Here is a 131,554-nt window from a genome sequence, read left to right as displayed (position 1 = left end):
AAATGTAAGCTTAACAAGCCTGTGTCTCTGAGGCCAAATAAAGCAACATGAATCACCTGTTTTACGTGTACCTTTCTGTATGTGAGGTTATTACTCAGAGAACTGTATTCGTTAACGACAACCGGAGAAAATTACAGTTTCAATTTCTTTCCGTTCTCATTGATTTATTGATTTTCCGAATCGTTTATAGAATTATGATTAAAGTAAGACATGTTTACAAGAAATATACTGCATCATAAAGCAGTACCCTACTTGTAGGACTCATTATCGATGCTAATGGTCGAAAAAAAAAATTGAAACCTAGTAGACGACTATGGCAAATCCAAAGTGATCAAAAGAAATGTTGAGATCTAGATGGGAAGGTGCGCTAGCTCCATAATTAAATATATTTAACACTTTTCGTAACGAATCTTAAAACTCGATCATAACAAGCAACTTCAGGCATTAATTATGTTATACTTTTTTATCAAAAAATAAATATATATAAATATGTATATATACTTACAAAATAAGACAAATGTTACCTGAAACCAATATTCATTCAATAGGGCGGTATTCGAATAGGGAAATGATATTCGAATATTCGGTTTTTCACAACTGTAATATATCAATGTTTCGAACATAGTTAAAAATTAATCTGTTCATTGTCGAGGATTTTTTGTCATTAAATTATCAGGTATTATTAGTACACCTTTACAATTCATCGTACTATTTAGCCGATCGCGGAAGGGCCTGAAATCATCCCTATTCAGGTAAGTTTCGCTTCTCGTGCGATTGAAAGAACAAAGATCAAAACCGAGTGAAAGAACAAAGATCAAAGCGGTCACTGTAATATGGTCGTGAACATCAGTCTTAGCTTACTGTCATTTTAATCAGCATTTGATAAGGTTATTTCTTAATGACGTATATGGAATGTAATATCCGATGTTATCTTCCTGTAGACAGTTTAATTGGTACATTATTGTAGGTCTATAATGAGAACATGATGATAAACATGGTGACATGTTACGAGACAGATGTTTTGCCAATTTCGATAGGAAGAGGTGTTGTATGACCAATCATTTCAATATTAGGATTCGTTCACGTTTAGTTCGAATTTACATTGTTCTGTGCCTTAAACATTTAGCAAATCAGATCAGTTTTATTTTCGTAAATACATCAATGTTGAAAAACTCTATGCTATGAAGTACTGTTACAACTACTGTATTGCAAAAATTACGTAACAACATTTCTTTTCCCTAGTTTTGGAATAAGAGAAGATACATTTCTCTCTTCACTCGTCTTACCATTTCTCGTGACATATTTTCATGCTTTTTTCACACTTTTTGCCGAGTTTATAGGTCTAGAAATGTATCTAATTTCTCACAGCTAACATTTGCAGTATATACATATTGAAAACATCGAGACACTGCAGGTACCATTCAGTTCTGTATTGGTAAAATGTTTCCTTTACAACACAATAGCTATATACTCCTAGTGTGTAATAACTGTCCTCTTAAAGTGAAAGTTGGGTACCATGTGAATTGACATGAAAACGAATATCAAATATCCGAAAACCAAATTTTCGAATAGCGATTTCTATCCTATTGACTTCCCCGCTTACCAACAATCGTCTCATTCATATACACAAACTGTACTTGTATTTAAAATTTCTTTTACAAACAACCATGCTAGTAAGTATGTAATTGGGTATAAATATATGAATGAAACACATACCTGCAATAGCAACGATAAAGTGATGTCAACCATCACTAAACATGCCTTTTTCCAGATTGTCTTGTAACGGTTTCAAAAGAAAATGTGATATAAATGTGTGTATCATATCGGGCAACATGCGATGTTGTGCGGATGGTGTGATAGCATTTAATGCAATTTACAAGCCTAATTATTTCTTTTTATATCGACGACATCATTATCAAGACCTTCAAAAATCTTTTTAAAAAATATTTCTTTTTCATCCAAAATTCATTTAGGCTAAAATTACATGTACATATTATAAGATTTGCCGGTTTTTGTTTTGTTTATCTGTTTATTTGAACTCACTCGTCATTGATTAGTGACGAACGTGCACATTAATACTTAACCATTTAGAATGAAATAAAAATTCTGTATAACGCCAATAAAACTCATAATAACAGCACCATTTTCTAGTTATTAGCTACCAAAGACACTGAACGTGAAAATCTGTGGAGCGTTAACATTGTATCTTTATCGTAATTGCTATGTTGCGTGTGTATTAAACAGAATTACGAAATCAAATTTTTCAAGAGAATCAGCGAAAAATATTAAAAAGAGCAATTAGGAAAAAATCATGATATATATATTTTATCTAGTGTACAATATTGACAAAAGAGTATGTTTATTTGCATGCGCTGTGACAATCTTTTTTTTTTTTTTTTTTGCTGTTGTTGTTGTTTTCAATAAATCGAACATATTGTAAGTTAGATTACTCCACTTACGATTTTGTTAGCAGTGTTTACCACTGAAAAGTCACGTAAATCACAGGGGAGTCGGCTTCCAATTTTTCCGTAATCCGACTAGAATATGACGTCAACGACAGTAGATTATCTAGCCGAAAATGACAACAATATACAGTTACACTTAGAGAGAGAAACAGATAAATCTTTTATTACAAACATCACTGCTAAATTCGCATTTTCCACAGGTTAGTTTATGCCTTTAAATGAAAGAACCTAATCCCTCTTCAAAAAAAAACAAAAAAACAAAAACAAAAAAACAAAAAAAACAAAAAACAAAAAACAAAAAAAAAAAAAAAAAAAAAACAAATACAAAATTATGAAAAGAATCATAATTCAAACGCAAATTCAATTAAAAATGGTGATTCTTTTAAAAGTACAATAAGGTGTTCCAGAGGTGCAAGTGTCTTCTGCTTCATCGATGGCACCCAGTAAAAATCTAAGTAAGTAATATTACGTTTTCAACGACATCAACAGGCTAACTAACGGTTATTTAAAACGTTCAGCCTATCGTTCAATGGTTTCAAATTTTCCTCGAAAATAACAATCTTCTCAGTATTGGAATGAGATACGTCGACTGACTGAGAAGTTGTGAGTCTAATATATATAAGAGTTTGACTTTGGATAGACATATTGCACTAATTTATCGCCTTCAGTATCTATGCTTTTGATTAAGCGATGTTTAAGGACTCAATGCCACTTTTCTTGACCGTTTCGAAAGTCCTCCACTGCATGTATGCCGTCATCATCTGACTGGCCTTCGTCAATTTTGGAAATAGATGAAAGTCTGATGGAGCGAGATCAGGCGAATAGGATGGATGTTCAGTCAATTCAAAGCCACAATCGTTAATGGCAGCCATGGCAACGACAGATATGTGAACAGGGGCATTGTCCTAGTGGAACAAAACATCTTGACTGAGTTTTCCGCGTTGCTTGAGTTTAACATTTTCTCTTACTTACCTAAGAAGTGATGCATGATATGTGTCATTGATTGCTTGTCCCTTTTTCAGATAACCTACTATCAGAATACCATAACCACCAGGAAGCCGAGGTCATAACCTCTCCAGCTGATGGTACAATCTTTGCCTTATTTGGAGGGGTGAACCAGGGTGCTTCCATTGTTAAGACTGTTTGGCCACTGTGATGAAATAATGGACCAGAGTTTCATTCAGAGTCATAAACCGCTATTGAAAGATAACATGATCTTCCTCTAAAAAGCCCGCTTGGCTTTTGATCAACTATCTAAGTAATCTTGGTACCAAAAGGGCTGTGAGCTTTGTCACTGGGAGATCTGCCGTAAGTACTAAGTACAGAATGAACGTTTTCCTGTGAAATCCCAACTGTACTGGCTATATACCTTTCTGTAATTCGCCTGTCAGCCATACCAATATCATGGACTTTATTATTACTAGGTTGCAATAGTGACATGCCTTCTGGGACGGGTGTCATCCCCAAGGCTCTGTCTTTTACGCTTAAATTCCACCACCCACCTATTCACTGTAGCATATGAAAGGGCATCATCCCCTAGTATTGCTACCATATCAGTATGGTTATCATTAGGTGCAAGAATTTTCTTATGCGAATATTAAATCACTGTTTGTCTTTAAGCGATTTTGTCCATTTTGCAAGAGTCACTAGCCTTGTTTACTTTAGAGTGCTACCTCTTTGACATAAACTGACCAAATGACACCAGTCTTCAAATACACAGCCTTAAATAGTCAGGGAAAAGTAGAGCTGAAAAAGAACATCCTTGTTTTACTACAATTGTTTTAATACCCGGCTCAAAACATATTAATCAGCCTTTATATTTTCGTTTTTTAGATTACGTTATTGTCGGTCATGAAAATCGGTTACGCCTCATTTACATTTAAGAATCAGCAATAAATAAATAAATAAATCGTGGGTTCTGCAATATTTTCCCCGTCCCCGTTCATATCCTCTGCTTGCAATGTGCTTTGATCTTCTCCAAGATCGTAAAAGCAGACATTCGATTACAGAATGCCTATAAAGGTCAAACAAAAACGCTGTGTATCGATGTACCATCAATATCTTAACAATCCTCCGGGGATAAAAAACTATGTCTGATCAGAACAAGCGGTGAGCAGAGCGTCCATCCCGGTAATCAGTACGAATTTGATTTTCTATTTTAATACCTTAAAGGGGCCAAACGTAATTTTGATTGCAATATGATGGAATGGCCATTCCATTCCTGATCCCCCATGCTTACTTAATAAAGAGAAGTCAACATACCTCCGACATGATATGATAATAAATTATGTACTAATGTTTCCTTGAGGCATATTGTAACTAAGGTAACGAAATGCTTATATATACACGTCTCACTGTGTTATAAAACAGGGACTTGAATATGTATCCGGATGATGCCCCCTCCAGTACTTAGAGCAACAAGAATGTATCTGGTCCCGTCTCTCTGTAGTAACTAAAGTAACAAGAATAGATACCCCGTTACGTCTCTCTATGGTAAATTAATCAACGTAAAGTCATAGTGCGAGAGCTCTACAACGATGACTCTATCGATAAAACAAACAATATAGGTGTGTCTACATGATGTATATCATCATCCTACCTATATTGTGTCTACATGATGTATCTCATCATCCTACTTTTACTGTGTCTACATGATGTATCTCGTCATCCTACCTATATTGTGTCTACATGATGTATATCATCATCCTACCTATATTGTGTCTACATGATGTATATCATCATCCTACCTATATTGTGTCTACATGATGTATATCATCATCCTACCTATATTGTGTCTACATGATGTATATATTGTCATCCTATATATATTGTATCTGTGTCTACATGATGTATATCATCATCCTACCTATATTGTGTCTACATGATGTATATCATTATCCTACCTATTCTACATGATGTATATCATCATCCTACCTATATTGTGTCTATATGATGTATATCATCATCATCCTCTACCTATATTGTGTCTACATGATGTATATCATCATCCTACCTATATTGTGTCTACATGATGTGTATCATCATCCTACCTATATTGTGTCTACATCATGTATATCATCATCCTACCTATATTGTGTCTACATGATGTATATCATCATCCTACCTATATTGTGTCTACATGATGTATATCATCATCCTACCTATATTGTGTCTACATGATGTATATCATCATCCTACCTATATTGTGTCTACATGATGTATATCATCATCCTACCTATATTGTGTCTACATGATGTATATCATCGTCCTACCTATATTGTGTCTACATGATGTATATCATCGTCCTACCTATATTGTGTCTACATGATGTATATCATCGTCATCATCCTACCTATATTGTGTCTACATGATGTATATCATCATCCTACCTATATTGTGTCTACATGATGTATATCATCATCCTACCTATATTGTGTCTACATGATGTATATCATCATCCTACCTATATTGTGTCTACATGATGTATATCATCATCCTATCTATATCGTGTCTACATGATGTATATCATCATCCTACCTATATTGTGTCTACATGATGTATGTATATCATCATCCTACCTTTACTGTGTCTACATGATGTATATCATCATCCTACCTATATTGTGTCTACATGATGTATATCATCATCCTACCTTTACTGTGTCTACATGATTCATATCATCGCCCTACCTATATTGTGTCTACATGATGTATATCATCATCCTACCTATATTGTGTCTACATCATGTATATCATCATCCTACCTATATTGTGTCTACATGATGTATATCATCATCCTACCTATATTGTGTCTACATGATGTATATCATCATCCTACCTATATTGTGTCTACATGATGTATATCATCATCCTACCTATATTGTGTCTACATGATGTATATCATCATCCTACCTATATTGTGTCTACATCATGTATATCATCATCCTACCTATATTGTGTCTACATGATGTATATCATTATCCTACCTATTCTACATGACGCATATCATCATCCTACCTATATTGTGTCTACATGATGTATATCATCATCCTACCTATATTGTGTCTACATGATGTATATCATCATCCTACCTATATTGTGTCTACATGATGTATATCATCATCCTACCTATATTGTGTCTACATGATGTATATCATCATCCTACCTATATTGTGTCTACATGATGTATATCATCATCCTACCTATATTGTGTCTACATGATGTATATCATCATCCTACCTATATTGTGTCTACATGATGTATATCATCATCCTACCTATATTGTGTCTACATGATGTATATCATCATCCTACCTATATTGTGTCTACATGATGAATATTATCATCCTACCTGATGTATATCTATATTGTGTCTACATGATGTATATCATCATCCTACCTATATTGTGTCTACATGATGTATATCATCATCCTACCTATATTGTGTCTACATGATGTATATCATCATCCTACCTATATTGTGTCTACATGATGTATATCATCATCCTACCTATATTGTGTCTACATGATGTATATCATCATCCTACCTATATTGTGTCTACATGATGTATATCATCATCCTACCTATATTGTGTCTACATGAGGTATATCATCATCCTACCTATATTGTGTCTACATGATGTATATCATCATCCTACCTACCTATATTGTGTCTACATGATGTATATCATCATCCTACCTATATTGTGTCTACATGATGTATATCATCATCCTACCTATATTGTGTCTACATGATGTATATCATCATCCTACCTATATTGTGTCTACATGATGTATATCATATCATCATCCTACCTATATTGTGTCTACATGATGTATATCATCATCCTACCTATATTGTGTCTACATGATGTATATCATCATCCTACCTATATTGTGTCTACATGATGTATATCATCATCCTACCTATATTGTGTCTACATGATGTATATCATCATCCTACCTATATTGTGTCTACATGATGTATATCATCATCCTACCTATATTGTGTCTACATGATGTATATCATCATCCTACCTATATTGTGTCTACATGATGTATATCATCATCCTACCTATATTGTGTCTACATGATGTATATCATCATCCTACCTATATTGTGTCTACATGATGTATATCATCATCCTACCTATATTGTGTCTACATGATGTATATCATCATCCTACCTATATTGTGTCTACATGATGTATATCATCATCCTACCTATATTGTGTCTACATGATGTATATCATCATCCTACCTATATTGTGTCTACATGATGTATATCATCATCCTACCTATATTGTGTCTACATGATGTATATCATCATCCTACCTATATTGTGTCTACATGATGTATATCATCATCCTACCTATATTGTGTCTACATGATGTATATCATCATCCTACCTATATTGTGTCTACATGATGTATATCATCATCCTACCTATATTGTGTCTACATGATGTATATCATCATCCTACCTATATTGTGTCTACATGATGTATATCATCATCCTACCTATATTGTGTCTACATGATGTATATCATTATCCTACCTATTCTACATGATGTATATCATCATCCTACTTATATTGTGTCTACATGATGTATATCCTACCTATATTGTGTCTACCTATATTGTGTCTACATGATGTATATCATCATCCTACCTATATTGTGTCATCATCCTACATTGATGTATATCATGTCATGATCATCATCCTACCTATATTGTGTCATACATCATCTTGATGTATATCTGTCCATCATCCTACCTATATTGTGTCTACATGATGTATATCATCATCCTACCTATATTGTGTCTACATGATGTATATTATCATCCTACCTATATTGAGTCTACATCATGTATATCATCATCCTACCTATATTGTGTCTACATGATGTATATCATCATCCTGTATCATTGTGTATACAAAATATTGTAATGACTTTATTGATCAACCTACCTATATTGTGTCTACAAAATGCATGTAAATGACCCTACAGATCACATAATGTTACCGTTACGTGTAACCACTGCCACACTATCCGAAGTTGTAACATCGTTTGCTAAGTATTAAATGGCCTAGTAGAATGTCGGTTAATATCATCATCGGTATACGCGCTGGTTAACCTACATCCGTACACCGAATACTGGGTCTATAATTGAGGTAATCTTGTAGGAATATGGATTTAATGAGACATCGACTAGCCCATTAATTGTTTGATTTACGTCAAAGTGCTCCACTTTTGTCAACCACAGTCACTGATTTTCTTTGTATTTAGCTAAACGGACATGTGACTACTGCACAAAAAAAAAAAACTTCTAAAATGATAACTATATAATTAAGAATCCATCAATGAAAAGAAATATCAGACAGCACTCTATCATCTTCATCAAGTAATGCCAAAGCTACTTTGTTACAAAAAATCATGTCCTGAATGTTGATCATTAGACAAGCATATTAATAGCGCATTTTAACTCGCATTTAGATACAGTCGAGCCAAATAGTGAATCAAATTGCATCATACAGATGTTTCGTCCTTCTAGGACTCGTGATAATAACATGAAAGTTGCATGGTTCGTTTAAAAGAAAAACACATAAATTGAAGAAAACGGTTTTTTTTTCACTCTTTTGACTAAGGTGATACACCACAACAACAATACACCTTAAAGCATTTAATTAACCTATTTTACGTCGACTTTGTGGAAAATGTGTCTATAGGTAGCAGTACACAGTTTCTCGGTGTGTCCATGGGTGACATTTTTGTTTATTAGATTACACCATTATAAAGGTTTTGATTAAAATTAAAAATAATAAATCCTTGTATAAATTGCTTTTGTTGTGTTGAAGTTGACAATGTGGTATTTATTTTTTTCCCTTTTTAATAATATTTTAGCTTTGTCTATTTGGGCAGTCTCGAATCTATGTCTACGCACCAAAACCTAGCTTTACAGGAAGTGAAATTTCATGGAGTTTACATGAGGTCAGTTGTGAAGGATTTCCGAGTTGGGATTTGCTGAAATGTAAGTAGTTAGTTACTATGACAGTGTTGTTGATTTTAAGACCCAGAAATAAATTTCTTCTATAAAGTTGTAGTGTTAGGTTGGTATTAGCAGTATTTTAGCATTTTTAGCATTTTTTCAGATTGTAACCATGGAAATCACATGTCAAAAGTCTGAGGAAATTTGATTTACACAAATTTTATCTCTCTACTGTTAATGTAATTGTTATGTGGTTTATAAATATATATATAGATGTACAGATGTAATTTTCATAACCAAACTGATATACCTGTATATCTCAAACATGACCAATAATTTCAGGAAAAATGCAAATTAACTGTTTCCTGCTACCATACTGACTTTAAAGATGTTGGTAGGTGTAGCTGTGAAATATCGTCATTTCATTGGTAAACATTTCATTCCCATGTGCGATACAAATTTAGATATGTTTAATGGTCGTTAGTATGTCTCGGGTTGCGTTGTTATTAACCGTATTCTCAATTACAATCGTGACACCGTTCATTTGGATAGACTTAGATTTATATGACGGGTGTAGTCGATGAAGCAGTTGACGCTTACCCTTCAGGAACATTCAATTATCTCCCAAGTAAAACTTTCTCATGCAAATAGCTTACGTGTGCTCTATCGATTTTGAGATTATAAAGAGCTATTTAATACCGAAGAACATTTGTAGTATCTTTTTTATTTTCATTGGAACAAACATCGCCTAATTAGTGGAATAAAAAAATATGTAGACTTGTGTTTATTGGACGCACTATAATGATCTGATTTCTTCACTTTCAAGTTCGGGTTATCTCTTTTATGACTGTACAAAAGATACCTAAATAATTGGAATCTTTCCACACAAATATAGAATTAGATAGAGAAGAGCAAAAGCATAAATTAAAGAGCATCATCTTTCTAGGTCTCGACAGTGATGCAACATCATACAGCTGTTTCGTCCTTCTAGGTCTCGACAGTGACGCTACATCATACAGATAGTTCGTCCTTTCCCTTTCTAGGTCTCGACAGTGATGCTACATCATACCGCTGTTTCGTCCTTCTAGGTCTCGACAGTGACGCTACATCATACAGATAGTTCGTCCTTTCCCTTTCTAGGTCTCGACAGTGATGCTACATCATACCGCTGTTTCGTCCTTCTAGGTCTCGACAGTGATGCTACATCATACAGCTGTTTCGTCCCTCTAGGTCTCGACAGTGACGCTACATCATACAGATAGTTCGTCCTTTCCCTTTCTAGGTCTCGACAGTGATGCTACATCATACCGCTGTTCCGTCCTTCTAGGTCTCGACAGTGATGCTACATCATACAGCTGTTTCGTCCTTCTAGGTCTCGACAGTGACGCTACATCATACAGATAGTTCGTCCTTTCCCTTTCTAGGTCTCGACAGTGATGCTACATCATACCGCTGTTCCGTCCTTCTAGGTCTCGACAGTGATGCTACATCATACAGCGGTTTCCTTCTAGGTCTCGACAGTGACGCTACATCATACAGATAGTTCGTCCTTTCCCTTTCTAGGTCTCGACAGTGACGCTACATCATACCGCTGTTTCGTCCTTCTAGGGCTCGTAAGTGATGCTACATCATACAGCTGTTTCGTCTTTCTAGGTCTCGACAGTGATGTTAAATCATACAGCTGTTTTGTTTTTCTAGGTACCTCGACAGTGCTGTTAAATCATACAGCTGATTCGTCCTTCTAGGTCTCGACAGTGACGCTACATCATACCGCTGTTCCGTCCTTCTAGGGCTCGTAAGTGATGCTACATCATACAGTTGTTTCGTCCTTCTAGGTCTCAACAGTGATGCTACATCATACAGTTGTTTCGTCCTTCTAGGTATCGCTAGTGATGCTAAGGTGCTTAAAATTTTGATACCAACTGAGGAATATCTAAAGTGATGTAAAGTAATGTCACTAGTCTCATAATTAGATTAATTTCGTTATTTTCCTATATCTGGTAACTTTTAGAAGAACCTCAAATACATGTATATTCTGAGCCGAACCACGATTCGAATGAAAATAAAGGTGACATGCAGGTAACGGCAAACCTCATGGACTTAAAGTCCACCGGCAGTGTTTACTACCTGTATTCTCAAGGACAGCAATCCGTGAGCGTCCTTTAGGAGATATTGTGGTATTACTTGTGTCCTTTTTACAATAAATAAATATTAACTGCTGTTATTGTCTAAGCTTATAATAATCACTCTTATTGGCTCAGATGGAAGCGCGCGAGGATCTTAGTTTGGGAGGACACCGAAGTGAGAGGGCAGGTGACCCCATACCTTTTCACTTCCATTCCAGGAATCGAACCCCGAGCGGCTAGGTGAAGGCGAGTGCGTTACCACTGCGCCATCCGATCCTCAAGTAATACTCACAAAGTCGTAATACCATAACAGTACCCATCATGATTTGGATCATCTACTCATTAAATGTAACCCATGTTTACTTTGACCAAAAGGAAGCTACCATTTGAAAGAATGGTCTCTTAGTATTGCTATGAAAAGGCACGACATCTTGAAAACGTATCTTTCTGTGATGCAGTCCTCAACCGTCTTTTTAACATAACTTCTTTGGTCATGTTTCGAGAAAACACAAGCACCTTATGAAAACAGATATTATGACAGCTTTCACCGTACTATATGGGTCAACCTGTTGATGTATCAGGAGAATTGTCAGGTACATGTACAAGAAACAAATGAATAGAACATTGTTGTTGCTTTATATAAATGGTAATTAATTTGATTAAGTTCCATCCAGCAGCTTTAAGAAAAATTTCGGTAATCAATCCTGCCCGAAATTCATAAACGTCTTTTAACCTTGGTTGCGTAACTTAAGTTATTTTTTTAGAAAACAATATTGGTGTGGAGGAAATGATGCTAGTTAGGGACGTACTCCTTAAATTCTGTCATTTATATTGACGATTTCGAATTATGGAACCTTCATGAAGAACACTTTAAAAAGAGAAAGACACGAAACAAATGCTTGTACCTCCAGCAAAACAACTTTTACGAAATGTATTGAATTATGGGGCTAGTGCACCTTCCCATCTATATTCTGACAGTTCTTTAGATCACGTTCCTCTGTCGACACTTAGATTTTAAATTTAGGCACTACGCATCACTAGTGAGCCCTGGATGGACGAAACAGTTGTATGATGCAGTTTTGTTCTTTGTTTGGCTCTAACCTATCCTATCTTAATTTGTATTAAAAGGTGTTAATCCCTTGTATGTTTTTTTCACAAACATCCTTGTTCCTCCTCATACTATATCTGATGGAAAGATCTTCTAGTATACATCCCAATTATAATTGATTAAAAACTAGATATTGTTACGGTAATAAATATATGTTTTATAGACAAATATCAATAAATGGATCCACTGTTGGAGCGTCAACAAACAATTCACGATGAGCAACTGACCCGGAGTGCCTTTGCCCACTCAGGAGGGGAGGAAGCAAATCCATTGGTCTCGGCTTCCTCCTGAACATCAAAAGGCCTTTCCAATACTCGTAACACCTTGACAACCTCGCTAAAGTCACCGTCTTCCGCTTTAGTAATGGCTTTTTGTGCTATCCAGTTCCTGAGTACATATCGCGGATTGGTCGACTTCATGATCTTTCGTCTGTTTGATTCGGACACGTTCTGGCTCGCTAGCGCTGCCTTGTACATTTTAACCCACGCAATAAACCAATCGTGAGAGGCTAGCTTTTTCAACGCCCATGCTCTGGTGTCTGGTAACAACATAACTCTCTCCAAATCATTGATATTTAGCTCTGATAACTGTCGAAATGACATTGTAAAATCTGCTTTAGTTTCTTCCATCATTTTCAGCAATACTGCAATGATCTGTTCATCATCCTCCATATACTTCGATAACCCTATTTTTCTTCTGAAAATATTCATGAACTTCGCTTTGTAAATATCTATGTACCCTTTGAGTATTACCGTCATCTGTTTGGCCTGACCTGTGGTCAGTAATGGCTGAAGAGCAAGTCGAAGTTTATCTAGGTTATAAAAACCAACATCTGGTTGTCTTTCATAACTATATCGGCCCTCGTCGTCTGAAGTGTTAGGAACAAATGCTGGGTTGTACTCTTCTAGAAACCCAAACGGTCCGAAATCAATAGTCTGGGAAAGGATGCTGAAATTGTCCGTGTTGCAGACCCCGTGCGTGAACCCAACAGCTTGCCACGTGACAATCATGGCGGCGGTTTGTTCCACTATTGTACTATATAACTCCAAATATCTGTCAGGCGAGTGTTGGTCGATGTCTAAAAAATACATTTTGATGATAAAATCAGTGAGCTGTCTCAGTAAATCAATTTCTCTGCTTCGTGCCAGGATTTCTAGAGATCCGAATCTGAACCACGATTGTGAAACACGTAGTACTATAGCTGCTCGCTCCGTCTGAGGGTGGCCGTCGTAAAACTGGTCACGAGTGACAGGGTCCTGACTGACCACTAAGGAGGCAGCTCGACTCGTGGGCACACCTTACGAAATGGTAATAAAAAATCGACATGAGAACACGCAAAAAAAAAACCCCCAAAAAAACAATCAAGACAGTTTTAAAGTCTCCCTCAGAATATTGCCTCTTTTCACCACTTTAACAAACATTGTGTATTTCAATTATAGATTTACTTTAACACCATAATATTATAAGGTGGTGAAAAGTCTTTTGTGTGTGGATCAAGATCTGCCATTACTAATACCCACATGACTTATTCGTTGATTTAGTGTGTATTGTTAATAAAAAAGGCGTAATCTACAAATCAGTCAGCTGTTCAAAAAGATGGTATGGAGTTTTAGTATAATTTCATGAATACTATTGATACGTACATTTACATGTAAAGCTACATTTGTCAAATGGAGATGGTTTTATAATTTACTTGATTTCACTGACTTGAGTCAAAACTTTCACTTTTGGCAATAACGTTTACAAATAATTACATGCATGGAATGTATTAGAGATCCGTGCACTTCTATCAATACATTTGAGGAGTAAACTCATTCAAAGGCATAAGCATGTATAGATAAAGACTGTATAAAGTTATACACATTGAAAAAAAAATATAAGAAAATGTCGTATGTAATTAAAATATGCATATACAATAGTCGCAAGTACATGTAAATTGTGTATGTGTATTTCTTACCAAGGTGATAAAGAGCTTCGCTGCATAGAAACTCCCGAACAGACGAGCGTATCACGGCCCGACCGTCACCACGGCGAGAGTATGGGGTCAGTCCCGACCCCTTCAACTGAAGTTCCCATCTTTCTCCATTACTATTTATATATTCTCCCAACATGACAGCGCGTCCGTCCCCAAGCTGACCCGCCCAGCTTCCAAACTGGTGACCACCATATCTGTGGGTCAATGGTACAGCTCCATGCAAATTAACAGTGCCACTCACAAAGTCAGTGAATTCTCTACTGCGAATGACAACCGGGTCAAGATCCAAAATATTCACCAACACATCGTCTGATGTAGCAACTAATGTCGCCTCCGTGCGTAAGGGGACAGGTGGCGTTATAGAAAACACAACGTTTCTTACTTGACGAACATAATTATCTTGTACTGGATCAATAGGAAATTCGTCAAGAAGCACGTTTTCATCGTTGAATTTCCAGTCCTCTAAGGTCGACACAAGTGAGCTTTCAACATCACAAGTGTCTACAACAGAAATAAAGCAGCGGAAATCGGAGTACAGACATCGTTTGTTGAAAGGCCCAACACATGAATTAGAATTCCGGTACGTTTCTGCAAAATGTACTAATAAAACTGCCCAAATTAAGATAAATCGAAAGTGGAAACGTGGAAACATCACTCAACATGTTTACGGATATGACGTGTTTGGTTTTACTTTTCTTTAATCGGTTGAAGCGATTTATAAGTATAAAATATTTAACATTATTATCGCTGCGTTTCTCGTTGTCGTTAATCATTATACAGTCTTAAACCAATACGTCTATAGCAAGTGCTCTGTTGATTTATCTAATTTGTACGATCTTTAACATCATCACTAATAGTGCGTTCAATATCATTTCTGTCTAAATGGCTAGTCGAATCAGTCTGACCGAATAAATTGAAAGCAGATACACGACTTCCGTTTCTTGATTCTACTGGTGAAAAACTAACGTGATTGCCATAAAAGACCTAGCGGTAATCCACAGCTGATATTTCAGCGCCAAAAATGCATATTGCTATTTTTTAAGTGACATCTTTTTGTGTGTTTTATTACAGAATTACACTGTGTATTAAACCTTGACTCGCATATAATGACAAACGTCACCAGTTTTGACGAAGAGTTTCATAATTGGATCACTGTACAATGAAAAAGAACTATCTTCTCTGAATTTAGACACATTGGTATACATATAAGTCATAATACGTCGTTTTGAAAAAAAAAAAACAACCCAAAACGTACATTGTATAATTGTAACACGCATACGGTTTGTTCACGCGAATTTTTGCCACCACAGTGTGATAGATCGGTATCGGAATCCTGGTTGCAATAACATTTTTTAAAATTCAATAAATCAAGTTAACTTGAACAGTGAAATCATGCTTTGGTAAACTGATCTAGTTTTAGCATGAATTAACTTACAAAATTTACCTAGGGTTTCATTACCTTACGAGAGACTTAAATAACACATACATCTTCAGGATCTGTAACTAATTAGCAATGATAGAACGGTGGTTTGGTTTATCAATTTATATAAAAAAATTACAATGTTATTAACCAATGTAGCTTATCGTAAATGATATACATATCTCAGTCAGAGTGAGAAGCATTTTTTTAGGAATATGATTTGTGAAAGTCAAGACTATGTATGTACACCAATTAATATACACCAATTAGTCTGAATTATTCTGACATTCTATCAACTGTTTTGTATCAGTTTGGAGTTAACTCCAGCCAGAGACGTATATATACATCTCTGCTCCAGCCCAATATAAAAAAGGTTGATAGAATGTCAGAATGATTAAGACTAGTACACCAATATGTTCAGAGTTCAGAGGTCAGCAGAGAAAAATACTCGGTAATAATAAGATACGCTGATGCTCCATTGCAATCTTTTAAATCTATCCTGATGTTCACAACCTGTTTATGTCATTACTATGATAATCTAAAATTGGTACTAAGGGAGAATAGGGATGGACTTGGGTATAGAAAAACCCATAACAAAATAAGTGAAAACAACAACAACAACAAAAAAAGGTCCATTAAGACATTTCATCTCATGACTTGGTACATTGTTCACAACTTAAATGTTAATTAGTATGAAAATTTGATTTTTAGTGGCCAAAGGGAAGTAACTGGAGATGAGTGGGATAACTGGTAAACAGCTGGAGGACAAGCTGAAAACAGAAATAGAAGCAGAACATGTGGTGAGTTAATTATTTTCACAGATTTTTTTATGTTATCATGTAAACTATATCATATAGTTACATTGTATGATTACTGCTACCATGATTTTTTAAATGTTTGTTAAAAAAGTAAAACAAAAGATATGTGATATATAGAAAAATGATAATAAATAAAGCATTAGATAAACTTCCTTCTTGTCTTAATGTTTTTTTCATACCAATTGATAAAGCTTATTGCTTCTCCTTTTAGCACACAAAACTTGGTGATGTAAGTTTTTTATATTAGAATGTAAAAGTAAGGAACAAAAAACAAAATCACACTTTGAAAATTTAAAGTCAGATCTGCTTTTCATATAGATGTATTTAACAGCACAGATGGAAGTAATGTGAAAAAAATTATGGACAGATAGTCAGAACCATTTGGACTAACATGAGAGCAGCACAATCAATTGTTTTACCTCACATTTCATCCAAAACAACACAAAAGTCAAAAATGTCTCTTAAGTGAAGGGATGTGATTTTTGAGGGAACTTTTGAGAAAACCTACGAGGTTGGGCAAATGTTATGTCGGATGATTGTGGCAAAAAAGGAACATGTCAAGTGTGGCTAATCATATTATTATATATCAATAAGCACTGAATTCAAATGATTTGTTTTCTTTTATCAGTCTATAACTGACATGTCTGATGGATGTGGAGCTAAGTTTGATGCTGTTATTGTGTCACCTCAGTTTGAAGGGAAACAGTTGTTAGCCAGGCATAGGTAAGAATTTTGTAAATTTTGTATAAGATAATGGTCGTGTTAAAAACTGGAACTTCTAGATTAAGCAGGTTTTTGGTCAGATTACCAAGGAGACATGGCATATGGATTGGCAAAATGGAATCCATTTTCTTCAACATTTTGATGTACATATTTTGTGTTGTTTAGAACTAAAATAGGCCCCTCATATAACAGCCTGCATGTTTTGTTACTTTATCAGCATACAAAAGCATACGATAAAAGGTCACTGTGACCTAGTTTTCATGGCTTATGGACCTACATGATTCTAGATCACTATAGATGGTGCAAGCTGTAAGTTCAAATAGCAAGCATATTGTAACCAATGGTGCATGTTATAGTTTCATGACGTCAACAACTGTATCATCAAAGTAGGTCACTTTTACATAGATTTCATTGTAAAATGACTGACGATATTATGATTTTAGGTTATGATGGTTAAAGTAGCAGACATACTCTACTAGGATAGTAGTTCTTATAACACAACCAGTAGATTAGAGTGTGACATTTCAATGACTATACAGTCACCTTCATCAGACAAATGACCAGTGTGGAGCGTATTAGCACTGAGGTATGTAGTGTATGAGATGGTAAGGAATCAAACAGCTTTTTCCTCTTTAATTTTAATCCTATTTCGACCTTAGTGTACATAAGATTATAGTATAGGCAAAAAAATTGACGATGCCTTACCATCTCTTACACTATGTACATCAGGGTTAGACCACTCCACATTGGTCATTTTCCTGATGAAGGTGACCATATGGAAAAATCACACTCTAGTCTTTTCCTGGTTGTGTTTTAAGAACTTATGTTCAATTGACATTGCCATCCTGAAGAAAACGTGGCAAAATATATACTATTACTACTGTTAGTATGTTGTATTTTTTATCTGACATTATGAAAGGTCACTGTGGCCTAATTTACATCGTTCAACAATGACTGATGATTCTCTTTTTAAATTAACTTTGTGTTGATAAAAGTTGAAATAGCAGTCATATATTGTAAATAATTTTGGCATGTTGTATCTTTGGGAGTTCCACAATTCTTGAAAAAGATATGAAAGTAAGCCACCATGACCTAGTTTTCATGGTTCCCTAACAGACAGTAATCTGGATTACTTATTTTCTTGTAGTTGAAGTAGCAGGCATACTGTAACTGAAATGTTTCCATGTTGTGTTTTCATAGGTTATCATTACATCATGTTAGGAAGTAGTTCACAATAAAAGTAGTTCATCACAGCAACGTTTTGTGTTTGGTGACTACAACTTTTGAGGTTGAAGTAGAAATAGGTCAATAGTACATAAACACTTTTATTCAATGTATTGCATTGTGAATAAGGATGAAAATTCTGTGGTTACTGTTGACTGTCTGATTTGCATGAATCAAATTTTGAAAACAAACTAAAATTGAACATTTGTTGTCATAATGCATGTATATGGAAAATATAAAGTTAGATGCAATCTCATATGATATTGGTTGTTGTGTTGATTGATTATCTCACCGTTGGCTTTATAATCAACAAATTACACAAAGAAAACTCAATTTAAAAAATATAGATTAAGGGTTTGAAATAATTGTTTTCATTTATGTTCGAACAGTTGTTTATCATTTTTGTTTTGTTATATGTGTAGTATTTCTGCAAGTTTTTGACTTTGTAATGAGATTATTTATGGGATAATTTCACAATAGATCTAATTATTGAAGACATTGTTTGATGCAGTATGTATGATTGTTGACATTTTAATTCCAGGTTAGTAAACAATACTCTGCAGGAAGAGATGAAGATAATCCATGCGTTCTCTATGAAGACGTACACACCAGAGCAGTGGATCAAAATAAAAGAAAATCAATGATTTCTTTTTCTAAATTCTAATTAGAATTCCAATTAAAATGAAAGGATTTTGTAACAATCATAAATCCTCTGAAGATGATCCAAACTGCGGAGACAGAAGAAAATCCGGACTTGGATAAAGATGAATGACATCAAGTTATAATGATATGACAGTTTAAGACTATAATAGTCAAAATGATAGTGACTAACATGTTGTCAAAGTCTTAGTCCACAGTGGTGTCATCTCAAATAGTTGTTTGTGAAATTATGAAATGTTGTACTCGAAAATGAAATTATTGAGGAAAATTTGGTGGATTGTACTTGGAAACTATTTATACGACACCAGTCAAATATTTCTAGGTGTCTCATTGTTAAATTGATTATCAACTTCTGTTAAATCCGTGTAACAGAATTTATTTCATGATTTTGTATACATGTTCTGTCATCAATAACAATTTTTCAAATAAAAAAAGCTTTTTCTAGAATTTCTGCACTTTGTGATTTATGTATTACGAAAGCATAACAATTCAAAAAACTTGAAATAGAATTTTCCATTTTATTGAGAGCACTCAACTTGGACGGATGGGTATCATATCAAATGTGTATGAAGAAAAATGTCACAATTCCTATAGATCTCAAAGTGAATATTCTGTTCCACTGTGAAAAATTTATTTACTAGTATATAGTTATAGATAAAATCTGTAAACAAAGTTAATAATTCATCTTCTCTTACAAGGCAACAAATCAAAATATTTATCTTTCACAAGTAAAGTTAAATTATATACATTGCATACATTAAGCTATATCATAATTACATTTATATATATGCTTTCAAGACATAATAAAGTCAACATATATCTCTAATTAATATTTACAAAATCAATAACAATATTATTATCACAGTCAACACAAAGTAATGAAAACAATCATATATGTAATATATTAATATCCCTACTTTCTTCTGAATAGACACAATCTAGTACAGTATTGGGTGTCATTAGAAGCATTCACATTATAGTAGATCTGACACAACCAATCTGATATTTTTTGTTTTAGAAGATCATGTGATCTCAAAAGTACATAGATCGCATGTTTTCAGCATCATCAAAAACAAACACAAAATCTACATTACCTAGCTTAATGTAAACAAAAATTACAAATATTGATTTTTCACAAGAAACAAAAAAATGTATCACCTTTTAGAACTGATGTAGTCTGATGTCTGGAGAAACGTTAAGAGATGACAAGGGAATTTTCAAATATTTACACAAATACCTGGTACATACAAGCAAAATATGAATCTGTTCAATGATTCAGAGAAATCAAAATGTGACACACTGTTGATCCTTTTTTTTTTTGCACATCACTACATTTCTAATTAAATGATACCATAATAATTGGACAAGCTGTTAGTGTGTACATGAAGTGGTCCTGAAGGTGTAAGATTTATACATAGGGAAAAGTTCCATGACATAAAGAGTGACGGGCATTTGAAATATTTTTTTACTCCATAGAATGGACAAAATAGCCTTTATTTATATTAAACAAATTGAAGAAGTCCAACATTTCTTTTTCCAGATTTCGCTTTTGACATCAAATTTTCTCATGAAATCTTGATTTCACAGCTGTTTATTTCTTCTTCTTTCCACCACCACCCTTCTTCTTGCGACCTTTGAGTGCCTTCCTGACCTTGAATGATCTCCAGAAGGCCTGTATGGTAGTGGCAGCCTTCACCATGTTGGACATGTCACGCTCTGCGGCTTCACGTTTCTCGCGGGCGATACGTCGTTCCTCCATGATCTGTTGGTACTCATCCTCCAGAGTCTTGAAACGCTCCTCCAGTTCATGGAGTTGTTTCTTTTCTTTTGTGTACTCTGTGTCAATCTCTTCATATTCATTCTGAAAAATAAATCACATCTGTGTTGATGTTGTGAGAATATAAATTCTATCTTACATTCATGATTTTTGTTTTGTAATAGTTTCAGGGTAAATGTGGATTATTCAAGGCAATAATTCCAATCTGGGTAAGAAAAGACAATAAATAATGCTGATACACTTTTAATTTCAATTAATTTAAAGAAAAATACAAATGTACATGTAATATAAGCTACAAGTTATACATATAAAAAAACTTTTATGAAACTGAGGGATCTGTTGGATGCAGGTCTTCTGATCAACATATATATAAGCTAAATTCTTTTACCTGTCTCTCGGTCATATCGGCATCAAACTTTTGTATCAAGTTTTCCACCTGGGACTCCACCCTGAACTTTTTCTGGAAATGTCACTCATACAGTTAGAACACAAATCACCTCAAAACCAGCAATTATGCAAACTACTTACTATATGTAGAACATGTTCATTTCTGTTAAATGATAAAATAACTGAAGCTATCTTATGCTGATCAAGGATATTTTACTTACAACTTCCTTTCACCTTTTTGAATTTTAAATTTTTTTTTTCTTGCATTTTATGTAATTATGGCAAATAAGATCATTTTGATTTAAATTACATTCCTTGAAAAATACAAATATTGCCAATTATATAAAGATGAATAGATAATGTATATTAATAGAATACTATAAGATATTGAACTACTACTACTGAATGTTGTAACAGAGTCTAGCATGCAAGAGAAGAACCAGATTCTAAATTTGGACGACAGAACCAAAGGGACAAGAAGTGAGTAGGATTGTGCAGAACAGGGGTACTAGTGCAGGGCTAGGTACAGCGATGGGGTGGGGGTGTGGCACTGGGGTAGGGCTCTGATCTCACACTGATCTTTTACAAGGACACTGCAATATGCTAATGCTTTCATTAAAACCAACAAATTGTGTATGTTTATCTATCTATCTATCTATATATATATATATATATATAAATGTTATTCAATTTTTGTTATATAATTATTTATTCTTATGCCTAATAATTTTTGGTGTGCTACCATTATCAACTTTCTAGTCCCAGTCCTGTAGCATTCTCTATCAGCATATAAAAACTATTGTGTTTCACAATTTGTACAAAATCTTTCACCTTTTTCTTTTTAGCATCATAACAATATACCTCCCCCCATCTCCCTGACACAATCATATTGTAAGAACAAGGAGGATATAATTTAGATTAGCACAACAATCTATAATACTTTACATACAGTTTATTACAATAAATATACCTAAACACCATTGTTTGAATTATTTCTTTCCAACACACAATACCAGGTATTTTTTGAACTTGTTTAAAATACTTCAGAGTTTATTGAAAAGAGAAAAACATTCAGTATCATTTACTCTACTTCATCAAAAATAAATTCCAGGAGTCCAGAAACACTGTAAAGAACAATCTGTATGCATGCTTTATCTAATATCCAGGTTTTATATAAAAAAAAAAAAAAAATGGGTACATTTCACATAAAACTAGTAGAGTACACCCACAGGGACACAAATTCCCAACTAACTGTCCATACATGTAGTTAATATACCTTGAAACAATACAAAATAAAATGTTTCCTGAGTTTTTTTTCTAATTTCTAAAAAAAATTTTCAAAGAAAGAAAAGCAGGATTCAAGTACTTGACTAATTCTGACACTCTTTTAACTGACTAATTTTTATGTATATCACTAATTCGGCATTTGACAAAATAACAGACTATAAAATGCCATTGTCTGATTCATAAGCAGTTCTAATTGCAGCTGATTTTAGCAAAGCAAAATTTATTGCATTTTTCTGATTTAGTGAAATGCTGAAATTGCAATGAAGATGAAAATTGTTAATCTTTAATCTAAATGCATTACCCAGTGCCTTCTTAACATATGAATAATATATTTGATATTCTGAGTAAGCTCTTTAAGATCTTAGTTTTTGAGAAGACACGCTTTCACTTATAAAGGCAGCTTTTATTTTCAAACTATAAATAGATATGCATGCATAATGAGCTGATATTAGCAGGTTGAATATACACTAGCTCATTTAACTGAAATACAATGTAGTTTCTCTAATTTTGCAATTAAAATGTTGTTCTCATAATTTCTTCCTTTTTTTCCTTAGACTTTCCAAATTAGATGTGAGCATGATTGTTTGTTCAATTTTATCCCGTATAACATCAGGTGAAATAAGTCAGTATCTTTAAAATTCAACTGGATTTAACATAATGTTTTCATTTGATGTGAAATTACTGTTACTGCAATGATGGTAATCTCATTCTTAGTTCTTTTTTTCGTTATGTAGTTGAGAAAAAAAATCAAAATAGCTGATGACAAAATACCCTATTATTTTGGCAATAGACAAAATAATACAGAAAATGTTTATGAAAATTCAAAAGAAACTGAACTTGAATTTTTTATGCATAATTTTGGATATATCTGATATATTTTTTTGATTGTTTGCATATTATATGATAAACGTGATTAAAAAAACTGATGAAAAGCAATATCAAAAATGTGTATGAGTTATGTTTCATTTCATGTTCTGATTGTTTGTTTGTTGTGGTTATAGTCCTGTGAACAGCCAGGGTATTTTCTGCATTTATATAGCCCCGTGAATAGCCAGGGTATTTTCAGATACTCTGTTGCCATGTTGTATCTTGTAATAAGAAGTTTAAGGTTATCTAGCATTTCCATAATTCCAAAAAGATGAAAATATTGCTGACTAAGCATTTTTTAAAAGTTAGATGCTACTGACAGAATTAAGAGATTTGTATCATGATACATTATCTGAAACAAAAAGGAGAAACAAATAGGTACATCTATAATATCAGCATCAGAAATACCAAGTTTCATATGTCCATATTTGTTAAAACCATATCTCAATGATGCAATGAAATGTTCACCAGTTTGTAATTATACTTTTTCTTGAAATGTATAAAATTATTATATTAATAACTATATAGATAATAAATAGATCATTTACAAGTATCTAAATGACTTCAATTCATCAAATTAATCCAGCAAATCTTATGATAATTTCTCTATTCATCAAGCTTTAGGTCAAATGTTATGACCTTTCAGCAGACAAGTATAATATTTTTAAGCAATATTTGATTTTTATACCAAATGCAGATGTGAACTTTAAATAGTTTCTACTGACAGCTGATATCTTTTATTTTCACAATAGATGCAGGTTATTTATGATGCTGATAAGAAATAGAGAGTGAAAGGATAAGAAAGTTGTGAGAGTGAGAGGGTTGACTACCAGTGTAGGGGAAGACAGAACCAGTCCAGTGCCACTACAGTATAGGTATCTAAAGTGCAACTATCAGGGATATGCCATCTACTATATCTAGCCATGCCCAGCACACAATGTACTAATACACACTCTTCTCAAATCCTGTTCGCTTTCTCTGTGCTCCGTAATCAAATTCTGATTCTGGGTCTTCAGTTGCTGTAGTTCCTGAAGTAACCGCTGTTTCTTTCCATCGCTTGTCTTAATGTCGGCTGCCTCCTGTTTCTCTGCTTCAGTTTGGACTCGTTTCATATTTTCCTCAGAGAATTTCTCAATCTGGCGGAGATCAGCTTGAATTCTCCTGATTACATCATTTTTCTTTTTGATCTGTAAAAATTTTATGAAAGTTTCATGTTTAAAAATAATGGCATATTTTCAGAACCATGAAGTGATCCGTTATATTTGAAGAAAAAAGAACTGCAAAACATCAATTACAAACTACAACCAGCAATTTTACATGACATCATATTGAATTTTTGCAACACATGAAAATCTTATGTCTTATGCTTATTCAAATTTTATTGTAATCACGTCACCCTAAAATACAAAGGGAGCTAACCTAGACCCATCAAACGAGCTGCAACTATACACATACCTCTTCGTCTTTATCAGCCATGGCAGCTCTCAATTCTTCCTCCAATTTCTCAATGATAGCAGCATTATTTCTCTCTCTCAGAGAAATTTCTTGGATGTAATCCATCCTTTCACTCTCTTCTTCAGGAGTTGTTAGCAGTTTATTCAGGAGAATCTCCTTCAGTTCATTTAGGTACTGAATCAGCAACTTGTTACTGTTAGGAATGGTAGAGCTTGCCTGGTTCATTATGGTCTTCATTGCCGCAGTATTGAGATAAAAACATCGGATGATATTTTTGCAGGAAGTACTCAGCTGTTGAGCAACTAAATTCAAATTCCTCATGGTTCGATCAATTGTGCTGTTGAAGCTGGCTGCGCTAATATTTGACACATCGCTTTGTCGAGAGCTTGACTGTCGCTCACTCTGTGCATCTTCTTCAGCTTCATCAAATACATCCATGCCCTTGTCATCCTTCATCTCACTTTCCTCTGTTGGCATTGTTGGAGCAGTAGTATCATCTCCACTGTATTGACTGTAGGCTCTTCCTTCACTGGTGAAAGAACCCCCTGTACTTGGACGTGCAGTAACTTTCTGATGCTGTTTACGGTTTTGTCTTATTTGTATATCAAGCTGCTGTTTAATCTCCTGATAGCTTTCCTGGATTACTTGGTGATTTTCCAAATGCCCTGCTAGTTCAGCTCCCAGACTAACACGAAACCTGTCAACGTTATTCAATAAATATGGCAGTATACTGACCATTTCTATCCTGTGGATGGTGTCTTCAAATACTGACATAACTCGTTGTGCTTCTATTGTAGCAATTTTTTTCCTGGCCGGTTCTAAAGCCCTTGATGGATCTAGTCTAAGTCTATTCCTCATTTTGCTGGGGCCTCCTGCTCCCGGGACACCTTTCGGTGGACGTGGCATTTGCAACTTTATTTGCATGGTTGGCTCCACTGGAAGTGTTTCCACCATACTTTGGATACCCGCAGTCGCCATTTTTGAAGATTTAACTGTTTTTATGTAAAGAATCAGAGGTGATAAGTTATAAACTTAACCTTTTTAACGAAAAACTTAATTTTGGATTACCTCTATACCGTAATCATTTCCACAGTTGAAAGGTACAACCGATTAAAATGACCTGTTCAATACTTATTTCGGCGCCCTGTGTTTTCATTCACGCCATTCTTGACCAAATCACTCATTCATTGTTTAGTTCTACTACACTGACAACAAGTAGTTCAATATTTTTCGACTTCATTTGAACATAATTTCATAATTCATCTTTTATTGACAAGGTGAAATAGAGAAAGAGTATTAATATAAAGATAATATATATATAATTGAATTGAATTAGTCAATAATCGCAGAAAGTTGAGGCGTATTAATATGTCTGTAGTTATGGACCAAATCTCCTGTAATGACCTAACCCAGAATCTGAGGTCAAACTGTCCTATCGAGACTCATCTAACTTGATCACATTTTACATGAAAATATCAAAGGATATCCGAATCGATGGGTGGAAAGCAATATGGCGGGTACTTCGCAGGATCAACTCTTGAATCTAGGAACAGATGACAACATTCACAGAGACGAAGGTAGACGTCCATTAGAGTTATATTAAATCCACGTCATCTTATATACGACTGACATGATATTTTATTCTGACATTGTTTAAATCTGAAAAAATATGTAGATGTACCCAGTATGCTAGTCACGATCGGGTGTTTACATTTGGAACAGGTGATAACTTCGGCCGAGCAGTCCACACGTTTCCTGCGAAATGATTAGTACACTATGATTTAACTGTAATAGTATACACTATCATGCAAATTCTTCTTTAAAATGAATAAGTATATGTAGCACACGGCATTAAATAATTTTGGTGTTTATTTGGAAGGACACCTCAATTATATGTTATATCTAAATTGATGAAATTGAAATTAGATAAATTTCATCATTGAATACATCTTTCTGACTGTATTCTAGCTAACAACGCTGTTTCAACAGCATTTATTAAGAGAATGTATAACCACGTCAGAATGAAATTATTTTTACATTATTGGAAGTAATTGTCAATCGATTAAGGATTTACATGATATGTACATTGTATCACATATTTCATCTTAATCACCTGAAAGGTATGTTCCAAGGAATTATTTGTACTTTTCCTGTAACAAGTCTTTAGGAAATGATTGCCAATGTGTCTGATGACTGTGAAGTATTGATCATTAAACATTCATTGTATACCATGTTTCTGATATGATGAAAATGAAAAGATGCAATCAACCACGAAGTTACCATGGATATACACCATTAAGTTGTGCCAGAAGATTCATTATGGCCTATGTAGTTTACAAGGATGTCAACAGCCCTGAACCATGTTTTATATTCATACATTATATTGATGTGAGTGTATCAAGATATAATGAAATTGATGAAGTGACATTCAAATAATGTTGATAATACTAGAGACAGATCAGGGCTCTCACACCCCATTTTGGGACTGGGGCCCGGGGCCCTTCAAATTGGGAAAAATAGCAGCGTTTTCCTTAGAATTGGGAAAACTTGGGGTCTGAATTGGGAAAAAAAGATACCATTTTGCATTGGGAATGGGGCTGAATATCGGCCCCAAATCTGGCAGATCGAGAGCCCAGCAGATTTAATATCTTATTACAAATTAATGCTATGCAGGTTCATGGCTAGATATGCCGACATGTTACAGTAATTTACAGAATTGGCAATGACAGTTTAGTTTCAAGCTTCTTCTATTAATTCTAGATCTGGGGAAGTGTATTAATTAGACATAATGAATCACAGAATGTATTCAAAGAAAAACTAAAGTTATTAAGATGTTGAAGCCCTACATAAGTATATCTGATGTTTTGTATATAGTGATTATAGAACAAATTCTGTAGACATGACTTGTGTATGTGCAGTTTAACTTTTCACATTCATGTAATGTTGTGAGACTTTTTACTTAAAGATGGCATATAGTGAAAAATGTCTTTCGTAATTAATATGCATTTATGAAATCTGCATTTTATTTTGTTTCATTTTTGTTTTCATTTGTTTTTGTATATTTATATATATATCTTAAAAGTTTTCACAGATTGCAAAAGATAAAAGTCAAAACAAAGACTAAGTTAATGGTCAGTGTAAAAGCTATAAATAATATTTCTTTTCACAGATGATGATGGAGAGGAAGTTAACGACATATATAATGAACCTGGTAACATGGGTTATGACCTCCCCTCCACATCCATTAACGGGGAGGTGTGGAACAACACAAAAAAGATATGGGAACTGAACTACCATGAAGCAGCAATATTTTTACAGGAAGGAGAAAACAATGATAAATACACTACCCATCCAAGAAGCCATGATGCCCTACCTGCTTATGAGATTGCACATAACCACTGGTTTTATGCCTTGGATTTGTTCGCATCGTTGTTGGTGCTGTTTATGGCAGCGTGTGAGCGCCCAGCTGTGCCATTTCTCACCTTGCCTGTGGGAGTATGTATTTTTTTTTATTTCACATTTACATTTTTACATTATGTGTTCTTGGTCACTGAGGATTCAGAGTCCTTTTTCAAAACAACAGTTTGTCATAATTTTGGATACATGGTAATTATACAGCTGTCAAAACTGGTAAAAATCCTGGTACTTCATATATATATTTAATTTTGGTATCATCCTAATGTAGATAGTATTCATTGGCTTGAAAGAAATAACAATTGATTTTTGATAATTGTAAATTGATTGCTTTCATAACTTTGTTTGTTCCATTGGTCTTTTGTTTGTTATGAATAAAGAGATGTTTTCATTTATTGAAACTTGTACACTGAAAGGCACAAAGGCTGTAATAATTGATGTAAAACCTGATATATAAATAAACAGATTGATTTAGGATATCAGTTTTTTATTTCCTTCTCTTTTTTATTTGTATTGTAAACAATTTTATTCAATACCTGATCATGATAAGGTCATGTGGTTATCTCATTATGATGACATCATTAATCATAGTATAGGGCAGAGGAAGCATCTCTTTTTCATTTCTGTATCCCACTCTCTCCCATCACTTTATACTATATACTGATCCTCTCTACTCATTTTCCTATGTTCTCATCCACTGAAAGTCCTAAAGGCTGAAGTAGTGGATGTAGAACCTATTAGATAAATAAAATAAGTAAATTATCAGTCTTGTTCACAGTGTGTGAACCATACCATTTGCTAATTGTGAATTATATATGTTGAGGTTATAAGAATTTGTTAAAATATCCAACACTTATGTGAGTGGTATATAGTTGTAGGGAAATTGTGCTAGTATGTCAGTACATCAGGATAAAGAGTACTTGAAGATCAATAACTAATTCACATTTTTATACACACTGTATCTATGTACTTGAGAGGTCTCAATGCACTTTATAAACATGTATTCACCAATGCACCTTTTTTTTCTCATATCTCTCTTATCAAGGTACATTAAGTATTGACTGATAATGTTTGTGTCAACACGATATTTGATGAGTGTATGTAGTATATGATAACACTGTAATGTGACATCAGAATAATAATTGGTTATCCAGTATTTACACATTACGATTGTATAGGTTAAGGATGATAGCATAATAGATATACATACATTATATTTATCGTTCATCAGTTGGCCTGGTAAAAAGCCAACCCATATTTACTGCTGTTCAAACTACCAAAAATATTATTGCATTGCCTGTAATAAGTTCATTCCGGACTTCAAGTCAGATTTAATATATATATTCTAGGGCATATTTCAAAACAAACATGTTATTAAAAGTTATTTGGATACTGTAAAATCTTACCTTTTTGTAGGGGATTTATTTTCATTGATAACATGTACCCTAAATCCACAAACTTGTACAAGTAGATTGACTATATATTTATCCACAATATCAAGTGTCCAACAATATTTTTTTTATTATTTAAATTTACCAAAATTGAACACCATAATTTTACAGTATAAGTTTAATGTAATCTATAAATTTGAAAGAGGACACAACTTAGTGAATAACTATACATAATTGATACTTAAGACATTTCTAAAATTTTATTTAAGTCTTATCAACTTGGAAAAACATTGTGACTTATTGGCATGTTATTTTATTTTTTGTTGTTAAATAATTAAATTAAAGGCACTTTTTAGGAGCCTGGGAGAAATGACCTTATACACAGCTGTAAAACATGGTAAAAATCACTATAAACTACAACTTCAATCATAGAGAGGAATGTCATTTCAATATTAACTTTGCCTGGAATGTTAATGCATTATTTGTTTTGGTATTTTGCGTACGATATCAAGCCACTTTAATTCATAATTGATTAATTTTAAAGAGCTCTTGTAAAAAGTATGAATACTCTAACAGGGAAAAACTGATAAAAATGATAATTTAGAATGAAAGTGTTCCTGATTGTGGTGTTCTGTGTAGCAGTCTGACACCATTTACGTTGAATCTTTTTGACAAAAATATGAAGCTTTCATGTCATGAGTTATTAAACACTGAACCAGTGCTGGCATATGTACACTATCCTTTTGAAGAATTACCTAATATAGTGATCTACTTCAGACCCAATTTTTTTGTACAATTCTGTAATTGTTTCTTATGTATTCTTAAACTACTTTTTGTACTTGTTCTTTTTTCAAATGTTGAAATTGATACATGTACAAAACATTTGTAATTTGGTTATTTGTTTAAACATGGATATGTTTTGTTCCATGTCATCATACATGTAATATTGTGTTTCTTACATGCTTATATTCCAGTTTATAAATATCATCTTGGTAGCAAAAGACCTCTGAAAATTATTGATGTGTAGTATGTGATGTTTGTTAGTTCCTGGTGTGTTATGCCTGGTTGTTCTTAACTGTAGGTACATGGTGCCCTTGAATTGTTTGGTCTCCTCATCATTGCCTTGGAACTTGGTATCCGCATGAAGTGGCTGGGCTGGAAAGTCTTCTTCAGACATATTCGCACTGTGATCAAGGTAATATACTGCTGTTCATTTGTTATCTTTATTGTCTTTCTACCAAGTCATTCATATTCTGTTAATGCACCTTCATTGTATCTTTTTTGTATTTTTTTTTTTGATATTTCCATCATATCTTAATCTCCCATGCTCCCATCATTCACAACTCATTTTTGTGGGGATCGGGAGTGTCCTCCATTTTAACTCTGACAGGTTATTTCTGAAGTCTGCTTAAATTTGTTTTCGGGTGGTCGGGTGGCATAGTGGTAACAACTCGCCTTTCACCAGGCCATCCAGGGTTCAATTCCCGGAATGGATGTGAAAAGGTATGGGTCACCTGCCCAACCATGTTGGTTTTCCTCAGGTACTCCTGTTTCCTCCCACACTAAGACCCCTCGCGCGCTTCCATCAGAGCCAACAAGAGTGATTTATTTAAGTTGGAAAAATTTGCTTTGCAATTGTTGTAAAATAAATAGGTATATTATTTGTTTTGCATTGGAAAGAAATCAATAAATGTTGAGAACGTGTGAACTGATCAATATAGCAAAACTGCTTTCAGTGTTTCTGGTGACAAATTGTTATTAGGTATGTAAGTTTTGCTGAAAATATTGTAATTTGAATGTAAATCATTGCCCTGTTTTAGTTTCAGTGTTTCATGAACTATATATATATATATATATGCACTCATGTAACTAAGGGAAGTTAATCACTGTAGGGAATATTCATGTTCAAAGTATGTTCAACATCTCTATAATTATGTATTAATCTGTAAATGGTGAAATCAACACTCGACAGACATCTCTATAAGAAGCTAGATTGATGTCATAAACATGCATATATTATCAAATGGTGACTTTTAGGGATTTTGATGAGCAGGGGTACTTAAGCAAAGTAAATCAGGATAAATAATTGTAATTCTGAGTTGTTGTTTCACTAAATTATACTGAAACTTTATAAATAGATGATACTGTATAGTTACTTAATTTCGCAGACTATTGTAAAAGTTGTCACATTTTAGGCAACTTCACGGAGATGAAATTTCAAATATGTCTATTCGCAGGTATCTATGTTTATGAATAACAATAGTATATAATAGCATATACTTCCTAAACTTTTGTTTCACTATAAAATAGTTTGTTGGCATTTCATTTTACACCATCTATAATGACCTTGAACATAGCAAATCAAATGCCCGGCAAATAAAACCAGATATACAGTATGCAAACGACAAGATGAGGACTTATGATCTGTGATCTTATTTCCCATATACAGTTCATATAATAAAATCCCAAATGTTATAAATTTTATGAATCATGATAAGCAGATTATGTATCATTTTTCAGATACATTCTGTATAGATGATTGTAGTTTTCAAAACAAATTAGTTGTGATTACCAGTACTTTAATGTTATGCTGGTATTTGTTACAATGAAATCATGTCACATATTCCAAGTTTTGTGATTATTTTCTGTATTAAATTAATCTTGTAGTATATGTTTCAGACATTGCACTGTCAAAATTTTCTGTATTATAATCCTGTAAATGTTTGTTTCAGACTGTGACACTGTCCAAATTTTCTGTATTATAATCCTGTAAATGTTTGTTTCAGACTGTGACACTGTCCAAATTTTCTGTATTATAATCCTGTAAATGTTTGTTTCAGACTGTGACACTGTCCTGTAAATGTTTGTTTCAGACAAAAATTTTCTGTATTATAATCCTGTAAATGTTTGTTTCAGACTGTGACACTGTCCAAATTTTCTGTATTATAATCCTGTAAATGTTTGTTTCAGACTGTGACACTGTCCAAATTTTCTGTATTATAATCCTGTAAATGTTTGTTTCAGACTGTGACACTGTCCAAATTTTCTGTATTATAATCCTGTAAATGTTTGTTTCAGACTGTGACACTGTCCAAATTTTCTGTATTATAATCCTGTAAATGTTTGTTTCAGACTGTGACACTGTCCAAATTTTCTGTATTATAATCCTGTAAATGTTTGTTTCAGACTGTGACACTGTCCAAATTTTCTGTATTATAATTTTCTGTAAAATCCTGTAAATGTTTGTTTCAGACTGTGACACTGTCCAAATTTTCTGTATTATAATCCTGTAAATGTTTGTTTCAGACTGTGACACTGTCCAAATTTTCTGTATTATAATCCTGTAAATGTTTGTTTCAGACTGTGACACTGTCCAAATTTTCTGTATTATAATCCTGTAAATGTTTGTTTCAGTCATTGACACTGTCCAAATTTTCTGTATTATAATCCTGTAAATGTTTGTTTCAGACTGTGACACTGTCCAAATTTTCTGTATTATAATCCTGTAAATGTTTGTTTCAGACTGTGACACTGTCCAAATTTTCTGTATTATAATCCTGTAAATGTTTGTTTCAGACTGTGACACTGTCCAAATTTTCTGTATTATAATCCTGTAAATGTTTGTTTCAGACTGTGACACTGTCCATAATGTTTATTGAGACCATAGTCGTGATGGTTAGACAGACAAACCACTTCAGGGTAACTCGTGCTCTCCGTCCACTCTTTATTATAGACACGTATTACTGTCGCAATGTGCGCAGGTAATGATCCAATCATTAGGGTAACAATCTGATTCAATATTTGATGGGTATAAGATGTTGTCGATTCTTTTTATCAAAATAAAATTTATAAACTTTTTCAGAATTTTTGTTGGCGAATAAGTAGATGGAATAAAAGCAAGAATTCGTAAATTAACATACTGCTACCTACCATTACCTGTAAAATCTAAATATGGATATACACGTTTTTCATAAATAATGATGAAGCATCTGTTACGTTGTTGAATATGATAAATTGTCTATCATGTTGTATATTAAAGATATTTTAATGTAAAATGGGAAATATGATATAAGCTGATGTAATTTCTTTTAACAGATAGTGTAATACTGAAAACTTTTCTTTTAATTTTCAGAATATGTCGTCAGATTCTGCAGTCCCTTCCTCCAATCGTTGATATGATCATTTTACTTCTATTCTTTATGCTTATATTTTCTATATTAGGTGAGTATTGTATATGCAGCAAATATATTGATGTGTTGTTTATTGTGAAAGTGAGAGAATCATTTTTTAAACAGTTGTCATAGTAAACATAAAAGACAGACTAGCTATAAGGGATTCCTTCCTTATCCCTGTGAAGAATTTTCTGCAGTGGATGATAAATTGGGCTCCATCCAAAGGGTTTTTCTAGGCTACAACTATAGAACTGATCGACTGATTTCTACAAAACTTTACATCCATATCAGACAAGTGCCATCATTGTACCCTTTGTTGATTACATGATTTTATTTTAGGTGTTTTCTCATTTGTCATAGAAACAGAGCTTTTAAATCTACCATTTGCACCCTTTCTCTGAACTACAACTTACGTATCAAAATTGAAAGACGCTGCATTAAAATATATGTCTGTTTGGAAGGTCATTCCAACAGCATAAGGGGATATTGCCATACTTTGCAGCTCCTTGTTTTTCATAATATTTGCATTAAGTCTATATTTTAAAAATGTTTAATTATGTTGATCTTTTATAGGATTTTACCTGTTCTCTCAGATACCTCAAGATACAGTAAGTACATGGTTCAGTGTGCATTTAATTATAATTAGAGGTCTCTTAAGCTCTGTTCCAAATAACAAATGTCCATTTTTTCTTAATTTTTGCAGGTTAATGGAAACAATCATAATAATATTATGCCTTGTTAAAATAGGGATGAAAAAAAAAATGAAATTTTCAAATGTGGATATTTAGAATACTAATGGAATGCAAGATTTGCTTGAAAATTTTAAATGTCTTGCAAAGATTTTTAAAGATTTTAATATGGAATCAGCACTAAAACTAGATGGTGCATGTTTGTTTATTTGTTTTTTTAGTATTTCACAACGATACAGGACAGCTTCATCAGTTTGTTTGTGCTCCTGACAACAGCAAAGTAAGCCAGCAAGAAACATTGACTTCATTTTATTAATTCAATTTGATCAGAAACATTTGTCAGTTGATTTCATGTAATGTTGCATGATATATGTTATCTGTCTTACAATTGCAGATAAATTTTCAGAACAATTCAGACATTTTTTATTTACATAATTTTTGATGCACATAACAAATCTCTGTATTTCTTTACTGCTGCATTAGATATGACAAATACTGTGTTTATTAGATATTTGACAAGTTTTATTCTTTTGAGAACAATTAATCAGGAATTTTTTAATGACTTAGTAGATTTACAATTATTTTTACATTCAGAAATTTGAAATTAACAATGGTTTTTTCACACAGTTATCCTGATGTGATGATGCCAGCCTATGCCCATAACCATGGCTACGCCATTTTTTTCATCATCTACCTTGCTCTGGAACTTTATTTCCTCATGAATCTTGTAAGCATTGTGATCTAGCAAAATTAATTATCATACATCGACTGATGTTAAGTCCACCATCATCATGGACTGTTCAAATTTCCATGAATCTGTGGTTCATTCATTCTATTTTTAGTTCACTATTTGTATACAAATCCTTGTCGTAGCCATTTTGTTGAGAAGCACTGGAAGGATATTTCTTCATATTTAAGTTTTTCTCTGTCCTTCATTAAGCCCATTCTTTTTTTAATCTGAGCATGCAGTGCAACTAAGTGGCTGAGAGGCAGCCATCTTGGTTATTGATAGTTGATAATTTTATCACCATTTCTTGAGAAGTACTCCAGGAATATTTCTCAATTTAGATGTGTTTGTTCCTCCTGGTCCATTGTTGTCCCTATTGTAATGAATTTTGAATCTGATCATTTAAACAAAATGGTTGACAGGCAGCCATCTTAGATTTTCACAGTTGAAGATTATTGTCTCTATTTCATTAGAAGTACTGGATATTCACTATCTATTAAGACTTGCCAGAGGGATATTTCTTAAATGTAATACATATACTCATCTTTGTCGCTGCTTGTGGCAATTTAATTTTAAGACTGTAAATTTAAATGAAATAGCCATTAGGTGGCCATCTTAGATTGTGACAGTTAAAGTTTGTTTTCACTATTTCTTGATTCTTGATTATTTGTATTACTCTTAAACCTTAATTGCTCCATGACTGAACATTATATATATTTTACATGGTAAATGCCTTATAAAATTTTTCACAAAATGAGCTTCCTTAGCAGCTGAATGTACAGGAATTTATTTCTGAAATAATTCAGGAGGTATTGAGATGTATGAACTGTTTATTTCCTTCTTTTTCAGCTCCTAGCTGTTGTTTATGATACATTTTCTAATCTGGAGAAATCTAAACTTAAAAAGTTATTTTTCCATAAACGTGTTGGATGTCGACATGCATTTAGACTACTTGTCACAAAGCGGGTAAGTGGTATTGATTGATCAGTTACAGCAGATTTATTTGTCAAGTGTACGGACATGCTGCATTTCTTTGGTAATACTGACTGTCAGTAATTCAAACTGTTCAGTCATTTGTGTTAGGAGACATTATTTTGTTTTTAATTTTTTAATTTTAAATTCTTGATCAAACCATTCAAATTAAGAGAAAAACAAATGTAATAATTAATAAAACCTAAAATTAAATTTGTGTAAATGATGACATTCAGTTCTTTCTTCCTGTACTTAAGCTTTTATCGTTTTGTTTCAAATTAAATATTTATTTATTAACAGCATAGCAACCATATACAACTTAAACACTTTGCTGGGATGATGAAGTATTTTAGACCAAAGAAAAGTGAGTTGATTCCTTACCTGTTTCTGTATAGAAAATAATATCTATAATAATCGTATATGATATTAAGCTGACTTTACTGAATGAATTGCTTGTAATTTTGGGACAAAAAGTGACCTTAAGTGATTTAACAGTCATATATAAAAAGGAGAATGAAGAAGTACCGATAGACTAACTCACTGAACCATGACGTTTGACCTGTGTGTGTGACTTCTGTGGATGGCTTATTGCAAAGCTTGTGAAAAGAAACAATAATTAAAAGGTCAAGATTCTGGAGTTAAAAATTAACAGCTTCTCTTACATACTGTGTCAAATATTGTGGAACTAGAATGACCACAAAAAAGAGAGAAAGAAGATTATGATACCAAATTAAAGTCACTGGCACAGACTGATCAAAAGGTGAAGGTCATAGTTTAGATATGTCCTGGCCTTTGGGGTCTTAATTTGTAGTTGAAATCTGATTGATGTTCAACAAATGTTATCACATGTATAAGACACTAAGATGAAGTTCCAAAGTTCAGATGGTGGGGTTAAAGGTCAAGGTTTTTTAAGGTTTAATATCATTGATATAAAAATGTAATATTTTTTCTTGTTTTGAAAAATAAAGATCATGATATTGTAAAAACATATCAATCACATTTTTTGGTGTCTTTTTGATTACAGCACGACGAGAGATTTACTTAACCTTTAAAATCATCAACACATCCATGACAGGTACCCTCAGCCTCGATGAGTTTTACAATATTTACGATACTGTCAGTCTCCAGTGGTCGGTAGGTATTACTTGCTAGTCACATGATTTAAGAATTTCAAAGTTTATAAACTTTCTTAAAACTGATGTATTGTTGATAAGCTAGTCATATATCCATGTGTAATACAAAATATCCCAACATACCTTGATTGATATATTTGTAATGGTTTCTTTGATAGGAGAGTATGATGTTACTTGACTATATGTAATGTATATTGAATGGAAAATGAAAGTGGGTCAGTAACCTTGTGAAAACATTTATCATATGTGCAAGAGAACAAGTCTGTAAAGAGGTTTAAGTTTGTAGGTGTATATCACATCTGTCTCTCGTGTTTTTAATGTCAAATCTTTACCTTATCATAATTGATTATCTTTTATTCACTGAAAATCATAATAATGATGATTCAGAAAATCAGAAAATTATCATCAAATTGATCCGCACCATCCTGTATTTTTCAGCCAACAGGTGAACAAACCCAGATATGGTCCTCTAAATTCCGTCCTCCGTGGAACAAACTGTTCTCAAGTAAGTATAGCCCCATGTACTACTGGCGAATCAGACACTGAATGTTTCTGTATATATATATATAAAAGCAGTTTCATTGATCATTTATGGCTTTTGAAGTTACAAGAATTTAATTTTAATTGAGATTTTCACAGAAACAGTAGGACCAATACTAGAAAGCCTTGGCTAACACCAAGGGGAATTAAAGAAAATTAATCTGTCGTTAAACTTAATTCATTCATTCACCTTTAAACATCCAATAACACACACTAAAAAATTCAACTTTCTACTTAATGTTGCTTGCCAGGTGTGATACGTTTTTTCCTTCAACACATTCAGATTTAATTATTTTTCTTTAAGAAATCCATGTTTATCTTCTCAGAATTGCACTGGTTCATCAATTGGAAATGGTTTGAAGGCTTTGTATGTAAGTACAGCTTGGCTTATAAGTATTAAATATTCTGGAGTATTTCATTTTTAAAATATTCTATGTTACATAATTACATAATTTTGTAAAAGTGCCCAAAATAGATATATATCCTATTCATTGTTTGTAACTATTCCAAAATGTTTATAAGCACAGTTATTTAGCGCATAGTTATAATACTTGTGTTTTTTACTATCGCCTATCCTGCTATGAAATAATACTCTAAGCTGTGTCATGATGACAACATACATTTCTGTTACTAGATTTGGTGATTGCTGCCAACTTTATATGGATTCTTATAGAAACTATACAATGGTCGGGTATGTATAGTTCACGGTATCTCTTTACTGACATGTTAAATCTGTGATAAAGATGAAAGTAACTTTCTTGCATTCTGAATTCTCTTGCAAAGTTTACTCAAAGTACCGTTAATATTCTATACATGTTCAGGTTTTTTTTAATGCTTGAATTATAAGATATAATCTTTACATAAAGTTTATCTTTGTAGTAAATCAGTAAATCAAATGAGGTGTTAATTTTCCTTTTTTTTCGTCATCAAAAATGGCATCCATATTATCTAATTAATCTGACCCCTTATAAATTTACCTTTTTTGTGTTTTTTTTTTTGTTTTTGCTTGTGGGGAGGTGGGGGGTCAAAAACAGATATCTGTAATTATGAAGTGTTGCTGTCATCATTCTTCATTTTTTTTTCAGATTTATTTCTGTTAATTTTGTTTTTCGGGCCAATACAATTGATCTGTTTCCTTCATGTTGTTGATTGCGTGTTTCAATCTTTGTTTCAGTCAACAGAGTAGACATTCGTAATTATGAGTTCCAGGCGTCTTGGGCTTCATTCATATTTGTATGCTGTAAGTATTAACTTATTTTCATCAAACATTGGTCATAGTTTCGACAATAAGGATAATCCTCTGTTGCATGGATTGTCTCAGTGACTGCGACTGTAAATGAGCTTTAAGGTTTGAGTATGAAATGTTGGTGAATGTTGTCCCTCTCTTCATCCCCCTTCCATGTTCCATCGTATCACATCCTATTCAGAATTTATGTCCTATACAGAAAAGCTCTTGACAGATTTGGTTCATTCTAACCCCATTTAAACACATTAAGTTCAACATCTTATCACATTAAAGAAGTCATTGTTCAAAGTTAAAGGATCATAGCTGACATTTGACGTCATCTATAACTCAATCAAACAGTAATGCAAACAAATGATACAAGGCAAACACTATTGTTTGAATTATTTTCAGTGTACACTGTGGAAGCAATGTTGAAGATCTTGGGTAAAGGTCCCAAGGAGTACTTCACCACCGGCTGGGATGCGTACGTACATTTTATACACACAGGTGGCTCGTAGTGTCAACAAAAGCCTTGGTTAAAACTTAACTTCTACATGATCCATATAATTTTCTTTTTTTTTTAGAGATTATTGGAAGAATGAACTAAAAGGCAAACAAAATATTTATACTCCAACTGTTAAGTCTGATAAGGTCTCTAACTTAATTACTTGTGAAATTACTTGTGTAACTACAATGTGAAATCTTACTCATTGTAAATTCTATATGTTTTTGTTTCATCATTGAGGAACTTTGAACTTGTGGTTTTATGTTTCCTTCTAGTTATCTCCCTTGCTGTTACAGGTTTGACTTTATTGTAACCTTTACCTGTGTGATTGGTGTAATGGATGAATTCTTTGCCGGAACTTTTTACTTTTTTACCGTCTTACGTCCATTCCGTCTGTTGCGGTAGGTTTCTCAATAGTACTATCTCGAGTTATCTAGAATACTGGTTATTCAGAATTACATGTATGATCCTGAAAACTGTTTAAAATACAAAAATATCACAAAATTCTCCTGTGATGAATGTTTTGAATGTCCTATACATTTTCATGCCGATATCTATGTTTCTTTGTTTATCCTGCAATATGCCAAGGCACAAACATGACACTATAGTCAAATTCAAGGGATTAGCTTATAAAAGAATTAAGAAAGGAATTCTTTGGTAATTTTACTGAACAGAAGTATATAATATTGTGCTTATTATGAATTTGTGAGATACATAATCCACTAATAATGAATTTAAAATGTGTAACAAAATGGCTGCTGCCCTTGGATATTGTTTTTCACATTTTAAACCTGAAAAGCTGTCAAATGGGAATTTTTCTGAGTTATGTGAACAAACCCTTCAAGGATCTGAAAAAAGAACTGTCTCTCACCTTTGCTTATAAGCAGTCTTCCTTTTAAATGTTTATATTATGTATAATTGAAATACAAAATAATATGCATTTTTAAACTTAAACTTAGTGTTCAGTTCTTTGACATTTGAAAGAAACTTGGTGTTGGTATTGATGAACAATTCTTTTTTATTTATTTTCAGACTTTTCAAGATCAAAAAAAGATATAGAGATGTGTTAGGAACATTCTTTGTTCTATTAAACCGATTGCTAAGGTAAGTGTAAGATAATCGATAATAACATATTATCAACCTTTTTCAATATCTTGGTGATGTTTGTTGTCAATTTTTATAGTAAAGTGACTTAGGACAACGCCATTAAGAATAATGCAGATATATCTTTGTTAATGGAAGATATTCAGTTCAGTGGAATCTATTTTTGTTCACCTGGCCAATCCAAGCAGCAGCATCTGTCCCTCTGTATATTGTCAAACTTTGAGCGATTTTTCATTAACCAGGAAGTCACAGGAGTGAAGTGTATTGAAATCTTTCAACAACTTCTCGATAATCAAGAGGCTTTGTGGTGCTGGTTAGCCAATTACATGCTGGGAAAAAGTTCGAACAGGATTGTTTAAATGAATGGCCTTGATCTACTTTCAAGGTCCCAGGGGTCAAATGATATTAAAAGATCTTCAATAATCAGAGGGCCTGGGTCATGACATTTGGACCAGTGGCATGTTGTGATAAAGGGCTATTAACTATCAAGGTCACAGTGAAAAAATCTTTTAACAGCTTCATCACCATCGAAGTCTTCTCTTTTAAAGCCGTCAGAACAAATGAGCGATAGACCCACTTGGTCTGTCTTCTCATACAGCCTTTATATTAGAAGTCTTGTCAGCAGCATTGTGGAACCTATTTCTGTGATGTAACGTTCAGCCTTATTGGCATCATGGTTTACAATTCCTTTGTTTCAGTTTGGCTGGGGTGATAGTTTTGGTTTACTATTTCTTCAGTATCATTGGTATGGAAGTCTTCCTCCATGTCGATCTGAGGAACTGCTGCAAGTACGTATCAAATTTAACAATCACGTATTTGATAAAATGGTTTAATACTGTAAAGCAACTTCTTTTTGCATGTGAAGAAAAGTTACGAAAGTTATTCACCACAAATTTAAACAGATAATGAAAACCGATTTTCATACTAACATTTGTTGCTTTGTAATATTTACTTTTCACCTGACATGCAGTTTATCCTGAATCAACACGTAATCTATGGTTAAGTTCAGTGTCAAGGACAATTTAATCTGTTGTGTGTTCCATTCTGAGGAGCTTGTGTTCTGTAAATGAAACACACTCAATTGTAGATCTGTTGTGTGTTTTAATTCTATCATTGTGTTAACTTTATACATAGCCATACAAGCTTATTAATAATAATTGTCCCCAGTTTGTTGTGATTGATATTTTTGAGTCGGCCTTGATTCTCTAATCTACGCGGCTCTACCCTCGGACTTTTTAGAAAATTGTAAGGTATACGTAAAGATCTTTTTGTCCATGATTTCTGCTGCTTATGATACCAGTTATTCATAATTTAAGAGAGTTTTACCAACTTTAGTATTGTGATATATATTTTTTGGTGTAATACCTAAGCTGGTACATGTTCACACATTTCAGGAACACCAGTGTGGAAGATTTTTACAAGTACAGCAATGACTCATTTTTCGAGGGCTACTATTATCTCAATAATTTTGAGAACATTCTGGTTTCTGGTGGTAAGTATATCATTGTGTTATATATTGAATTAATTAACTGGAGTTGTTATACTTAGTTACTTACATATAATGCCACTGTTATTGTATAGCATGAGGTGTTGTTGTGTAAAAACGTTGGTAGCACAAACTCACAAAATAAAATGTGCAGAAGATTGTAAGATTTCAGGTTTCAGATTTGTACCACAAAAAGATATGCACAAACATTTCACGTTTTACAGAATCAAATTTTAATAATTTTAAAAATAAAACATTAAACATTTTCATTCACATTGATTATGATTTCAACAACTGTTTGTTTTAACATCATTACTGTGTTTATTTTCAGTTACTTTATTTGAGTTAACAGTTGTAAACAACTGGTTCATAATTATGGTAAGTACTACAGACTATCTCTAGAAGTTACAGAATCTATTTCTCTTTATTTGAATTAACAGTTGTAAACAACTGGTTCATAATCATGGTAAGTACTACAGACTATCTCTAGAAGTTACAGAATCTATTTCTCATCCAATGATGATAATTTTGTACATGTACTTTCAATTGGTTATATGATATGTACCATTAGTTCTGTATTTTCAAGCCCCAACCATTTTATGAGGATATATAATAAAGTGATGTCTGTCTTATTCGTTTCTGGAGCTGGTGAATTTTTTGTCTTAAAGTCATTTCTAATTAGGAATTAGTGTGTCTTGTTTATAAATAATATTTCTAAATGATACAATATTTATCTGACAATAAACTTGTCCCTTCCATGTCTAATCTATTTGTTCTGCATTATTTATTAATACTAAAATTTTTGTTGTGTAATAAGCCCAGTCTTAACTTTTAGTCAGGGAATATGTGCTAACATTAGGACTTATTTGATGATAAAATTTTCTCACTCATCAGCTTACATAGGGCTTATTCAATGATAAATTTCTCAGATTGTCAGTCATCTTTAAAGATGAAAGGTCAAGGTTAAATTTTCAGACATTGCATTGTATAGTTGTTTGCATGGGAGTGCAGGCATTCATTTTCCTCTGTATCTTTTTCATTTGATGAGGGTGTTTTTTTTAAATGGAGTAAGAAATAGACATTAACTTTTGTCTGTTGTAGGAAGGATATGCTCACCATGTTGGAGATCTATCAAGGACATTCTTTATGTTGTTTTATATAGTAATGATGGTAGGTACTAAAGCGGAACAAAATCTGAATTACTTCTCCTGGCTGTTTTCCTTTATTTTGTAGTTGGCACTCATGTTTTTTGCACTAGCATCATTAATTGAAATAGCTTGTTTAAAATGTTACAACATTAGATTTGAGAGTAAAAATAACCACAACCATAATTCATATATGACATATGACAGGTACAGTGAACAAGCAAGCTTATAGTTTCTGATTTGATGACTTAAAGTCAGCAGTGAAATAGATATACGTTGTATTACCCACGTATACTCGAGTTAAACAAAACATATTAATGAAGGGATCTGTCTATAAAGTTTGACATTTTTGTTTTTAATTAGAATTTCATTTTGATATGATGAATTTGTCATTTGAATTAAGCATCACTTTTACAATTAATCTAAATTAGATTAAAAGAAAATGAAAACATAAAAGTGTCTTGAGATGAATTACTGATTAACTGGGTATTCAAAATCCTGACTCACATATCTCTTCCATATGGGTATACTTCCACGAGTCTGTTATTTATATGGGTAGATATCATTGTTAAGTATATTTAATACCAGGTGGTGATGAATATTGTACTGGCCTTCATCTTGGAGCTCTTCCTGTTTCGGATCCAGTATAGACGAGCACTCAAACTGGAAGATATTGATGGTGAGTGACAGCACATTTGTAACCTTTACCGCACTGTTTGCCAGCCATCAGTAGTCCAAGTTTTGTTGACTTTTCGTTGGATTTTCCTCAGATTCCTCCAATATTTTCACAATGTAGAGTCTTAGCACTACTGATAAGTCCTAGAAGACTGAAATAACTGTTTGATGCTAATAAGTTTAATTCACACTTTGTATCTAGTATCTTATTACAAGGCTATGACCTTGTCTACTAACTGAAATAAGACATGAGACTTTGACCTTGTCTACTAACTGAAATAAGACATGAGACTTTGACCTAGTCTACTAACTGAAATAAGACACCAGACTATGTACTTGTCTACTAACTGAAATAAGACATGAGACTTTGACCTTGTCTACTAACTGAAATAAGACATGAGACTTTGACTGTCTGTTCACTGAAATAAGACATGAGACTTTGACCTTGTCTGCTCACTGAAATAAGACACCAGACTATGTACTTGTCTACTAACTGAAATAAGACATAAGACCTTGACCTTGTCTAATAACTGAAATAAAACACCAGACTATGTACTTGTCTTCTCACTGAAATAAGACATGAGACTTTGACCTTGTCTACTAACTGAAATAAGACATGAGACTTTGACTGTCTGTTCACTGAAATAAGACATGAGACTTTGACCTTGTCTGCTCACTGAAATAAGACACCAGACTATGTACTTGTCTACTAACTGAAATAAGACATAAGACTTTGACCTTGTCTAATAACTGAAATAAAACACCAGACTATGTACTTGTCTTCTCACTGAAATAAGACATGAGACTTTGACCTTGTCTTCTAAGTGAAATAAGACACCAGACTATGTTCTTGTCTACTAACTGAAATAAGACATGAGACTTTGACCTTGTCTTCTAACTGAAATAAGACATGAGACTTTGACTGTCTGTTCACTGAAATAAGACATGAGACTTTGACCTTGTCTGCTCACTGAAATAAGACACCAGACTATGTACTTTTCTACTAACTGAAATAAGACATAAGACTTTGACCTTGTCTAATAACTGAAATAAAACACCAGACTATGTACTTGTCTTCTCACTGAAATAAGACATGAGACTAATACCTTGTCTGCTCACTGGAATAAAAAAACATGAGACTTTGACTGTTTGTTCAGTGAAATAAACTCTGCATTAATGATCATTTCAGCTCATTCAAAGCACGTTGAGGAGGTTTCTTTGACAGAGGAAGAAGAGCTGATGTGTTGTGATCGTCGTCTTGTCTTCACTGGACATCACATACATGTACAGCAGCAATACCCAGAGATAAGGGTCTGTAACTATATTAGCTACTTGTTTTGCTGAAATAGTTGAAGAATTTGCTTTCTTAAATGAAATGTTGTATGTTACATGGCAGTAGCTAAAAAATTATTGGCAATTGTATATATAACATAAAAGAAAATTATAAGAACATAGTTATTTAAGATTTTCTATTATTTGTCCAGTGCGACATAACATTATTAAAAAATTTAAATAGAATTTTTTTACAATTTAGCTTTTGAAAGTCTCAGAAATATGGAAAAGTAAGGAAAGTGATCATTCTGTTTGTGTCTTCTACGTACCTTAATCTGTAGTTTGCTTGAGATAACACAGGTTTAGTGATAAACATCCAATACATTGATCCTGTCCTCTGTGATGTTTTCGAGTCATTTTAGTGATGTCTTGTTATTTCTCCTTACGTATGTACATTGTTATTGAGAAAATGAGCAAAGCTAGAATTGCATGATTTTAGGAATTTTTTAAAATAGAATTGTGTGTGCTTTCAGACTCCTTTCACATTTCGGGGAGAAAGATTTCGCAGGAAGGATGACTTCAGTCTACGGATGTACAGTGATGAAGTCACGGTAAAATCAAGGAATCAAAATATTCCCAGTTTTAATTATCAGTATAGTGTGATATGTTTTACTGGTGCAAAATCTGATCGGAAATATTTTCTGATTAGGAGAGATTATAATTGCTGTAAAATAATCTATTTTTGTGGTGGCTTTATTTTCATTGATTTTGAGAGTACTCGAAATCCACATTTTTGGATGTCCACAATTGGTTTTTTTCTAATACTGCAAACTACATTGTCTTTCATAAGGTAGCTGTGAAAAAGAATTTTCATAAAATAGCACAGAATTTGTTCTCCACAAAAAATATTTAACTTTACAGTATTGTCAAGTTGTCAAAATTGAGAACAGTGTATATATTTTAAGAGAATATACAATTAATTATGAAGTGCACATTATTTGTAATGGTAAGCTAGAATATTTTTCAAATTAATGACACTTTTAAAATATTATTTTGTATAGTTATAGTTTATGAGATTTCATTTAATCCTTGGGATGACACAAATATATTTTAATTCTCCTTTAGTGATAGAAGAAATTATTTCCTGTAGACACTTGCTTTCATGCCAGAAATTATGATTTAACTGACTGGCCTATTCTAAAGGAGTGTATAAAAAATTCAAAAGAGCATTGAAGTATATGTATTTTTCACCTGATTCATTTGAAGGGATGGATAGAAGAGGACCAGGCTGAACGAGATGAGACCATAGAGAGTCTAGGGCAGATGAGGGTAAGGCAGCGGGCTAATGCTCATCTCCAGGACGCTTTGGTCCATAGAGGCAGTGGAGAACGAACCAACTCAACTTACAGCCATGTCAGTCAGTGGGGCCCAGGGGGTGCAGGCACCTCATCTCCCTGTTGAAATGTTCTTTTGACAGGTAGGGGGAGAATATCTTATTCTGTCTCATTAGTCATGAGAGGAGGCAGGCTCACTCCTCACAGATGATATCATGATGAAGGGGATGGGATATCTCCGTGTAGATATATCATTAACTCTACGCAAAGAGACCTCTTTACTAGGCTGTTTGTATATTGTGGAAGGTGCCAGGTGTTCTCCCCAATATGGGAGGGCATCTTGTTTACCTGAACTGCATGTTAATGCAAATTGAAAAGGGAAGAAAAATCCATATCAGTGGACATTCTGAGGTCAAGAACTTTGAATTGAATGGTTTAAATTCAGTTCAACTGTACACCATATATGAACAGTAGGTATGATAATAAGGTATTCCTCAGGGCCACGTTGACTATGTTGTTGAATTTCGTTAAATCATGAATTATCGTTAAATTGCACATAAAACTGTTATAATTAAAATATATCAATTAAGTTGTATTTTTAAATCAAATTTATTTTCAAGTTATGCTTTAGCTACTTGCCAATGATCCATGAAAAAATCAAAGATCTTTTAAATGTTTGAAATTACTGTTTTGCTGAAATCAATTGTAGAGATTTTAGACATGAAATATTCATTTCTCAAAGGATGTTGCTAGTAATAATTTGAAAAGTAGATTAATATCAATATTTTCTTTCTGCTTTGAATGGGGTATTTATACATGTAGATTATACTTAGATTTGGAATAAATTGTTTTCAAAAACACTTTTAATACATTTTCCATGGCAAATGCTTCCTACTTATTACGAATACTTTATTAATCACATGTTGTCATCATATACAAGAGGGAATAATGAGACTCCACCCAGATCATTGATTCGTAAACTGAATTGATCAATCAGCGTTGATTTGGTCAAAATTTTGACCAAGATGGTGGCCCTGACCTGTCTTAGTTTCAACAAATGTAGTGTAGCAGAGACAATAAAGTAATTAAGGCAGGTAATTTAGTCTATGTATGATGTGGTAAAAATGTATTAACTTTTGTTGCACATGTGTACATTTCAGTGGGGGCATATTCCTCTTCAAATTAGCATTGTGATCATCATGGAAGCCATTGTTGTAGTGCATGCTTATCAGTATAAGATACCTGTTGGTTGAGGAACAAAATACTTAACTAGGCTCACACAGAAGAAATTGATCAACGGTTGATTGAAGAACAATAGGTTAGGACCCTATATATATAATATATTTGGAATTCATTTGAAAGTTTTACTAGTCATGCTAACAATAACATCCATTTGTCACTGTTTGATAAATAAATGATAATTGTTAAATGACATTTGCTGTAGGTATGATATGCAGATGTAGACACATTGTTGTTTGTTATACCTTCAGTGCAATGATTGTTGATCTTTCTTTGTTGACACTATGTACTATTAACATTCCATTATTTAATCTCTTTGTTATCTCAATATTGTATTCTTATTTTAAGATAATTTAATTCATATTTGGTTCAATATTTTCGATGTCAGTACTTGCCATATAAAATCAGTAGAATGTTTTACGCACGTGGACTTTTTTCACAAGGAACTGTCTAGTATTCATTATAGACTCCACAAAGCTAGTCTTATATGATCATGCAGCGAAATACTACAGGGTGATCTAAACATTGAAGTTGACTATAATTTGATAGTGCAATACCTTATACATATTTTAGGTTTTCATGAACAGCCTATAGGTGTTTTGTTTTTTCCAGGAGTGGGTTATTGGAGATATTTTAGTTTGTGTTCTGCTTCATTGTATTTGTATTTGCTATCGTCATTAAAAATTATAGCAGGTAGTCTGTGGTAAGATATTGGACTGCCTCTGTCATTTTGACTGTGTATTTGAAGTAAAACAATAATTGAATATTAACTTATACAGTGTCTTGGATTTGTCTGATAAATGGTGTTCAACTACATGGGTTTGTGTGAAGTACTGACATGTTTTTATGGCAAAATGGTGCTTATGTTTCAATTGTTGATCTGTGTAAAAAAAGATATTTTCATTTTGTATGCTATGTTTTGAAGTCTTGTATGAGATGCAGTAAGTTCAAAATAATTTACAAATACTGTGGACAATTATGAATGGTTCAAAACAGGAGTAAAACTCATTCCGTTTTTTTCACAAACTATTTTATATTTTGATGTTTCTATTTGTCCTCACTAAGCTTTGTGGTTTTAGTATATCAAGTGGGAACTATAAGTTTGCCATTGTCCTTTCATCCATCCTTTCACTATCTTTTTTGAGCTCTATATCACCGACACTAATTGTCACAGGAACTTCATACTTTAGGTATAGGTTCACCATAGAAGGTCACTCTGACATACATTTTGACCTTTGACCTACATCAATGATTAAGTTTATCCGGGCTCTTTCTTTTGCATTACTTCCAAGGTAGTCACTTGACCTTCATACTTGGTGTATGGGTTTGCCTTGGTGAGGCAGTGTGTTGGTGGGGAACCATAATTCTGTGAATTTTCTTGTTTTAATAATTTTTAGTTTTAGTGCATAGAATAGGGTATGTGCATTGAATCAAGTAGTTTTTTTTTTAATCAGAAATACATTAGCCTGTTATTATAGAAAAGTATTCATGTAATACAATGTATACAGTATGCACATGTAAATTCATGCAATATGCTTAATATATGTGAGAGTAACATGGAATAATATTTTTACATGATGTAGGTGTCTCTGTTTCCTATCTATTATATCAAATCATGTATATCAGTATCTCCAATTTTTTTAAGTATCCTTGATTGGTAGCACAACTAATAAATACCCTTTGTGTTTTTTAGCCCACCATCATCAGATGGTGGGCTATTCAAATCGCCCTGCGTCCGTGGTCCGTCGGTCCGTGAACAATCTTGTTACAGCTATTTCTAGTAAAGTACTAGATGGATCTTTCTCAAATTTCATATGCAGGTTCCCCTTGGTCCCTAGTTGTGCATTGTACGTTTTTTGGACTGATTCGAATTCAAGATGGCCCTACAGCTATGAGTCAATAACCACCTTCAGTTTGAATATCATGCATACCTGGTATATGCAACGCTTATTTCACACAAGCATATTTTCTTCGATATTCTATCATATTGATTCAAGACCATGTCCATTATCCACCTGTAACTGACTGCTATCTAATAATACTTTGGGATCTTTTTCAAATGATATTTGCTAATAGGTGCTTAATAAAAATATCTTGTGCCATCATTGAGTACATTCAATGAAGACCAGTTCATGAACATTTACAACACCTGCAACAAAAAAAAAATAAATCTTCAAGAACTGAAAACAGATCCTCAAATGATGGGTGCCAAGATCCCACTGGGATATCGCTTTTTTATCTAGTATGATAATGAACTGTCACTGTTTTTCAATATTGGTGAGTAGACTGTGTTACAGTTAACAGTATGTATGTTGAGGAAATGAGACGTTTATATCAGACATGGACCTACATGCTTTCATGGTTGATTAATATATATTTATCTGTTATGGATGAGCTTCATTGCTAAATTTTTATATAAAATGCCTTATTACCATGTTGAATTTATATGACCAATAGCACATAAAAATATTTTGTTGTTTTTGTATGTCAAGACCGCTTGGATTATACTTTTGCAGTAAATGTTGCCATGACTTAGGATTCAGAATTTGACGGAAATTCCCAAATAGATGTAGATTAGCCTAGAGCTACTGTCACAATTACTTGTTAAAGTAAACAACATCGTAAATTGCCAGTGAGGTTTTAAGTTTGTGATCATGTTGGAAAACATCTTCATAGAAATTAAGAAGAAAGATATATAAACATAATTATTGGTGTTGAAACTATATTCTTTTATGATACTAGTAATAACAGGTTTGATTGAAGATTTCATATTAAGTTCTGTGATACAATACATCTTACATGTATTTATGCCTATCAACTGATGTCGAAAACATCTGACGTTATCGAATAGGATAAAGACACTTGATATAAATTATGTTTTACAGTCGTCAGAGAGATGTATCTTATTTATTTGTGCGACATGAAGCTGGAAATGTTTGATGTTTGTTAGTCTGCCTCTTGGTTCTGTTGGTGTATACCTTGTTCTAATTTGAGGACATAACATTATACTTAGACGACATGAAGCTGGAAATGTTTGATGTTTGTTAGTCTGCCTCTTGGTTCTGTTGGTGTATACCTTGTTCTAATTTGAGGACATAACATTATACTTAGATTGACCAAGGTTTACATGCTGGGTGTTATGGATGAAGCAGAAGACACTCACCCTTCCGGAACACCAGGCCTTAATCTTGTACTTTTCAGTCTGTGTGTAAATCTTTCTTTTGTTCACATTTTGCCCAACTCTTATGGCCTTTAATTCTGGATTATGTTTCTGTAGACGTGTATTTTCTTGCCGTTTATATATAAAGATAATATGTGAATCTTGATTTGTCAAACAATGTCAGGTATTCTAATACAAAGCTACACATGCTATACTTTTTAGTTACTAACGTAACATACCATAAAATGACTGTAATTTCCCTGCCACTTTGTGCCAAACACGGTGATCTTAGTAATTTATCTTAATCTTTTGACTATAACAACATATATTGTAGTTATAAGTGTCTTGCCTACAAATGTATGTGCGTGATACCATATAATGGTACACTGTTGTAAATTATGTTTTCAACAATAAATACCTTTTACTACAATAATGTATTGGCATTTTCATTTCTACTTAAAACATACTTTGTTTCCTATTTGCTGAAAACCTTTTATGTGGTGACCAACTGAAGGCTCCAATAGACGTCCATGAATTACCATTCTGAAAGGAACAGAACTCTTTTAGTCGGCTATGATGAACATCACTTTAATGGAAGTCCGTAACTAATATCGACTTTTAACAAAAAAGTTTTTCGGATCTAAAGTAACGAGATTGAATTAGTTAAGTCACGAAGTGAAAGACTTCCACTGAAAATAGATGAAGGAATTCAGCGTATTTCGAAAATGTGGAAAAATATTCTTCTAAATCATATTATTGGTTTTTTGGCTTCTGTTTCGTAGGTGAATAATTCCACTTTTACATAACATTGACCTTGAAAGTAGATTAGGGAGACTGATTTTTAGTTGTATTCCTATGATGAATTGTGTACCAGTTTGGGACTGGAGAAGTACACGAAAGCAGTGAACGCACCTGTCATTTTAGTAAGCGGCACACTTTATTGATTTTAATGTGTTGGTGTTATTTTCGTTTTTCATTTGTATGTTGGTGAGCCACGGAATAATCATACACTTCCTAAACTATGAACTACTGTTTACTGTCTGGAGGTACTTGTATCTCTACAGCTGTCTTTCCTGCCACTAGAATGCTTTCTTTATCGTCGTCGTCATCGTCGTCGCTGTCGTTGAAGACGAACACAGGCTTGATATGTTTTGGAATGTAAGACTTCCGTAGATAAGAAGGTTTCCTTGTTTGACCGCAACTGTAAATACACCCATCGTGAAAAATTATCACGTGAGATTATTAATGATGTTTATAGATATACTATCTACGAACTTCTGAAACAGGAAATTATAAAAGGCTGACATACAGTTAAGGTAAAAATACTATGTGTCAAATTGGAGTCGTTCTGATCAAAATCAGTTATACAAAGATAATTAAAAACAAACATTAAAATCAAAATAAACTTCCACAGTTTGTGATCTCACTTTCCTCTTGTTAATTAATTTTGCATTATTGAATTATCCAACAGCTAATACATCGTATGCTTACCCTTTCGACCGATTATGCTGTTCAGCCAGTTCCGTTTGTGCCTGTTTTACCGTTGTGCTAGGTTTGAGGACATGGCGGATCCGTGCGTGATTTCCAGAATTTAGCGCATCGTCCTCGGTCTTGTCTGACAGCTTAGGATATCCCTTCTCTTTGCAATGCCTCAAGAAAACTGGGTTTAGACTAAGATCCGTCAATATATTCGAAAGCTCTGTCTCCTCGGCGTATGAGTATTCTGTTGGAATTTCCCAGTCAGCAAGACTTCTGATGTACTGCTTTTCCTTGTCAGTATAAGCGTCAATAACGCGGTGTCCCGGTCTAAGCGATTTTGCTGGAGAATCCTCTCTTATTATGCCCAGTTTTAGGGCCATATCTATATCCAGCTGACTTGAAGTTTTTGGTGGAATATAAAATGTTGACACTCCTGTCACCTGTTTCATTTCTTCTGGGTTAAGAAGATAACAAAGAGCAACATTCCGAACCTTTGATGAGGCGATAGGATAATGAGCTGGAATATAATGAATTATTTCATAATCCTTCCCGTATATTTCTTGAAGTTTTTCTATCAAAATGTTGAAATGGTCATTATGATATCCTTTTCGACGAAATCCAATGTCTCCTACGCATCCTACCTGCCAGATTACAACATGGAAGTCAGTATTAATGGGTCGATTACGTATGAGGAAGTCTGTAGCTTCTAGTGTCTGAAGTCCTGGAATAGAAGGATCAACAGCCAGGTCAGCGAACAGACAAGTTTCTGTAGAAACAGCAGCTAGCATCTTCGTTGGGATCCCTTCCTTTTTGGCGATGTGAAGAGCTCTTTGTGATGGAAGGACAAATACACCACCATGTCCATAGAAGACCATACAGACATGGCGACCTTTTCTAGCCTGGTGTAGACCAAATTCTGCCATTTGCACGTATGTCACGATCCTTTTCTTATCATCATCATATAACACATACAAATCAAGAGCGTCTGGGCGCAGCCTCTTTATGAATCTTTCGGTTACCGGATCTGCCACGCAGAAGAACACGTCATTGGCCGATTTTAACTCGGATAATGATTCCAGAGTGAAATGGCTCACACTCTTTATACCTGATCCAATGATAGTCAGTGAACCGATTTTACTGGACGATGTTCTGTCCTGTGAACTTACTTCTCGCGCTAAAGTTACCCAGCGTTCAGCGTCCGCTTCTTCGCCCGATACATGTCCGATTTTCCTGTCAATTCCTTCTGACGCCGCCATTTGCTATGTCCGTTTTTACCTAAAATCATAACATATGAGTTCATACCTGATTTCAGGTCAGATCTAATTTCTTAAATTCTGCAATTCAATTAGTGTACACTAACTTGGCTGTAAAATTGTATTAATTCATGAATTCATCGCCAACTGTGAAGTAGACGTATTATTGAAGTCTGCTTAAGCAGTTACATATATATAAGCCGCAATATACTACACAGCAAGAAGGAGTTTCTTTCTGTTTATTTAAATATCTTTCTCAATAAAGTGGAAGTCTAGCATGTAAGAGATTCCGGGTTTGATCTCTAGTGGAGCCATTGAAATGCAGAGTCCCTTGTAGAGACTTGAGAATAGCCATTCCCTACAAGCATCGATGTGACCCCTTGGAACTCGTTCTTTCCTGAATGGGGAGTAAATGTATATAGCCCTTGTAAATACTAGTCGCAATATACCACTTGGCTAGAGAACTCGATCGGTTGGGTCTAAGAATACACCTTGGGTCCCGGGTTCAATTTCTAGCATAGTCATTCAAATAATAAAGATCTGTTACATATCACACAATATCAAAATAAAACTTTAGTACCGCATAAAACAGGCTTTATACGTTATAAAGGTTCTACACACATTATACGTAACAGCAGTTTCAATAATACTTACGGATAAAGTTTTAAATTTGAATAATCTTAATATCTTGAAATATAATTTAATAAGTTGGAGCACACATTTAATTTAGATGTAGGCCCCAAACATGAGGATATCATGATATATATATATATATATGTGTGTGTGTGTGTGTGTGTGTGCTTGAAAATGTATGGAAAGCTCGAAAGCAATTACGTTCACCTCAGATTAATAACTTTGGTTGTTGACATAAACAAATGTATTCTGTAAATTCAGGAATAATAGATCAAAATGAAGTTAGACCAGTTATGTACATTATTTTTTTTTTCAATTTTTAGAGTATAAGAGATCTTGGTAGTTTAAAAAAAACACTGAAAATTTGGTTTAACATTCCCTGTGGAAGGTAGAAAGGTTATGTTTAATCCTGGCGAAGTGATGAAAACCTTTATACTGTTGTTACAAACATTGCCTATAAAATAAATACATTTAATAACCCAGACACAGTTCAATATGTACATACATACCTAGTGTCGATCAGTCCATCTGCAGCAGCACTGCCTCACAAAATGTCCTGAAACGCGTGTAGTTCCGTTAGATCGACATCCGAATGAGTCACAGATTTACTTATCTAGTATATAAACAATGCCCTTTCTCATTTCCGAAGTTTGCACCAAACGATTTAATAGAGGAAGTGGAATAATCACACGTACGGATGCTGGAAACCATTGAAAATGGAGATGTTGAATCTTTAACATTTGCACTGAAATGATAGTGTAATTTCACGAGCGGATTTAGATAACTCCTACAGAGCATGAGACAGATTATTTGAATAAGATATTGATAATTTAGTTGTTCAAACTACGGCATTGTATGATGATGGAATTTCTCAAATGTTAAATGCATCTTTAGATAATACACAAATATTGAAATCGTTAAAAACTTTGAAAACACTTCGGCACAAGATACACATACAATTGAAAGCAGTCGTTTAACTGGAACAAATAATCAGACATCAGATGAGTTTTAAAAAAGTACAAGTAAATATTGTGAATCCAGCATGCATATACGAAGTTCTAATGCCCATATAATGTATAGAATAAAAACTAGAACCTAGGGCAGTTATCCAAGAGAGTGACATTGTATTTATAGACGCATTTCTTAACATTTGGTAACCGCCTCAAGCCGAGCGATTTTAATTAAAATATAGTTATTCTGAAAGTAGTTTTAAAATGGCACGTACAGATAATACACAGTAACGCCATAGCTAACACAAACATTTCCGCCAGACTATCGGATGTGTGATATCAACAGGAAGCCTCAGACCGTTACCAATACATTGTAAAACATTTAAGTGATTACCTAAATGTCTTAACGTTTGTGCATGAACGAAAACAACTTGATATTTAACATCAAATGCTTTTAACTTGAGAAAAGGAATGGATGACGTTAGTGACAACAATGTTTTCACACCTAATAATCACAGTGTTACACAGGTATATAGTGATATTTGCCGTGATGTTAGCAACTTTGTTGAAAGTTGCGATTGTCAATCAAACACAGAAGGACACATATTAATCGTAAAATCTGGGATCATGTCCATCGCACACTGCACTTTGGAGAGTTTAACAGAAATCAGAAGGTCAAATTGTGTATTTTTCTTGGTCGATGATACAGTCACTGAACTATTCCTGAAAGATATAAGACCCGATGGAATTGATCTTAATGTTTTCGCTTATGAGAGCGGTAATGAAGAAATCAGCACGTGCGTTAAGATTGTAGAAATGTGTTTATGTTACGCCCGAAGGGGATCAAGTGTTTGCTTAGTGTTGCATGGTGATTACAGATTGTCAGACATGATCACACAGAGACTTTCAAGACAGGCACACACTGAAAGAATCAATCTGAAAATTGTTCCCTCACCTGGTTTGCTGGATTGCCAGGTCGCAAGCATGAACATGGATTTGTCCATAGGGACTGTAACTTTAAACGCTGTGGAATTTCTGCTCTCTTGCATTGAGTTAGACAGAAGTTCTAATATCATTTTACGACATCTTGGTGACGTTAAGAATGCATCTCACAATGGTCGAGTAAGCAAATTACAGTGCTTTCACCTATTGGTAGACAAGTTATTGAAGTACTACGTAGGTTCCAAAGAGGTCACACTTTACCAGGGAACGCAATACTGCTTGGTTCATCCACCATATGAACATGTCACATTAGCAGTGCTTTCACTCATAACAGAGGAACAACTGGAGACCATATCGAGTGATTCCTCACTGTACATTCCCTTTTCTTTCGAACCTTCTATTAACATCACTCTTGGAATGACTCTTGGGTGTTTGCAGGATGGAACAACTGCTCACGCCATTGTGAAAAGAGAATTGGGTCTACATCATGACGACTATGGACCAAAAGAGACACGGGCTATACAGGACCTGAAGCACTGGGTAGTTCCAGGCGGATATGTCTGGACTAAGGACAACGAATTGTCAGATTTGTTATGTGAAATGAGTTTGAATTCTAATCTATTATACCACTGGTTGAAGACTGGTCAACCAACACTAGAGAATGATTTACAAAACAACGCATTGCAATCTCGTGATGAAACAGCAATTGAAGAAACCATCAGACACCACGGACAACATTCCGAAATCAGAGGCCCAGAGAGGTAGTTACCTTTTCAACATATACATTTCTATAAATGTTTATATTATAATATTTTTACACTTATATTGTGTAAAAATGCAATAAATAAATATTTCAAGTACACAATGAAAGTCGTGTACTTAGTGTGCCAATTTACAAACAAGCAAAATGATTATCAACTTTCATTTCTAACATATTTTTCTTAAGTAAACAACTATGTATGAAATAATGATAAATTTAAATGCAGTTTTCTCGAATTGTGATGCTAGTAAACGATAGTAATCTTCAATATCATTTATGACTTAAAAAAATCTACATGGAATAAATATTATCAAAAACCGGAAACAAAAACTACAACTGCGTGAGATTACCCATTCGTCCAGAAAAGCGTATTATATGAAATCAAACACCTATAAATAATTGTTTTTTTTTTTTTTTTTTTTTTTTTTTTTCTAATAGACCTCGTTTAATCACTCGTTTAAGCAGTACGAGTACAATAAATCTATAAGTTTTCAACCAAAATACAGTACTTTACTCAATCACGCTGGTGTGTCATCGGTAGAAAATATAATAAAAACACTACTTCGACCTTGCGCTAAACCAAATTAACATATATCATACGTGTTCGTGAAAAGTGACTAGTATTTATAAAGTAAAAATGTTTATTTTTTCGCTATAGAATTTATCTCATTGCATTGATACTATATTTAGACTGGTCATTATTGAAATCATGTAACACCGTATATGTTGCTCAACAGTGGTGGTATTCCCTGGAAGACGCCGAAAGAGAAGGGACAGAAGCGGCAGACGATCAAGCAGATGATAGTGTTGTATGAAAATGATGAGGATGACAAGTGGGATGACTCGTCTGCATCAAGTGATGATTCGGACATTATAAGGGAAGCTTACACTGAAGTTCCTCGAGAAGAAATGGCTCAATGGAAGCAATGAAATGATTATAAAAGAACCCTGTTTCTGCAGTAAACTGATAAGAAAGAATTTTTGATCTTCTTTTCAGAACGAATTTAAAAGATCATCTTTCACCTGACCAAGCTTTTAAAAAAACTTTTGGATACAAAGACAATAAATTTTATGGGAAAAATATCGGAATAAAACAAATTTTACTAATTGCAAACAGTTTTTTAAGGAAAATGAAGTATATCAATTTTGGTAGATTTGTTTTAAGAAAAGTCGAACGCAAATTTAGAAATAATCTCGGTGATAATTTAACATTTAGTCAATTTGGTCCATTATATCAACAATTCTTTTTATCTTATTTACTGTATTCCGGGATATTTTCTAATAAGGTTATTTTCGCCCTTGTTCTGTTACACATATTTTATGTTCATCACTCCATCTGAAATACAAAGAAAAGGGCGAACATTGAACATTTCACGGTATACAGTATGATCTATAAGCAAAATGCAATATGTGCTTGAAGAGCCATTCTAAACATTACAAATATGCTGATTGTGGCTATGACATAAATCAGTCGATGGTCTTAAGACAGAATCTAGTGAGCTGAATGCCATGGTATATTATTTATTTCTTTATGGTCACTACATTTATGCCAATTTGTCTTGTGATATCTCATGGAGATCAAGGTTAAATACGTAGTCATAAGATCCAATGCAGACTCCGCTTACTAACATATCAACGCTAACTTACGCCAATACACAAGCAGACAAGTATTTATGGCTTCTCCATTGTGTAGCCAACGTTAAAAAACTAATCCTGTTATTTCTTAACAGCGGAAAGTGTAAGTGTTTCAAAACATAGTCATATATAATCAACATATTCTTCCATGTTCCACACAAGCCACTGTCTTTGCCGATCGCTAATTTCCGTCTTGCTAGTTGCTATCATGTTTTTAAACACTTCGTCCTGCTTTTGGATGATATCGACTCGCATAAATTGCATTGATATCTACAGTAAAACGTTTATTATTTATTTTATTTGCTCATTAATTTTTTTTTGTATACCAGATTAATTCCGACTACCAATCATGGCCGCCTCGTAAGATTTTTTTTCTGAATGAAAAAGGAAAAAAAATCCTATAGCGCCGTAATGTCCAACTTTGGACCTTTATTTTTCATGAACAAATGCTCACGTTATGCACAGGTTTTTATGGAAGTAACACATAAGATCAATCTGGGATGTAATATCTAAGATCGATCTGGGATGTAATATATAAGATCGATCTGGTATGTAATATATAAGATCGGTCTGGGATGTAATATATAAAATCGATCTGGTATGTAATATATAAGATCGATCTGGGATGTAACATATAAGATCGATCTGGGATGTAACATATAAGATCGATCTGGGATGTAATATATAAGATCGATCTGGGATGTAACAAATAAGATTGATCTGGGATGTAATATACAAGATCGATCTGGGATGTAATATATAAGATCGATCTGGGATGTAACATACAAGATCGATCTGGGATGTAATATATAAGGTCGATCTGGGATGTAATATATAAGATCGATCTGGGATGTAATATATAAGATCGATCTGGGATGTAATATACAAGATCGATCTGGGATGTAATATATAAGATCGATCTTGGATGTAACCTATAAGATCAATGTGGTATGTTCGATTTCCTAAATATATCAATAATCCATTTCATTCTGTACATTTATTTTTCGATCCTTATTTGATGCACTAGCATGTACTTTCCTGTTTATTTAAATGTGGTGATGATGCTGTAGTATATTAGTTTTCTATGAACTTCGGGTATGTCGAATAAAATAAAAAATGCAAAATATTGAATTAGAAAACTTAATACCGTAATATTATGAATCTTAAAATAAACCATGAGGAAGTCACTGTGACTTTCCAGCTTGCTACCAGATTCAGTCAGATGGCTACATACCAAGGGTAAGGATAATAAAGCCAGGAGTTCTCTTTGACGGATTTCACGAACAAACAGCATGACTCTCCTCGAGACATTACACAAGAACTCCATCCTCACAACCTTATGTCTGAGTTGAATTCATTGGTCAATCGTCCAGTGCTGCTTTCTCGCTGGATCATCAATGTTTCAACGTCTAACAACACAGGTACACCTGGATATTTGTCAATACGTATTATCAGCAATGCTATATGATTATATGCTTAAAATCAAATCCCACTTCGGTGATTTTCCTGTTTTTCTCGTTCTAGGTCCTTTATTATCTTCAAGTGTCTTGTTCATGTTAGTTATCACTGAAATAACGCATACAAGGTCAACAGAGCTCCGTGTAGAATCTCTTTCGCGCCATCTTCATTAGACAACTGACCCGTTAAATTTATGTGAAATAAGTAGTGACGTATACAAAACACGATAAACGTCATAACCTGTAGGTATTTGAGCTGTACAATCATTCTAGGACAACATACCAACACAATTCTTACACACATTCGATGAAACTATGGGAAAATATGGACAAAAGAAAGATTTACATGGAAAATCCGGATCTTTATCAGCAACTTCAATCTTGGTCAATCCAAGCAAGTAGTTCTCAAATGAAAACAAGGTAAACAACAACACAACCTCCTGTATACTGATGTGCATCAACCCCTTAAAAACACATTCCTACGGTTTTCATTGAACTTTAAACCACATGACTTGTAGAATAGCTCATTTTAACACAATAACCTCATCCGTGACAATAAACGCACAATGTGGCCATTGCAAAGCTATCAAATATCTGTTCTCTCCAATGACTTCCTACTTTTGTATGTTTCCAAGTCATAACAGTATCTGTTTAATGCCTTATTTTTTGTTTGTTAACTGCATATTTATATTTCTTTTTTTCTCACTGAATTCTAAGTATGTCTCCTGGTCCGAAAAATAATACGCCTAAGAACTTGCGTAAACACAATTTGTGGTGAATTCTTTTATGCCGTTGATTTTCTGTTCAAACGAAAACAAATAATTTCTTTCGTGTCAAGGTTTGCGTGTGGCCTACTGTTTGCTGGTCTTTCATTAAATGTTGGAACTCTCGGTGGAAACGTCTACATCAACTGCCTTGTGTGCATTAACAGAACTGGGCGCATAGGTTGGGTGCCTTTGTTTCAATAGATTGAGACAGAAAACCTTCGTCCTGTCTCTTTTCATCACTGCTGGTCCTCTGTGTGGTGTAGCTGTATTCATTACGTTATATACAGATACAGGTAACTATTTGTTCTTTTTGTTTCTAATGCACGTGCGTACCATAGAAAATACAGCCGTCCATATTAGTGGAATTGTCCACCCACAGTTTGTCACTGCTATAATTTCCGACGATATATTTAAAGTGACACACTAACTAATACCTTTCATAATTTGCAATGAATTTCTTTCGGATAGTGGCACCGGAATGGTCTTTTAACATCGATTTGGCCATTTAATGACATGTTATAGAAGGCAACTGTTCTTTTCATCAAACTACTACATAATCTAAAACAAAACCAACGATATATGTTTTTGTGTAAAATCGCCAGATAATGGCATTTCATTACATAGCTTGCTGATTAACTATTAGAAAATCTTATATGGAAAAAAATAAATGTTCCATATAGTCAGGAATTGTAAAATTCTTTAAGGTTTCATATAGTGTCATATAGAGACATGCCGACTTTACCATTTGTCGAAGCAATTCTCTGTTTCAGTTAAATCGGTACTTGCTACAAGGACCATTGTAGTTCGAATATGCGCCTCGGAAATCTCATCAATTATGTATACTTACACAAGTGAGTTATTCCCCACCTCCATACGAAGCTTTTTCGTAGCGACAGGAAATGTGTCATACAAATTTGGCGGCATGATCGCGCCCTATGTAGCATACATGGTACGTATTAAGTAAAATCTCAATAACAAATCATGAAGTCCTATCCGATCGAGATGACACATCTTTTGTTTTTATGAACTATTATGTAAGCAAGAATTGTGATCGGATTGTTGGTCAGAACTAGAACATACATGGACGTATGAGAGAAACATTATATCAAAGGATAATTGCCTTTGAACCATCGGAGATGAAAAAAGCTAAAGAAAAGAACTTGTCTTCCTTATTTTTTGTTCATTATACACATGTACTTACCAATAATCATTTACTGAAATATACAATATATATCACACAACTCCCTCTTCTTCGTCTTATCGGGGATAGATGACAGGGTTTCTTGTATGTTAAGGTATAAAAAGCCTATAAAGTGACCCTTATTTCATTTGTTCTACTTCCTTCTATTTTTTTCAAATTCATTTAAACATGTAAACCCTCAGCTTTATTGTCTCTTCTTCGAAAAATGAATGTAATATCTAAATTTCAATATATCTATTTAGAGAATTCGTGGGAAAAACACCATATATACGTTTTCTCATTTTTCAGGGAGAAACAGTTGATGTCAGTTACAGTCCAGCAGTACCGGCTATTGTTTATGGTTCCATGTCAACATTAGGAGGTTTATTAAATGTGTACCTTCCAGAAACATCGAATAAAGCTATGCCACAAGTTATGACTGACCTTACTAGTGCTCTGAAAGACAAAACCAATAATTTGCCGAATGAAATATTTTTGAAATTTAATAAAGTTGAAATAAAAAGTGGTTGTTGATTCAATCTGAATAAGCAAAAAATGGTTCCCTTTACCGAACACCTGATTGTGTCTTTTTTCAATGGTGCCTTTGTATATATTTCATGCGGATACATTTACTCCTTTAATTGAACTGGAGCTGGAATTACAACTTTGTTTACTTATGTCAATGTCGACTTGAATCTTTACACCATATACAATAATACAATATATATCTATTGAATAAGTAACAGTTTGTTGTTACATCAGAAGCGTACATGCATAACATGTTGCGTATATAGGTGATGCATTTTTGAAGGTCCCTGGGAAATCTAGCACGCGAGTTTATTGCTACCGAAGTGTGCACAGAAAAAGTGATCTCTGTATACCCTGGTAATTACTAACAATTTGAGCAATAAAAATATTGAGCGGTAACATTATCCGCAAATAATTTATTAAAAAAACAATATATTTCTTTGGGAAGAAAAAAAAGATTAAAAAATACTTCAATGCCCTCAATAATATTAGCTGTTATAAATCAATTTATCGGAGAATGTTTGGAGGTGTTAACTGTAAAATCAAAATTTCCTTGATCGCCTTAATTGTCCCAAAGTGCTCTCCAAAAGAAATTTTGCACTGTTTACTCTTTACTGGAATAGGGAAAGCTTATGAGATTAAAAAATGACAGAAAATTAACAGAAAAAATGCACTTGCATACAGCAATAACAGCTGCAATTGAGAGCATTGATAAGTAACATTAACCACAGACAAGGTCAAGGCATTAACAATTTAAAAAAATTGAAAATAAACAGCATTTATTGACAGTAAATTCACTTTACATGTACATATCACTTCTGATATTGTTAACAAATATGCAATTACAGACAATCTACATCATTCAATTTACAACAGGAGATATTCCATGTTTGATACGTCATAAAGCATAAAGTAAAACTTTGTCTCTATATGCAATGTGCACGTACATTAAGCTTTCTAATATTTTAACAGTTAACAAAAAAACCAAAAAAAATCCACAAATATCACAGAACAAAGTTCTCATTTGAGAACTTGACAGTATCTAACAGTTGATAGTACTTTCATGTAGATAACATACAAGTAAGGTGACTTCATATCATTTAAAGTGTTGCAATCTTTCTCACAAGCTCATTTCCGCAAAATATCATTCCATTGGATTACCAAAATAGGTTTCAAATTTTGTACTGATTTCATAAAGGTCTCATGATACTGAAACTTTGTAGCTGAATTTGTTGATGTCGATATTGATCATTTCCACCTGAAAATTTGCCTTACAGAACACATGCATATTTTCTTTATATCAAAAAGCTGTTTCTATCATCATCAATCACTGTATAAGTAAAATTAAGTATTATAAAAGTAAAATAAATCCTTACCCAGAATATTCTAGATGTCGTGCTTTCATACAGAAAACCAGCGTATTGCACTCACAGGACAAGAATTTTCACAATCATAGATATGTGAAACAATATTAGATACTCTTTATCATTGATGAACACTGTAATAAGGTTTAACAAAATTGATACGATTGATTCCTGTTACATGTCTGAAAAGTTGACGACAATTTAATCTTATAGAATATTTATTTGTAAGTATTATACATGAGAGTGATCATTGATTTAACACTGCTTCCTTAAAAATACCCTTGAACATTTAGGGTAAACATGAAATATTAGAGATGATGTTGTAAAAGGAGACTAAATTGACGGGTCTTATTAATGAATTTAACAGATTGCATGACTCCTGAAAAAAGTAAATCATTTTTATGTGTTTTGTAAGAAATTGTGGATTGAAAGCATTAATTGAATGTATTTTTATTTTCAACATATGATATCAATTGTTATATTTTTAGTTTTAGAACGATGAAAACAGATCATGGAACAAATAAACTTAATATTGATAAGAATAACAACATAACATACACAGAAAAAGACTGTTCCTGATATGAATACAAGTTCATCTTAACATTGCTCAGAATATATATAATATATATAAAATTATCTAATAACAGAAAATACCATGAACAATAACTTGTAAACTCAAAATGGAGTTACCAATCTAATTACAAATTAGTCAATTTTGATTTTTAAATTATTTGCGAAAGAAGACAAAAGAATCAGACATATTTTTCTAACAATATATATAAGTCAGTGATTGGAAATAAAGACAGAACTTGGTATGAATCATGAAAAAAAAAATGTCATTATATTTTTAATTAAAACATATTGTTGAGTTATCCATGATAACATACTATAAGATCACATATATTCATGGAACTTCATTTCTGTGGTTTTTAAAAAAAAAAAATCATTTTGTGGGCAGTTGATTTCGTGGATAAATAGAACTCCATGCGCCTACTTATACTTATTTCAACAATTAAGAGACATATAAATTCATGGATTAAGTGTACCCATGTATTCAATGAAAATAAGTACCCTGCCGAAACAAAGAATTTTACAGTAAGTATCGACTTCAGCAGACATTTGGTATGGTATGACATCATGTCATGAATGATTGAATAAAGTACTGCAAACATACATAACTTTCTGGCAAATTAGTGAAATGATGAATTCTAACACCAGTAAGTATTGCTTTATACAAATAATATACAATAACAACAATTAGCTAAATCATATTTTAGGACAATACCTTCAGGGCTAAAATAAGGTCTTCACTAAAATATGTATTTTTACAGTAACTAACCCTAGGCTCTTCAGACTGAATAGATAAAATTTCCCTCAAAGTTTGATCATGTACAACTAAACACAAATAAAAAGTGGTTAAGCCCTACAGATCACACACTTATATAATTTGCAGTTATTTCATTCAATAAAACAGATGTACATAATAACATTACACGTCACAAGGTCTTCTTTAAAGTCTCTTACAATCACCCGATATGTTTCCTATCAGTATATACTTTTTTTTCAAATCTAATTTGAATGACTTAATAACAAATATCACAATTTTTAAGCCAAGATGCAATAAAAATATTGATAATCTGTCTTTCTTTGTAGCATATTTTTCTTGTCTTTATCAAAAGTTTTATATACTAAATACTTATTGCATGAAATTATTGAGGTCCAAAAGAAATAAAAATCATATATCTGATATCTAACAGTTTTAATCTGATAGCAATATTCAAAAGTGATGTTGAATGATAGCTTATTTTCAAAATTTGACCCCAACAAAGACAAAACAATGAATTATTTTAACACTGTCTTACTCAAAAATCCTTTGAAGTTCAAACACATATTAATTTAAAGATATGTTGATGATGTTTATGTAACTACATAATGATGTCAATCTAAAAGATTTCCACTTATCAATGTTTTTTTAATGAATGCAATTAGGATGTTCAACGAGATAAATGATTCATTCCTTAAAGTTTAAAATTGAATAATACATCTGAATTAGCTCATTCAAAATTACCTATTAAACAATGTTAAAGTTTACAAAAACAAGGGAATAACACATTTACAGTCTGAAATAATATCAAGGATCTGCATAAGCCTCCACATATGTATTGTAATATCACATCTACTGTATATCAAGATATTTTTGCTCCAGGTTATTTTCATCCTAGTACCATTACAAAAAAATTTAGCTCGTGTTCATTTCACCCTCTGAGCAATATGCATAAAAAGGGTAATATCAATGTAAAAAAAAAAAATGATTTTGCCCTATCTTATGTTTGCTCTCCCTTTTTATTGATGAAAAGGACAAAATTAAAACAGGAGCAAAAATTTCACGATATACAGTATATAATTTATAATCAGAATAATAAATGAAAACTTCAGAAACAGTTAAAATGATACATGGCAATAGAAAAGAATATCTGTCTGATGTAAGTGGAAAAGACACTTTTTCATATTTACATAGTACACAAATCAAATTGGTTAATAAATAAAATCTAAAGATTATTGCAGGTACGTAAGTGAAATGCATTCTAATCTATCTTTAGTTATGAGTAATACATAACTGTTCATCTATGGCACTTAATCCCTTCCTCCTCCAAGTATGTAGAAAGACACCATTTTCAATATATCTGACTTGTCTTAAATTCCAATTTCACTTACATATAATTACAAAATGTATTAAATAAATTACTAGTAGTAATAACTTACAATTTAGAAATTTTTTCTAACTATAAAACATGTGAAAATAATACAAATTAATGTAGATGTGTACAGGTAGTAATTATTGAATGAATATCTTGTGTGGTCGAGCATTTTAAACTTTGTTATAAGCTATTTTTTGAACATCACTATAGTAAAGATGTGTTTACATAGCATTTCAGTTAAGAAAAAATTGTGATTTTATTGCTTAATATTAGAAACATCTTAAAGTATAATTCTAGTTTACAATAACATATGTTCAGGGTTCAGATGAAATTCTACTTACAAAACAATGTACATAAAATCAAAGAAAGCATATTTGAGTGGCTCTATTCCCCCTACCACATTTTTTAAATAACAAGATGCCCAATGGTAATATCACCAGGTATATACCACTCAAATATCATGCCTCTAAGCCTTTTAGTTCATGAGAAGAAGTTGTTTAAAAGTTTCAACAAATTTGACCTCTATGACTTTGAATATGTGAAGGTTATTTATATTCCCAAACTTTGTCAGGCTTCATCCTAGGAACATACCAGTCAAATATGCCTCTTAGCCTTTCACCTCTTGAGATGTCATTCAAAGGTTTGTGCCAGGTGAGCTAATAATAAATATTGCTAATCTTAAGGATAGATTAAAGTCCCAAAGAAAAATTCATGAATTCCATTAAAGAAAAACTCTTTTGCACCAATTTCTTGGTAAAATCACAATATATATATTCAAGAGAAAACAATATTGAAGAACCAACACACTATATGTCTAAGATTGCGGCTAGGTTCCTGAAAGGATATCTGAGGTATTCTGTAGAGTTCCTTACAATGCCGTCAACATAATGAGAAAATAAAGGTTTCAAAACATCCAGGAACACTTGTTGTAGTATATTTATAGACTAATTTGTTAACATGTTTCGACCCCTATGTGATATGATGGTAATGCACACATCTTTCTCAGTTTACCCAATTTTCCCCAACATTAAGACCCCTCACATCATCCAATACAAGCTAATTACAAAAACGAGTAATATAAGGTGACAGCCTGTTTCATCATTGTTGTTAGATAAATTACATTTATATAAACCACCAACATTTAACCTACTGAAAACACCAATAAAGTATTCTGTTATAAGTAATTAGCTGCCATTTTCATCAGTAGACAAGACTAACAGAAAAGGAATGTGATATTCTGTTAATGAAACTTGGACGGACGAATATTTCAGAGGTAAGAGAGAGATCATAAATACATATTAAAACTGTATTTAGAGTAAAACAATATATCTTGATATGTTAACATAATTTGCTAGGATGTGGATTTCATATTTTCTGTAATGAAGTGATTATTCATGAAACAGAAATGTAAATTCACTAAACGGTAACAGGTACACTAAATATCACAACTACGTTCTTTTGTTGATCAAAAGTGTTAAACAAAACCTGACAACTAACACCATTCTCATGGTGTCCATTTTGTACAAATCATGCATCACAAAAAAAAAATGAATCTGAAATTCTCTTTTAAAATCTTATTCCTCTTTCATGGTAAGCTTCTGATAAAGACTTAAATATCAGTAGTTAGGATCAATATGTTAGAATCGGTGATCTTGTCATATTAAGGCTTAGATTTTCTATCCCAAGTCCTTCATCCATCCTTTCATGACATCACTCTGTACTTTCTAAACATTCAATCAATTAGCATAACTTGTTACATTACAAACTCAAACAGAAATATCCGTTATGATGTATAGGACATTAAAAGATTTCATAATCTTTGTGAAAATTATAAAAGAGGATAAAATGTAAAAAAAAGATACATGTAAATCTGACAAAAGATTATAGATGTCTGTTTCTATCATCCAGTCTACCAGGGTTTATCACCCAATGAATAGCCAGAGACATTTTACGGCCATATCTCCTTGCAATAGATGGTTGCTACCACAATGAAACTATGCAGGAGGCACACCAAAAGTCTCATCCAAGGACACAATGACAGCACTGGATGAACTATGACCTAATTAGCTTCCTGTGAAATACAAACTCTTTCAAGTAGAGATATAATCACACACTTAAGAGCTTTCCCTGAAGTTGTACAGTTTGATACTCTACCAACTACTGTTTGTATTGTAGCCCTTTCAGTATACATGCATGTAAACAAGATAAGTAATTATATCCACATATAGAAAACACTTACATATCCATGATATACCAAACATTGCCGTTTAAATTGCACATGGAAGAGATCATTGTCTTTGATATTGCCTTCTTATATAACATAAAACAATGTACAGATTCATATAGTTGATTGTCTATATGTTAGAAATATTTACAAACAAGATTCGTTTATGAACCCTATGCTTTCAGTTGTAACAAAAATAAATTCACATGGTCAAAGAGTTTGGGTTTCCTTGTAGTTTTACAAATTTTACAAATATGTTTCCATTCTGAACTTTCTATGTTTTATCTTTTTTTTTTAATTAGATCAAGACATCTATAAATCAGCTATATTTCTACTTTTCATCATTTAAACTGCAGCATATTGTCATCAACTGATAAATTGCAATTAATGTTAAGTTATCAATAGAAACTCTCTTTTCAAATTTGTGTTTTTTGGTTCCGATTTCCCTACATACATAATATCTTTATTTGGAATAAAAAGATAATAGGCAATCGCAACAAGCTCAGGACACCGAAATGATTATTTATTATCATTCGTCTACCGGTGTTGCCTGAAACATATGGGCTTCTTCAGGATTTATTTGGAATAGATTTATTTACCTTACTTCTCAATCACATTAATAACTTTTTACTTTATCATCTCTCATTAAACTATTCAATAAAAATCTAAAAACAAAAACTGTCAAAGCCACCTGTGATGACAGTGTGATAACTTGACATTCCCTGTTATAACTTGCGCATGATTAACTTCATAAATAGACAATAACAAAGTATTACTACAGTAAATAATTTAAAATATCAACACTTACGGCCCTGAATAAAGGTAAAAGGGGCTGCTAGGCAGCATTAAAGTAGATATGAAAACACACAAACAAACACACAAACTGAAGTAAACATATCAACAACAAAAATAACAATATATAATTATATTATATCATTAAAAAAGTCAGATAAATAGTTTTGATTCAATTTTTCAAAAATCTTATCATTAACTCTTCTTAAAACTAGTTTACAATTCTTTAACTGATTTTTATACTTATTTTCAAAAAGCAAAATATCATTACATTGTTAAATAGGAGAAGTAATTCTACAAAATTTATCTAGCTATATTCTAGGGCCAACATTGTAAGGTTGGGCTTATCACAGGCATATAACCTACTGGTTTTCAATTTTAATGAACAGCAATATATAGGTGGATTTATTGTAGACCAGACATGGGCTTATTGCCGGGTAATTACAAAGGGTTTTAATTTTCATTACGATAAATTAATCTTTTCTAAAAAAAATATATAGATTCAATCAACATTTTGAAAAATAACAGGGTACTTACTTTATAAAGTATAAATTTCAGTTAACATTGATAAAAAAGTTATGTGTTGAAAATCAATTTATCTTCTCAGTGGCAACATCATTGTAATTCAATTGTTCCGGGGTTGGCATATTACCCGACTTGAATCTGTTTATAAGCTTAATAGCGCCTTTGAGCATCTTGGACATCCAATACAGCTGTATACAGAGGATGAAAGCACAACCAATGCTGCACTTCAGTGGAATGACAAAAGGAACTCTCCAGGTAGGTATGTTCTTGTATACTGCGTAATGCCAGTACAGGTACGGGAAAACCAGGATCCGACTCACAAAAAAGGTAATCATCATTGCAATACCCACAATCACATATAGAACGGTGTGTTTCTGGTGAAGCTAAAAACAAAACAGACAATTAATATAACATCAAGACACTTATCACAGGTAGTTTTGTTATGATATTTACTTTAAACTCCACAAATAAGCATCTGATACACCTTATTGACATATCATAGCTTTTTTCACAGGTCTAGGTTTGAGCATTTTTGCCTCGTTTTGGGAAGAAAATTAGAAAATTGAGAAGAAAAGTTTTGCAAATTATGGGACTTTGGCTTAAATATGAATGATTTCGATTAGGAATGGGGCCTTAATTCAGCCTTAAAAACCCCTCAAAAAATATATATTTATATAAATAAATTGATCTTTTCTTTTGATTTAAGGGAGACATAATTTATATACAGTGTTATAGCATTCACATAGAAAATACATGTAGCTTCAAATAGTTAAGACAGTTTAGAAGACTTGTAGGATTTATCCTTTGGCTTTTTTGGTTTTTACTTATAGCTGATCTAATTTTTGATTAGGCACAAAATAAATATGAGTATAAACTATTTGTGGCAAATTAAGAAGAAACATTTTACCTGAACCAAGATGCTACGTGCAGCTATAAATGGAAGAGAAACTTCTAATTGAAAGAATACTCCAACAAAGAAATCTCCAATACCTCGTCGGAGAAACTGCAACAGAACCAGCACATTTTATGTATAAATACTCATAATCCTAGTTCCAATTCATTTAATTTATAGGATCTTAAATGAGTTTTTATTTCATAAGATTTTCTGAATCAAGACTTTGAAGTTTTTATTTTTGTGAGTCTTGGTGAACAAAAACTAATTCTGTGAGATTACTTTTATGAAATCTCACTTGAAATGGAAAACCAATCCCAGATATTTTTTATCATGAAACACAAAAAAAAATTATTTTGACAGGTTTAAAAGTCAAAATTCACCACTTTATGAAATCAAAATAAATTTCTGACTAGCTCCACGGTATATTACACTACACATATCCAGAAATATTTTGTATATATATACACATATATATTAAGACTATCTAGAGTTCTGATAAAACTTCAAAAGCTCCAAAAATGCCCTATTCCTTATGATCATATCACCGGGAATAAACAAAAAGATTCAAGGTAAGAGTTATACAGCAATTTGAACATAAACCATTGGTGTATTATTGGGGTAACATATGCATTTTAGTTGCAGGAATGAAAAATATCTCAAACACTTACCACTACCACTGGAAAAAAAATCAAAGGCAGGAAGAAATGATGGACTGTAAGCATTTTGTTATGGAGGACAAAATGTTGAATTCTATTCACAAACGTCTGGTCATGTATGGCTGGAAACGTCAACATGTGACCTTTATACATCACCACAAGGTCATAGAAAAAGTATGGTATTCCAAACCAGGAAAACGCATTGGTCAGCCAGGAGCTTAAAATTGAAAAATGAAAAAAATTTTATTTGTCCATAAATGCTATCATTATTACACATTTATCAAATTGTCTTTTTTCCTCCTTTAATCATGATCGAATTATAATCAGACTAGAATATTTTAAAGAATGTCAAACTATTAAGATATTTTCACAAATAATAATTTACATACAACAGTAATTTACTTTTTAATTTTGATTAATTTTGTCCTTGATTTTTGGACTCAAAGGTCCAACCACGTGACCTTGATATCTGGTCAGTTGTCTTCTTGTTAAATTCTGGTCAACTTTGCATCATAATATGATGACAAAGTGTTCATCAGTAAAAAGATACAAAATTTCAAATTGACCTTTGGACTTAATGACCTTGAGATTTGACCTTGCTTTTTGACCCCAATATATTTTCATGAACTGGACATTTTAACCAAATTTCATGTTAAGAGGTCAATAAATTATTATACTGAATATCAGACAGAGTAATTACTAAGGCATTCCTATTTCCCATACGAGACCCTAAAAATAGTCAACAGATCCACTTTCCTGCTTTGTGTACATACCTGCTGTATAAGATATCATCGTTGCAATGAGAACATACAATAACACCAACATACACTGACACAACACCATGGATGCCATTTACAATTCTGCAATGTATAAATATGGACCAGAATTCAGGAAATTGACACAATAGGGCACATATAATTAACACTTATTTTCAGCATAATTTTTGACAATGTTTCCTTCACACAAACAAAAAAAATTAATTGAAAAATGAAATAAAACATTTTGTCAGGGATTCAAACCTTCATATTACATAGCTTCTGAAATTTGTAGGCAATGCAACAGTAATTTCCTAAAGCCTACATTCACAATTTGTACGTCTAAATGTGTCAAATCTTGGTCCATATGTAGTTGTAGAGTCAGAAGGAATTTGGGATTTGGTATCCTATTAACCAATACTATCTTGTACCAACAAAAATGTGAAAACTACCATGCAGTAACTTTAGAATAGAGCATTACATTTATGAGCTGTTAAAGCACAAAAAACATATTTGTAATGTAGCACATGATCAATTGGTTAAAGGGTAAATATATACCATTGGACGTGGTCTATCGTCGGTGACCAGTTAGCTCAGAAGGAAGAGCATCCGTCTAGAGTTTGGAAGGTCCCAGGTTCAAAACCCAGTGTGGCCGTGCATTTTACCGCTCCTGTTACGTATAGTGTCATGACCAAACCATGTTTCAAGCAGAAGGTGAATTCTTAACAAGGGGCTACCCAAACCTCGGTTGTTAGATGTGATGTCTTCGGGGATGAAGACTAAAAATAAGGAGGGAGAAGTGTAGTGGAACTGGACGAGGACAATCATCTGCGACCAGTTAGCTAAATAGGAAGAGCATCCATCTAGAGTTGGGAAGGTCCCGGGTTCCAACCCCATGACAGGAGAATTGAAAATAAATGGGTCCAGATTGGAATCTGAATTCAATTTGACTCTCAAGATTGAGACAGAAGCTAGCACTCCACTCGAATGATCAGGAGTAATACAACTGAAAGTTTCTTTACATCCTCGATACTGCAGGGGTGTATAGTATCACAACCTATATTTGGGTACAAGTGTTGCCTTATCACCAGATCTTATCAGGTCAGTCTGATATTGACTACATCATGACTTTCACATTTCGCTATATGCTAGAATCACCTGATATTTTATTTGATCAGTATTCAAAAGGTTCAAATTTACGTTTTGGGTAGTTCATACTGTTGTCAAAATAATGTTCAAACATATCATAGAACATTATCTTAATAAAGTTGTGACGACTACAAAACAGAATCGATTGTAAGGTCTTTTTACCTGATGATCCTTCAAAACATTAGGCCTATGGCCTTCCACCATTGATTTTGCAGGCCAATACCAGATATTATTTCACAAGAACTTGGAGACACTGTCAGTACATGAAACAAGGAACTGTACCTCACAGACATCAATTCAATGTAACAGGAAGGAATTTGCAACAGGATTTTAAAATTTGTTTATGTTAATTTTTTTTAGTGAATAGCATGTTTCAAACTATCCCAAATTCGACAATTATTTGAGTAACAAATTTATTACTCAAACAGTAAGTGTCGCTCGAATCCCAGGAGTCTGATTATATGTCAATAAGAATTTATAATAATCACCCTAACAGGCTGTCCATACATTAACTTATAGTCGCTCTTCCTTGATTTTCCATCAGCATCCGGTCGCTTGAGTATGAGAGCGAGTGTTGCGTCTCACTATTTCAATACCACGAAACATGAGTACTTACTTTTCGCTTATGGCGACAATATCTGCATCGCTTAGTTCCTTTCGAAACAAACTGAGCAACGTTTGCTTAGTAACGAGAAAGGAAGATAAATAGAAAGATGTTCCACAGAAAAGTAGCAATAGTTCCTCCATGTTGAAAACTGTACCGGTCCATTGACCAATGACAAAGCGTTTAAGACGTCGTTGGAATTTCTGACCAATTAAGAAGCTTGTAAGAAAATGTCAATCTTTTTCGGAATACTCTTGGGATTTTTCATATTTTTACTACTTTGTCGAGAAAAGTACCAAATGGTTACAAGATCCTGGACAATTTCCGGTGAATGCTTTGTTTATTATCAGAAGTGAGCTTTTGACCAGGTGCAATGAGAAGGAACATCAGCTAGGTATTCATTAATTCTTTGTTATAAAATCTTTATTTTTTTCTGTTTATTTATTACAGATATATCTAATTATTTCAATTTTTGACAAAATGGTACGATCAAATGAAAAGGAGCCCCGGCCCTTCACTGTATCAGCTGATTCTGTCAAAATTAGTTACCATAAAGCTCACCAACCGTGCTTTTTTGCTTCTAATTTTCATGTGGAAAGGTTACTGAAAGTTTATTTTGAAGTAGATTATAAATGCATTTTTATGATACAATAACGATAACACATTTTGTTTGTATGGCGTTATTAATTTCTAAGCCTATACTACGATTCCAATATGGCTTATAATTATAAGACCAACATGTACATAATATATCCGCGTGCTTTGTGCATATGCAGGACATGGAAGAGGTTCATTTTTTCTTTAATATTTCTGCGTTTATGATGTATATAGATGCTGTGATTGTCTAGACTGAGAAAGAAAAGCTGAGTTTTTTCATTGATCTCGGTCATTGACCATGTGCATTTCTCAAATGAAAACTTTTCATGTTTTATATGCATTTGGGACTGGTGGATACCATTTATATGTATTGTTGCAAAGGAATCGAAGCTCTTCCAATGCCCCACTGAATTGCATTCATACCCCTTCATAACTGATCACTGTAACCATTGGTTCATCACATGTTTAACTATATTCACAGAACTGAGTAGAATTTTGAAAGAAATGAGCAAATCTCATTAATGGGATATTTATTACAGGAAGAAGAATTCAATTTTTAGAATAGAGAAATTGATCTATAATGCTGACAAATTCCTCAAGATTTTTATGCACCTTCCTCTAATACTATAACAGCTCAGGTGGAACTTTCCTATCTCACATCCCCAAACCAGAAATCCTTCAGGAATATCAAGTTCATTCATGTATTTCATAGATATGTTCAAATTTAGTGTTTGCATATAATTATATTTGATTTATTGTATATTTTTTGTATAAAATACATATCATTTTATATTCTTAGATGGAAAATCATTGTTGTGATCAGTCTAATTGAAACAATCACTTTCATGTGACGGAAAAAGAATCTGATCAGTAAAACATGGGCCGCACAAAGTCTGGAGGTGGTGGAAGTAGCGTAGGAGCTAGCAGTAGCCATAGTCCGTCATCGGACACTAACTCCACATGCAGTACTGCGGCCGCCGAGGTTCGCATTAAGGACCTGTTGAAAGAGCTTTATCATCTTATACACCAAGTGCAGGTAATTATAACTATAATGCTCTTTTTATCTGTAATATCTCATTTGCCCCATTGCTAGACATCAAAAAAAAAAATTAATGTCCTTGTTTCAATATCTACATGTACACAGCCTGACAAAAGTTATATTATACTTCAGTTGCAACTGTATACTGATACACTTTTATTTTAATTTGGTTTGTGTAACAAGAAAATCAAAGCTGTTCCAATATTTTTGAGAGGAGTCATGCATACATTTGCTCTAAGAGTAGAAATGAGACTCATTTTTATCAACCTCAGAACCTTCTTTTATGAAGTTTATTTTAAAATTGTCAGCAACAAAAGTTGATGTAATTTTGTTGAAATATTGGTCTGTATACCATATAGCTGGTATTTACCAGCTATACTGATAACTTTGTATAACTTGGAATTAGACTACATATTCAGTAAGTAATGTTCTTTGGAAATCTGGCTACAGGAGTTACCTGTTATTGCTCCTCTTCCCTTTTCTCAAAAGTTAACTTTACTTTATTTTAGAGGGCTCTTCATACCTCTAGATATTCTCCTAAAACCAAACAGATGAATCACAATACACACAAACTTGAAAGGAAAATGACTCTTGGAAAATTTCTTCAACTGGAAAATTTTTCATCTAGATTTTTATCTTACATGTACATATACAGTAATTGTAATACATCACTGATCAAAGATTTAATAAAAAAAAGTTTTTGTAAGTTTATAATTTTGATTAAAGTCATGACAGTGCAGATAGACATGTTCATGGAACTGTAAAGGATTTTCTCATGTTGTTCATGTAAACTCGGACAAGAAATATACATTTCATGTGTTTAGTTGTGAATGACAAGCATCTAATTATGGTTTGTTAAAATAATGCATTATTATCTGTAAAGGATGAACGAGCCAGGGGAGAGCACAATCTCACTAACATCTCTAAAACACATGAACGGATGCAACAGGAACAAAAAGGTATTTTGACTGCTTGAGAAAAGTTATATATGTGCTGTTATTTCACTCTATCTTTGTTTTTATAACACAAGATAAACCTTCAGTTGTTAATTTCATAATACATGTACTGTGAAACAAAATTAATCATCAATGTGACATCAGATCTAAATTCTGATTGATAAATGTTCACTAGTTATGATTGAAAATCAACTGGCCCAAATATCAGACAGGTGCAGTATCACTATCAGTAAGTTTTTTTGTATGGCAGTACAAGTCTTTTGTACTACAATTAATTTCAAGAATATTTTCTAAATGTCATTTTGATGATTACTTGATCAGTATAAAAGATTATAACCAACAATATGTTGTGAAAAGTGTCCACAGTTTTTGTTATTTTCATACATTCCTTTTCCAGTGACTCCATATTATAAAAACAAACTCAAAGGTCTGTACAAAACAGCCATGCAGGATGCTGAACTAGAAGCAGAGTAAGTAAAACATATCTTTTGCTATCAATTTATGTTATGTAAGTTGTAAACATTTATACAAAATCACAAGAAAATAGATATTTCTAGCATGACGACAGCTTTGTTAGCTAGGAATAATAATAGGTTTGTATCAACAGGCCGGCCAAGCATTGTTAGCTATGAACAATAACAGGTTTGTCTTAACAGGCCAAGCAAACCAGTTAATTTACAGTTTTGACAATTTATTGAATTATGCACAGTACAGACATAACAGTGTTATTTTTGGTTAAGTGACAATATTATTTGATAAACAAGAAATTCTGATGACAAAAACATATTATCAATATTTATTATAGGACCATTGTCAAACTTGTCTATGAAGGCCACTTAAAGTAACAAAGAAAAGTGACCTTAATAGAAAGGTAGCCTTTATAAAGAGGTTCAATAATCACAATTATTACTAACAGTTTTTCATGATTAGGTAGTCATTAAGGCCAGTATTTCATTATCTTACAAGTATTTTTTCAAACTCATTTATCTGGACATCAGTATGTGAAACCTTTGTTTGAATTCTAAAATTGTGTTTTGTTTTGCTTGAGATTGGTTGCATTATGTAGATTGACTATAATTTCAAAATTTAAAAACACTAGAAATGGCTGTATATTTTTTATGTTTTCTATTGATTTAAACTCTGAATTCACAGGTTATTGAGAAAAGCTCTTGATAAGATTGCTGAGGTAAAAAGCATAAGGGAAAACCGACGACTTGGTAAAATAAAAGGTAGTGTATTGATATTGTTGTGAATCCGGTATTCTGTATTGTACTGTAATACTCCCAAACATCTTTAAGTTATTTTAAGATAGATTTAAGAAGTAAAATACTGGAAAATAAATCCTGTCAGAATGGTTGGTTGGTAGGTGTTGTCAATGTAGATGCCATTTCTCTCACAATAAATTTTTGCAGTAGTTTTCTTCTCAAACTTTGAAACAAAGAAAAATCTGCAGCATTATTTTTTATACAAGAGCAGTGTCAACAACAACTTCTTATCATCTTCTATCTGATCATACACCTTCAAAATCCAGGGTGAAGGGATGGATTAAAAGTTTAGGTAAAAATGTATGTAACTAGATGTTGTTTTATGTTAAACAGTATTTTGACTATATTAGATACAAATATTGATTCTGAATTTTTCAAACTTTTGTCAAATGGAAAGAAATATTTTTTTGTACTGTTTATGATTCAAGCAGGTCATATATTTTCCAATGTCAGGTTGACTTTACAAAATCTGGTTTGTTGGCAACATTGAAGGAGTTCCAACATCAAAATGATTAGAAAATACTCCTTTGCATACTTCATATCTATTTAGAAATCAGTATAGATATCAAAGTTATGTACATAAAATATTCCAGAATATATAAATTTATATTAAATGTTGTAATGTTTCCTTTCAGACTCTGACCGCCCAAAACCAATCATGAGGCGAGGAGTTTTGATGACAATGTTACAACAAAATGCACAAACTTTGCCCCTATGGGTCAGCAAACCTGGAGAGAAGTGAGTCTTTCTATCAGTCATACAGTGTTACTCATGTCTGTCTGATTCGGTTCATATTTATGCCATAGCATCATGACTTCAAGTTTTCCTCCTCATCAGATTCTGGTTTGCATAGGGACAGGAACATTATATCCTAGGGACATCTAGTATCATGCTTCATTTCAGTACTCTCTTTGACCACTGAAATCTTTTATCAAAATCATTTCCAAGGCTTTTTCTAGGAGTCTGTGTGGGGCTAAATATGGGCCACATTCCTTCGTAATATGGTCAATCTCACAATATGTATAGTAGTCTCCTTCACAATTCCTTTCTAATGGATTAATTATTTCCCTAATATGAGATAAAAATAAAAAAGCCCTTTCCCAAATGAATGGAAAATGGCCCTGCTTTCTTTTTAAGCTCCCCAAAGGGAGATCATACACTTGTGGTTGTCCATCTATTCAGTTGTCCGTCCATCATAATTTTGTCTGGAGCATAACACAAAAATGATAAGAGGTATCAACATGAAATTTCCAAGGTAGATATACCTCAACAAAGAGAAGTGCATTGCACCAGAACCATCATTCTGTTTTGCAAAATTTAGGAATTATTGCCCTTTGTTATTTTTCATACTTAAACTTTCTCCTGAGCATTACAATTAAACTATAAGACGTATCAACATGAAGCTTCATAGAGACATATCTCAACAAGGAGAATTACCGTATTTGTAAGTAAGTGTTCAATGATCGACATATTTACCTTGGAGCCTTAAAACACAAACCTATCTGAGGTATTAGGATAATGAAACATTGCAGAAAGTTCGCTAGAAATTCCTTCAGAAATGAAGAGTGATAACATTGACCCAGACAAGGACGAAATGGACATATGTTACACTATTGGCATAGGCACCACTGGAATTGGAGCTGTATAAAGAGCTTTTCCAATCTTTCATTTACTACTGACACATGGTATGTTCCGTTTCGGTCAAGGGATCTCCTAAGTAAATCCTCTATGGAACTATATGACCTCTGACCTAGCTGATTCATGTTTGACCTTTCCTGTTGTTTGGAGCTGTTTGTTTTCAATACTTGCTACATAACCTCTGACCTTTTCTGTATTTTTTGTTCCAGGCCTCCTCCTCTGTGTGGAGCTATCACAGCAGATAATAACTATGTGGCCAAACCAGGAGACAAGGTAGCTGCAAGAGTGCGGTCAGAAGATGAAGAGAACTGGATCTTAGCTGAGGTCGTGACCTTCAACTCCTCTACCAACAAATATGATGTGGATGACATTGATGCAGATGAAGGAAAAGAGTGAGTATTTTGCAAAAAAAAGATTTCTCACAGAAGTTGTTTAAATAGATCTGACCAAAGTGTTAAAGTTTTCTCCAAAATAGAAAACCCAAACTGTAGTCAGTTTGGAATTAAAAAGAAACCAAATTTAGAAAAAAAATTTATCTACATTCTTACATCCATAATTTATGTTGAAGCAGTATTCAAAGTGTTGATGGCATTAGTTTAAAACACTGACCTAGGCCTGGGTCAGCATTAAATTTTAGGATAAGTAGCGAAATGGAGTGTATTCTTTCTCTTCATACATTCAATATTCCTGGAATTTTGTTTTCACCTTTTCCCAGCTGTTACATGTTATGTTTTAGAATTACTGACAGGGCTAGATTAAACTTTTCTTTAAAAAGACAGGAGAATTCTTGTGTAATACAGTAGAATTTACTACTTGTAACACTTTTTCAGTAATGTAACAGAGCAATTTTTCCTGAACTCAAATTAGCAGATTCTTTTTTGCCTGCATGGTTTTATTGGAGGCATATTGTATGTCTTGTTTGTCCGTCCTGTTTCGTCTGAAATAATGTTATATTTTCAGAACTCCTCAAGAGATTTGGTTCATATTTACTCCAAAGTATCTTAACATCAAGTTCTACACCTGATCACGTTAAGTTGGTAATAGGTCAAGGTTAAATTGTCAAAAGTCACATTGAACAACTTCTGCGAATTCATCAAACACAATGCTTGATACTTAGATGCATGAGAGTAAGTTGTTCTAATACAGAAAGCTGTCATTTGTGTAGCTCACAAATTTTATCATTTGCGTGTAGATGAGGAACACTTATAGATACCAATATCTCATGAATAAATCAAATTTTGAATTTCTATGATATATATTTAATATATTGTGTATGATATATTGCAGACGACATACTCTCAGTAAAAGAAGAATTGTTCCATTACCAATATGGAAGGCTAACCCAGAAACTGATCCAGAGGCATTATTTACTAAAAATATGGTAAGATTTCAGACTAGAAATATCATGGTATCAATATACCAATGTTAATCCAAAAAGATCAAAACTCTTGTACTCAAAATTCAAATGAACCATTCCCAATCTATCTTCTCTTTATGTATCCTTTTAATATGCTGCGTTCTATGAATATGTTAGAGGAAAATCTATGATTAATTATGTTTGTTTCCTTCTTTACCCATTATGCTGTAACATTTCCCTTTATTTTGCAGCAAAGAGATCAAAGGTAACTAAAGAATGACACTATGGCAATGGATTTGTTTTATATCACCTAGTCATGCTTCTTTTGTATTGTTTTGCAGTTGGTGCTAGCACTGTATCCTCAGACAACCTGTTTTTACAGAGCCCTCATACATGAACCCCCTAAAAAGGTAACTGTCAACCATATGTATTCCAATACATATTTGAATAGAAGGGACAAAAACAAATCTTGGTACATCGTTTTAAAAAGAAATTTTACATCAGTATAAAATGTTTGTCAGATATTTTTCTTGTGAAAAATTTGAGAATTATTCTTAGGTTTGAAAATGATTTGCTCATTTATACCATGTGCAACAAAATGACAGGGTTGGGGTGAGGGTTGTTCTACTGTCCAAATATTTGTCTTTATGTATTTATTTCATTTTCAAACTTAAGCTAAGTAAAAGTATTAGGGGTATTTTGAGGTTGCAAGTTATTTTTTTCATTAAGATATGCGTATTTTAATTAAAACCTTTGTAAAGCTGTGAAAGTTGAAGTATTAAGCTGCACATAACAGTATTCTTCATGAACTTTTCAGCCACAAGATGACTATTCTGTGTTATTTGAAGACACCTCCTATCAAGATGGCTACTCTCCACCCCTCATGGTCGCCCAGCGATATGTTATTGCATGTAAGGAAGACAAGAAGAAATGAATAAAACTCAGGTGTTCAAATTGATTTCATACAACATATGATACAACTGGATATAAAAGAATCAATTTCTTAATCTCAAACTGAACTCTTTTCAACTTAATTTATTGAACAAAAGTTTTTCAATATTTCATTAATGCAAGATGGAGTCTTTGAAATGAAAGCATACATTTTAAAATCAGATTGAAGTAAATGAAACTAAACGACCATATGCATATTGAAATTGGCATACTTTTAATGAATTTCGAAATATTGGAATGGTTGCGAGACTTTCCAAAATTAATAACAAGTATGTCGTATGTTGAAAGACCCGGTTTTCTTCAAATAAGTGTTGTCGAGAGAAAATTTGTTTCCTCTGGATTTCCTTGCTTCACTTTCATTTGTTAATAATTCAGATTGATGTTCTGTTGCTTTTTATATGAAGGACAATTTCCTGTCAGTTGTTATACAAGTTCAAGGTATTGGTGGGTAAAGTCTGTCTGTATTTGTAGCTAGCTACATTACTTGTGTCAGGGTAGGCTTACCTTTTAACATGGTTCGTCATGATTTTAGTGTGTGAAATGGTCACAGTTATATTTCCATGTCCTGTTCATCTATGCTTATAATGACCCACTTGAGGAGTGTAATTATAGTGCTCTTGTATTTCAATACCTATATTATCCTATTATTGTTAACTAAAACCACAATAACGATAATGATGATTGTTGATAAACAGCTACTGTAAACACACTGTTTTCCTGGAAATTTAGTTTTGTGATTAAAATCAGTTTGCAAGAAAGTTTTGTATAAAAATTAAGACAAGATGTTGAAAAATTATCACACTATAGCATAGTCTATTCAGTATCCAAATATTATTACAGTATAGAATAGTCTATTCTGTATCCAAATATTATTACAGTATGGAATAGTCTATTCTGTATCCCATATTATTACAGTATGGAATAGTCTATTCTGTATCCATATTATTACAGTATAGAATAGTCTATTCTGTATCCATATTATTACAGTATATTACAGTATCCCATATTATTACAGTATGGAGTAGTCTATTCTGTATCCATATTATTACAATATAGAATAGTCTATTCTGTATCCCATATTATTACAGTATGGAATAGTCTATTCTGTATCCCATATTATTACAGTATGGAGTAGTCTATTCTGTATCCCATATTATTACAGTATGGAGTAGTCTATTCTGTATCCCATATTATTACAGTATGGAATAGTCTATTCTGTATCCAAATATTATTACAGTATGGAATAGTCTATTCTGTATCCCATATTATTACAGTATGGAATAGTCTATTCTGTATCCCATATTATTACAGTATGGAATAGTCTATTCTGTATCCAAATATTATTACAGTATGGAATAGTCTATTCTGTATCCCATATTATTACAGTATGGAGTAGTCTATTCTGTATCCCATATTATTACAGTATATAATAGTCTATTCTGTATCCAAATATTATTACAGTATGGAATAGTCTATTCTGTATCCAATATTATTACAGTTGGACTATTCTGTATCCCATATTATTACAGTATGGAATAGTCTATTCTGTATCCAAATATTATTACAGTATTACTGTATCCAAATATTATTACAGTATGGAATAGTCTATTCTGTATCCAAATATTATTACAATATAGAATTGTCTATTCTGTATCCCATATTATTACAGTATGGAATAGTCTATTCTGTATCCAAATATTATTACAGTATGGAATAGTCTATTCTGTATCCAAATATTATTACAGTATGGAGTAGTCTATTCTGTATCCAAATATTCAGTATGGAGTAGTCTATTCTGTATCCAAATATTATTACAGTATGGAATAGTCTATTCTGTATCCCATATTATTACAGTATAGAATAGTCTATTCTGTATCCCAGTATGGAATAGTCTATTCTGTATCCCATATTATTACAGTATGGAGTAGTCTATTCTGTATCCCATATTATTACAGTATGGAGTAGTCTATTCTGTATCCCATATTATTACAGTATGGAATAGTCTATTCTGTATCCCATATTATTACAGTATATAGTCTATTCTGTATCCCATATTATTACAGTATGGAATAGTCTATTCTGTATCCCAAATATTATTACAGTATAGAATAGTCTATTCTGTATCCATATTATTACAGTATGGAATAGTCTATTCTGTATCCAAATATTATTACAGTATGGAATAGTCTATTCTGTATCCAAATATTATTACAGTATGGAGTCTATAGTATGGAATAGTCTATTCTGTATCCCATATTATTACAGTATGGAGTAGTCTATTCTGTATCCCATATTATTACAGTATAGAATAGTCTATTCTGTATCCCATATTATTACAGTATAGAATAGTCTATTCTGTATCCCATATTATTACAGTATGGTATATTATTACAGTAATAGTCTATTCTGTATCCCATATTATTACAGTATGGAATAGTCTATTCTGTATCCAAATATTATTACAGTATGGAATAGTCTATTCTGTATCCCATATTATTACAGTATAGAATAGTCTATTCTGTATCCAAATAGTATTACAGTATGGGTTAGTCTATTCTGTATCCAAATATTATTACAGTATGGGTAGTCTATTCTGTATCCAAATATTATTACAGTATGGAATAGTCTATTCTGTATCCATATTATTACAGTATGGAATAGTCTATTCTGTATCCAAATATTATTACAGTATGGAATAGTCTATTCTGTATCCAAATATTATTACAGTATGGGTTAGTCTATTCTGTATCCAAATATTATTACAGTATGGGTAGTCTATTCTGTATCCAAATATTATTACAGTATGGAATAGTCTATTCTGTATCCAAATATTATTACAGTATGGGTTAGTCTATTCTGTATCCAAATATTATTACAGTATGGGTTAGTCTATTCTGTATCCAAATATTATTACAGTATGGAATAGTCTATTCTGTATCCCATATTATTACAATATAGAATAGTCTATTCTGTATCCAAATATTATTACAGTATGGAGTAGTCTATTCTGTATCCAAATATTATTACAGTATGGAGTAGTCTATTCTGTATCCCATATTATTACAGTATGGAGTAGTCTATTCTGTATCCAAATATTATTACAGTATGGGTTAGTCTATTCTGTATCCAAATATTATTACAGTATGGGTTAGTCTATTCTGTATCCAAATATTATTACAGTATGGGTTAGTCTATTCTGTATCCAAATATTATTACAGTATGGAGTAGTCTATAGTCTATTATTACAGTATGGAGTAGTCTATTCTGTATCCAAATATTATTACAGTATGGGTTAGTCTATTCTGTATCCAAATATTATTACAGTATGGGTTAGTCTATTCTGTATCCAAATATTATTACAGTATGGGTTAGTCTATTCTGTATCCAAATATTATTACAGTATGGAGTAGTCTATTCTGTATCCAAATATTATTACAGTATGGAATAGTCTATTCTGTATCCAAATATTATCACACTATAGCATAGTCTATTCTGTATCCAAATATTATTACAGTATGGGTTAGTCTATTCTGTATCCAAATATTATTACAGTATGGAATAGTCTATTCTGTATCCCATATTATTACAGTATGGAATAGTCTATTCTGTATCCAAATATTATTACAGTATGGAATAGTCTATTCTGTATCCAAATATTATTACAGTATGGGCTAGTCTATTTTGTATCCAAATATTATTGCAATATAGAATAGTCTATTCTGTATCCCATATTATTACAATATAGAATAGTCTATTCTGTATCCCATATTATTACAGTATGGAATAGTCTATTCTGTATTCAGATTTTAATTAGCACGAACTTGTGTAGAAATTACAAGTAATTTAGTAACCTTGAATGAAAGTTGTAGATTATTTACCATCATGTAATATATGTAAAAAAAAACTTATGAAATCTATGATAATTATAGATTTTGATATAGAAGTATTGTAACATTTATACTTTACATTATAGACTGACTGTAAAACAGTCATTAGTTTTATATACATGTGTATTCACTTGTTTACACTTCCTTACTTACAATATAAAAAACAACAATCAAATGGAGTATGTTTGATTGTAAAACAAATATTCATGTTATCAAATTTCACAATGTGCAATGAAATGAATATTCCTTAAATTTTGTGGTGAATTATTTATTTCCACTATTACTGAAAAATCGGGAAATTAAACACCATTAAGAATGCCGTTCAGTGTTTGTTGAGGTATTGTAATTTTTTCATTATTTTTTTTTCAAGGATGAAATGAAATCGTGAAAAATAAGATACTTTGAACAAAAAACTGATAAGAAAATTATTTAGAGTCATAACTTTCATGGAAAATAAATATATGTTGCAAAAATTTAACCATTGAAAGAAACATGCTCCTGGTAAATACCATGTATTTCAAATTTTTAATGTCGGAATTCAAAATAAAGAGAATCCACTATGTTTCAAGAATTTGCAAATAGTTACAATTGTATTATTAAATGAATTAATTTTTGTTCTTAGAAAATTCTTCATGGAACTGTTGATTGTTTGTCTTCTCTTATGCAGTTTGTAGTTAAAGGTTCTGTGTGTGTAAGTGATTACCAAAAATGTGGTTGTCAAGTTGATGGATGCATCAGAATTACAATAGTCTGTTGAATCTGCTTCTACAGAATGAATTTCACTCTAAAAGTCGTGGCCATTTTGATTTTGGAAAATGTGTTTGTTAATTTGAATCCCTGGAACTGACATTTTCCCAGCTACATGTACATGATATACCCTGTGTAACTTTCTATGCCTCAAATTATCGCATTTAATGCTGCATCTTACAGTCAGAGTGAATATTGATTTCAGACAGGAAGACCTGTCAGTTTGTGTAGGTAGGAAACTATACTCAATCCTGAAATGAAATATGTTTTGTGTTATTTTGAAATGGAAAACCTTGGAGAGGATTTTGTGCTTATAGATATATATATATATATATATATATATATGTGCATTCATTTCGAAAGAAAGTGTCACTATTAATCTTGAAATATGGCTAATACAGTCACATCAGACCAGTTTCTGGTTGTCTTCCTTTGTAATAGAAGTACATTCCCCTTCCTTACTATGATATAAGAACTTGTAAGGAAATGAATTTAAATTACAATAAAATTGTTAAAAGGGTAATTAAAGACTGAAAATTTGATTGTAAACAAGACATTTCTTTGAAGAAACCATCTTAACATTTCTTAATTTATTAACAATGTCTTCTAGATTTATAGATGTTCAGATTGAGGTCTGTTATTTTATTCCAGTTGTGGTCAAATGTGTCTGGCAAAGTAAAAAAATTTTGTATCTAAAATTACATCTTTGTTGAAGAGACCATGTGCATGGTGTTCCCTTTTAAATACGATTCCAAAATATCACTTAAAATCTTAGTTTAATCTAAGTGAAATTGATTGTAATTTGTATGTTATCCATGTTATGTGTGTGTAAATAAAATTTGTATGATACAAGTTTATTTTGTTGGTTTATTGATCATATGTAACGTACACAGAATTTTATGTCAGAGTGGTACATTCCACTTTATATCAACAAGTGATAATAGATATACATTCTGCTTAATATCACATTTTAGTATGTTGCTTTTTCATTTCTTAGATATCAGCTCACTTCAAATGAGATTCTAATTTTGTGTTCAAGTCATCAACTGTAATAAACTGATTTCCAACATCCAGGTAACATATTTCATATTTTTTTCAAATGTAATTGAAATGTACAATTACATTCATGCTGTTTCTTGACTGAATTTTGTTGTTGTTGATGTGGTTTAATGTGGACACATCTATTGTGGTCAATGGCTGTGATTGGACCATTTTGGCACATGACAAGGAATTTTAACATCATACAAATTAAACTTCCTTCAATATGACAATTTCTTTATATATAAATAGTAGAAATTTTCAACATATAAACATATCATGTCTGTTAACAAATCTGCTGAAGAGAAAACTGTCTTATTCAATGTTTTGTCTGACTTATGATTCCAACATTTTTATTAATCTGACCCCTCTGTATTTTGACCTGTCTATTGCAAAAAGTTATAAACTGGCAATACCTCTACCTGTTTAATCTGGTCTACTAGGACTCTAATATTTTGACATCCTGTCTATTACATACTATTTACATCTCATTTATGATATTCCAGCAGTGTAATATGACCAATTACATCTGGTGAAGTTCCCAGAAGCATTGTTCAACCCTCCATGCCAATGGCAGTTTTTGTTTAACATTAAACTGAGAAATGGTCTGGTCTGTGCTATTGTGGATGTATTCTTGGGCAAGCCACCCTAATTGCTCTGAAGGACATGTGATGGGCCTCCTGTATGTTGTTCATGTGGTAAATCCAGCAATGAACCAATTTTGCAAATATGCTGGTTTCACAGGGATTTCATAATTTTGGTACAATTCCATGTAGGTTTGAAAAATAAGCATTGCATTTTTCTGTAATATCATGAATCAGAAAAAGCAGTTGATATAAAGACTGTGTACAAAACAATCAGATCCCTTGCACTATATGAGGTACTGTAAAATGAGGTCTAACAATGAATTTGTAAGGTCTAGAAAAACAAATTTATTTGATTTTAGAAGAAATTGCCAAAGGTTTGTCACAAAAATTCCAACTATCTCCATCCCTTCATATCAATTTATTTGTTAAATACAGGCTTATATATACATACAGTACCATAGAAAAACAATAAGTTGTAACACAATTCACAGGAATTCATGATGAGATTGAACTACTAAGTGTCAAAGGCAACATGTACAAATCTGGTCCCAATATGTACATGCAAAAAGGCACATGGGCACCAACTGTTCATGGATAATTGTTAACTAAACATCAACTACTCCTGTGAAATAAAAAAGTATAAACATTTGAAACAAAGATCATTTGTAATATTCTTGCAACTGTAACAATGCATGGATCACTTATGAAGTATGATTGATCCTAAGAAGAGAAAACTTTCCAGCATTGCAAAAATGTTGAAGTTCTAAACAACTAAAACTAAACCATCGTTATTTGTCTCCATGATACATGTACATGTAGTCATCATGGTCTAGGTAATTCTGTCACCATGACAATCACTTAACATAAGCGTCTCCTTGGCAACCATCAGATCCAAAGCATTACTATCACTATGGCAACCACTGGAACTGAAGCATTACTGTCACTATGGAAACCACTGGAACTGAAGCATTACTGTCACTATGAAAACCACTTGAATTGAAGTATTATTGTTACCATGGAAACCACTTGAACTGAAGTATCACTGCCACCATGGTAACTACCAGTTTGTCACAGAGGTTAAAAATCAAAGGATTTCATTGCCATAGTAATCCAACCCAGAATTAAAATCTTATGTTGACATGCATGGCTATCATCAGAACTGAAGCTTCTCTGTCAATGTTCAGGGTCATCTACATCTTCATCAGGAGCGCACTGCAAAAATGTAGGATTATCATCAATCTATACCTTTCAGCTAAATTATAGAGAATCTTACTGTACAGGAATTTTTTAAATACCACATGTAAGCTCCTTTGGATATCAATATTTTGTCACACAGATTTTCAATTTCAGTCACATTGATATCAACCTTACTTGTACTTACATAATATTCAACGAAGCAGACCTGACCATCATCGTTCTTGATCATGTACTGGAGAGACAGAAAGCCACGGTTGTCTGTTCGGATAGACACCCTTGTAGACAGTGTCAATGCCTTCACAGAGGGTTTTAGAAGTGAGATCTTGTACCTAGAAACACAGCAAATAGTTCATGACACTTTTACCCCAAAACTTACGTTTACCATTCAAATGACAATACCAAATACATTCATATGTAATGTATGACATCACATGATAAAAAATTCACATAAAAAATGCCAACATGTATTACATGTTGTTTACTGGTACAAGTAAGTGTATAGGGGTTAAATTATTTTTGATGTCAGGATGTTTTTTTATAAATTTCATTCTGCTAGGGATATTCACCAAACTTACAATGCCCAAAACAATTTTGAAATGGCTAGAGTAAAAGGATAGTCATGTGGAACTCTACCTGTTGGTTTGTGTTTGTGTACATAAAAAGGACTCCACCATATCTGAATCTTTTGGAAAATCAGACTGAAAAATAGATAATATTCACAAATATCTATATACCTGTAAATGTAATACAACAGGTTGTTTTTGCAAAGTTTTATAAAATACAAATGAGCAAGATTTTAACAGTACCTTCATTTTGGTTTACTGATAAAATTGTTCTGCTTTAGTCTTCCCAAGATCACTGCTCTATTGTGTCATATACGTATTTTATAGACGGAATAATATGGTATATTATATGTTACAACAAATATAATGTATGAGGACCCTGTTCTAGATCACAAAATAAGTAATGTAACAATTAGGTATTGTTTTGGAAATAAGATTTAAATTACTGTAGTTGGAATTTCATGAAACAACATTCACATATTGCTTGAAATAGTAACCTGAAACATCCTTGAATGACTCTGGCTGTTAATAAGACGAAAAACAGTAATGAACTGTCAACCAAACATGAAATAGTAAAACATTCATGTCTTTGTGTTAAATGAAACACTTCATGAGTTTATTCCACAAATAACAAAATTTCAGTTATATAACTGTGATGCGGACAAAATAAGAAATCAGTATTAAGTTATGAGCCGGGACCTGATAATCTGTGGTATATAACACTTACATGGGTGCTACCAGCATTTCCGAATGTTGAGAGTCTGAAGTATGGCTGGTCTGGAGACAGAAGGATCTGTAGAATGTCACTAGTCATATCTAACTCACTGAATGCTTCCTTCAGACACTCTGACTGTAATGATAATGTAAATAAATACAATATCAATCATCAATGTAGCTCTTTTATTTCTATCGATCATAATAATTATTTTGGGGTGAGGTTTGGGAGTCTGAAACTTTAGAAACTGTAACTGGACTTGTAACTATCTCAAGAGACAAAAAACTTAAAAAATTGACAAACATTTTGCACTTTAAATGTAGTTTAAATAACAAGGAAATACACACTTTAAATCATCTACAATATTCTAAAAAGAAGCAAAATCCAACCAAAATATAAAAACACTGACAATAATAAACTTTACGATTTTTTTTTCTAATTTCAAATTTTGAAACCTACCCAGTCAGGTTCTTAATATAGAACCCATACTGGCATAATGGTGTGGAGTACATAGCAGTTATATTTTTGTGATCTAAAGATAGTTTAAAATATAAATAAAAACTGTACAGACCCTATTTCACACCACCATACATTACATACAACTTTGTAATGTACATACAGTACCTTCATGATCATTTTGTTAAGGACATTTGTACTGCTAAAGTTGAAATCTAGAACTTCATCAGGTTCCAAAGTCTTAATGCTGCAATCGGTCAATACTCCATCTTCTTCTAACCTAAACAGAGTTTTTGATACTATTATCATAATTTCCAAAGAAAAAATATATCAATGTACATATGTTGTTAGGTTTTGAATTATTGACATTTTTAAAAGTAAATTTTTCAATTGTCTTTCACTTTTGTCACATAAAAATAATGTTCTAGGTTTTTAAGGCCAAAATGTTTTTAAAGGGAAAGCTTTCTTTTCGTTTTCAAACTAGCTACAAATAAATTCTAACTTATTTTGGTAAAACAAGAAGAATATAATATCTTTTTGTTTTCATTTTCAACCTCACAACAATCTTATATGGAAAGTAGTGATATTAATTTGTTGAAATTTAATGCTATGTAACAACAAGCAAAGTACATATAGAGCAACCTACATAAGGATGAGCGGACATCCATAGCCACCATAACACATCTTCAGTGTGGTGGTCATCCCAGGTACCTGACTGGTCCCAAATATGGTCAGGCATTCCTGAGGTATAAATTCATAGAAATAAATACACATCTAATAGATAGATTCTATCATCAATTTTTTTTTAAATGAGGAATGAATTAACTGGAATCTTTAAATCCATTAACAAAGGCATATTTTGAACAAGGTGATATTTTGGCACATTTTTTCAAAGTTTTGTAAAAAGTTGCCAATTTAGTGCAATCTTATTTTAGTTATTTCCACAGTGAAATAATGTGCTAAAATAGGACTGCTCAAATTGCAATTTCTGTGTGTTAATTGTTTACATAGGAAATATGTTTGTGTAAATAAATTTAAGAGTCCCAAATTAAGTACATTTACAGCACATCATATTAGTTGTTCAGGTAATTTGTTTTCCCTATAGAGAAATATTGATATCAATCTATCTTATCTGTATGATCAGCTTGTACTACAATTATTACAGTGAAAATCACACTCAATTCAATTCAATATGCTTATAATTTAAGCCATATCACTTATAAGGTACAATTCACAATATTAACATGTTAAAAGGTGTAATGATGTACAGGAAAGTGACTATAGTATAAGTAATCGTATCGTCCATAAACAAACGCAAAAAAGTGATATTACTTAAGTGACTGAGGGAGCTTCTCAGAACAAAATCTTATATATTTACCAAGATAACACAGATCTTTTACATTGTTAACACTGAGCAATTGAACAAGTTTGAATACACTGGGACGACAAAAGTAAGTATAAAGTGAAACTCATCCTCAATATCATTAGTATTACATGATGTACAAACTATTTTGACCTTGCTACATTCTTATATCTTCCAATTTCAATATTAAGCTTACGAAAACTGAGAGGAATACATGAAATACTACTCTTATACCCTGATCGATAGTTTTTTTCAGGTAATATTGCAGCCCAAAATTACTCACTAATAATACTGTCAGGTTGATTTTGAATGTGATCTGATCCTCCCTGATGTGGTATTCATGGAACAGTCCCTCCTGGATGAAGGCGTTGGCTTGGACACATTTTGCGTCCTCTACAGTTACCTTTAAACCCATGGCACTGGCAAACACAGTGGCAGACTGTGGGCATGAAGATTATTTCAAATGTAATTATTTTGTTAAGTGACTAATTGGCAAGCATTTAACAATGAATGCAATGGCCCGATCTATTTCCGATCTTCACAAACTAAAGCCTAAACACATCCCATATGGGAAACTAGTTCATATGTAACTGATTCCACACCAGAATCAGTTCAGACGCTATAATACATTGTAATGCAGTATAAAAAACGGCCTTTTTCTTCAGTGGTACATCAATCACTGTAGCTACATGCAACTAAAGATAATGCAAATTTCGATATTGCATCATAATGTAAGACAATTTTCGACTCGTGCACATCTCCGTGTCTTGTACTCGTGATCTTCAGCACCCAATCGAGTAGGCCATGCATTATGAGGATGGTGTAAATTCAACTAGTCAAGTGTAAGTAAAACTGATCTATTTTTGGAATGGTATACTTATGCCTACACTTCCAGCTGATTGTGAGACAAGAATGGTGGATGAAGAAAGTCAAAATTGATTTAGCCAATAAAACAGAAGCAGGGTAAATACGCGACCATATCGTTACATGGCGCAGCATTCACTGTACGTATGTATACATCTTACCTCCTTAAAGTGAATAGCTTTGAGGATATTGGACACGTTTTTGGCATTGTCAATTTTTGCCAGTAAGATATAGTGGCTGTCTTGGTCATCTCGCTGAGTCGACAGCGCCATTTCACATGGCATCGCAGGTTAAAATAGAAAAGATCGCATCACATTTAGTTCTACTTCTCACGAATTGCCGGATAACCCGCCATTTGTTTGGAAATGAGAAACTTGCCTCCTTTCTCAAAAGATTTCTACTATCACGAGTTAGTTCCCTTGAGCCATGTTTTGAAGCACGTTCTGAAGTTATTGGAAAGGAAAACGACTATTCTTTACAAGGGAAACTTTTTGAGGGAAAAGTGGTAATGTTGTGAGCTCTAATCATTAAATAGTTTATTTTTTTTGCCGTTTGGCGGACAACTTGACAAGATCAGAATTCTTGGTATACATAGAAGTACTTCACCAGTCAGGCAAACGTTATATGTGCTAGTGTTAGAGATTAAGTAGAGCTAAAAAAAAGTATTAAACTACCCCATGTATCTCTTTCGTCCATCTAGGACCCGTCAGTGTTGTTATTAATGTCAATTGTTGAAACTTTACCACAGTGTATTAAGAGACGGCTGATCCACACGAGGACATATCAGTTTATTGTATGTAGAGATAGTCTATGACTCCGTCAGGCTTGGTTTTAACATTTGTTCCATCCAATTTTTTATTCCGTTTATTTTACTAAAGTCAAGTTAAGTAGAAGATATCTAATGACAGCTGTTTAGACAGGTTTTTGTTGTTAAAGAAAGTGCCTCTATGGATGATAGCCAATAAGAGGAAGCTACTGAAATTGTCTTCACTCTCCTTCAAAAATAATTAATTTCGGAAAGGTTTTAGAAATAGTTTCTCGTGTCCTGATGGTAATTTATTATAGAAGTCTCAAAAGTTGACAGAGATATCTTGCCTATGTTTCCAATTTTGTTTTGTTTTAAAAATTAAAAATGAATTTCAAGTCTTCTTTTTGCTACGATGTACTATAAAAACGCAAGTTTATGACGTTCTATAAATAGGCTTTAATGAAATATTAAGTAATTGCATACAATGCGACGTTTATGGTGATTGACAACGCGACAATGCGACAAATCCTACGCGCCAACTCGACAGTGCGACATGAAAATTTGACAATAGTACTCTGTCAGCGCGACATATTGTTTTGGTCGCGTTGTCGCGTTGGCGGAATACTTTTGTCACATTGTCGCCTCCTTTCACTATATATTGATATGAAAGATAGAGAATTTCTAAGATTGGAAATATGAATAAATCTTTATCACACTCCATTTTATTTACATCAGTCTATTTTTTTCTTTCGTTTTTTCTTTTTAACATTTTCATTACTATTTTTATTTATTTATTTATTCTTTGCATTCGTAGTGACAGTGTTGACAGAAGAAATAATACGTTGGGAGTATACAGGTTTATTAAGATTTATTTTAATTACCTTTCGCGTATTTACTTAAAACGATTCTTTTCGCATAGAAAGATATTCTATTTTATAAAATTTTCTGTCCAACGAAGTTTGGCATTTAAAATAACATTAAGCATATCTTCGATGTGACCTAACAATGATATAGATCACTTCGAATATCCGTCCCCGCTCAATGTTAATATTTCTCTATCAGGTCGATGTAATAAGAAGTTGGACGTAATCACAGGTCCTTAATTTTTACATTTTTGTGAGTAAGATTCTCAGTAAAGCAAGACAATGTCCCCCTATTTTGTCTGTTGTTAAATTTCTTTATGTCGCAATACCGTTCAGTGTCCACATAAACAATGAAACACAAAACAACAGACAAACAAAAAAAAACAAAAAAACAAAAAACATATTTCTAATATCTTAATAAACGCATTCAAACATGTAAACCTATTATGAATCCTTTCAATTTGAATTGCAATATTTGTTAAATAATACATATGTTTGTTTTCTTTGTCGAAAATGACAACAATATGACACGACTTCAAATAAACAAACAACACTTTAAAAACAAGAAAAAGTTATATTTACCAGCATATCAATATTGAAAAAGAATTTAAAAAAAGAAAATATGATTTCAAAATGGGACTGATCTTGAAGTTTAATTTTCGGTCGGGCCGAAAAGTCTTTCGTCAACGTGTGTTGAATTATCCCTTATATCATTACAAACTGAATAGAAACATCTGACAAATTAGTTATGTAAGGCACTCTGTGATACAAAACACGTATTACATGTCATACATGGGGTAGTAGATATGTTCTACATGATATATTTGGGATCAAATTTATTTTGAATGCAAATTTTATGCAAATATTGAACGTTTGAATGCAAATTTTATGCAAATATTGAACGTTTGAATGCACATTTTATGCAAATATTGATCGTTTGAATGCAAATTTAATCGCATGCAACGCAATCTAAGTTGTGTAATTTGTGCGAGAGCGATACATTAAACGCCTGTGTATAGTTTCCAATATACAGAACTTTCAGGTACAAATAATTCTATTTGTGAAACAAATATATGGAATGTTTGATACCTTTTTTGTCACACGTGACATGTGTTGGTATAACAACACTGGGCTAATACTAAGCAGAAAGATGTGATTTATAAGTCTAGAAATAAACACGATAAAATGGCGCCGTTATGAGGTAAATATATTCATGAGAAATGCTGATAAAATTTTGAAAAAAGGAACACGATTTTAGATGCTTACCCAGCCAATGGTGTATGCAGTAATTTGATATTTAGGGCTTGTTATATATATACAAATGATTTTCGTGCAAGTGGTAGATAAACTCCCAAAACCGGGTTTCAAGAGATGCAGGTTTACGCGGGTTCATTACAGAGAAGTTTCATGGTCGTCTTAATGACTTCATTGTGAACTATTCTAGTTCATTTTTTCAATTTGAAGTAAGATGTGTTTGATGCTCATTAGCATGCATTGTATGTTCGTCTTTGTTAACATTGTTTTCATTTGGGTGTGTTAGTTTGCCAGGTGTTCACCTCGATAGCAAGAATAATTTCAGTCGGGATCCCGTTGTAGCAGCTGGTGATATCATCACTGAACAACATACAGGAGGCGCGACACATATCATCAAGAGGATTAAGGATAACGTTCCTTATCCAAAAACACATTATTTATTGGAAACATGACATTACTTACTCGGATTGATCAATGGCGGAGATGAAGTAGAAGACGCTTACCCTTCAGGAACTCTGGATTTATAAACAACACTTCACACGTGAACACATTCCTAAAAACAGTTCAATTTGTTTTTACAGTGCTCTTATTTTGATAACGTGAAATTACTTTGATAAACCTACATTTATTTGGCAGTTGATGAAGCTGGTGACGACCCTATTTTCTGTTCTCTTGTCATCGTAAGATTCTTTGTCGAGACATTTTTCCAATTTTCACAACTCTCTAGTCTCTTCTATTGAGATATAAGTATCTTAACTTATAAAACGCGCTGCTGATATTAACTAAAAATAAGTTCTGTTACTATTTCAATTGATCTGTTTATTTTGATTTAGTTGTAAGGTTGATATCAACTCGCCTATCTAACATACAAACATACAGCTTCATCACATGGTACTGTACATTGTTAAATATGCGGACACTAGATATGATACCCACGGTGTAGATACTTTGAACATCGCTCTTGTTGATAAGTCAATGTTTTATCACGCAAATCTTTTTAAAAAATGCAAAGAGGCGTAGGGTTTAAAGACGATAACACCTCGTTCTCATATCTATAATTATAAATTGGCCAACTATTTGTCTAACTAGGTGATGATAGTAACACCAATCTCTAGTTTCAGAGACACAGTATGTCTATATATAAATATTTGCTGTCAAAAGCACTGTTAAGTTGGTAGTTTTAAAGCTATCAGGGATACGTACTTCTGAATAAAACACAGCATACCGTACATTTATGTTGACTTCCTGACTACTCTTAATCCATGAATTTCTTTGTCTATGAAAAACAAGAAAATACGAACATGTCAACATAGACATAATCCAAACTCAGAGTCTATAAAACTAGGGCAAAACATGAACAAAAGAAAGAAGACTCCTGAAAAGTACAATGAGAATAAGACCATGTGTTCCGGAAGAGTAAGCGCCATCTGCTTCATCGACAGCATTGGTCAATCCGAGTAAGTAATGTCACATTCTCAAATGAGATCTAGGTATAAAACAACGAAACCAACAGGCAAACTAACGAGCATTAAACTCGTCCAGTTTCTCATCACACAAAGAAATAGAATATTTCTCAATCAGATCACTATGACAACCATAAAACTTCCTCATAATTTTTATCAGTATGCATCTTTCGCAACTTTGTGTTACGAATTTGTTCGTCATTTGGCGAAAATCATGATAATAGGAACAGGCCCTAGCAGATCGAATCAACTGCGACATGTAAACATCAAAGGTTGGGGACGTGGGGATGTTCGGAATTGATGAACATGAAGTTATGATTAGATAAATAGTGACTTTGACCATAGTACTGTTAAATTTCGTGAGCTAGATTTATCAACGAAATTAAGTGCCAACGATTTTTTTAAAATCATGAGATTTGGACCCATTGAAAATACGATTTTACTCCAAATAAGACGAAGAGGGAAAAAGTGAATCTTGTGATTACCTTTACAATAATTTAATGTTTTTATTCTGTTTTATTTATATATTACAATTTCACATAATTATACAGAAACAGCCATCCTACAATATAATATTTATCATATGTGATACTGTATGACAATGTTGGAATGTGTAACATAACCGTAATATTCATACAAAGGGGTCCGAGGTTATTCAACAAATCGACACCAATTAATTAAAAAATAAAAAAAAAACGGATTAAAAGACCCTGTTGGAATCACATACACCAAAGCAGTGTAGAGAATTTAAATACAAGTGTAAGTAGGACATATGCAATACCACAACTACATCACATTAGTACAAATGACATTAGTTGTCCGAATTAAATCGATCATTAATTATCTTAATAAATTTTACGTGATATCAATTCATCATTAGTAACATAATTAAATAAAGTGATAAATTTAAATGTACTGGGTCTTTCGAAATAATATCTATATTTCTTTCTTTCTATTAACTAATATTTGTTGGTCACTACAATTAAATAAATAATGAAACTCATCTCAAAGTTGATGAATATTTCAAAGGTTACAAATTCTATTCTCTCTAGGTACATTATTCCATCTGCCGATTTCAACAGCTAATTTTGAATTACAAGTTCTAAATTTACAATAAACCTTATACAATCTGGGGAGGAGATCCAGCAAATATTTCTCTAGAACCAGTTCATGTTTGTAAATTCTATCATTTGTCCCTTTTTGGGTATTGAAAACATCCTTTTTCCAAATAAATGAAAGTATTTTTGTAAGTAAGGAAGATCATTTTTTTCTGGCAAGGTATATAAATGACTTGTTGGAATTCGAAGATATTAAGTAAATCACATTCTTCAAAGATGTTTTGATACAATTAGACCACTGTGTATTATAATAATTAGTTATCTGATACAGTTTACGACTAAACTTGTTATTTTTTGAAGATTCTATCAATTTGCCCAAAATCCGACCATACGTACTTTGATATTAATACTCAATGGAATCTCTACACAGAAAATAACAGGAATTCATTACCAAATATAACAGAATAAAGACACGGTTAACATGCACTTACTATGAAACGCAAGAGTGGTCAAAACTCATCAGACCGTAACGGACCTAACAACGTTTATATTAAAAAGGATAAGATGAACACTACTTTCGGGAGCATTGTTTATGTGACAACCAAAGCTTGACAGAAAAATCACACTTTGCTTCTTTAATCACGGTTTTGTTTATATATATATATATACAATAAGGAAAAACTTAATCGCGGTGCTTCAAACCTAATCAATTCAATATACAATGATTTTAAGAATATCAACGAATCAGAACGTAAGTTTAAGTCAGATAGTACATTTTGTAAATTATGGTAATAAATTTCGGCCTTCACATCCGTTTAACTAATCGTATGTAATCATTTTTACATTATATCTTTATGCATCATGGGGTTGGTGTATTGAACGTATGTAAAACAGATCCGCTATATCAGAACCAATTAGCTTCAATATCTCACCATATTTCAACTTTTTCGAGAAAATATTGCTACGAAGTTTGTTATTTTTAAAAACACGTGTTTTATTGGTTTCATTGAATTTGATGTGAGACTACTAGAAGAATTCTTCACTAATATACAAATGTCATGACATATACTTTTTTTCTGTATTTGACTTTTATTTCAAGAATCGTGTAACTAAACTAATTAATTACCCTCTGTTTCATAAGAAGGTAGGCCAAATCTAAACTACGATTTCGTTAAATCCTTTGCCCCCTGCCAGTTAATATTTGTCAATGGTGGCGGATTTTTCTATGCAATGCAAGTTGCATATATTAGGTATAACAAAAATTGACTTTAGAATTACTCATATATAGAGATTGAGCAAAGATAATATCTTCACAAAGAAAGTGAGTTCAAAATCAAATGCCAAAGCAAGCGGTTTGACTGAATGTCTCTCTCTCTCTCTCTCTCTCTCTCTCTCATAAATATCAAAAAAAGAAACCCTGCACATAGGCATTAAGATTTATATACACTACCGACGGTAACACGCATTGTATTAAGGTTGAGTGGTTATACATAAGACAGCGGCGTCAGAACGTTCGATAACCTTTGAACTTCTGACGAGAAAAACATGCGCACTGCACAGACAATGTGATTTTTTAAAAGTGCGCGATGGAAAATGAAAGTAGTGCCAATGAGTGTGTGTATTGCAGGAGATGTGAAAAGCACGTTTTCTGTACAGACTCACAGGCATACTTCGTCCCTGGGACCTATCTGAATGTGATAAAGTTCTCCAAGCTTAATGTCAGACATCAATAATAAACGCGTATGCGCATGGCTTCGTATTAAATGTCTTGTGCAGCCAACATTTTTTTCCATCTCAGATCCCCACCTAGAGTAATTAGGATAATCACTTTTTTAAAGGGATCCTTTCATGAGGATTTTATGTATGTATGTATACATGTATGTATGTAGACATACATGCTTGTCTGCCTGTCCGCCTTTTCTGAAGGCAGACAGGCATGTCTGTCTATCCGTCTGTATAGGGTACATATATATAGGTAATTAAGGGGGATATAGATATGTAAGAAATTCCGTTTGTTAGTCTGTCCTGTAACTTGTACAATTAATAACAAATATTTAGTCTTTAGCATAAAAAATTAATGTTGTTCGTTCGTTGAACAGTACCAACAGTAACGTATGCTGTGCTGTGTATCAGATGTACCTGCTGTTTTGAACTTCTACTACGATACACCGGAGGAACAGGAAAGGAGGTTCAATTTACTCGTAATAAAGATAAGACTCCGCCACACGGGCCGTGTCGGTCTGCTGTTGTGTGGAGTAATATTATACAACACGAACCATACGAGGAGGGGGTAGGCTCGAGATCGGTGAAGCAGACGGTAGAGTCATCAACGTAACATGATTGATACAGAAATTCTCCTCTGAAGTGCCAATGTACGTTCGGACAACACACAAGTAGCCACGAATGTGACCCTCCTCAATCTTATACTCAACATTTCGATAAAAAAACTTTAACAATATGGCACGTTTTTAACTTGTGTGAATAAGGAAATTTGACATGGAGCCGTCTGTAGGGGTTAGGAATATGACAAGTTCCAAGGAACTATGGAGACAGATCCGACTGGAAATGAAGGAGGTGATTCAGAGCCATTCCACCCTTCTATTGTTACCGGTGGTCATTTCGTTCTTTCTTCTGTTGGTTTTCTTTTGGAGACGTTATCTGCGATGGACCGTCCCTTGTCAGAGCTCGCGTCAGCTCAACGGTAAAACAGTCATCGTCACAGGTATGATCAACGCATGTGTAGGAATAGGCCCGTCACACGTGTGACGTCATTACTATGTCATCACAGGTGCCCTTATCATTGATATGACGTCATTGTCACAATTGTCCTTATCTAGCTGTGATGAGGTCATTAGATAGCAGGCGCTTTAGCCAGAGATGTAACATCATTATCACTTCTCGCCTCCTTTGGGATGTGGCGTAACAATAACAAGTGTTTTTAACACAGGTATAGCATCACGATGACATGTACTTTCATCCCCGGTATGACGTCATAATTACAAATGTGTCACATAAATACTACTAAGTACCTTCGCCTCATGCGTGACGTGCTCGCACTACAGATGTGACGTGATTCCATGTATGTTCACCTCAATGTCACGTATTTTTCACAGGTATGTCACATTACCGAAGGTACGTTCCAGTGCGTTATATAGCGTCATAAGCACATATGCTAATGACGTCACCATGACGCCATTACCAGATTATAACAGAACACATCAGAAGTCTGCATTACGTTTGTTCGCTACAAAGTACAGAAAAATAGGAACAATTGAACGATATTTAAAATGATCATGTAACTGTCATGTTTTCCAGCCATTAACATTCGCATTAAAATATTCTGAATTAAGTATATAGTTTTGGTATCTAAATCTTACTTAAACCGTTGCTAATTAAGATATTTGTCTTTTGTAAATCTTTGATAATATCTAATGACTAGTTTGATCGGTTGAGAATCCTACTTTATTTTAGATTTTGTTGTCACAGATTCACAATGTCAAAGGCCTTGTGACGTCATAAGAAAAGTGATATTTAGTTAAGGTATCTTGATTTCAGCCTCAAAAATCATATGAACGTAAAAAAATACAAGAAATAAACAAAAATGCAATAGTATTGCTGTGGTTAATATTATCTTATATCCGTATCTATGTCATCGGGATTTGTTGACTTCTTTCTCTTAAATCTTTTGAAACATGCTACTTTGAGAAACAAAATCAGGATATTTAGTACATTTGTATATCGTTTTCGTCGATGAATTGTCCGTTTTAATATGTAAGTTCGCAATTTTGTGTCACACGTTTTAAGTAGCAGAGTTAAACTAGGGAGCATAATGGTTTAATATATTAGTAATTTCAATGGTTGGTCGATCTATAACCCTATGATACGTTTTATGAAGAAAACAATGTGAACTTAAATGATAGCCAGCGTGCCTGGTCGACCTCAAATTCATAAACTCTCCATACTTAAGTAGTTTTTTCTGATGCTATTCAGACATAGCTTTGGCGTATATAATTAACATACATATGTAGATATTGTTTCGCCGACCTTAAAGGTCAACGTTGTTGTGAGAAATAAGAAAATAAGTGAAACGAAACGATGAATACTAATGAGGATGTGACACTTATTAGTAGAATATTCAACAGTTTTCCAGCCCTTACTTGATATAATTATGAATAAAGTAAAACGATATAATAGCAAAAAGCGCTAAATGTCTGGAATATTTAGCTGAACACATCGAATTCCTCCATTATTAAATGATCACACCATTTTTCGGATTTTAGTTCGAGCACGGTAGAGTAATTCACATGTGCACTTTTTGATGACTCTTTTTCGTCATTCAGTGTTTCTAGGGTCGACCAAGGGAGATCAAAATCGCCTTAAATGAGTATCATAATTAGATCCCGTACACTAATATATCCATAGTTTATCGTGTGTTATTTTATCTGGATTCTCTATATGTTGTGTATTACAAAGACATATCTTGGTCCTAACTCTCGTTTGGTAGACTTATTACGAAACAGGAACGAGGGTCAAGACATGTTTTTTTTATATAGATGATATAGGGTGTTTACTCTAGTATTCTTGGATATCAGTGTGTGATTTTGCAGGCAGCTAGACATGTACAACGATCGAATTTCATGTCATGTAGACTTTGAATTGTATAAATGTAATATTGTTAAAACGAATATGTATTTATGTATTAATATATAAATGTAAAATTGTATACATGTAAAATTGTATAAATGTAAAATTACACACAGTGTTTAAACGTATCACTGTAGAAATGTTTCTGTAGAAATTCAGCAATCTAGTCATGTATAAATTTTTTTAAAAAAAAATCGACAACGAAACAGTTAAAACGCTGAAACAAAGAAACATTAGCAATCTATGTTTAACTTTCTTATTTACTTTGTTATTGTGATAGGAATGGGATACGCGCAGTGTTCAAGCATAAACATATATATACTATTTGATAATTTTATATTCGTGGTGCTGAATTTTCGCGGTTTTACAAAAAAAAAAAAAAAAACCCAAAAAAAACAAACAAAAATCTTCTTCGTGGACTCTCAATTTTGTGGATGAATATAGTGCACTAAATATACTTATCTAACAGTTCGTGTACATATGAATTTGTGAATTCAGGTTACCCACGAAGTCAATAAAAAAAATCCCTCGCAAAAAATAATGATTTTATAGTACTTTTACAGCCTCGTTTAGGAAATATGTAGATTATGCAGAGAGCACCTTCATTGTTTAACATATCTATAGAATATTATCATAAACATTAGGATAAAAATAGTAACGGTTATGCTCTGTTCCATACAGTTATGTTGATATTAGTTAGTTTGTTTGTAACACTCACATATGAAAACAACACTGCCGAGGGAATCAAATGGAGTGTAAAATTAGTATATACTGATGACTTTTTTCAACTGAAGATATATTTTACTTCTACAAAAACGTACCATCATGATGTATATAAATATTTATCTTATAATCCCAATCATGCAAGGAATTTGTTTATTTTCTTAGATTGTCTTCTCATTACAGAATTTAGATACAAGATATACATAATAGTTTCAGTGTAACTTGGCTGCTTTAATGCACTAGTTTTACACAATCACTAACGTTATAACTGTGTATACTGACACCCTGTATGATTCGACACATAATATTTATTGATAAAGTTGATCGTAGTCGAAAGAAGACACTTGACTCAGTAAGGAAGGTTTAAGACACATATCAACATAAAAAAGGTGTAGTTTAGAAGTCCTTATAACACAACCAGTTGATAATTGCAGTGTGCCGATTCGATGACTACACGATCACCTTCATCAAACAAATGACCAGTGTGAGACCTCCTAGTACCGACGTACGTAGACTACGAAACGGTACGGAACCGACCAGTTTTTTCGGCTGTACTTGAATCCCATGTACTCCAAGTGTGACGAGATGGTAAACAGATTATAGACAAAACTATACACCATATGGTAACAATATACTGTGGTCAATTCGGCTACGCTTTGTTTGATACTTGGTCACAGATAGTTATGGCAAAAGTTAAAATTTTTCAATTGTAGATCAAAGGTCATAGTCAAGGTCGTATGGTCAATAAATTTCGTACCACAGGAAAGGTCCTCTCACAAAGAACGCACATGTCACATATGAAGGTCATACCTCTAACGGTACAATAGTTATTGGCAAAGTTATTCTTGACAACAGACAAACAGACATCATCTTTCGACCTGGGAGCATGACAGTTGTAGAATATTGATCTGATATTTAAAAAGCTTTTTAAAATTATTAAAATAGAAGGTTTTTCAAATAAAAAGTTACATGAAAGCGCTGCAAATGTGAGGCTAGGCTTGGTTCATTCATAAATTCCTATCTAGCCGTCTTAACGTCCGATACACATATATATGGCAGGCCTCTCACTGGTAATTAAGTCAGCGTATGATATATATAAATCGTAATATCAAAGGAATTTAATTTTGAAAAAAAAAATGAATTACAGCTTAGTCATGGTTTTATATCAATTACAATTTAGTTATGATTATGGATATGAGAGTTTTCTTTTCAAAGGCGTGAAAGACGATACACGTAAGGTTGTGGATTATACGTCACCATATGTACTGTAACTACCTCTAATATACATATATAAAGCTTGAACTATTTTGCACCTTATTTCTTTAAAAATGCTTCAAAAGCCAAGAAGTAATATACTAAAGATGAAATTTAAAGCTTTGATTTTGGCAATATCTTCATTGTTTTTGTGGTAAGAGCTTCCAACAGCCTAGCGGCATATCCACAGGGGCAAAATGTACTCTTCTTGTGTTGACTTGCTTTGTTTCATAAATATCTGAATTTATAAAACAGCTTATCAATATAGGACACCTTGCCAAGTCATTCAATATCAAACTTTCACTGTTAGATCTTCTACATGTGTTAAGTAACAAGAAATTTATTGACTACAGCCATCGGAAATACCTATTTAAAATCAAGGACACAGAAGCCTCTGGTCTAGCTGTCGTTACCAACAGGGGTTAGCATTACCAACAAGGGTTAGATTTACCAACAGGAGCTAGTTTTACCAACAGAGGTTAGTTTTATCAACAGGGGTTAGTTTTACCAACAGGGGTTAGATTTACCAACAGGGGTTAGCTTTACCAATAGGGGTTAGCTTTACCAACAGGGGTTAGATGTACCAACAGGGGTTAGCTTTACCAATAGGGGTTAGCTTTACCAACAGGGGTTAGATTTACCAGCAGGGGTTAGTTTTACCAACAGGGGTTAGCTTTACCAACAGGGGTTAGCCTTACCAACAGGGGTTAGATTTACCAACAGGGGTTAGCCTTACCAACAGGGGTTAGCTTTACATACAGAGGTTAGCCTTACCAACAGGGTTAGCTTTACATACAGAGACTAGCTTTACCAACAGGGGTTATCCTTACCAACAGGGGTTAGCTTTACCAACAGGGGTTAGATTTACCAACAGGGGTTAGCCTTACCAACAGGGGTTAGCCTTACCAACAGGGGTTAGCTTTACCAACAGGGGTTAGCTTTACCAACAGGGGTTAGCCTTACCAACAGGGGTTAGCTTTACATACAGAGGTTAGCCTTACCAACAGGGTTAGCTTTACATACAGAGACTAGCTTTACCAACAGGGGTTATCCTTACCAACAGGGGTTAGCTTTACCAACAGGGGTTAGATTTACCAACAGGGTTTAGCTTTACCAACAGGGGTTAGCCTTACCAACAGGGGTTAGCTTTACCAACAGGGGTTAGCTTTACCAACAGGGGTTAGCCTTACCAACAGGGGTTAGATTTACCAACAGGGGTTAGATTTACCAGCAGGGGTTAGCTTTACCAACAGGGTTTAGTTTTACCAACAGGGGTTAGTTTTACCAACAGGGGTTAGCTTTACCAACAGGGGTTAGATTTACCAACAGGGGTTAGCTTTACCAACAGGGGTTAGATTTACCAGCAGGGGTTAGATTTACCAACATGGGTTAGATTTACCAACATGGGTTAGATGTACCAACAGGGGTTAGCTTTACCAACAGGGGTTAGATTTACCAACAGGGGTTAGCTTTACCAACAGGGGTTAGATTTACCAGCAGGGGTTAGATTTACCAACATGGGTTAGATTTACCAACATGGGTTAGATTTACCAACAGGGGTTAGCCTTACCAACAGGGGTTAGATTTACCAGCAGGGGTTAGCTTTACCAACAGGGGTTAGCTTTACCAACAGGGGTTAGCTTTATGACAAGGATGATCACTTTGATTTCTCTGTAGTGAACATTTTATCGCGATAGAGTAATACTCCGGCTTCATAAAGTTGTGTTTGAATTTTGCAGCCGATTCGAAACTCGCAATATCACGACTTTCGTTCAAAAGATGCAGGTTGATGGGAAAGTTTTATAGTCGCCGAAGTAATGTCATAGAAAAGTATTCTATTTTTGTGTGACATGATTCTGGACGTATTTGATGTTCGTTAGTTCGACTGTTGGTTCCGTTGTTGTACACCTTGTTCTCATTTGAAACGTGATATTACTTACTTGGATTGACCAAGGTTTACATAGCTGAAGACGGAACACTCTTCCGGAACACCTGGTCTTATTCTTCTTGGTTTTTTTTCAGGAGTTTCCTGTAAATGTTTTGTTCCTATTTTGCCCTGGTTTTATGGTGTTTGAGTTTAGATAATGATTTTAGTGTCAAGTTATTATTTTCTGGATGTTTTTTTTATTGCCACAGCATCAGATAAGTTCAACACAGAGACATTAGAGAGATCCAGGTTAATGAAGACTATTGGGTGGGCTTTTTCATTATTATTTTTTTTGTCGCTGATGTCTTCGTGAAATGTTTTATATCCCCGTTGGCCGATACTATACATGCTGGTTCCATTGTCAATATTGTTCGCATGTGAAGAAGTGAAATTCCTTACCTTGGGCAAGATTAACATAGCACGTGTCGTCTATAAATCAGATGATGGTACGCCATACATATTATCTGGTTTCATTGTATTTGTACGTTTTGAAAGGTATTCTTGTACATCTTTCTATCATTAAAACTTTGACCTCGTTTCCTGTATTTTAAGTGTTTTTTTCTTTTCGCTTACTTGTTGGTATTTTCGTTTTGATATTGAAAAAAATCCTATCATATTTCTTAAATTATTGTGGTAAGTGCATATCATCGTCTTTATTTCAACATTTGTTTCCCAAAATATTGATTTTCATCTTTAAAGTTTCAACACCACAAGCATTAGTAACACATCTTAGTAAGGCGAAAGGGCTATTTGACTCAGTATAATACATTAATCGGTATTACGTTTTTACCATTACTTAATTTGCATTGAAATGTGGTGTTCAATTCTTTGTCTTTTGGATGGAAGTGCGAGAGGGATCTTTTTGTGGAAGGAAGTCGGATAACAAGGGGAATTATACCCCTTACCTTTTCACTTCTAGATGAAAGGCTTGTACGTTATTACAGCGCAACCATCGATCACCCATTTCGTAATATTAGAAATAAGAAGTTATTATATTTTATGCTAACTATGACCAAATCATCATAACATGCTGTTATATTTTCACAGGAGCATCCGGTGGACTAGGCAAATCCACAGCGTACGAATTAGCCAAAAGAGGGGCCAAGGTCATCCTTGCCTGTCGGAACCTGAAGAAGGCAGAAGCAGTTGCAAGGGCGATACGTTTGAAGACACATAATGATGACGTGTACGCATCCTACATGGATCTAGGAAGTTTGCGCACCGTCAAGGAATTCGCACAGGACTTCCAGGAAAAGGAACCAAAATTGGACATCCTCATTAATAACGCTGGTGAGTACAAACACAGGACCACATTACGATGATAACAAGTACAGATATATTAAATTTAAACAAGCAGGTGGATGTTTTAAGCCAATGATATTGATACCTTTATAGAATGATACTGATAATTAGATAATTTATCTAGATAAAACTAAAAACACTCAAGATTTCCTTGATTATATACATGATATAATAACTAAATGAAATACCGTTTTTAAATAATCAACCAGTAATCTAACCAGTGGTTAACACTTTGTTATAGTTGCTTTTTGTCATATCTTAAGTACATTTTTCTTATTTCAAATAACAAGCCTTGCAATCGTTATGCTAAAGACCTTACAATCCAGCAATGCAGTACTGATGTTGTAAGACAATATTACGGTCTTTGTTTTCGCCAATGTATTCAAACAAAATAAAGGTGAGAAAAATCATACTCGGGAAGTTTTTGTCATCGATGATTCTTTGTTGTTAATATATATAAAAGTGATACATACTTTTTCTTTAGCTTACATGGGGCCGCGAGCTACGACAGAGGACGGATATGAGAGAAGTTTCGGAGTTAACTATCTGGGTCATTTCTACCTGACCTATCTTCTGAAAGACAGACTGAAGAAGTGTGCTCCAAGTCGTATTGTCAATGTATGTTCGGACTCCTATACCAAAGGCAAGATCGAATTTGAAGACCTGGCGATGAAGAACTACGATATTTATGGCGCATATGCGCGCAGTAAGCTGGCAATAGCGCAGTTTACAGTTGAGGCGCATAGATGCTGGTTCCCGGATGTCGTACTTGCCTACGCTGTACATCCAGGTATTTCTATCTAATGACCATTATTTATGATCTATAAAACATCCCTATTAAAATGGGACGGCATCAGAACATCTTTAAAGCTATACTTCTCTGGAATTTACATGGCTATATAATATCTGATTGTTTGTTTGAAAAGATATCTCCTGATATTCGCATCAATATTTTTTTTTATTTAATCATAATTACACGAATATGAAGGAAATGTTTATGTTTTCACATTGTCATAAAACATACATAAAAGTATACAAGACATCCTCCCATTGTTTATTATATGCTTATAAGTACTTAATTTGACCAGATTTCTGGTATTGAATACAATTTAAAATATATTAAATCTTGTAGAATCAAATTATTTGAATCATATGTAAAAGATGAAAAAGCAATTACGTCCCGGCTGTAGAAACGGTTGTAGTGCATTAACCATACATATGTATTTAATCATATGAATAATGAATTTTCCAAAATGCCTCTTTCCTCATCTCTGGTATTTAATAGCTTACTGATACATCCGCAGATAAGTCTAGTGCATGAAAACGTTTTACCGAGACCACACATAGTTATTTAATTTGCTTCAATATCCTGTTCCAGGCTGTGTTCATACGGAACTGCTGAGGAACTGGCCGGGGCTATTTGGACAGGTATTACGCGCAGCAGCAAGGTTTCTCTTCAAGACTCCCGAGGAAGGTTGTCAGACAATCGTCTACTGCGCAGTCGCAGAAGGCATCAGAGATCAGTCCGGGAAAATGTTTGAGAACTGTAAACCATTGAAAACGAAGGATTTTGTAAAGGATAAAGCTAAAGGGCGGCAACTCTGGAATAAGAGCTTACGTTTATGCGACTTAGACGAAGAGCCCGACGTTTCTGATGAAGAGCCTACATCAGAAGTGAACCCTGTGAGGGTCAATGGAGAACAGGCAGAGACAGGTGCTAAAAACCAAACAAATCTAGAAGAGAAGAAAGAAAGATAGATTTATAGTTTTAATACACGTGAGGGAGTGAGTGAACAACTGATAGAACACGTGTGCATGCTTGTTGCTGCTTTTATCTATTGATTTTAAAATCTAGGCAGGATTTGTTATTGTTTGACTGCTAATTGACATACTTGCTGTGTCTATGCATTTTTAGGGTAAATATAGGTGCATGATTTCACTGAGTGATGTATTCATTATGTTCACGAGATAGGATAATTATATTAATTATATTAATTACCTAAGCTACAAAAGTTTTTAATCACACGTCAATCCGTCCACTTTTGTCTGTGATTCTGTTGAAAATTTATATATATATTTTTACACAAAGATAAGATTTTATGATTTCTTGCTTAAAAGATTCAGAATCACGGATATTTCTATTTGTGTGATATTTTATGTGTTTGATGTATAAATACTGGCACATATGAAACAATAATATGTCTATGTTTACAAATACGATATATAAGAATACTTCAGTAATTGCAGGAGAAAAGATAACAGCCGGTGTAGGGTAGGGGAGTGTTGAAGGAGAGGTTCTGTGTGAATTTAGATAAAAGGGTTTAAAATTATATCTCTAAGGATTTTAATAAAACAACAGGAATCGAAAATTTTCAGATTAAGTTACTTGTGTGCAACAAGCGTGACACTTCGATTTTACCTCGCCTTTCGATCGTACTTGTCTCAAGGTCGCTGTTTAAATAGAGAACTAAACGTGATATTGTTGTTATGTAATATCAGAATCTTGTATTATATTAGATTGCTGTAGTGCAGACATTTTCAATTAAAAAAACAACAGTTTTCCTAAATCAATTAGACGTAGAATTATGCTGTTGTGACTTTAATATCATCACACGTGACGTCATCACAGATTGTTTGATGTGCATGAAAAAGACGTTATTTCACCAATGGAATGTGTTAATTTGCTTCTTGAAATGTCGGTTTCTTTTTATAACTTAACCTACAGTTTGATGATATTTAAAATTCGCATTTTTATACGTTCCTGCTGATCAAAAGCTTAGATGTATGACTTTCGATATTTCATTTTTCCCATATGGATGTCGATGTTACTGAAATTGGAGGTATTATTATTATCATTATTACAAACTTAACGGCCCGTCAACACGGGCCATCAACCAGTGAAACACACAGCGATCAAAAAAAGGAAATAACATCAAGCAAAATAAAAGGTAAAAGACAAATGCTAAAAATCTTAAATTTTTATATTGTCACGAAAGATTAAAATGTCATAGTCTATACCATATGTTTCAGATAACCTAGAATTATAAATCTCAACAGTTTCAAAAAGGTCTTTAGACTTCTAACGTTACGATAAATAAACGCATTTCAACATATATGATTGGTAATGTTGAATACCATTAGATAATGGTTTCACTTTAACGAGATACCTGGTCATAGGTACGAATCTTCACCGAGGATTACTACATGAAATATATAATATAGTCGTCTCCAATTTCCCAACTGATGTACCAACGAATAATGAATGCGGGAAGCCCGAGATCATTAGATATCAAAAAGGGAAATGGATGGATTCGTGGTGTAAGGCTACTCGCAAAATCATGTTTATGAGGAAAAAGGATGTCGGGTATATTTTCAATACTGTTGAAATATATACCAGTGATGCTGGATGATTATTCTTGAATTCTTAACGTGTTAACTCGGCTGGAGGAGTCAATCAGTCAGTGCCTGTTAGCAGCCTCATGTCTGTTTTGATGGAATGCGTTTCCGACGCTAAACTGAAGGGTAACCAACTCTTTGTTTTGATTTAATAGATGTAGATTATATACAGGTAGTTGAGTGGGAAGTCGTTCTGTGATAACTACCAATTAATACCAGCAACAAGAGGGCGTTGACCTAATGAATCTACCGAACGCGAGTGTACCTGATAAGGACGCTGAAGGAAAGGTGGAATTTTAAAATCTACTTCATCATTGGAACGCTATGAAAACTTGTCAATACACTAAATTTTAAGGTCTTTCGCCCCTGTGTAACTGATATAGTATTTATCAGCATGTTGATATACAGCTATCTGTATTATCTGTGTAGTATGGATATATTTTTCCTACACAGATGTTTGGCATGTAGCGTTTTACTGTTATATCTTCACCCCGTTTAAGTGGGTGTTTGTTTACATGGCGAATCTCTCATGCCAAGTCGGTGTCGATGCTCGCAACCGAACATGTTACACGAACCTGTTAGTATACTGGTGATTTCACTTCAGTGTTTAATACTTGAATGTTAAAGGTTTAAACGGTGGGATGCTATCCACAGGCGCCTTGTAAAATTGGTACTTTCCAGAGACGATTTTACCGATAGTGACTCTTAACATATTGAAAGCTCGACTGTCGATAACGTTTTGTATATCACATATATTTTTATATTTAACGGGATCAAATGAATACACCTTTTACTAATTAATTTATCAAATCCACAAGAATGACATGGTAATTAGGTGTGGGGTAGGCTGAACATCAGCTATGAAAATGGAAATCCCTCGATAGATAGACATAGTACAAATTCACCTTGTGTATTAGTTTCATTTTAAAATGGATTCTGAATTTCGAAACCGAAACAATCATATTGTATAAGTAGTGATAGTATTAACGTTCTTAAGCATTTTTGTCACACCTTTTGAGTATTTCTTCCTGAGTTCGGGCAGCATTAGCATAACAAAGTGTTTCGGAAATAAGGATAACAAAGTCTGATTATTAATATGCCCACCGGCGACTTTTTTATTTATTGGTTCAAAATAATCTGTATTATTGGCTACATAAAATTGTACTGACTGGTGAGAAATGTTCAAAAAATCTGATATCATGTGTTGCTTAGTATATGTAATGCTTTTGATATTTCTTGTGTTTTTGTGTTTATTTTACTTAACAGTCACTTCATTATTCTGGGCACATAAATGTTCGGATGTATAGCGATAAACTTTTCAGTTCGTTTATAAATGTTCTTTCCAATGTTTCAATGAAGATCTTGCTGAAAATAAAGAAGACTTTGCATTTATTTTTTCATACAAAATATATTTTGTGTAAATATTTTTTTAAATATTTACATGTATCAAAACTAACGTCGTAATTGAGTAAATAAAAAATATGGTTTATTTTGATCTATGCCTATATGTTCATTAATGCAATTTACGGCTGGGCAAATACAGTTGAGCTATTTTTAGAAATTAGATTATGGATGATTCTAGTGTTTATATAATGTTGATATATATATTAAGCAGATAGACATGAGTGTGTTATGTCATGGGCACAGTGTATATCCGGTTGCTAGTCATGGTATTTCTACATTATATGAAACATAAACAACCCGTCAGAACACATTTTGCTATTTGACATTGTACTTACGTTTATTGGAATGCATGTTACTTATATATTTATATACTATGCAAGTTTGTGTCTTAAAATAAATACAGAAGCTGTTTTTGTTGAAACGTTCTTTCCCTGCTGAGATAATTATTATATCAGATTTTCAGAACAGTAGGATCATCTCTTATCGGTCTGATATTAAGCACACACCTTACAACCTATTGAGAGTGTGCGTCAAAAGGTCATAGGTGACAAACAAATCAAGTAACATTTACAAGGAATTCGTTCAGTACTCTGGTGTGAAAATCTAATTTCTCGGTTCAAAGGGCCCATAAAGCATTAACGGGAATACATCTTGTTTCAAAGAGTTTTGAAGAACTGAAAAAACACTGCGTTGTACTTTCTTAGGTGATCTGTTTTTCTTAGAGATACGGAGAACAAAACAACCCCAAATAATCGATGTTATTATACAGAGATCGGTTGAGAAGTAACAGCACCGAGACTATATCCCGCTCTATACCAGCCATGTGTACATCAAATATAGCTTTATCTATATGACATACTGGTTCTACTTATCAGTTTCGGATAAAACCAAATGTCAATAGGGATTCAAATTACTACCATGATAAGTAACAACCGCCGTCTAAATGTATAACAAATGTAACATTGACACCTGCTTAAGTACTCAATAGAACTGCAAAGTTTTATATCCCGATGTTAACTATATCTGATACTTTTGTCAAGATATTTTGAACATAGTCAAGTATTTGACTTTTTAAACAGATGTTTAAACCAGACACGACGAACCCATTTTTTCCGCCTGTTTCTGAAAACAAAATATACAAAATTATCTAAACAAATAAAAGCAAGCAATTGTCTTCCAATTAATCCTCACATGTATTATATCTAAATGAAGAGTTTCTACATAAGTTATGATGCCCTACATTCAACTTTTTAAACCAAGATATACTCCCCCAATACTTCCTGCGCTGCACGTTATCTGCTGTCTATAACTTTTTTTATATATGTACTTCTATAACATGCTACTCTTTAGTTGGGAGATTTTAAGAAAAAGATACAATTACGTATCTTTAAGAGAAAAGTTAGGTAACAGTTGTTGATACCAGTGTAGTGATTCACTCGAATCAAAGAATTTAAGAAAGAATGTACAAATGACACACAAGTGATTAGCATATTTTAAATAGATTTAGAGTGAGATAAAGTAGAGTTAAACAAGCAATTAAGCTGTATCTTACATATGTTTCCTCCTTCCAGGACTCGTCAGTGACGCTACGAGAGGTAACTGAGAGAAATCCAAAGTGATTGAAAGAAAAGTCAAAATCTAGATGAAAATGTTCACTGGGCCTAAAGTTTGTTTTGTTTTGTTTTTTTTTTTTTAAATTCGTAATTTCATCAAACGATTTTAGAACAGCGTCAAGTACATGTGTATATTCTGAACCGTGTCATTATAAAAACGAACTAATTTCTTTTTCTTTCTTTTTTTTTCAACTAAACTAAATAGAAAGCATTCTGAAGTAACATATATCGAACTCTTCTGTGTTCTATTTACAACATAACAGACTGGTACTTAAACCTTAAACTAATTTGTATTTTTTTCGATCTTGCTTTAAAAACAAATATACGTGATTATCTATTTGTATATGCTGAATTAGGATAAATCTGTGGAATCGCCAATCGATACTTTTAAGAGATATAAACACTATGATTTTTTTTACGGGATGATAGGATCTTAATGATGAAGTGCTGCAACTATATACTGCTGTTCGCATTAATGGTGGCGGTGAGCTCGCGTATCAAATAATCATAACATTTTATAACATTCTCGTAACTTAACTAAGGGTCTCCCGCCAGTCATTTTTGCCAGCGTCTTCCTATTACAAACCGTCCTTGAACCATAGCTTGCCAATAAATCTGTCAAAAACCAAACTGCTCTGCCGACTGTTTATTCTCCTCCGGGTTTCGTACATCTGTCTGAATGTATCTGAGAAATAACTACCGTGCGTTATATCGCACGTGAAGTCTGTTTCCATATGTTGGAAGGTGAAACGGACATTTATGTTATAAGATCGCAAGACCTTCTTGTGACTAGCGTATACATCAAAGTAGGTCACGTAAAGCGTTGTATTGTAGTTTCCGTCAAATCACAACATTTTGCTCCAATGTGGTGGTTTTTGTGTGGCTTTAATGTCGTAGTTTTACCACAAAACACAATATTTCGATGATATTTGATTTCGCTGGTTGATTAATACACAAAATCCGCTGATACATAATTAACTTCATGTCCACTATTGATAACTAAACACTTTGTGAACATGTGAATTTGCGGTTTAAAAATTAACAAAATATAAACCCAAGAAAAATATTGACTTTTCAGCATCCCCCATTTATTTTGAATTATGATATGATAAAAAAATATGAAAATCGTTAAGATTTTGCTAAGAATTTTTTTCTGACCTTAAAACTTTTAGTTCTAGTTTAGCTTTTACGAATCTCGATTAAACTTATTATTCCAATCCTGTTTGAAAATATGAAACAGAATGCAACCTAAAATCAACATATAAACCTAGAGTTTAGAGAAAAACGTACATACTATACAAATTGTAAGAAGGATTCACTTGGTCATCATCTTATGTAAAATAAATTGTCAACCATTACGCTTCACATTTCTGCGAAATTGATAACCTTTTATAGCGATAATGTAACATAAAAGTAGGAAACATGTTTCAAAATGTTACAGAGAAAGCTGCAATCTGTTATTGTTGCTTAAATAGTATTCACGATGGGTGGTGGAGGATGGAATAGGGCGGGAGATGGGTTACGGAAAACTTCTTTAAACGTTCATATTCAGATTCCATATTTACCGAAAGCCGTAAGGCATTCGGGTAAATTATATATATACATAAAACATTCAGGAAAGATCGAACACAAAAGAGCTGGACCAGAGAGTGTCATTTTGGACATTTAAAATGATTTTTTATTGGATATGAAATTTTACAAATCGAGTCTTAGAAGTTTTTATCTTGCGAGCCTTGGCGAGAAAAACTGATAACTTTGAGACGGATTCCATAAAATTTCACAAGAGATATTTTTTATCACAAAACTCATAAATTTAGATTTTGGCGAGTTTAAATTAAAAGTCTTGCGGGGAAAAAAATCGGAATCAGATATTTTATTGTGCCTTTATCGATGACGTACCTTCATTGTCCATATCATGACATCACAATCGCTTTCTGAATGACGTGACTTATGAAAATATTACACTACTGACAAATAGGCAAACATATTATATTGAAGAATTCCATGGACAACGGGCAGATAGGTACACTATTAGAGACAACTACTATAATTAAGTGTGGCAAATCTAACTACATTTAATATCTAATCGTAAAAATATGTTTCATCTTATTTGACACAGTGCATATAAAACAAAAAACAAAAACAAAAAAAATCAAAGAAAATACCGACATGATAACAGATCCGATGACACTAGGGCAAGATAAGAATACAAGAACGATTTAAACGTTCATTGTTCCAATGTTTAAATTTTAAAAATATCATTTATTCATTTATTGTCATTTATTTATTGTTTTATTGTCTTTTGTCTTTAATTACAACCTAGACATTGACTAATTGACCAAAAATTCTGATCAATCGAAAAACATATAGAAGATTAGAGTGTGACGTTACGATGACAAGTGTGGAGCGTACCTACACTGGCGTAGGTTGTATACGAGATGGTAAGGAATCGACCAACTGAACTATAATCCTTTGCACACAAAGGTCGAAAATAGTGTTACAATATGGTAAACAGATTATATATATAGAAACCAAAAACAAGTAAGCATGCTTCTCTGGTCATTTGTCTGATGAAGGTATTGTATAGTCATAGGAACTCAAATCTTCTACAGGTTGTGTTATAAGAACTTCTATTCTATTCACTGACCTGCTGAAATATACAGTTTACGTGACGATAAACCAAACAAACAAATCTCCCACGTTAATAATATCATTGGTCAATGATCCCTAGGACTTGGCAGGATTTAGTTATTGATAACTCGCTGTAATAAATCACGTACAAACAGGTCGTGTTTTACCTCTCATCATCTACACACTGGCGGATGTTGCACCCGTTCTGCCATCAATCATTCACACAATCCATGCACACACGTCTCTGTAAAATTATAGATACGCGAAAAGTACATGCGTTACAGAAAATAGGCGACGTATTAAAGTACTCTTCATAATTGTTTACTCTTTAAATATGGTGCACGAGACTGAAGATTTACTTTAGTTATTGGTGGCTCTGAACTTTCAATTCTATAACAAGTAGAACACTCGATTTTTCCATTCATTTATATATGTGTTTTGATTTTTAACTCGTCATCTGTCAATTTCCAAAAAGACGTGTGTGTTACCTTTTATACCATAAAATATCAGAACTTAAAGAATTCGTCAATGAAGCAGAAAACGCATACCCTTCAAGAACACGAGGTCTTATTTTCTTTGTTCTCTTTAGGAGTGTCCGTGCAAGTCTTTCTGTCGCCAAAGTTTCACCAAAAATTGTGTTTGAATTCTGATTTCGTAAGCATGTTGGTATCTTTCCCGTTGTATTAGAGAAACAGAGACGTGATTTTGTTTACATGGAAACATTGAGAGTAGGGAAAATGAAATCATTGGAAAACAGCATATGTGATAAGCTGTCCCTATTGCTTTGGTGGGTATGTTGTGGGATGGGCATGGTCCACAGAAGAGGTCTGCGTACTGTGTTCTTTAAAAACTTATTTGATAAAGATAAAAGGAGTCAGACAAGAGGAGGACATAGTTTATATGACCAAACTGAATGTATCACGGTACATATGCTTGTTTTAATGACTATTTTTTGAAACTAGGTTTTCATCAAAACCGAATGAATAAAGTCGTTAGAACTATCTGTTGATTTATTTGTTTGTGTTGCGAAGCTAGAAAGAATCCTTGAAATTCAATCTTTCATGTCGACGAATATCAATATCATTTTAGAACTTAAAACACGCCGGTTTATGGAGTATCATTAATGTCAGACTAAATATCAGGATCAACTTGCGTAGGATCATACGAGTTATCTCCCCTTAGACTGACTATGACTCTATGGCGCTCTCGTACACTACAAACCTGCAGATAAGGTGACCGAAGGTAAATAACTCTTACAGATCAGAAAGATGAAACCGACCAGTTTGCCATATACTATCTAATTAAAGTTTTCAGTGTGTGTAAACTTGATAGATTTCCTCAATGTTATTGATTTTTTTATTAATTTTTTATATCTAAAATTGTTTTGAATTTGTTCGCTTTCTTCACTTGGTATTTCACACATAAATGTAGAAAACAGTACATAGATAACTGCATCGTTGTTCTTGGCGTTAAAACAATGACAAACCTTTGTTGTTTTATGTCTTCCATCTGATATTTTAACAGCAATACATGTATACCAGAGTTACACGGTGAAATGTGGAATGTTTAAATATAACAGGTCTCTCCATCAAAATTCAAATAGAAACATTAAAAAAGAAATCGAAAACAAGTCTTACTATCAACAAAGAATTAAATGTGTGTGTGTCTGAAAAATGAATATATATGGATGGGGTACAGTCATTTTCAGTTTGATAAATGGATATCAGCCTGAAGTTTTATAAGTGTTTTGTACAGTTTTGCTGTTGTGCGGTAGTTTATGTCGCAGTGGCTGTGGAATTGGACTTGACACTTAATCCTAATTCCTCTGTATGGCATGCGACGTACCTCCTGTATGTTGTTCAGTGAGGTAGCCATCAACTAAATCTAGGAGACCCCGTCTCAAAATCACTCTGACTGATCACGGGGCCATAAATTTAACAAATAAACAAACGAATGTACAAGTAGATATCGGAAAGTGAACGACTGAGCGATTCAACCATCCATCCCTCCACTTCCTCAATGCTCATACATATTCACCCTTCCTCCTCTATTGAAAATATGCTAACAGGAAGTTTTGAAATTTAAAACAAAATCTAGTACGATTTAAAACACATTTCCGTTCAAACCGACATTTTTTCTGTACTGCACAACATAGGCCATCATCATCGGAGATATTGTCAGCGGTCAAGATCTGCTACATTCTTTTTTTCAAAGTGACCTCTATGACGTAATCAGTAAATCAGTGCTGCAATATATCAATATATACCGCTTATAGTCAGCAGCAAGTTATATCTACAACTGATAACCGAAACAGCAACTACATATGAAATCAATACATTTTGTAACTACTGGTAGCACTGCTACAGTTCTAAATGAACAACACAACAAGAAATCTGTACATTTCTTTATTAGACCACAGGAGGTCGAAATGCACTGACCAATATAAGAAACAATCCATTTGAATAACAGCGGTCAAGATCATCTCTATTGGAAATGGTCAAGACCCTAAAAAGTTCAGTGAACATCGATGATGCAATCAATGTGCTCGATTACACAAATGAATGACGTCACTTTCCTTCCGTCTCCTCTCCTTCGTGGATGTTGCTACGAATCTGCAATAAAGAAAAACCAACAAATGATATAAGAACGGTACATTTTAATAGTTTTGAAATACATTGCATCTCTTTCTTCAGTTCAAAACGTGACGGTTTTGTAAATACCTATCTAGCGAGGCAATGGGTACCAATAGTTGATCTGCCGCTGGATACAAAGAGGAAACAGCACCATGTGCTTCTCTTCAAACTGGTGGCAGAATTTTCTTTCCCAGTAGAGGTCATCCCGGGGAAGCTCCTTGGTAAGGACCACGTATAACTCGAGTCCATAGTTGAACAATTCCATTGCTTTTGCACGCTCGGCAAAATTGGCTTTGTCCTTCTTCCTAGATCCGGAAGGTTTCCACAAGGATCTCCTTTTGGTCTGACATGGGACAGTTCCGCAGTGACGACAGCGTGAGGGGCCTAAAAAATAATGTATATTCCAATACATCTTCAAAAAAACAAGAGTTCCACTACTTATCTGATTAGTAACAGATGTCCAATTGGAAAGGAACAGTAAGACTTATCCGGAGACGGAGATGGGATATATTCTAATGCAAGAGGTATCATCGTTCACCTAGACATCTTTCACCTGGACATCTTTCACCCGGACATTTCAGCTTTCGCATTAAAAAATGAAACTGTCACGTTAATTCGCCCAGGGGGCTCAATCCCTCTGCCCCATAGGTCAGATCCATTATTTATAGAGGATTGTGCCCTTTAAAACCCAGGCGCATTGCCTCCTACCAAATTTGGGAAAACACCTACACCCCAACAAGAGAACTAAGCCCCGCCCCGCCCCTCTGACTCCAACAGGTACACCAACCATTTAGACTAAACTGAAGTAGCAATTTTTGGCAAAAAAAAAAAAAGAAAAGAAAAGAAAAAAAGGACAGAAAAGATGAAAAGAAAAAGAAAGGAAAAGTTTACGGACAATGGGCGACGCGCTATGGTATTAATCTAAAACAACTAAAAATTTAATTATCGTTATTACTTACGAGTTCTCCATTCCTTGAACTTTGAAAATATGTCCGATAAAGCCTCGACGACTCTGTTTCCAAGCGACGGCGAATTTCCCAAAAACAGGGTCAGAAGTATACACATAAGGGTATAGACCATCTCGTTTCCAGTTCGCTGAAATAAGTTTTAAAGACGATTATCTTAAGGCTGGTAATATTTTTTTCGTGGAATAGTACATATACAAGAAGTTTTGGATAGGAAAGGACGCGTTTTGCACACACTTATAAAGCAAACCTAGTGATGGGTAAAATGTGAAGTAAGAGATGAAACGAAAGGTATTAGTAGTAATAAACACTGGGAATTGACACAAAAATAAAATAAATGTCCATTATCTGTGTACATATTTACAAAACATGCAAACACGATTTATTTTTTCGTTTGTGTGTTTTTGTTTTATTTTTGGTTTTTTTCTGTTTGTTTTTTAAGACTATATAGAAACAGCCATTTTTCTGCACGTTTTCGTCGAGACCAGGAATATTTGAACAATCGAAAAAAAAATCATTTCTTTATAATAAAAAAAATCTAAATTACAGTCGGGCTTACAGATCCTTACCAAGATCAAATCGGCTGGCGTTGGGCATACTTTCTTGATTTCGTTGGCGGTGACGTAATGAAAAAATCTTTTCATATACCCGGGCTCAGGCTCCACGCTACACAAATAAAGTTACAGCGTGATGATGAAGTATAAAAGTAAAATAAATCAATGAAGAAAAAGAGAATTGATGCAGTATATTCATGACATTCACGAACTCAATGTTTTGTTAACACCGCCAAAATTTCAACTATCGAAAATTGCAACAGTAACAGAAATTAGAGCATATTTATATGCTCAGTGTAATTCATTATAATTAGGTGACAAACTTACCATGTGAGGTCCCGATAAGCAGCAGGACCTTGGTGGATTGTACTCAGCATTACCACAAATAGCAGTAATAACTTGAAATCCATTGTGATACGTGAAAGATTCAACATAAAACATTTATATTTGGGGAGAGACTCATCATCTCCGCCATTGCCGATTGCTCAGCAGCTTAGCAACTAAAATGTGACGTCACAAAAGGACCAAAGCATTAAACTCACGATGACGTCATGTTTTTGTCTTCGTTACAAAATAGAAGAGGTTGTAAACTGGCAGTTAACCTGACAAATTTATCTCATTCTCTCTTATCCCTTTTTCTTTGAAGAGGATGGTTGACTGTTAAGGGTAGTCTCCCATTAGCGCAGATCATACCTGCACAGTAACACGACTATGAAATGGGCTTTTTCAATACAAAGACATTGTTAGGAAAATTGATGGCGACTTCTTGTAAATCAGCATAGCTGTCTTTATTCGTGTATCGATAATTCTAGTGGTATGTAAAGGATAATATCAGGTATAGTTGATCACATCTTCCTGTAAATACATACATAAGTAAAATAATGACCCGTGAAAATTACCAGCAATACAGAATATAATAAATCCTCATCTGATTTATATACCTATGTTATAAACAATAGATAACTACAGCCATACTTAAACAATTCTTCTCGCGTGTGGAAAAGCACGATTAAAAAAACCCAACTAATTATGCTATTGTTATCTTTATCACACACATTAAAACTTAAGTATAAACAAGAATCTCATTTGAAACAAATATATTACAATTTACATGGACATAAAAATACAACAAAGCATTTTTTCAAGCTATGTTCGTATCTGTAAGAGGACGTCTATAAATTTATATCATAAAATGTTAAAATGTTTGATTCATGCACATTTGTTGATCTCTGGAAGAAGTTTGATAACTCCGACGTGTTTCAATGACCTTTCGCTTTGAATTGAGAGTGAGCAAAAGTTCGGCGCTCACCTTGGGCTGATATCTTTTAATTTATCTAGTACCATTCAGGGTAAACAATACATCAAAAACAATCTGTTATTAATTCTTCAGGTTGATCTAAACCCTACCCCTATTAACTGTGTCGACTGATATCATGTTCGACCGTGTCCATCGTATCGGTGAAAAATGCGCCGATCAGGATAACCATACCAGCGTCGATCAGGATAAATCTACCAGCGCCGATCAATATATCGGTACCAGCGCCTATCAGGATAACCGTACCAGCGCCGATCAGGGCAACCGTAACGGCGCCGATCAGGATAACCGTACCAGCGCCGATCAGGATAACCGTACCAGCGCCGATCTGGGCAACCGTACGAGCGCTGATCAGAATAACTGTACCAGCGTTGATCAGGACAACCGTACCAGCGCCGATCAGGATAACCGTACTAGCGCCGATGACGTCACAGCCCAGAGGTCTTGAACAATTGTTGGCTTATACGAATACTTTCCCGAGGAAGTCGAGGAGCGGCGACGGCGTTTATATCATATTGTAATGTTTTGTGATTTAATGTAACTGTAAAATAACTTATTATCAATTGATATTTATTAACGTGATTTCGGTATATTATGTAAAGCAAGTGCTCCTTAGTTTGTTACAGTTATGTATGGTAAACATTCCGATGACTTTGTTAACGGATATACCTACTCTGGTCGCATGATGTGTTCCAATGTATAAATAAATTTATTTCTTGTGGTCTCAATACATTTGCCGATTATGCACTAAACATTTTGAACTGAATTTTAATCTAAACAACAGCGATGAGAAAGCACATGGTTTACACACGTATAAGATGCAGGATATTTTTCGCTAGAACCCAGATAACACCGCAGAAAATATTCAGCCGATTAAAGACAACATGTTATATGCTATAAATAGCTTTGGGGACGACAACGATTTAACCACGGAAACTGCCATCGAGAACTGTGTCGTTTGTGGATACTGTGATATCCCTCATGTCACCTTTTCATTCAACTACGCATTGTAATTGGGAGAGTAATGCGACCCCTCCCAGACAGGGGAGTGGTAGTCATATCATGTCACGTGACAAATCATGGTTTAACAATCAGTGCAAGATGTTGTACAAGCGATATACGAACGCTTTGAAAACATTTAATTATTCCGCGTCTCAAGAAAACGACGCACTTATTTCTTGTAAGAGATTGTACAAGTCGACTGAGCGTAAGTTAAATTGATCATATTTAAAAGCTCAATGTTATATGATGGATTTGTTGGGAGGGAGCAACTCAAAATTATTTTATAAAAAACTTTAAATATGAAATCGAAAGTAAAACCAAATGCAAAGCATGAAGATTTTTATAATTACTTAAAGAACTTGGCTGGTGAAAGTGGTAATACTTATAGGTCTGTAATGATGAAGTTACATTTGATAAGCTAGATTGTGATATCTCACTCCCTGATATCAAATCGGCAATCAAAAAACTTAAAAGAGAAAAGTCACGGATTGGACCAGTTTCTAAAAGAATGTTTTATTGAAGCTAACCAATAGTTTCTTTCCCAGTTACACAAAGTTGGTGACTTAGTGCTTATTTTCAAAAAGAACGATCGTGGATATAGCCCTTAGGTGAAATGATAAAGTTATTCACTAGTATCCTCCATCCGAGGTTGAGTAAATGGGCAGACGAAAACAATATAATATCAGAGTGCCAATTTGGTTTTCGTTAAGGCATGTGAACAGTCGATGAAATATTTGCGTTACACACCATTCTTGATGAATTCATTAGTTAAAGGAAGAAAATTGTATCGTTCTTTTGTGGATTACCGAAAAGCGTTCGATAATATCGACAGTGTAAACTATGGCATAAAATATCAAAACTTGATGTTTGTGGTAAAGTTATGTTGGCGGTAAAATCATTGTATAGTCATATCATGTCTTGTGCCCTCGTTAGAGGGAAAATGTCTTGATTTTTAAAAAGATAAAACGTGGGTTTAATAAGGGGAGATAAACCCCCCGATCCTGTTTAGATTATTTGTTAACGATTGCGAATCTTAATTCTTTCAACCCAGTATACAGCCACTTGAATAACAAGACTTGTCACTATTTTTATTATTGTACGCAGGTGACAGATTTTACAGCCAATGCTGGACAAACTTTGTAACTACACTGATATGTGGTCGGTGGCTGTTAATGTATCTGAAACCAAAAATATTGTTTGTTGTAAGTCAGGAAGATTATCACTGGACAAAAAATGGTACTTGAATGGTCAATGGCTTGAAAATGTAGATAGGTTTTGTTACCTGGTCTTGCTGCTACACTTTAACGGTAAATTTAATGCATCGCAAAAACAGTTTGCATCCCAGTGTAGGAAAGTATTATTTGCACCGAAAAAGACCCATGTTCCCATGCATTTGAATTTCTCCACATTATTTAGTCTATTTGAAACTGATGTAGGTAGTGTTTCTACTTACAGTAGTGAAATATGAGGATTTCATACTGTCCCCGACTTAGAGAAGATTCTACTAGGTTTTTGTGAAAATATTCTTGGAAACGTTCGACACCTAATGCTATGGTATACTTTGAACTTTGAACTTGGTAGGGTCCAGTCGTCTCTCTTGCGTAAATTAAGAATATTAAAGTATTGGTGTAAGCTAACCTCTACTAATAATTGCATTTTAAAAGTATGTTACGAGTACATGTACAGCGAATGTGAGGCTGACCCAAATTGTAGAAACTGTGTTTCGAAAGTCAAATACGAGCTCGGCGCATTAGGTATGGTGGAGTTTTCGATCTCTCAACATGACATAGATGTAAATATTTTTTGGAATATTGGAAAACAACGTCTGACGGACATTTTCAAGCTAGAGTGTGAAACGTTTTCTTGCTTCCTCTCCTAAATACATTTCATTATTTACAAATACGTTGTTGCCATTCAACATTGCAAACTTATCCTTCTAAGCCTATTCCAATTAATAATAAATGGCTGTTGTAAAAATACGTTTATCTTCGCATTGTCTTATTGAAAAGGGCAGAAAAATGAGCATTCATCGCCAACTTCGTAACTGTTCTGTATGTTACAATGATATTGAGGACGAGTACCAATTCATTCTAACATGTCCTTTGTATAATAATCTGAGATCTAAATATATCAAGCCTTGCTATCTATCGAATCCTTCTGTCTTTAAATTATTTTTTAATCATCTTTTAACAAAAAAGAACTATGTAATTTATGAAAAGTTATACATTATGTAACAACACTAAGAGATAATGATTTAATAGAAAACTAATGGAATGACCTGAAAAAATGTTATTAATTTTAATTCAAATGTTGTATCGATGAACTGTATCAGTTTACGATAGATTAAGGAATATGAATAGAATCATACTATCTTTATATAAACATTTAATTTCATTAATTCTACACTATATATTTCAAATTTGTCGTCATATCAGAACTACATTTTGTAAATTTAAGACAGGAAAACTACCTGGAAACTGAGCGCTGCTCAAGTTCCTCGCGAGAGAAAATGCCCCTTAGATAGGACTTTGAGTGAGGATGTCAAGTTCTATTATCATTGATTTAAATTGTATAATGTTAAACAAATATGATAATCTGGTCTATGTGAATGAAACCTTGAAATACTCCAAATTTCTTTAAGTGACTTATTTTTTATTATCAAGTGAAATAGGGTGTCGACTTTATTCCGAGTGGTACAACTGATAAACGGACCATATGTGTTTCATAATTGTGACTGTGGCTCTGCCACTTTACCCTAATTACTCTGGATGTCATGCATCTCATGTGTTGTTCAGTGAGGAAACTATCTGTCACTGCTAGGGGAACCCCGCTTTAAAATGACCCTTCAATGGGTAGTAAACCCAACAAACAAACAAACGACTGTACAAGTAGATATCGGAAAGTGAACGACTTTTGCCGGAGCGATTCAACAATCCATCCCTCCACATCCTCAATGCTCGTTCATACATATTCATCCTATCTCCTTTATTGCAAAGATATCAACAGAATGTTTGAGATTTAAAAAGTAGATCTACTGTCATTTAAAACTCATTTCCGATCACATCAATATTTTTTCTGAACTGTACAACATAGGCCACCGTTATCGAAGAGATTGTCAGCGATCACGAAACATATTATATTATATTATATTATATTATATTATATTATATTATATTATATTATATTATATTATATTATTATTTTCAAACTGACCCCTATGACGTAATCAATAGATCTGTAGATCAGTGCTGCAATATAGTCAGCTGCAAGTTATATCTACAACTGATGACCGAAACAGCAACTACATATGAAACAATACATTTTGTCACTACTCGACCACTGCTACAGTTCTAAATGACCAACACAACACGAAATCCGTACATTTCTTTATATGACTACAAACGGTCAAGATGCACAAACAAATATAACAAGTAAGAAAACAATTTGAATATCATTGGTCAACATCATTTCTATCGGAAATGGTCAAGACCCTAAAAAGTTCAGTGACAATCGATGATGCAATCAATGTGTCCCGATTGCACAAATTAATGACGTCACTATCCTTCGGGATCTTCTCCATTGCAACAAATCTGCAACAAACAAAAAAAAGTTATATAGGAACAGTACATTTACCAATTTTGAAGTACATTGCATCACTTTCTTCAGTTCAAAATGTGACGGTTTTGTAACTATTTTGCAATAAATACCTTAAAATACCTACCTAGCGAGGCAATGGGTACCAATATTTGATTTGCCGCTGGATGCAAAGAGGAAACAGCATCATGTGCTTCTCTTCAAACTGGTGGCAAAATTTCCTTTCCCAGTAGAGGTCATCCCGGGGAAGCTCATTGGTAAGAACCACGGATAACTCGAGTCCATAGTTGAACAATTTCATTGCTTTTGATCGCTCGGCGACATTGGCTTTGTCTCTCTTCCGAGCTCCGGAGGGCTTCCACAAGGATCTCCGTTTGGTCTGACATGGGACAGTTCCACAGTGAGGACAGCGTGAAGGACCTAAACAAACATTGTATATTCCAACAAATCTTAAAAAAAAAACAAGGGTTCCACAACTTATCTGATAAGTTACAGATGTCCACTTGGAAAGGAACAGTTAGACAAATCCGCACGGAGATAGGAAATATTTTGATAAATGTTCCATCGTTCACTAGGACACCTGGACATTTCATCTTTCACAATAGAAAAAAAACTATGGCGTTAATTCGCCTACCAGGCTCAATTCCTCTGCCTCAGGGGATTAGATCCATCATGTATGGAAAATTGATTTCTTTAAAACCCAGAGACATAGCCTCCTACAAAATTTAGACAAAAACTTCAACAAAACAGTAGGATTTCATAGCGACACCGCTATTTTCCCTGCTAAGCCACGCCCCTTTGACTCAAGGAGGCAGCCCAACTATTTACACTGAAGTAACATCTTTTTGCGAGTTAACGGACGATGGACGACGCGCTATGGTATTAAGATAAAACAAATCAAATTATCAATATTACTTACGAGATTTCCATTCCTTGAATTTAGAAAATGTAGCCGAAAAGGCCTCTTTGCCTCTGGTTCTAAGCGACGGCGCATTTCCCAAACACATGGTCAAAAGTACACACAAAAGGGTGTAGAACATCTCGTGTCCAGTTCGCTGAAATATATTGAAATGCTTATTTATGGATGGCAGTTTTTTTTCGTGGGACATATATTTGATATATAAACTATTGACAGGTGAAATGTGGAATAAGTCATGAAACGAAATGCATAGATCGTAAAACAGACACAAACGTATTATAAGTATCAAATCCCTGTGTCATGTGTACATTATCAACAAAGAGAAGACTATGTTATCTAACAGCCATTTTCTCCACGCTGTCGGTAAGACCTCGAATATTTGAATAATCTAAAAAAGCATTTACAATACAAAAATATCTTAATTACAATCACACTGACAAATTCTTACCAAGATCAAATCGGTGGGCGTTGGGCATACGTTCTTGATTTCGTTGGCGGTGACGTAATGATAAATTCTTTTCACATATCCGGGCTCAGGCTCCACGCTACACAAATAAAGTTATAGCATGATGATGGAATATATCCTAAAATTTGATTTTTGTTTACACTAAAACTCTGTTTCATATTACTATACAGATAGTTATCTTCGTGAACTCAATGTTTTGGTAATACATCATTTTTTAAAATTCAACCATCGAAAATTTTACCCTTCACAGAAATTAGTGCATATTGATATACTCATTGTCATTTATTATCATTAGGTGACAAACTTACCACGTGAGGTCCCGATAAGCAGCAGGACCTTGGTGGATTGTACTCAGCATTACCACAAATAGCAGTAATAACTTGAAATCCATTTGTGATACGTGAAAGATTCAACATAAAACGTTTATATTTGGGGAGAGACTCATCATCTCCGCCATTGCCGATTGCTAAGCAGCTTAGCAACTAAAATGTGACGTCACAAATGGTCCAAAGTATTTAACCTATGATGACGTCATGCTTTTGTCTTTGTGTCTTTGTAACACAGTAGAGGCGTTTACAAACTGGCTGTTAACCTTACAAAGTTTTATCTCATTTTTTTGTAAGGAAGTGGAACTGTTACACATAGTCTCACATGAGCGCAGGCCTTTGGGGGGATCTTTCAGTACAAAAGATACCATAAGGAGAACTACCGCCGACTTCTAAAAAATATATATAATATCTCTTTTCTCTATTCACTTATCGATAATTGGTTTCTAATTTTCATCTTGTTTCTAATTAATACCCGATGAAGTTGATCTCATGGTAAATGAAAAAATGAAATAAATAAATAAAATATATAGAATTTTGATTCGTTATTCCATCTATACGGAATACCTATCTAAATAACTATGGTATATACATGTACCTTTTACGCAAATAGTTATATTTAAAAGAAATTCTTCACACAGATGTAAAAGCGACTTTTTTAAGAATAAAAACTTATTATGCTATTGTTATCTTTATCACACACATTAAAACTTCAGTATAGAATAGAATTACATCTGAAACAAATATATTACAATTTCATAAACAGACGCATGGACACAAAATTACAACAAAGACTTTTTCACGCTATGTTCGTATCTGTAAGACGACTTCTATAAATTTATATCATAAAATGCTCAATGTTTGAAGCAAATGCAAGATGATTTTCCCTGACTTGTGCACACTTGTTGATGACTGAATTAAGTTCGATAACTCTTAAATGTATCGTTAAACCATCCATTCGAAGATTCTTGATCCGTTTCTGAAAAATCCATCCGGATTTGTTTATGTCAGAATGATATTGTACATTCATGCATACAGTCAAACTTGTCTTAATGACTTCCTTTATATAAAAAAAAACACCTCTGTATAGAGGCCACTTTTCTCTGCTTCATCGAGTGGACTTAATAGGCAGGTTTCGCTGTACTTATATCTTTAAGAGGAAAATATATAAATGAAATAAATATATGTCCATTCTGTAAGAGAGGATTAACAGTCAGAGTTTTTGTTATCTCCTGAGATAAGAAAAGGAAATATGATCAATACTTTTTCCTAATACATGTAAATTGTCACCCCCACCATACCCACCCGACACACTTAACTGCGTTCTGTCTTATCACGACAACCAATAGCACACGTGTTTTTCACTCACACAAAATATAGACTATTGTAAAAGTGGTGTTTTAATTTTTTCTTTATTTTTAGAAACTTGTGTTACTGTGACTTTTCTTCTGTAAGATGGTAGAATGTACTAACCTAATACACATCCTTGTCTTAGGTACTGAATTCATGTAGTATCATATTGCTGGCTGTTTAATCACAACACTTTGTTGGAGAGACAAACCCCCATTGATC

The 131,554-nt window shown here is 33.4% G+C and overlaps 11 protein-coding genes across 11 annotated transcripts; 4 read left to right on the top strand and 7 right to left on the bottom strand.

Annotated features, from left to right (window-relative positions):
* Positions 1–12,484: 12,484 nt before the first annotated feature.
* On the bottom strand, positions 12,485–15,312 carry LOC132548839 (protein adenylyltransferase SelO-like). Its single transcript, XM_060212734.1, has 2 exons — positions 14,643–15,312; positions 12,485–13,982 (listed from the first exon to the last, which is right to left on the bottom strand). The coding sequence occupies exons 1-2, from the start codon at positions 15,310–15,312 to the stop codon at positions 12,895–12,897; spliced, it is 1,758 nt and encodes a 585-aa protein (XP_060068717.1). The 3' UTR covers positions 12,485–12,894.
* A 271-nt stretch (positions 15,313–15,583) lies between these two features.
* Positions 15,584–19,952, top strand: LOC132548820 (uncharacterized). The gene is made up of 4 exons (XM_060212713.1): positions 15,584–15,650; positions 16,792–16,880; positions 17,527–17,621; positions 19,387–19,952. The coding sequence occupies exons 2-4, from the start codon at positions 16,815–16,817 to the stop codon at positions 19,487–19,489; spliced, it is 264 nt and encodes an 87-aa protein (XP_060068696.1). The 5' UTR covers positions 15,584–15,650; positions 16,792–16,814; the 3' UTR covers positions 19,490–19,952.
* Positions 19,953–20,331: 379 nt separating this feature from the next.
* LOC132548838 (dynein regulatory complex protein 10-like) lies at positions 20,332–26,374 on the bottom strand. Its single transcript, XM_060212733.1, has 4 exons — positions 25,279–26,374; positions 24,777–25,010; positions 21,671–21,742; positions 20,332–21,366 (listed from the first exon to the last, which is right to left on the bottom strand). Exons 1-4 carry the CDS (start codon positions 26,254–26,256, stop codon positions 21,097–21,099), a joined length of 1,554 nt encoding a protein of 517 aa, XP_060068716.1. The 5' UTR covers positions 26,257–26,374; the 3' UTR covers positions 20,332–21,096.
* Positions 26,375–26,783: 409 nt separating this feature from the next.
* Positions 26,784–47,704, top strand: LOC132548821 (two pore channel protein 1-like). Its single transcript, XM_060212714.1, has 26 exons — positions 26,784–26,855; positions 28,448–28,773; positions 31,165–31,278; positions 33,714–33,844; positions 34,216–34,304; positions 34,829–34,863; positions 35,166–35,224; positions 35,572–35,671; positions 36,521–36,637; positions 36,944–37,007; positions 37,668–37,777; positions 38,215–38,281; positions 38,643–38,687; positions 38,951–39,007; positions 39,491–39,556; positions 39,953–40,025; positions 40,343–40,447; positions 41,079–41,150; positions 41,849–41,938; positions 42,545–42,642; positions 42,968–43,014; positions 43,738–43,806; positions 44,370–44,460; positions 45,646–45,767; positions 46,262–46,339; positions 46,995–47,704. Exons 1-26 carry the CDS (start codon positions 26,789–26,791, stop codon positions 47,187–47,189), a joined length of 2,487 nt encoding a protein of 828 aa, XP_060068697.1. The 5' UTR covers positions 26,784–26,788; the 3' UTR covers positions 47,190–47,704.
* A 4,783-nt stretch (positions 47,705–52,487) lies between these two features.
* LOC132548816 (uncharacterized) lies at positions 52,488–54,196 on the bottom strand. Its single transcript, XM_060212708.1, has 2 exons — positions 52,953–54,196; positions 52,488–52,662 (listed from the first exon to the last, which is right to left on the bottom strand). The coding sequence occupies exons 1-2, from the start codon at positions 54,194–54,196 to the stop codon at positions 52,488–52,490; spliced, it is 1,419 nt and encodes a 472-aa protein (XP_060068691.1).
* A 16,518-nt stretch (positions 54,197–70,714) lies between these two features.
* Positions 70,715–74,851, bottom strand: LOC132548814 (TLC domain-containing protein 3A-like). The gene is made up of 4 exons (XM_060212707.1): positions 74,721–74,851; positions 72,213–72,417; positions 71,557–71,652; positions 70,715–71,032 (listed from the first exon to the last, which is right to left on the bottom strand). Exons 1-4 carry the CDS (start codon positions 74,849–74,851, stop codon positions 70,715–70,717), a joined length of 750 nt encoding a protein of 249 aa, XP_060068690.1.
* Positions 74,852–75,029: 178 nt separating this feature from the next.
* On the top strand, positions 75,030–83,444 carry LOC132548819 (SAGA-associated factor 29-like). Its single transcript, XM_060212712.1, has 10 exons — positions 75,030–75,102; positions 76,105–76,341; positions 77,228–77,303; positions 77,698–77,770; positions 78,453–78,529; positions 79,201–79,303; positions 80,413–80,595; positions 81,491–81,584; positions 81,902–81,970; positions 82,378–83,444. Exons 2-10 carry the CDS (start codon positions 76,183–76,185, stop codon positions 82,492–82,494), a joined length of 951 nt encoding a protein of 316 aa, XP_060068695.1. The 5' UTR covers positions 75,030–75,102; positions 76,105–76,182; the 3' UTR covers positions 82,495–83,444.
* A 5,738-nt stretch (positions 83,445–89,182) lies between these two features.
* On the bottom strand, positions 89,183–94,225 carry LOC132548836 (cell cycle checkpoint protein RAD1-like). The gene is made up of 8 exons (XM_060212730.1): positions 94,090–94,225; positions 93,348–93,503; positions 92,348–92,442; positions 91,870–91,981; positions 91,258–91,380; positions 90,601–90,665; positions 90,152–90,296; positions 89,183–89,982 (listed from the first exon to the last, which is right to left on the bottom strand). The coding sequence occupies exons 1-8, from the start codon at positions 94,210–94,212 to the stop codon at positions 89,944–89,946; spliced, it is 858 nt and encodes a 285-aa protein (XP_060068713.1). The 5' UTR covers positions 94,213–94,225; the 3' UTR covers positions 89,183–89,943.
* Positions 94,226–101,525: 7,300 nt separating this feature from the next.
* Positions 101,526–114,375, top strand: LOC132548841 (retinol dehydrogenase 13-like). Its single transcript, XM_060212736.1, has 4 exons — positions 101,526–102,036; positions 108,910–109,152; positions 109,649–109,954; positions 110,543–114,375. The coding sequence occupies exons 1-4, from the start codon at positions 101,811–101,813 to the stop codon at positions 110,920–110,922; spliced, it is 1,155 nt and encodes a 384-aa protein (XP_060068719.1). The 5' UTR covers positions 101,526–101,810; the 3' UTR covers positions 110,923–114,375.
* A 6,557-nt stretch (positions 114,376–120,932) lies between these two features.
* On the bottom strand, positions 120,933–122,770 carry LOC132548846 (uncharacterized). Its single transcript, XM_060212740.1, has 4 exons — positions 122,688–122,770; positions 122,376–122,472; positions 121,801–121,936; positions 120,933–121,225 (listed from the first exon to the last, which is right to left on the bottom strand). Exons 1-4 carry the CDS (start codon positions 122,768–122,770, stop codon positions 120,933–120,935), a joined length of 609 nt encoding a protein of 202 aa, XP_060068723.1.
* Positions 122,771–128,398: 5,628 nt separating this feature from the next.
* On the bottom strand, positions 128,399–130,047 carry LOC132548845 (uncharacterized). Its single transcript, XM_060212739.1, has 4 exons — positions 129,965–130,047; positions 129,639–129,735; positions 129,191–129,326; positions 128,399–128,691 (listed from the first exon to the last, which is right to left on the bottom strand). Exons 1-4 carry the CDS (start codon positions 130,045–130,047, stop codon positions 128,399–128,401), a joined length of 609 nt encoding a protein of 202 aa, XP_060068722.1.
* Positions 130,048–131,554: the final 1,507 nt, after the last annotated feature.

Source organism: Ylistrum balloti, unplaced genomic scaffold (assembly GCF_031769215.1).
Source record: "Ylistrum balloti isolate Yb309-2 unplaced genomic scaffold, AGI_CSIRO_Ybal_v1 Utg370028, whole genome shotgun sequence".
Classification (NCBI taxonomy): Eukaryota; Metazoa; Mollusca; class Bivalvia; order Pectinida; family Pectinidae; genus Ylistrum; species Ylistrum balloti.
The sequence above is the reverse complement of the archived record's forward strand: the minus strand, read 5'-3'. Positions and strand labels throughout refer to the sequence as shown.

Excerpts from the sequence above, each read along its gene's own strand:
- LOC132548839 (XM_060212734.1), bottom strand. The coding sequence starts at position 15,312 with ATGTTTCCACGTTTCCACTTTCGATTTATCTTAATTTGGGCAGTTTTA. Across the intron at positions 13,983-14,642 it reads CGAAGCTCTTTATCACCTTG|GTGTGCCCACGAGTCGAGCT; the intron begins GTAAGAAATACA and ends CCATTTCGTAAG.
- LOC132548820 (XM_060212713.1), top strand. The coding sequence starts at position 16,815 with ATGAGTGGGATAACTGGTAAACAGCTGGAGGACAAGCTGAAAACAGAA. Across the intron at positions 16,881-17,526 it reads AAATAGAAGCAGAACATGTG|TCTATAACTGACATGTCTGA; the intron begins GTGAGTTAATTA and ends TTCTTTTATCAG. Across the intron at positions 17,622-19,386 it reads CAGTTGTTAGCCAGGCATAG|GTTAGTAAACAATACTCTGC; the intron begins GTAAGAATTTTG and ends TTTTAATTCCAG.
- LOC132548838 (XM_060212733.1), bottom strand. The coding sequence starts at position 26,256 with ATGGCGACTGCGGGTATCCAAAGTATGGTGGAAACACTTCCAGTGGAG. Across the intron at positions 25,011-25,278 it reads TGGCTGATAAAGACGAAGAG|ATCAAAAAGAAAAATGATGT; the intron begins GTATGTGTATAG and ends AAATTTTTACAG. Across the intron at positions 21,743-24,776 it reads GCGAACAGGATTTGAGAAGA|AAAAAGTTCAGGGTGGAGTC; the intron begins GTGTGTATTAGT and ends TGACATTTCCAG.
- LOC132548821 (XM_060212714.1), top strand. The coding sequence starts at position 26,789 with ATGGCGGGTACTTCGCAGGATCAACTCTTGAATCTAGGAACAGATGAC. Across the intron at positions 26,856-28,447 it reads CAACATTCACAGAGACGAAG|ATGATGATGGAGAGGAAGTT; the intron begins GTAGACGTCCAT and ends TTCTTTTCACAG. Across the intron at positions 35,225-35,571 it reads GTGCTCCTGACAACAGCAAA|TTATCCTGATGTGATGATGC; the intron begins GTAAGCCAGCAA and ends TTTTTCACACAG.
- LOC132548816 (XM_060212708.1), bottom strand. The coding sequence starts at position 54,196 with ATGGCGGCGTCAGAAGGAATTGACAGGAAAATCGGACATGTATCGGGC. Across the intron at positions 52,663-52,952 it reads CAGCATAATCGGTCGAAAGG|TTGCGGTCAAACAAGGAAAC; the intron begins GTAAGCATACGA and ends GTGTATTTACAG.
- LOC132548814 (XM_060212707.1), bottom strand. The coding sequence starts at position 74,851 with ATGGAGGAACTATTGCTACTTTTCTGTGGAACATCTTTCTATTTATCT. Across the intron at positions 72,418-74,720 it reads ATTGTCGCCATAAGCGAAAA|CTCCTGGCTGACCAATGCGT; the intron begins GTAAGTACTCAT and ends TTCAATTTTAAG. Across the intron at positions 71,033-71,556 it reads CACGTAGCATCTTGGTTCAG|CTTCACCAGAAACACACCGT; the intron begins GTAAAATGTTTC and ends TTTTGTTTTTAG.
- LOC132548819 (XM_060212712.1), top strand. The coding sequence starts at position 76,183 with ATGGGCCGCACAAAGTCTGGAGGTGGTGGAAGTAGCGTAGGAGCTAGC. Across the intron at positions 77,304-77,697 it reads GATGCAACAGGAACAAAAAG|TGACTCCATATTATAAAAAC; the intron begins GTATTTTGACTG and ends TTCCTTTTCCAG. Across the intron at positions 77,771-78,452 it reads GATGCTGAACTAGAAGCAGA|GTTATTGAGAAAAGCTCTTG; the intron begins GTAAGTAAAACA and ends CTGAATTCACAG.
- LOC132548836 (XM_060212730.1), bottom strand. The coding sequence starts at position 94,212 with ATGCCATGTGAAATGGCGCTGTCGACTCAGCGAGATGACCAAGACAGC. Across the intron at positions 93,504-94,089 it reads AAGCTATTCACTTTAAGGAG|TCTGCCACTGTGTTTGCCAG; the intron begins GTAAGATGTATA and ends TCATGCCCACAG. Across the intron at positions 91,381-91,869 it reads TTAACAAAATGATCATGAAG|TCAGAGTGTCTGAAGGAAGC; the intron begins GTACTGTATGTA and ends TTATCATTACAG.
- LOC132548841 (XM_060212736.1), top strand. The coding sequence starts at position 101,811 with ATGGAGCCGTCTGTAGGGGTTAGGAATATGACAAGTTCCAAGGAACTA. Across the intron at positions 102,037-108,909 it reads TAAAACAGTCATCGTCACAG|GAGCATCCGGTGGACTAGGC; the intron begins GTATGATCAACG and ends ATATTTTCACAG. Across the intron at positions 109,153-109,648 it reads CATCCTCATTAATAACGCTG|CTTACATGGGGCCGCGAGCT; the intron begins GTGAGTACAAAC and ends CTTTTTCTTTAG.
- LOC132548846 (XM_060212740.1), bottom strand. The coding sequence starts at position 122,770 with ATGGATTTCAAGTTATTACTGCTATTTGTGGTAATGCTGAGTACAATC. Across the intron at positions 122,473-122,687 it reads GCTTATCGGGACCTCACATG|CGTGGAGCCTGAGCCCGGGT; the intron begins GTAAGTTTGTCA and ends TTATTTGTGTAG. Across the intron at positions 121,226-121,800 it reads GTTCAAGGAATGGAGAACTC|GCCCCTCACGCTGTCGTCAC; the intron begins GTAAGTAATAAC and ends ATTATTTTTTAG.
- LOC132548845 (XM_060212739.1), bottom strand. The coding sequence starts at position 130,047 with ATGGATTTCAAGTTATTACTGCTATTTGTGGTAATGCTGAGTACAATC. Across the intron at positions 129,736-129,964 it reads GCTTATCGGGACCTCACGTG|CGTGGAGCCTGAGCCCGGAT; the intron begins GTAAGTTTGTCA and ends TTATTTGTGTAG. Across the intron at positions 129,327-129,638 it reads CGCCCACCGATTTGATCTTG|CGAACTGGACACGAGATGTT; the intron begins GTAAGAATTTGT and ends AATATATTTCAG.